The following is a 117,409-nucleotide window of genomic DNA, read 5'->3' on the forward strand; positions in this document are numbered from 1 at the left end:
GAATTTTGTGACAACTTTTTCGCCTCTAAAAGTCAAATTCTTTAATAGTGAATCTTAATTGGCAATGCCTAGGTGGAGAGATTAGTTTCATGTGGCATGCCACGTCACTAAAAAATTGAGATGTTAAATCTTGAAGGTATTTGTGATCTCATAGAATATCGGCGGGGGTATTTTTTATTTCAAAATGTAATGAAGGATATAAATGGTTCATTTCACATAGTTCAAGGGCAATTTTGACCCTTTTTTCTGTTTTAAAATTAAAAAAATATTATTTATGTATGCAAACGCGTGTACAACACTTCTTTTTATAAAAATGAGATTGTCGCCGAAAGGGGGTATTAATATCACTTTGAACAAGATTAAATGCATAATAGGTCACCACAATAATTGAAATGTGTAACTTACTTTTCGGCACAAGTTCGGAATAATTTGTCTTTTCCCTAATTTCTATTAAATCATTCATAAAAGAACATAAAAAGTGCAACGAATTTCTTGCAAGTTGCAACATACACTCCCAGATAATTTGAGTTTGAAATTGCACTGTTTTAACGAGTTTCTTGGAAGTTGCAACTTGCAACATACACTCCCAGATAACTACAACTTTTAGTAATTCGTGACGAATTTTAGAGTAACAAAAAAAAGAAAGCAATACTAAATAAAGATTGTTAACTTTTTCACCTTCTACTGAAATAATCCAAACATATTATACATGCAACATAAATAGGGTCATGATCTCATTGCTATAAAATGTGTAATTAGATTTTCATCGGCTGGGGCAAAATTACTAGCTTTTGTGCCTTTCGGTAGTACCCACCAGTCTTTTCTAGCTCCACTGCTTATTGCCTCCATAACCCCTTCCACGGTCTCGAAACCCTCCGTGACCTAACCATAAAAGAAAATCATTAAACATGAAAGCATAGATGGTACTTTTCCCAGCCCATGAAGCTATCACAGCATACACATCCTACTGGAAAGTCAGTAGATCAGGGAACACATCAAAGGCCAACTAATCTTTTTTATATACAGAATCCATGGAATTTAGTCCATAGAGATTCAAAATATCCAATCAATTAATGTGGTATGATGAACCAAAAGATCAAAGTCATTTCCACAGAGAGTTAATAGACTAACCAGGAGGGGGAGGAGCACCACGTCCCATTTTTGCCAATTCAGGACTGACTTTCTGTCCAGCCTCCTCAAGAATGTTAACAAGGTCCTTCGCAAACCTAGCATTCGCTGCAGTAAAGAATGTGTATGCTGTCCCTGAGGCACCAGCTCTTCCCGTTCTACCAATTCGGTGAACATAGTCCTCCAATGATCCAGGAAAATCATAGTTGATTACAAACTTTACATCCTTCACATCTGCACCATTCAAAAATAAGTTGTGAAGTGCATAAAATGTTTCCTGATAGTTAAATTGTTATGGTGCAAGTTCACTTCTTTCGCCCTAAGACAATGTTGACGGGCCTCCACAGATTGAAATGCACTCAGCCAACTAGTTAAAGTGATAACAATTTTCAGTACTTCAGAGCAATTGGACATGCTTGCCATAACTTCCTTGCACAAAAATTCTTCCTCGTCTCAGTACCCTCTGAAGAGCAGATATTAGTCATTGCTCTTTTCAGCTAAAGTATGCAACTATGCAAGGTATATAGCAAGCAAAATATATGAAGCATTCACAAATGTCGCACCCAAGGATGTGGCTTAGTGATCAATAGAGTCTGTCCAGAACTATGAGGTCTCAAGTTCAAATCCCAACCGAGATAAACATCAATATGTGATTTTAACCATATTTCCTAACCTTGGTGGACAGAATAAACTGGTACCTATTGCTAGTGGAGGTGGTAGGTATCTTGTGGAATTAGTCGAGGTGCGCCCCAAGCTGGCCCGAACAACAAGATTATCAAAAAAAAACAAGAACCAGGTCCCAATACGAGTTATTTCTGTTCATATATTTAAACTGAAAAGTTGTCCTCGTGTCATCTACAAGATGCTACATAGAACCTGAATATCTTCATATCTAATGGCCACAAAACTAGAGATTGGCTATTTATGAAAATATGATTGCAACAATAGATTGTAATAAAACCAATAGTCATAGACGGATGAAAGTATGACCACGTATAAAACCATACAGACGGAGTCCGGAGCAGACGCATAATAGAACACTGATTAAAGATGAGACCGAAATTTAGAGAACCTCTAGTTAGCCTTAGAAGATAAGAAATTTTGTCAGGGGTTTGAGACTTCTAAGTCCATGTTAGATTTAAGAAACCTCTGGGTTTTTTTTAAAAAACACTAGTTTTGCTTAAATTTTTAAGACTCTGGTATTCTAAAACCTCTATTTTTCCTTTCACTATTATTTTTCGAATGGTACAATTCTCCTATAATTATTATCTCTGTTATCAATAAAATACATTCTTTAGTATAATGACCTAATAGAAAACACTAACAAATTAGTTTCAAAAAATAAATAGACCTAATGAGCAAAATAGATAATAGGAACTCTTAGTTTTCCTGAACTTATTTAGTACATCTAAGATTTAGACTCTGGTATTTAAAACCTCTAATTTTCCTATAATTACTATCTTTATTATCAGTAAAGTACATTATTCAGTATAGAAATCAATAGATCTAATAGAGAAAACTAGATAATAGGATTCAATACCACAATCCCGACTAATTTGTTTCTATTTGATAATGACAGTCCCGACTAATTTGTGATTGAGGATAGATGATAAATTGAATATTTTTTTACATCTAACCTTTATCTACATCTCTTCCAGCCACATGCTTCGCAATTTTTTAAATTTGTTCTCCAATTCGCACCTCACCCAACCTTCTATCTGGCATGTATATTATTCAATTATGATGTTTAACACAATAAATAATTAGTTTCATCCTTCACAACATTGGACGTAAAGGTTGAACAAATTATAACCAATATTTATAGTACAACAAGGTCACTTTAGGCTGAACCTCTGACGGGCCTCGACTTTCAAAGCCTGCATATGGGGGAATATTTTTCTTGTAAGTAGCAAATCAGAGCTTCTTGCAATAATTTGGTATTTGTTACAACAATTCAAGCAGATCATCCCTGCCTCTTTCAAACCCGCCCCCCCCCCCCCTTAATGTGAATTATTATCTTTCTGTTCATCTGTTGTGCATGTGTGCGTATTCTTTTTGAAGGTGGAAGGCAGGGTTGGGGGGCACTTATACCAATAGACTCAACAGGTCAATGGGGAAAATAGCCAAGTTCTAAAGAAAATGAGAACTGAATGTCTTTTGAGTTGGGAGCAGGAAGAATGGGAGACGAGATCTTATATTAAAATGAGCACTAAATGATTATATTATTCATAAAGAGGCCACTAGAGTTTCCTACCTAGACCTCGAGCAGCAACGTCTGTAGCTGTCATTATAGGAGACTTTCCAGCTTTGAATTCTGAAAGGACCCAATCTCTTTCTGCTTGACTCTTATCACCATGAATAGAAAGTGCCGGCCAACCATCCATCCGGAGCTGCCGAGTTACTTGGTCACACCCCTTTTTAGTGTCCATGAATATTAAAATCCGACTACCATCCATAATATCTTCCAGCAACTTTACTAATCTGAATTTACAAAACAGGTGTAGTTCAATGGAAGAATCTAACCAACTGTGAAAAGACATTGTTAAAAGGTTTTGAGGCCTCCAATACTCGAAATAATAGAATAAAGGGATAACACCCTACTTATTATACTTCTGGCTCTCCGAGACGATTTCCACATGCTGACGAATAGCGTGATTAGCTTTCAGGTCAGCTGAACCAATAATTACCTGAGCAATTTTTCAGAGAAGATAGTTAACAAGAAGAGACAGATCACATACAAACTTAAGTCGAAGAAAATAGTGTATTCACTTCTTATCTTGGTGACACTATAAAAGGAATAGGTGGGCCACAACATAGTGAATTAGTGATCAATGGCCTCACTTTGAATAGGCTAAGGAACTAGATCAGAACCTCAAAAAAAACTCACTTTGTATGCATTGAAAAGGAATTGTCTTGCAAGCTGCTCAACTTCTTTGGGCCATGTGGCACTCCAATACAGCGTTTGACGATCTGGGCGTATCTGCAAAACCATTGAACCTCAAATCCAACATCCCCAGTATGAAGAATGTCGAAGTGGGAGGAAAGAGGTAAACAGAATTTTATTGACTTGACAAACAGGAGTTACATCTCTCTCCTATTAATGTTTTGTATTGTCCAAATAAATAAAGTAACAAGAAATTTCTTCCAGACTTTTCATGCAAATTTAGTCCTGGATGAGAGAAATTGTCCATTAAACTCCAGATCTAAAAGGTTGCAAGGTGAAGCAAAAACTTCCTCTGAGAGAGGGAGAGAGAGAGAGAGTACCTTGTTCATACTGACAAAAAGCTATCCGTTTCAACAGATTTAAATACAAAAAGAAAGATGAATAAACACTAGAAATGATGGTAGTGTTTAAATGCAGAAGATCCAGAAACAAAACTTTCTAGCAATCATTTGTTCGCAAATCAAACTTTTTGGTAGAATCCACACATTAACCTTACAGAGGATACAGATGCTTAAAACGGCTTAAGAAATAAATTCAAAGATAACTTGCAGTTTGAACTGAGAACAAGAATTTGATCCAATAAGAGAAGAAACAAAAACTAGCAATTCAGGGGATACAAGACAGAACAGCTAATGGTGTTTCATAAGCAGAAAATTAATATGAGAAGGAAACTCAATTTGGATCTAACAGGTAATTACAAAAGCAAACCTGAGAAACAATTGCGGATTTGAGGTTCAAAACCCATGTCTAGAAAAGACGAGAAACTCATTTTGGATCTAACAGGTAATTACAGAAGCAAACCTGAGATACAATTTTGCGGATCTGAGGTTCAAAACCCATGTCTAGCATGCGGTCAGCCTCATCCAGCACGAGATATGTCACTCTTCGAAGATTTGTATGATTAGATTCTAACATATCAATCAACCTTCCAGGTGTGGCAATAACAATTTCAACACCTATCAAGTAAAAATATATTGATTAGTTCATTTATGACATGCAAAAAAATACTACAAAACTGAGAGAAGAAGCTCTAGGATATACCCGATCCATCAACATCACGACACAGTAGTAAAGTCACGTTGAGCATATCACCACCTACCTTTCTGAAGATCACGAACTTGGGGCCCCTTTGGAACCCCACCATAAATGCAGGTATTCTTAATCCGCGATGATGCACCAAACTTAGTAGCTTCTTGTTGAATCTGAACAGCAAGTTCACGAGTTGGGGCTAACACTAAGACAATTGGACCATCTCCATGATCTTGAAATAAGATATGAACAAAAAAAATAGAGGGGATGCATCAAAAATCACAATATGCAGCAAGAAGAAAGTACTGCTCAACAAAATATGAAGATGCATATACTCGTGAGTGAATGAGCTGCTCTGCACTTATACCTAAAATGGGCTGGGCATTAACGTGCACAATTGCAGGCAATAGATAAGCAATTGTCTTCCCAGACCCTGTTTCTGCTATGCCAATGAGATCACGACCCTTCAAGGCCATAGGCCAACCTTGAGCTTGAATAGGTGTAGGTTCAGTGAAGCCAGCTTTTTCGATTTCTTGCAAGACATAATCTGATGTAGTGTATCAAGCAAACATAGAAAGGGGGAAAAATACGAAGTGTCATTCAACCAAAAGCTTATGACACATGTTATCAAAAATATTGATGCGTAAACTACCCGTCAAAGAAAACAGGAGCCATTTGAAAATTTGAAAATCATAATACAAAAACAATAATTAAACAGAAAAAGCAGTATGAATTCACGAGTTCTACGTTAGAAGTCAGAAACTACCCTCAGTCACTAGATTCGGACAGCTCAATAAATCAGACACATGGATGATTCACTATGGTCATTTGGATAAATATTTGCATTTCTGCACACGTATTCAAGCTGATACTTAAGATGAATGACTTCCATTATCCATCAAGACCATCCTTTCATATCCTATAATGTTGATTTAGTTCCACATTAATGGGCATTGGGCAATTCCAACTAGCTACAGTTGAAGCACTGCTCAAATAATAAGAGAAAATGATTGCCAGTACACTGCTACCACAATACTTCAGGCATTCTGCATAACAGACCTTTGAACAAAGCACCACATTAGCCCCAAGTAATACCAAGAGGTCCCAATACTGCAATACTTAGGAAATTGTACCAAACAGCACCACAGTTGAGTTCTTGGATAAATTACTCGCAATAATATTTCTGTTTGGATTGGGATACACTGATATTCTGTTTTGGTATACTCATAATACATACTTATGCATCACAATCAGTCTAACTTGAAGAGCTTCAACAGGTTACACACCCTATATTCCCAATGTGCTACTCTTTCAAGTTCAAGGATTGTAAAAAATTTTCATACCATTACTATACATACTCTTTTTAGATCAAAATAACACCATTTTTTTTATGGATAGTGATTCTATAAAGGCCATTTTGCTTTAATATACCTGGAAATCCTACGTCATGAAAGGACTTTATAGGCTTGGGCACATCACGGCCCTCAATAGTGATCTCCCGTCGTCGTCTATACTCTTCCACCTCACCTTCAGTCATTGCTGCTATGGATGGTGATTCAACATAGAAATTCTTCTCAAATGGAGGCAAATCATCCAAATTAACCTTCCGTGGCGACTCCTTACCCTCGGAATCTCTCCTGCTCGATGATGATGACCTATAATTTGAGCCCCCACCGAAGCCTGAATCACTGAAAATAATCCAAAACTGAAACGCTTATTTAAAGCAACAAACCACTAATAATAATTACAGTCATTAATACTGTCATATAGCAGAAAAAAGTATATGAGTATATCCATCCTCCCGCCACAGGACCTACAACCCAGCCTAAAATAGCTAGGTAGGGAAGGATTCAGAAATAAGGAAACAACTCTCAAAGATCCTCTTTTTCTTTAAATGGTTATTTTCTTTATCCGAAAGTAACTCTAGAACACACATAATTCCAGAAAAAAAATATTTTTACGAATTGTTCATTTTGAATATTCAGTTCAAATAAGTCACATCTTGCTCAGACCAATAAACATAGCTGAGGTTATAGTTAAAACGCTAATAGAAACCGAAACAACTAGTTATAGTAAGCATGAATCCACAAAATTCAAAAGAAATATATTCTTTTTACACTCTCTCATATATCTTTTCCCCTAGGGAGTATACTAGAAGAGATATTTCAAGTAATGTTCAATTAATCTATAATAAAAATAAACTTTACAGGAATCATAAACCCTAACCATAATTACAGGCAATAATATTATCATACATGAAAAGCCGAAAAGAGTATGTTAATAAGTGTAGTTGGAGAAGATCTCAAGCTAAATACAGTTTACTCAGAGCAGATAAAATCCTAATCACAGTTTACTCTATCAATAAGAAATGTCGTAAAAAAGCATATATGAGTATATTTGCATATATAGCCGGAGATAATCTACAATTAGATATACTTTGTTCAACGTAGCTAAAACCTAAGCAGAACTACAGCAATAAGAACCATCCGAATGAATATGTTAAAGAGTAGCCAGAGTTTCAATAATTAGGGTTTTTACCTGCGACGGTCACGGTAAGAGCCAGGGTCCGCCGGACGGCTATCGTAGCGACTCATATTCCGGCAAACTCGTCGGAGGTATTAGACTAGAGTGTATTACAGGAAGCTTCTAGAAAGAAAATGGTGGTTTTCTCTGCCAAAGAAGAAGTGGTAATGGTGGATATGAGTCGCCGTGTGTTTTTGTGGGTTTTATTTTGATCCTTATTAATTGACATACATACAATTTGGCCCCTTCTAGTTTTACATTTATCTTGAGTTTAGCCTTAATGTTTCAAACTGAACCTAAGAGGTCCCTTGGCCACTACCTCTTGAGTCTTTGACCTTATAATTTTGATCCTATTTTGAGTAGGGTGTAACCCCCCCCCCCCCCCCCCAACTTCGAAAGAGCTAAATAGATATCCATACAAGTCATTTATCCATTTTTAATTTTAGATTAATTTTAAACGATTATATCTTTTAGCACATAAAAAATTAGGTGGTCCATGGATTATCAAATCGAAGGTCTTTGAGTCATCTTTCCAACGTCGTTAAATTTGTTTAATTTCTAGCTCCGAGTAAAGATATACACATATTTTAAAATGTGGATAATTAGTTAGAGTATACACATAACTTAAAACATGATTCATATACAATAATACCTCATTAAATTAATACTCGATTAATTAATAATCTCTCTAGGATAATATTTTTCCTCCCATCTCGACTTGGGTCAATGAAAAAAATCACCTATTTCAATAAGATAATATATTTTCAGAACTTCCTAGATAAATATATTGTCCTATTAATATTATTAATTTAGTAATTTTCTAAAATTACAAATATATCTAAGACAATTTAGTGAAATATGAATATACTATGTTCCTTTTTTGTTAAAATTCAAATATAATTGAAACTCATCTCTAAGTTTTCTTATTGCATCGAAACGTTTCAGTATTATCTTTTTGAACTGCACCATAAATTGTGAATAGTTTTAAATGCGATAAATGTTTTCTCTACACATAATTGGTTTGAAAAGTATATAATGTATAGTATCATCTTCAACATTGTCATGAACACCGTTTTTCAATAGTACCACAATTTCTTCTAAGTTTTTTGGACTGAACATGTATCATTTTTACCCATTCAACACGTTATTAACGTCCATTTTATTGTGATTATCAAAATTATTAATCATGACCTCAAATTCATAAATAACATTTTCAGGAGTGAGTTTTGTTTTATATTAAAGAAAAAAATAATTTATAAGTTTTAGGACCTTAGACTTATTTAGAGAGTCGCCACTTAATTTTTGAAAAAAAATCAAGAAAACATTTTTTCAATCGATTAAAATAGGAAACTGATTGAAAAATATTTAAGGGGGTTCGAAAATTCCTATTTATATTTTAGGAAGGTTTGACGACACCTAAAATATTTGCTAACTCGCAATTATCCGAAAACTAATCTATTTGGCTAAAAAAAAGATCTAACTTATAAAAATTTAAGCTATAACTTATTTGAAGTTGTTATGAAAAGAAGTATTAATTTTAATGTCCAAGTAAGATTTGGTTTGCTAGCTTATTCGTCTTTTATTTTAAAAATCTATTTAGATTTGATATAATTTTAGGTCGATAAAACATTACGGCGTTTACCAGAATTTGAATTCTTTAACCTTAAAACTAGCGACAAATAAAAGCAGATAGGTAAACGATAAATTAAAGAGAGGGAGAGAGGATTGGGTCCAAATTTGGTTCAGTCCGTCTGGACCAGACGGACCGCTATTTGGACCCGTTCCATTTTGGACTTTTGGCCCACTTTATTTGTACTTGTCCTAGATTAATCATATAATAGTAAATAAATAAAAAGACGACAAGGGCTTAGGCCTGAAAATAACAAAATACAACATTTGAAATATAAATTTGGGTTTCAAGACCCAAAATCTTCAAGTTCTCAGCCTCTTTTGAATTTTTTATACTTCGTAAACATGTGCGCCGAATATATGAATCGTTGACTCGATAAAGGATTTGAGCCTTTGTCTCTCTCGAGATGCAAAGGAAAGGCGGATAGGAGTTCATGATGAATTCAGATATATTTACATGCAACAAAATAAAGGGGAAAAAATTAATATATAATTCAAATAATATAATTTTAAAAAAAAAGTAAGCTTAATTAAGTAGAAAGTACGGATAAACTCAAAAAAAATGCACATAAACATACAATTCTACGTTAGGAATCACACAAAGACGCACTGGACAGTAATAATAAATGGCAAAAACTCTTCATTATCACACATAGAGGTGTATAACATGACTAAAGGTAACTAAAACAAAAGTCAGACTAGGAAACATTGGGGTACTATGAGAGAATAACATATTGTATTAGCAACAAAGCTAGTCACATTTGACCATTAACTCATTTATTATAAGTAAGCTTATTTTTACATATTTGAAATTACTACCTTGACATGAATATTAACTAAGAATACACAATCAGTACTGCTGGAAAGTAAGATTTCAGAGACGTAAACATGATAAGATTTCAAAGGTGTGAACGATTAGTGCGTGACTAGGACATTAGTTCGAATGTAGGAGGATTATGTGCCATGAAAACAGTAAATTACTCGAAACTCACATAACTAATACTATTGAAATGTATTGAATACCTCCACATATTAGATTGAGAAATAACATAAAACAAATTCATGAATTAATCGCTGAACTAATAGAAAGAAATAACGGAAAATTTATCCGAGAAAACGTCAAATAGGATCATGGCATTTCTCCAGTTCAGGGCGTTCTTCAAACTATTTTTTTTTCCAAATACTTGTATCTTTTTTTTTTCTCCCTCCAAAATTTTTCAACTCCAAGAAAAAAAAAGAAACATCCCCCTAACAGTGAATAATGGGGAGACTTGTACAGATGGAAAAATTTAGGGTTCATTACGGGGGAAAACGGATGTAATTTTGGAATTTCAAATTCAAAATTTTCTTCTAGATAAGGTTGAAGTTGTCAACAGTACAAAATTGTACAATTGTTCAACAAAAAAATATTTTGGGACATTCGATTTTGAGGGGAAGGACGAGAGAGATAGGAGATTTCGACATCTAGATTACGGGTAGCTCCCGTACGGAGAGGATAAGGGAGAGAGAGAGAGAGAGCCACGCACTAGAGTTGGGATCTATATGATTGGCTGACAAGCTTTTTAATTTTAACGAAATAAAATAATAGACTAAGTTGTTTGAGTAATTGTAGCTACTTGCAATTATAGTCGAAACTGAATTAAATTAAGGAGTGTTAAAATGCAACTTTTGGGATAACTTTCAAATATGTATAAAGTGTTCTAATTATATTAAATTATAAAAACGTATATATTATCTAATAATTATAAGAAGGATAAAAACGTTAAAAGAACTTGCAAAAATATTTTAAACTTTATAAAAAATAATTATTTCAAATCGTTTTAGAATTAAGTAGCTCGCTAATTAATTTATATCGTCGAGAATCAAAATTAGGTGTCAACAAATTCATTCGAATTCTCTAAAATTTCATTTTCGAATGAATTTTGTGATGTCAAAATACTTTTTTTAAATTAATAAATAGTATTAATTTATCAATCAAATAATACCTCACAAAATAACTATATTTCATGATCTCACCTAATTAACTTGGTGAGGTTTTAATACTGAAAACATTTAGCTAGACAAAGTGCACTCCCAACTATAATTTTTATATCTTAAACAAAGTCATTTGACCAAAAGTTCACATGATAATTAGAGTTATCCTTACAGATACATTAATTATCAAAAATTAAATTTAGGAAACTACCAAACACTAATATCAACAGCACACACACAACAGAAACTCAATTTGCATTTGTTTCATCCTTTAGCTAACGAAATCATTTAATCGCAAGAAAAATGATAAAATAATAATAAGCTCAATTATATAAACAATTATAAATATAAAATATAAAATTTATATTCAAGACCATTTATTCTAAATTATTTCTTGTCCACAATTCAATTTGTAAAACTAGGTCATAAGATAAAAATTATGAAGACTTCTATCAAACAAACTCGATAAAAAAAATTACGAGCAAACTCGATGAAAATTGTGCATACTGCCCAAACTATTACAATTACGATAAAAATACCTTATTCCGTAAAGAGAACAAATTTTAAATAGAGAAAAGACATAAATATACCATCGAAGTTATTTCATATTGTCATAAAGACACCTAAACTTCAAAAGTGTCCTATCACCCCACTAAACAACTATATATCATTGTAAATGGGTCATTTTTACCTATTCCCTCGTCTACGTCGTGCGCGTGTTGCTCACTCCCTAGGATAGAATTTACAGACCCGACCCTTATCTTTTGAAGAAAAGTTGTCTACCTTCTCTTCTCATCACCCATCACCAGATTAGTTAAAGAATTGGGAACATCCATGGAAAATCTAAAGCCCTTATAAACACACAGGCAATTAACAAGACAAGAAGCCTCTCTGATAAGTGAATGCAACTGAAACGACATCATTTTTACTGGGAATCTCCCTTCGTCTTTGTCAGGTATATCCATTGCATCATTTATTAAGTTTAACAAAACGGTGCTCATTCTCACCGTTGTATCGATAATAATCTTCTGGTTAGTGCTTGTGTTCTCATCTTGAAGTATGGAAAGTAAACCCAAAATCGAGTGCATTGGTCGTTTCATCCCATTGTTCATTAAATTCTGAAACGAATACCTTGTATGGCTTGCCTTCACAACATTCTCCTTAGCCTGTTGCTGCAAACCGTTCCTCGCTTCTAGTTTCTCCCTCATTAACTCTTCAAGAACAGTCGCATGGGATAGGGCCACAATCACCTGATCAACAACTACTTCCACTATCTCCATCTCATTATGGCTCCAATCATCATTTGCACTCGGAATAACCAAAACTAAAATAGCATAACGAATGTCAATCAACTCAGGCGTCACACCTTTGAAATCTAAAGCAACATAGTTCTTGTTATAAAAATCAAAATATTAGGGCTAACACATCTATTTTTGGTTTAAATTGGGGAAGATGATATAAATTGATGAAATAATTAATAATAAAGAAAGAAAATGGCATGTGACACTTTTAAACTGGTCCATGACGCGCCTAACGTGCGTGTAAGCAACCCAGACGAGGGAATGGGTAAAAATGACCCATTTATAACGATATATAGTTGTTTAGTGGTGTGATAGGACACTTTGAAAATTTAGGTGTCTTCATGCAAATATGGAACAACTTTGATGGTGTATTTATGTCTTTTATGACAACTTGATTTCTAAAAATGAAAAACTTATTGACCAATGTTTACTCTTTTTGTTTGAAGATATAGTGTCTAATGTTTGTTACACAACTCCCAACTTTCTTAGAGAATCTAGAATTGCTTGCTTCAAATTAGCTAATTTAACTGGTGGGGCTATTTCTAGGCGTTAAAAGATCACTCGATAATGAAGTCCTAACTTGGGCTAGGATTCATTTGAAGCATGTGTTTAATGTGTTTGACTTGTTTATTTTACAACCTACTATCAATATAATGAAAAGCTTATTCTCCACAAAAATATATTAAATGTTACATCTTATTATTCCAATAGACACAATGTCTCTAAAGATTTTAGAGATTTTGGATGTAATGACATAACTTAATAATCGATAAACGTATTTATAATAATAAATATTACGGCTAAAACTAAAGTATATTGCCGCTAGATGTCTCTTTTAATGTGGCCTTGTTCTTTAAAGTTTGACAATAACAACTTGATTTCTCTTATTTTCAATTACCATTTTAATAATATCTACCGTCTAAAACAATCTTCTGATATACTCTACTCTACTCTACTTTGGAAGTACTAAAATTGACACTATACTCTCCTTCCTAGATCGTGTGTTGTTTTACCCCTTGTGAGTTTGATGTTTCTGGTGACAATCTTCAAAAATTGTTTGCCGAATAGCTATAATTGTGAATCTCTTACTTTAATCTTTAGGTTTTGAGTAAACAGTAAAAACTAGTAAAGCTGCCTAGTGTGAAGTTGGTAGAGTACTAATGATTTCATATAGTTATAGTATCTAATTATATATTAAATTATTAATATTTAATAATTAGAAAGGGTAAAATAATAAATTATTACCATCTTATTGGGTTATTAGGTAAGTTTAACCAATAACCCAATAGTAAAAACTGATAGCGGTCTTATAACCCAATAATTTTTTTTATAAATCCATTAAAAATTCAATAACTTTTTTTCGGTTCGGTTTATTGATCGATTCAATTTTTGCACACCCCTATGTATATGGCAAACTGAATTTATGAAATAACATTTTATGGGTATAATTTACGTAATTACATTCTATGAGTATATTATAGTTTGTTACGTAGCTTTTAATTTGTATAAAACTTTTTTTAAAAAAAAATTATACAGTATTTTACTTTTTCATTGAATAGTAATAGTAACGCTAAATACGGTAACAAACATTTACATAATCCCACATTTAAGGTAAACATTCAAAATCAAATATTTTTCAAACAAAAAATCTATAGTGACAGAAAGACCATACAAACTTGTTTCCGAAAAACTGAAATTCTTTAGTGTATATAAAATTTGTATACGAATATAAATAAAATGAATATATAATATTTGATTTGTACCAAATTATAAAGTAATTATTATATACATATATAAATAACTATAGATGTATAAATAAAAATATGAATATAGTATTCACATACACACAAATCTTCAAGCAACTTTATATATAATAACATAAAATACAAAAAAAATTGTGATTTAAAACATATTATTATACAAATTATTGTACCAGATTTTAAAAGTAATTACTTATATACATATATAACTAGTTAAATAAAAAGAAACTGTATATGTATAAATGAAATTTATATAAGAATGTAAATAAAATGAATATAAATTGTTTGATTTGTACCAAATTGTAAAGTAATTATTATATACATACTAGTAACTGCATATGTATAAATATATGAATATAGTACTTGTATATACACAAATTCCCCAGGCAGTTTTGTATATAATAACGTAAAATACAAAAAAAAATTATGATTTAAAACAAATTATTATACAAACTAGTTGAATATACAAAAAAAACTTAAAATATGAATATAACTACATAAATACCTTGATCACTTTTGTATATAATAATTCAATGTACAAACAACTATATACATAACATTTAAGCAAAAAGATTCATATATAATAACTCTTTGTAATGTGAGTGAATATAGACATATAAAAATGAAAGAAAGTATAGTAAGACATACTACTCGTAAACCTTATAAACAGAGAGGAATCATCCGTTCTAATTTTAAAATACTTGTCATCTGTTAAGTAATAAATAATTTTTTAATAAATATATGAAAGACTAACAAGCATACTTCATATACACTTGTTAAAGTAGGAGATAAGAAACTCCAAAAAAAAATTCACCCATGAAATTGATGGGTTACCTGCGAAAAGTGAAATTTCGATTGGGGAGAAGGTCAAAATTTTCCCAATTTGAAATTTATGGAACGAGGGTAAGAGAGATAAAATTGATTTGTATAAAATTATATACAAATGTTTTGGATGACTTTTTTGGTTCAGTACAAAAATAAGTAGTGGGTTACATTAATTATGACAAAAAAAACAGAAATTATATTTACAGACAGTAAATAAATTAAAATATACCTTTATTAACTAATTACTTAGGGATACTCCTCATACCACGTAATTTTCCCTATTATTTATAACAAAAATCAAAAGTAGGATGTCACGACCCAAAACGAGTCGTGAGTGGCACCCACACTTACCTACTTAAGTGGTCGAACCAACACAACTAAACCCCAACATATACCAATAGTTCAACTATAAATAATATCAATAATGCGGAAGCTCCAAAAGATACTAAGCAATCAATTTAAATAAGTTTCTAAAGTTTAATACTTATCTTCCCAAAATCTGATAGTCATCACATCAAGGACATCTAATCTTCAATACTAAGTCTAAGAATATCGAATACACTAAAATAAAGAATAAAATGGTATGTGTCCGAAAGTATAGGACATCATGTCATTACCGAGAGAATCCAACACGAGCTTGAATGGATAGCTCACCCTGTAACTTGATATGCGGAAGACTGGCTAGAGCTGAGGGAAATCAGAAGTCATAGGTACACTCGCTGCATTTCATAAAAGGAAAACAAAGAAGAAAACAAGAGGACTCAGTACGAGGCAACATGTAATTAGTAAGTATCATTGGTCAACCCAAAATAGTAACTAATATACAATAAATAATAGTATGAACTCAACTATAGCACTTAACATGTGATAAGCAACAAACAACATGAACAAGTGTCAATAACAATAAAGTAAGCACGTATGAAGTCAACGGTATCAAGATCACACATGAGGACTCATGCCTCCAAACCAAACCATTTTGGGAGTTGAGTTCTTTGAGATTGAGTATCTTCCATTAATTCAACATGTTTTTCCTTTAATATTATCGTGTCGGAACGTGACACTCCGATCCAAGAATACCGTGTCGGAACGTGATACTCCGATCCAAAAATACCGTGTCGAAACGTGACACTCCGATCCAAGAATATTGCGTAGGAACGTGACACGCCGATCCAAGATATCATTAGTTTATCATTTAGTATCACCACTTTTCCATTCGTTAATAACATTTTATCTAGCCTTCTTTATTCAAGGCATTACTTCGATAGAGATGGTTTAACATTATACATTCTATGGTCTTGGGATTTCAGACCAATCACAAAACACACGACCAAGCCACACAATCACACAATCAAGTACATAGAAAACTTCACAATATCATTCAATGCATATCAATAACTATTAAGAGTTTACTAATCAAATAGCATAAACCATAACCTACCTCCACCGAAGAACCAAAGTCAAGCAACTAATTCTTCAATGTTTTTCCTTTCCTCAATGCTTTGAACCTTTCAATCTATCAAATATATATACATAATTTGTAAGTTAACAAGCCTATAACCATCCATATTGTTCTACGTCTAGCCTAGACCCAAAAATTCACCTAAATCTATAATCAATTCCTAAAGTTCAAACCTAAGGATTAGTCCAAATTTCTCCAATTAGCATAACTTTAATGGGATTGAAATAATTTGATACATATAATATTGAATTACCTATATCAATATATAACGATGTAATTTATAGAACAAAAGAATATAACCTCAGGTTGATATAAGTTAATTATAGACCACTAGTGTTAACCACAAAATCATCTCTGTCATCTAAGTCGTTATATTGTTTTACTTTCCTCTAATCATCATATTATAATTGTATAATAATCTTCCCCCTAATTCAGTTGTGATGATGTATGGCTGAATTGACATAAAAAAACAGACAAAAGTGGCAGTCACTTTTGTTGCCACGTCAATTTGAGAACGACTTCACTTTGATACAACTTACTAGTATCAAAGTCTATCCATGCACATTATTGATTACAATTCATTTACAACACTGCTATTTCTTCTAATCTTGCCATTAATTTCCATAAATTGACTAACATTCACATCCGAACCATTACTCCACAAATTTCTTCTAAGTCCAAGCCATATAAGTTACTGGCTATTAACTGTCACGACCCAAACCGGGTTGCGACTGGCACCCACACTTTCCCTCCTATGTGAGCGAACCAACCAATCTAACCTTAACATTTCAATATAATATCAACAGAAAGTAATGCGGAAGACTTAAACTCATTAAATAAAGACCAATTCATTAACTTCTAAAATTCAACATCTATTATTCCCCAAAAATCTGGAAGTCATCATCACAAGAACATCTACGATCAAATGACTAAACTAAGAGTATTCTAAAAGCTAAAAATACATAAGAAGCTAGTCCATGCCGGAAGTTCAAGGCATCAAGACTTGAAGAAGAAGACTCAGTCCAAGCTAGAAGCATTAGCTCACCCTGAATATCCGGTATGACGAAGATTGGCTAAAATCACTGCTGAGTTGAAGATGACGGAACGTTTGCTGCACTCCACAAATAACAAGAAGAAAACATAAAAGTAGGGGTCAGTACAAACCACGGGTACTGAGTAGATATCATCGGTCAACTCAAAATAGAGAACAGTATATATCAAGTAATATCATAAATCAACTATAAAACTCAACATGTAGCAACAACAGGTACTATAATCATCAATAAGTACCATCAAGTTCATCCATGAGGGCTCAAGCCTCAATACCATACTCATTTGGGAATTAAGTTTATTAAGTTGAGTATATTATCATCTTTCAAGATTCATTATCCTTTTTCCTCTTGTGTCGGTACGTGACACTCCGATCCCCTACTACTATGTGTCGGTACGTGACACTCCGATCCCCTAATTCTACGTGTCGATTCGTGACACCCGTCCCACTAATACTATGTGTCGGAACGTGACACTCCGATCCCCTATATGTGTCGGTACATGACACTCCGATCCCCTAATTCTACGTGTCGGTTCGTGACACCCGATTCCCTATATGTGTCGGTACGTGACACTCCGATCCCCTATATGTGTCGGTACGTGACACTCCGATCCCCTAATTCTACGTGTCGGTTCGTGACACCCGATCCACTAATACTATGTGTCGGAACGTGACACTCCGATCCCCTATATGTGTCGGTATGTGACACTCCGATCCCCTAATTCTACGTGTCGGTTCGTGACACCCGTCCCACTAATACTATGTGTCGGAACGTGACACTCCGATCCACTAATACTATGTGTCGGAACGTGACACTCCGATCCACTAATATCATTCTGTAAATCATCAAGCCTTCTCTATACCAAGGCATCATCAATCCCATTACTTTAATTCATCAAGCCTTCTTCTATACCAAGGCATCATCATTAATAATGTATATTAAAGTTTCTTTTTAAGATTTGGGATTCAATATTTTCATCATGCTTATCTTATCACAATCACATAATCATATTCATGCAAACATACAATTAAGCATATAGTAGGGTTTACAATACTACCAATGCATATCATTCTCTATTAAGAGTTTACTATGAAAGCATGAAAACCATAACCTACCTCCACCGAAGATTCGTGATCAAGCAAGCAATTTCCCAAGCTTTGTGTTTTTCCTCTCGTTCGATCCTCTCTCTCGTTCAACTTTCCCTCTCTTTCTCTTGTTCTTTCTATTTTCTTTATTCAAACCCTCTTTCTTTTACCCTAATTAGTATATAATTAAGAATAAAAGATGGCAATAATAACCCACTAATTAACTTAAGGTTACCTCTTTTAACCCCCAAGTAATTAGACTTATTAACATTAACCCACTAACTTTATAATTAAGGCAAGAATAGTCAAAAACGTCCCTTAAAACGTATCAAGAAATCCGACCCGGACTGGGATTGCGCAACCTGTGACGGCCCGTCGTGCCTGCGACGGTCCGTCCTGCAGGTCGTCACAGAGTTCAGAGACTCAATTTCTCTAAAGAGTCTGTGACGGTCCGTCACACTTGTGACGGTCCGTCCTGCCATTCCGTCACAAAGTTCAGAGAGTTGATTTTCAGTACCCAATTTCAGATTTTCTAAGTGTTTTGAAACAAGACCTTGCGACGGTCCGTCGTGCCCATGACGGTCCATCGTGGGGTCCGTCGCCTCAGTCTGTTTTTCCAGAAATAAAATCTGCTGCTCAAAACGACTAAACGGGTCGTTACATTAACGAAAGACAATTATCCATCAAGTTATTCATATTCACACCACCTATGAGAAATTTTATACTCTAATCTCTTTTCAACCAACACCAATGTAATAATAGTATCCATAAAACAAACATTAACCATTTTACTAAGCAATAACTGTACATAGACAATATTTAATAGAAATATCGAAACATTACCTGAATGCAGAGCCGACATTCTTCATTATCAAAATGTATGTTTTCTCTCTTTCTAATTAGTTCACCTTATAATAATATTTTAACTCTTCAACTCACCATGATTTCAATAGCCTTTAATAAATATTCTATACATATGCACCCTTTAACTTTATAATATAATATAATAATGTAATTGTTGCCTTAAAACTCGTCCTATACGGCTAATGATCATTGCCATTATTAAATTATTAATCCTACAATCTGTGTTCATACATATAAAATATACGAAGATTAATTCCTTACCTGAAATTGTCGTCCTTCTTCGAAGCTGCTCTGCGGTCTCCCTTTTCTTATTTTCTTCCTTTTTCTAAAGACAAACTTCTACCCTAATTATCATATAATCAACTATACAATTTGATAAAAGTGACCCATTATTTATTTTAATATTATTTTCTTAACCACTAACTAAATAAATTAATAAAACTACCCCATTAATTTCATAGTTATAATTATGAATAGTCTAAAACACCCATTTAAATCTATCGAAAAGTATTTTCTGACATAAAAGTTCTAGTGCTCAAAACGATCAAAAATGGTCGTTACAATAGATACCAATTTACCCATCGTTCGTCTTCGAACGATCAAAAGAAGGGCGAGGCAAGAAAGGGTAGTTGTCTCAAAAGTTCATTCGAAATAGTAGTACCTTGGTCTTATATCAAAAGTGTTAAACCAATCAATTAAAGATCTACACCTCCTCATAACAATGCCTTAAATGGGTCCATCTCACTACTCTAGGAATAATTATTGATGTATGTAAACTCAACTAACAACAAAACTATTTCTAATAATGGACTTTTCAACCGATCTATTCTCCAACTAGACCTTGACACAACCATCTGAACAAATATTATCTAACATTACCACGATAAAATTTTAAAGCAAAAGTGGCTACAACCAGAAGTGGATTTTAACCAACTACCACACACTCATAATGCACAAACAATCACAAATCTTATCAGGATTTTTTTTTCACAACACAATCTCATCACAAGCTTAAGTGATGAAAATATTAGCTTTAGACATCGATTACTCATCAAGGGAGAGTCAACATATCTAACCCAGGGAAGAATAATATCAAGTAAACACCAACAAGGGATACATTTCAAAATGCAGAACCTCTAACATTACTATTAGGCAATTGTAACTCTTCATAGCCGCTCTTATATAGATTCTCATAAGCAAGTTTGTGCGTATAGAACTACTGATATACTTTAGTTATTCCAAACAACACAAATTCTATCATAACTAAAATATCAAGTTTGCCCAAGGATCCTACCCTATCAAGAGGACACAAGAAGATCTTTACATCCGATTCACCACTAGAAATCAACCCATAGATGTGAAAACACGTGTGGACGTAGAAAATAAATCATACTCTAAATCACACTCGAAATGAAGTAGTTGTTCACGTAAGAGTGTATATAACCAAGGTTGAATAACTTCAGATATATTTTTTTTTTCCAATAGTTTCCATATCAAACATCTTCATTCATCTGACTCTATCTCTTTGATTTTTTAGCTATCCACAATCACCAATGTAGTCACTTTTATAATTGCACACATACTTACTTTATCGAACCCTACATCCACTGAAGTCGACACTTTTAGTACTAACAAAACATAATAACCATATCGATCATCTACCTTACTCCCAAATCACCATCATTATCTTCTATTTAAGCATTTCATGACAACTACGAGTTCCAAACAAGGCTACTAACATTATTTAAAATTCGATAGTACCTTTTCATCATGATAAACTATTAAATCAAACTATAAGTCAACCTCACACCACTTCCACATATCATGCTTTAGCTACCCTTCTAAACCATCACATACCTCATGCCAACACTTAGGATGTTTCTTGGTCATTCAAATTATTATGTATCCTATTTGCTCATAACCTCTATTCACCATTAAATATCTATGTAACACATCATAATATTCTATGTAATCCCATCAATAGAGTAGTATTATTCCAACTCTAAATTCTTAATAACCATGTAGAATTATATTACACCTTATGCATCATTCTTAAGTCATTTATCCAAATTTGAGCAATCTAACCCCATGTAAAATACTAAATTCTTCATGCCTCATTGTTTGCAATCCAAATCAAAACTCAATCTTTATAAAAGTCGATGATAAATTCTAGTAAGTCTATATCGAACAACTTCACATCTCACATTCATATCTAAACTCATAGGCAAAAATCAATACAACCATCAACTACAACCCATGGGTTTATACGAGAGGTCTCATTCCTTCACTTTTCTCAAATTCTTCTCATGGTACAAAATTCTATTCGACCCTTCAATATATCAATATTCTTGTTTCTTTAGATCACTCATCGATCTCGTCATTTTACCAACAACCCATGACATTTTACTTCACATTCTGAATCAAAACTCAGAAGAAAACTCTTCTTAGATCCTTTAACAATCAAAAGTAATAAACTTTATGATCCAAAACATGCATAAGTTCTTTCACATGCTTAATACCGATGCAAGCAATCATTTATTACCTTACAAATTCATACCTTGAAAAAAAACACCAAGAATGCAGACTTATAATGAAAAGTTTGAATTTTAAGTCCAATTGGGTAACTCAATACCCTTATGTATCTACATTTGCTTATACTTTGAAGACTTTTATAATTACCTTATCTTAGCTTATCATTGATTGCCTCTCCAACAACCATACCATATGCTTCACTAAAAAGATCCAACCCTACTCATTTCTAAATTCAATAGTACAACAGAACTTATCCTCTCACTCAAGCTGAACGTCTGTACACTCCTCTCTTAAGTTCTATTCAATAGCTTTTAACCAAGCTAATAACCTGTTATGCTATTACCTTACCAAAACAAAATAGATAAAATTATGCATTTCTGAACCCAATTTTCAACCCCTTCGAAGATTCTTTTTTAGTTCTTACAATCAGAGAAAATATTCCTTCACTCACTTATTTTCTTAAGGCTACACATCCCACAAGTTTCATCTTATTTTAATTATGATTCCAGCTCCTTTATATTCTATTCGAGCGTTGACCCAACATCTCATAAAACTTGTCATACACCCACATTACTCACAAAATAGTAGAAAATCACAACCTTAGATACTCACAAGTCTTTATTACATACACAATTTATTTAACCAACAAATTCTAATCATATACTTTCATCCCAATTACAAATTCTCACGAATTTTTATTTTCCATCATGCTCAGTTAACCCTTTTATCACCATGAAGTGAACCTTTTCCTCGATCTAACACTTTAAACTTAGGTATACCAACCAAATTCAAGGGACTAACCCAATTTATATGCACTTTCTTGCTAAATCTTCAATTTAGTTTACTCAAGTATATCCACTAGGACTTTCTTTCCCTATAAGTTTGTTATTTTAGTATCAATCTACCTTTTGAAGCTTAAGATAAAATCGTCAGTACTCATTCAGAACCCTCAAATACATTTCACAACCTAAATGTATTAATATTGTACCAAAGATCCACCACTAAAGATTTTCTTTAAAATAATGCTCAACAACTAAAATTTTCCTTCAAAATAATGCTCAATCTAAGTTCTTGTAGTAATAAACTAGTTGATTTCTCAAATATGAATGCAACACTAAATCTTATTATTTGACCATGTCGTAAAACTTGTAACTCCTTTAGTAATTAGTATTCATACTTGACAATCGATGTACCTGCTTCCACATAACCCTAGTACTGCCACACCGTGAAAGTCCGTTAGATACCTCACTAGAACACATCATACCTGTCCATATTATCGTACCCAAATAGCCCACATATTTCTAACCATTGAATAATTGCAAAACATTATCGAATATGTTCTCTTTCTAGACCAAACAATTTGTTTTACTTCTTAGATCAATTCAATAACAAAACTAACACACTTTCTAACTCCATCGATGACTTTCTCTAATATACCTCACTCAATGAAGTCATAATAGTGTCTTTATTAACCGACACTCGACATGAGACAACCACCACATTTTGCGATCGAGAAAATATATCTATTTCTAAGGACATTTTTTTTTCTGCTGTTGCTATTTCAACTTCAAATACTCTAGTAGTACCCATATTTGAAATAGAGTGAAGAAGTTCAGATACCAATTTGTATCACCTAAATACCAATTGGATTCAAGTAGTAGCACGAAAGTAAGAAAGAAATGAGCTATCCTAAAGTCCTATAGCTTCTCGAAGAAAAGTAAAGGCGTCCCCTTACCATTCCGCAAGACTCTACTAGACTTGTCCTTGTGTGATGAGATCAACGAACCTAACGCTCTGATACCAAGTTTGTCACAACCCAAAACGAGTCGTGAGTGGCACCCACACTTACCTCCTTAAGTGGGTGAACCAACACATCTAAACCCCAACATATACCAATAGTTCAACTATAAATAATATCAATAATGCGGAAGCTCCAAAAGATACTAAGCAACTAATTTAAATAAGTTTCTAAAGTTTAATACTTATCATCCCAAAATCTGATAGTCATCACATCAACGACATCTAATCTCCAATACTAAGTCTAAGAATATCGAATACACTAAAATAAAAAATAAAATGGTATGTGTCCGAAATATAGGACATCATGTCATTACCGAGAGAATCCAACACGAGCTTGAATGGATAGCTCACCATGTAACTTGATATGCGGGAAGCTGGATAGAGCTGATGGAAATCAGAAGTCATAGGTACACTCGCTGCATTTCATAAAAGGAAAACAAAAAAGAAAACAAGAGGACTCAGTACGAGGCAACATGTACTGAGTAAGTATCATCGGTCAACCCAAAATAGTAACTAATATACAATAAATAATAGTATGAACTCAACTATAGCACTTAACATGTGATAAGCAACAAACAACATGAACAAGTGTCAATAACAATAAAGTAAGCACGTAGTAAGTCAACGGTATCAATATCACACATGAGGACTCATGCCTCCAAGCCAAACCATTTTGGGAGTTGAGTTCTCTGAGATTGAGTATCTTCCATTAATTTAACATGTTTTTCCTTTAATATGATCGTGTCGGAACGTGACACTCCGATCCAAGAATATCGTGTCGGAACGTGACACTCCGATTCAAGAATACCGTGTCGGAACGTGATATTCCGATCCAAGAATATTGTGTCGGAACGTGACACTCCGATCCAAGATATCATTAGTTTATCATTTAGTATCACCACTTTTCCATTCGTTAATAACATTTCATCTAGCCTTCTTTATTCAAGGCATTACTTCGATAGAGATGGTTTAAGATTATACATTCTACGGTCTCGGAATTTCAGACCAATCACAAAACATACGACCAAGCCACACAATCACACAATCAAGTACATAGAAAACTTCACAATATCATTCAATGCATATCAATCACTATTAAGAGTTTACTATCAAATAGCATAAACCATAACTTACCTCTACCGAAGAACCAAAGTCAAGCAATTAATTCTTCAATGCTTTTCCTTTCCTCAATGTTTTGAACCTTTCAATCTAGCAAATATATATACATAATTTGTAAGTTAACAAGCCTATAACCATCCATATTATTCTACGTCTAGCCTAGACCCAAAAATTCACCTAAATCTATAATAAATTCCTAAAGTTCAAACCTAAGGATAAGTCCAAATTTCTCCAATTAGCATAACTTTAATGGGATTGAAATAATTCGATACACATAATATTGAATTACCTATCTCAATATATAACGATATAATTTATAGAACAAAAAAAAATATCCTCAGGTTGATATAAGTTAATTATAGACCACTAGTGTTAACCACAAAATCATCTCTGTCATCTAAGTCGCTATATTGTTTTACTTTCCTCTAATCATCATATTATAAGTGTATAATAATCTTCCCCCTTATTCAGTTGTGATGATGTATGACTGAATTGACATAAAAAAAAAAACAAAAGTGGCAGTCACTTTTGTTGCCACGTCAATTTGAGAACAACTTCACTTTGATACAACTTACTAGTATCAAAGTCTATCCATGCACATTATTGATTACAATTAATTTACAACACTGCTATTTCTTCTAATCTTGCCATTAATTTCCATAAATTGACTAACATTCACATCCGAACCATTACTCCAAAAATTTCTTCCAAGTCCAAGCCATTTAAGTTACTAGCTATTAACGAAAGACAATTATCCATCAAGTTATTCATATTCACACCACCTATGAGAAATTTTATACTCTAATCTCTTTTCAACCAACACCAATGTAATAATAGTATTCATAAAACAAACATTAACCATTTTACTAACCAATAATTGTACATAAACAATATTTAATTAGAATTATCAAACATTACCTGAATGCAGAGCCGACATTCTTCATTATCAAAATGTATGTTTTCTCTCTTTCTAATTAGTTCACCTTATAATAATATTTTAACTCTTCAACTCACCATGATTTCAATAGCCTTTAATAAATATTCTATACATATGCACCCTTTAACTTTATAATATAATATAATAATGTAATTGTTGCCTTAAAACTCGTCCTATACGGCTAATGATCATTGCCATTATTAAATTATTAATCCTACAATCTGTGTTCATACATATAAAATATACGAAGATTAATTCCTTACCTGAAATTGTCGTCCTTCTTCGAGGCTGCTCTGCGGTCTCCCTTTTCTTATTTTCTTCCTTTTTCTAAAGACAAACTTCAACCTAGTTATCATATAATCAACTATACAATCTGATAAAAGTGACCCACTATTTATTTTAATATTATTTTCTTAACCACTAACTAAATAAATTAATAAAACTACCCCATTAATTTCATAGTTATAATTATGAATAGTCTAAAACACCCATTTAAATCTATTAGAAAGTATTTTCTGACATAAAAGTTCTAATGCTCAAAACGATCGAAAATGGTCGTTACATAGGATCCTTCTATTATTTTTTATTTTTTGACTTAAAGTAATTAAAGTAGTATTTTCAAAAGTACTTTTTAAAAATATTTTTTTAAATTAATATAAATATGCTCGTAGTAAAAAAATTTTTACTTATCTAAGATTGAGAACTGCTGGATATGGTCCACTATTTTAGACTTTAGAGATGAGAATTGATAATCAAACATGTCTGTATCTTATACATAACACTCAAATGACATGTTTTTATCTTAATAAAAGTACTTTACTGAATTAAATGTGTAATATATGAAATAAAAATAAAATAAAAATCTAATAGAAATCAACAACAACAAAAAATGAACGTAATATGCAAGTGAAAGTATTTTATATTGATTTTTATTATTTGGTATCAGAGCCAAAAAAATTTGTATTATTAATGGTATTATTATACTAGTAAAATGATAATTCTAAAATTTTAGTTCAAGTCGTCATCTCGCGATTGATGGATATTACAATTATAGATATATATTAATCGAGAAGGTCTAAAAAAATTTGTAGTGATATTGCTTTGTCTGAAGTAAGTGAAAAAATAGAATTGAGAGTATAATATTAAACATTTCAAAGCAAAAAATTATCTTTTTCAAATTATTAATTGCTCAATAAAGAAAACTAGGGGTGAAACTATTGTGTAAGAGGAAAGTTCGGATAATTCAATAACTTTTGCATAAATTCTATATTTATAATAAAAAGATCAAACTCATTGGTGGTCCCCTAAAACTGGCACCAAGTTTCACATAGGCACCTCAACTTGACGATATTCGTTTTACACACTTTAAGTAGGATTTTATCATGTCATTTTGACACTTTTTGCTGAGTTGGCATATTATGTGTGTGACACTTTTTTGAGCGCGTAGAAAGCATATTTTTATGATTTTTAAACTTTTTTTTATGTATTTTTCTTTCTTCTCTCTCCTTCCCACACTTTCTCCATCATATACCATCACCTTGCCACCATTGTATATTCAACTTTCTCTTCTCTTTGTCATTTCTTGACATGAAAAATTAAATTAATTATATATATCAACAAAAATAATTTAAGAAAGGATCAAAAAATATGTCTAGAGCATATATGTGTTTCATGATATCAAATTTTGCCACCTAATTTTTTCATAGTTTAATTGTCGGAAAGTTTACCGAATTCTTCAAATGTTGTTGGTCTATTTTCACCTCTCTCTATTTGAGTTATTTTTTTCAGATTCAATTTTTGAAATACTAATTTTCTACTTCTTTAAATTTTGAACTTTTTTTATTTTGATGAACTCATTGCAAGTAAATTCATAAATAGATATGATTTTATCATGGATAATTTTTTGTGGGTACTTCGAAACTTTCAAAACGAGCAGTTTCAATGGTGAAGGTGATTGAAGAAAAAAAAGATGAATTAGAAGGATTGAAGAGATGATAATAGTATGATAGTTGGATTATAGATATTTATTGATGACACAAATTGATTATATAGATTTTAAGAAAAAGATTATAGTTATGATAATCTTCAAACTTGAAGAAGAAGACATCAAAGTAATAGTGGTTAGAAGAGGATGAGATGTGAAAATGGTGAAGGAACGATAATGGTAGTTGAGAAAAGTAAAGGTGTTGTAGATTTTTTTTTTCTTTATTGAAAGGTAATTTTTAAAGTAATTAACTAATTAAACAATTTTAAAATGAATTTTATTCGTAATATAATTTTTAAATTTTTAATATATATGTCACATGTCATTATTTAATTCGCTACTTTGACACGTCATCGGCAAGTGTAATATACACATCATATATATTTAGTTGGTTGTCAAAAACGTGTCAATATGACACAACGTCTCCCTAATTAAGGTGTTTAAAATAAAAAAAAAAGATCTATTTAAGGTGTCCAAGTGAAAGTTGATGCCAACTTTAGGTGGCTACCGATGGGTTAGGCCTATTAAAAATGATAGTGAATATAACAAATTTATAAGTGAAATACCCACTAACGAAAAAAGCATATGATTCAATGTAAAGAATCATGTTTTTGATAACAATCAAATAGAGTTTTTGATTAACAACATCCTTAAATTGTATCCTCAAACTTAAACTACATCCTTAAATTATCCTTCTTAATAAAAAACAACTTTCAAGTATTTAAAACTTAACAATTTTCACACCTCTAGTAAAATTTGACAAAAAATTAGCGAATTTCGCACAAAAAAATATGCAATTCATTATTCTAATAAAAAAAAGTGTATTATATTATTACCGGTTGAAAAAAACATCCAAAAAAATAAAATAAAATTGAGACTCATGTTTGCTGTTAAAAAAAAAATTATGACGGTGTGAGTTTACGAGGAAACATGATTTGCTCTTCTCATTTATCAACTAAATGGAGTTGGAGCTTAGTTTCACACTATCTTCACTTTACAAAGTTAAAATGTTGTTATATCAATAATATTTTTGGGGCAAATTGATAATTGAGGTGATCAAGATTCAGGTAATTTTGATCTCTAGTACTCAAGTTTCATTTTTCATTATTAGAAGTAAAAGACTCCGACCGACACCATTTTTTTTTTACAGATTTAATGAAAAGAAAAAATTTCCAATGATAATTCTTTGATATTAAATCAAATGAAAAGTAAATAAAAATAAAATTGCTAATTAAAAGAAAGACAATGCAAAACGTTGTTACTAAAAAAATGATATTATTTTAAATGTATGTAGAATGAAGAGAATTGATTTATTGTGGTGATTTAGAGAGTTTAAAAATTGTTGAGAGTAGTGCGAACCGTACGTATTGTTGTGAAGAAATTGTTAATTTTTGATAAATTTTAACATAAAAATAAAAGTTGTGAAATTTTAAATAATTGTAGAATATATTTTGTTTAAGAAAAATAATTTAAAAATATAATTTAAGTTAAGAGTATAGTTTAAATATATTTTGGGTCAAAAATCTTTATTTGAAACCATTAGCTTCACCTATTATTTTATTTTTATCTATACGCTTTCCATTTATTTTTTCATTAAAAGAAAAACATAATTTTAGATATTTATTCTTTGGTTGCATAATTTTTTATTAGAAATTTTGTTCAAATTTTTTTTTTTAAAAAAACAAAACATAAAATTTACAATAAGAAATAAAACCTCGACCACTTACTATTATTTCTTTTCTCTGTTTCATAAATGCAATTTAAAATCAGATTTTTAAGAAGAGTTAGTTCAATGACACTTATTCATTAAATTATTGAGACTATTATATACAGTGGCGGAGTTAGGAATTTCTTAAAGGATGTTTAGAATTAGCGACTTATTATATTAAGGATGTCTAAAATATATTATTTTATCATTTCGTATGTCATTTTACTTATATATATATACTAATCTTTTTCCGACGAAGAATGTCCAATCCCTTAACAATATACATCACTGATTATATATTATTGTAAAAGATATGAAATATTCCTTCATACCGAACACACTTTAAAAATAGAAAATAATAAGAAAAATATTTGTAATTTAAGAATATTTTTTTTTATATAATCAAAAGTAATGAATACTATGAATATTCATTTATCCGTTTATTTATCCATTCTTTATACGTATTATACATGTATGGCTTAAATATTTTAATGATTTTTACCTAATTTATTATTAATTCATTGGTATTCGATTTAACCCACCTAATTTTACTTGACTTGGCATTTCTATATGTTATACTTCTACATGAGTCTATATAGGCATCCTAGTCCAAACACCAAATTTTGCATAATTAATTCTAACTTATCGCAACAAATTTTATATCAATTTTTTTATTATTATATTATTATTTTATATTTTATTTATATTTTCTTATTTTATAAAACAAATCATTTCTAAAACAATCATCATATATAATTTATATTATTTTCTTTTATAATCGTTTAATATAAAATTATTTGTACCATATTTTTTAAATAATATAAATTGTTAGTAAATATTATACATTATACATAATAATGAATAGTACAAATAAAAAAGTGAAATCATTAATGAAATACGATTAAATAACCATTACATAATTGAAAAAATTATTTAAATTCTACATAAATATTCAACTTTCAAGATTACTACGGTGCTCCCATAAATGCTCTATTAATGCATTATGTAGTTCAAAATGAACTTCTTTGTTCTTTATACTCCCTCTGTCTCTATTTACTTTTCCATATTTCCTTTTATATTTGTTCCTAATTACTTGCCCATTTTAACAAATCAAGAAAGGACAATAATTTTTTTCCTAATATGCCATTATTTAATTCTAAAAAAGTTTTAGTACTACTAAGTTGTAATGCATGCTTTTTGGAACCAAAAAATACATTTATTATACGTGGAGAGTTGCATAATCTTTTAAGTTAAAGGTAAAATTGTAACTAACCTATGATAATAATTAGTGTCTTAATTTTTTATATCGAATTAGAAATTGTTGAAATCAATAATTTCATCTATTGTCGTTTCTACAATCGGGGTTGGACCTTTAGATGCATCTTGAATCGGTGCATTAAGATCAACACTCATCTATCAAATTATTAAGTTATTGTTTTTTTTTAATTATTATATTTTGTTGTACTTTTTAAAATTAATAGGTATTTATATTTCAATTTTGATTTATGTCAATTACTATTTTGTTGAATGTTTATTATTTTCGGTTATTTTTAATTATATTGTACTATTTATTTCCAAATATATACGTTTGCATTTTGAATTTTTGTGAAGGTTAATTATATTGTAGTTTACATAATTTATAGTAGAATTAATATAAATTTAATTTTTTTTAAAAGGTCATATATAGAAAAATTAATTTATAATAACTAAATTTTATACCTAAAATTAATATTATAAAAATATTATATAAAAAATAATTAAATATATAAGAAATTTGCATAAAACATACAATTTATATAATGCTTAATTAAAAATTGGAATAGTAATATAATAGTATGATATTCAAAAAATTATTTAGTGTGATGAATAGCGTTCACGGGAGGAACTACAGTGTTAAATGAGGGATTTTCAGAAGAACTCACTAGCTTTTACGTAGACCCTATATACGTATTAAAAATTCATGTACAAAAATATCTAAATGACACGTGCAAATCCATATCAAACAAAAGCGAGTGGCGTAGTGGTACCCCTTGCAAATATTTAATTTTTTTAATTGAACTTTTTCGGATTTTTTCAAATTCAATTAAAAGATGTGCTTTGTGCCTGCCTTTTACCTTCCTTTAATTCAATTTTTCCTACATAAATTTTTTCTGGGTTTTTTTTTCAAACTATAAAACAGAAAATTGATGATTAATATATAAATTTTCTAATTTTTTTTCAAATTATAAAACAGAAAATTGATAATTAAAAATAATAAAAAATAGTGTCATACTCCAAAACAACATCTGACTATTAATTTCAAGATAGATAATTATAAATAACAAAAATATAGTGTTATACTCTAAAACAACATCTCAATGTAGATTTCTTTTGAAACGCTCAATAAAATGTTAAATCCAAAATTTAATTATTTTGAAAAGTTAGGGTTCTATTTTTCACTGCCGAATTCATCGCTACAGCTTGTTGTCTAAGTGCAAACCTTTGCCCCGGTAAGTACTATTTACTCCTTAGTTCCTACTCAGCTCTCCCTTTTCTCTCTTTTTTTAATTTGTCTTTCCATTATATAAAAATCCATTCAAATATTTTATTTTTGATCTTTGATTTTAGGGGTGTTCTACGTATTAAATAATTTGTTATATTTATTAAATTATTGTTTGCTTCTCAAAAATTCAACTTTCAAGTAAGAGTGGCTCAATGGTGAAACAAGTAAAACTTTTCCTTTAGGTCCGAAAATATTAATGATGAATTTAATAATTTTAATTTTATTTAAAATAATATTTGAGATTATACAAAAAAGTGTTCAAAATTTTTACTAAAATATAACACTTATCTACCTTTTATCAAATAATATTTTAGAACTTTGAAATAAATAACTCAAATCTTCATATTAATAAATGAAATATTTGAAAGTGTACCAAATGATGCATCGTTTATGTTTTCAAAACATAACAACTTGTCGAGTGCAATTGTAATGATATGTTTGTGTGTGTGTGTATATATATATATATATATATATATATTTATTTATTTATAATTTAAGAATTGTTATATCAGACTAAAATTTAGAATCCACGACATCAAATCCTGGTCCGCCTCTGATAGTGTTACACCAAATTTGGTGCGAAAAATGGTGTGGATTGGAGTGTAAAACACCAAATATAGAATTTTGTGTAAAAAATGTTGTTGGGTTGAGGGATGCTCTAAACCTCAAATTCTAGCTCCACCTTTGCTAGAAATCCTTCTTTGCGAGATTTTTTTGAGTTTTCCATCCGGTGTTCAATATCTACGTTGGAGTCCGACTAAATTCGAATTCGCGACAGGAAGTTTCACATTGAGGATAAAACGCTCCCTAACAAAAGCAACTTCGTACTCAAGAGGCTTGAACATTAGAACTCTTGGTTAAGAATGACGAAAAACTTATCAGTATACCACAACCCTTATTGGTTCTTTTGCGAGAATTATTAAACAAATATGACTTTTAGTATGAAGAAGTATAAAAAACTAGAAAGACAGAAAGAGTACAACTTCAAGCACTTTACGGTAAATTCAAGGTCCTATTATACAAATTAACTTACAAAAACAATATACATAATCTTTAGATTATTGTACGTTCCAAATACGATTATAGTTAACCATAAAAAAAATAAAAATATTATACACGCATTTTTGAGAGAGTCAAAATCAAAATCACGTACCAATCAATTATTTGTTAGTGACTATGAAGAAATTGTTACTCACGTTTGTTCATTTGAGAAAAAAAAAATACATATATTTATTTATTTTTCAATAAATGATTTTTTTATGTAGTAGCTTAAAAGGCCCACAGTAAGTTTACATTTTTAAAATCAAAGCCAAACAAGCCTTACTCCTTAGTACTTGTAATTAATAAATTAAGCTATTTGCGCCGATTTAATTACAAAAATCTTATACTTCATAAAGGCAGTGTGAAAATTAGTTTATTGAAATGGAAATATGGAAAAGTGGGTCCCAATATTATATTAAAAAAATAAATGCAGAAAGGGCCCCAACCTAGGTGCTTTTAACAAAGTCCAAAAGTTCTCACATAATTAATTATTCACTAACTAATTATTCCATTTTTGTTATGCTAGCTTATTTAAATTTGATATAAAATTAAAAAAACTTTTGAATATATGATCTTCAGTTATGAATACATGAAATGTAATTATACATATTTAAAGATTATATTCATAAAACTTGTAATAAAAAATAAATGAAAAAAATTGATTTTTCCCACTTTTGTAAAAGAAAAAAAGATATATATGAATTATACGATAAAAATATATGCGACTCATTTGTACAATAAAAGTATATTAATTCTATGTATCAAAATTGAAAGATGCATCAAACCCTCCCCTAAAAAGAGCATGCTATTAAATTATATGATACTCCATTCGTCCAGTTAATTGTCATGATTTTTTTTCATAGAGATAAATTATAAGAATTTTGATAAATATTTTAAGATTTATATTTTTATCATATTTATATACAAAAAATTGCAATTTATAGTATTTTTCATATAATTTTTAAATATTTATTTATTTTTAAAAATATATCAAATTAATATAATTTAATTTAACTTTAAAAATTACTCAAAATAACTTTTAAAAAGTGTAACATTGCAAACAAAGTGGAGAGAGGGAGCATCAAAATAAAGTAAAATAATTTATAAGTTTTAAAGGCTCCTTTTCTTAATTCACGTGTCCAAACTTAAACTATCAATAATTTGGAATTAAAAAATAACTAAGTGACATGATTATGAAGAAATAACGATAGTTTATACAAATAGTGGGTAAAAATCTTAAAAGTCGCATGAAATTTTCTTTTATATTTAAAAAAAAACTAAAGGGGTTGTTTTGTTTTTGAGAAAATTATAGTATGACAAATTCGTGAATAATGAAATATAATGGAGAAGTATTATTTATTTTTTTATTATTTTATCATGTGAGTAATGGTATCAAACTAGTATTTTAATATGATACAAATAAATAATCCATAAATTATTTATATGAAAATTAAAATTCAATCAAATATAACATAAAATAATCAACATTTTTTAGAATTACTTCCTTAAATGAGTTTTAAATACTTCCAAGTTGTAATAAACACCGGATTCAATGTATTTAACAATAAAATTCAATATGGACATTTGATAATAAATATTTCTTTTAATATATATTTTTTTTTAAAAATTATGTTTGTCAATAAAACTTTGAAATTTAGGTTATAAGTTAATTTCAAAAATTGGAAATACCAAAATTATTGCATTGTTTCAATCCAAATCACTCATAAAAATTTTAAAAAAAATCTAATTTATAGTATTTATTGTCCAACACATTTTTAATTTTCAAAATAAGTACAAATAATTTTTCACTTTATAGAAAGTTAGCAAATAGTATAGTGTTATCTTGCTAACGGTGGTTGATGTTTGTCCTTATACAAGTTGTATTAATGTCTTTCAAAAGAATATCTATCATTATTTGTTATTGTTTTCAATACTCTATTATGATATTCGTTTATCGCACTACTGTGTTGTAGTGTTGCTTCCTTTTGATATACTGCACACTGTTTTCTTGTGACTCACCTACAGTTTCATTTTTGTATCTGAAATTATTACATCTGAGTCGAAGTTTTTTTAGAAACAATCTCTTTATCTTCATGAAGTACTGATAAAATCTACATATGTTTTATCCATCCATGAGACTTGAGAGATTTCACGAAGTGTGTTATTGTTATCATTATTATTCTTTTGATTATTTCAAAATCAATCTCCTAAAAAAGCACTATAAAGTACTTCGTTAAGAATCTTACTAAATACAGTGTAAATAAGAAAAAAAAATCTCAATATTTTTAAAATATTAACAAAATCGCGTATTTTAAACTATGAAAAACATATTAACAATTCACTTAATATGAATTAGAAGGATAAAGATTTTTTCTGATTACTTTTGTCTTAAACAATAGCTTTATAGAAAAAATAATTAAAATTAAAGAATTGGAAGACAAAAAAAAAAGAAAATAAACATTCCTTTAATTTTATAAATAAAAATTGGAATAAAAAGAAGTAAATATTCACAATTTTGTTGCCAAACAGACCCTTAATATATAATTGAATAAATTGATCTACTTGGAACTTGTAGTACTACTCTAGGCAGCAAGTTTCTCTTTTTTCTTTGTTCTTTTGCTCAGCACTAGAGCCTAGAAGAAGGAAAAAAAGAAGTATGGACTAATGGAATAAACATAAAAAAGAGAGAAAAAAAAAAGAAGAAAATTCTTCAGACAACAAAAACAGCTGTTTTCCCTTCACTACTTTTTTTTTCCCAATCTCTATATAATTGCAAGAATAGAATAAAGTTTGCAACTTGATTAAAAAAAAAGAATAATAAGCTGTGGGGGTAGGGAGGAAGTTAGTTCATTAGTTCATTGCCTTGTAAAGGCACAATCTTGATTCTTGATTTGTTGACAAATATGGGTTTTTGGATGGCAATGTTGCTGATGTTGTTATTGTGTTTATGGGTTTCTTGTGGAATTGCTTCTGTTTCATATGACCATAAAGCTATCATTGTAAATGGACAAAGAAAAATTCTCATTTCTGGATCCATTCACTACCCTAGAAGCACCCCTGAGGTATACTCTCATGTCAAAAAAATAAATAAAATTTACTTCATATGTTGGTTTTGATGTTCCATGTTTTTGTTCAAGATTGTTTTTTTGGCAAATGGGTGTCGAAAAGTTTAAATTTTTTCCTTGTTTTGGGGTTACACAGATGTGGCCAGATCTTATTCAGAAGGCAAAAGAAGGGGGAGTTGATGTTATACAGACTTATGTTTTCTGGAATGGGCATGAGCCTGAAGAAGGGAAAGTGAGTAAAGTAGAATAATTTTTTTCCCCAATTTTTTCATGTTTTTCATCATTTGCTGCTAGTATTTAACATTCTTTTTCTTTCCAGTATTATTTTGAAGAGAGGTATGATTTAGTGAAGTTCATTAAAGTGGTGCAAGAAGCAGGACTTTATGTGCATCTTAGGATTGGACCTTATGCATGTGCTGAATGGAATTTTGGGTATGGCTTGAAATTATGACACCCATATAAGCATAAAGTTATGTTCTTGCTCATATTACTTGTTTTTATTTCAGGGGTTTTCCTGTTTGGCTGAAGTATGTTCCAGGTATTAGTTTCAGAACAAACAATGAGCCATTCAAGGTTAGATCAAGTTGTTATATGAAAAATACTTCATTTCAATGTGTCTGGTTTCTAATTTGGGTGTTATGTTCTTTTGTGTAAATGCTGTAATGTAGGCTGCAATGCAAAAGTTCACTACTAAGATTGTTGATATGATGAAAGCAGAAAAGCTCTATGAAACTCAGGGTGGTCCAATTATTCTATCTCAGGTTGTTAAAGAAATTTCAGTATCTTTTGTTATCATTTTCTCCACTAATCTTGCAAATTTGTTTGATGAAGATATTTGTCTTTGAATTTTCTTGACAGATAGAAAATGAATATGGACCTATGGAGTGGGAACTAGGTGAACCTGGTAAAGTTTACTCAGAATGGGCAGCCAAAATGGCTGTGGATCTTGGCACTGGTGTCCCATGGATCATGTGCAAGCAAGATGATGTCCCTGATCCTATTGTAAGTAGATTCTATATAATTTCATTAATTTTCTATGCAAAAATTATTGTCAGTTGTCAATAACCTAGATGTTGATGAATTAATTAAATAAAGTAGTTTTAGTCCCTGCACATGGGGGTGGCTTTTGTTCCTACTCCTATCTGTTTTCTTGTCTCTTAAAAAAATATTCAGTGACCTTTGACTCTTGTAATCACACACTTGTGAATATGTTTGTTTCTTAGGGGTCATTTGCTAGGATGCATTCGAAAAAATAATGCATTCATTAATTTTGTGTATTACCTTGTTTGGTAAAAATTTTCAACCTATTTATAAGTAATGTATACACTCTATTTGGTATTATGCAATGTATAATTAATACATGGCAAACCATGTATTAGCAATGCAAGGGTTTTAATTGTATGTATTAGCATGGTTAAAGATTCAATTGCCCTCAAAACCATTTTCACATCCTTTCCACTGTATTTGTGGAGGGTAATTTTATATCAAATATCTTTTCTTTTGGAAATTATACCATGCATGTTATTTTTAATACAACAAACTAGACAATGTATAAGAAATAATCTTGGCATAGCTATTACTAGTAATGCTGGTGTTGCTAGTACATCCTCTTCAACACTATTCTTATACACCCTGCTAAACGACCCCTTAGTGTTTTGCAAAAGAACATTCTTTACCTGTCTAAATCAAACCACAATCAAAGAGATGCTGTACTTTCCCGTTTGAATAGCTACTTTTACTAATATTTTAAAACATCCTGGAAAAATAACTAGTATTAGCATGTCTTCTGTTCCTATTTCCTAAAACAATTTTTCTCGGGTATTTAGGATATTTTACCTTAATGTATCTCTTTTCCCTGCTCAGATTAATACTTGCAATGGTTTCTACTGTGACTACTTCACACCAAATAAGGCTAATAAACCCAAGATGTGGACTGAAGCCTGGACAGCCTGGTAAACTGCATTTTCATCTCTCATAAGCAATAGCTGATAATATCTTATTTACATCTTTGCTAGAGTTCATGATGGGATGATTTTCTGTTTTGATCATGCTGGCAGGTTTACCGAATTTGGAGGTCCAGTTCCTTACCGTCCTGCAGAGGATATGGCATTTGCTGTCGCAAGATTTATACAAACGGGAGGCTCCTTCATCAATTACTATATGGTAATTCATTGGTCTTTGACATTTAGAAGTATGTTTCTTCTGAATCCAAGAAATATACATTTTCCTACAATTCTTGTTTGTTCCCCTTTTTTTTGGACAGTATCATGGAGGAACAAACTTTGGAAGGACTTCTGGTGGCCCATTTATTGCTACTAGTTATGATTATGATGCACCCCTAGATGAATTTGGTACGTTCTTTCTTTAAATCTATGTTTGAATTGTAACATTTTAATGTAATGTGATGGTTATGGATCAAAATTCTATTTCCTGTTTTTTTCCTTACCATTTGTTTAAGGAAAAGAGATTTTTTTTTCCTGTGAACTCTTTTTTCTTTTCTTGTTATTCCTATTTATATTAGTACACTGCTTTCCATAAGTTTTTTCACTCATGCGTGAGGGTCAGCGCTTCCATTTCTGATTCCTTGACCAAATTATGTGTGCTTCTGTTTGGATGTAATATTAGTTTTCCATGTTGTACACCTTTACTTGCTCGAAAACAATCATTGCTGTATATTGGACTGAATGCTTTGATCACTTATTCAAGTCATTCTAGTTCAGAAGGCCATGTACCTGTTGTACTAGGCTTGCAATCTGCATTTAGAGCAATGTCTTCTGCTTCTCCTAAAACTTGATGAATTCCAAGTTTGATAGAATAAGTTCAACCACTTTTGGTAGCTTTACTGATGCTAGCAGTTCCATTAAATTAATTACTTGGAAGTCCTGTTCTTCATCATAAATGAAATTATGTTTCTCAGTCAATCTATTGTTGATAAAAAGTTACGTCATACTATGTTGTTGTTCAGTTAGTCTACTGCTATTGAGAAATTTTTTTGAGGTTTCTTTACAATCAAGTCGATGATTAGAACTAGGAAGAAGATGTAAAAGATGAAAAAGAAGAGTAACTGAAGTGGAAATAATCGTTTTGCCTAAGTGATCTTTTTTCCCTTTGATCTTCAGGGTCATTACGGCAGCCTAAATGGGGTCATCTGAAAGATCTACATAGAGCAATAAAGCTCTGTGAGCCAGCTTTAGTATCTGTAGATCCAACTGTGACATCCTTAGGAAACTATCAAGAGGTGACATTTATTTGGGTTCCTCTGAAACGTTTATATCATCATTACCAGAATTGAGGGGAAAACAAACTTTCATTTCTCTTACAGGCACGTGTTTTCAAGTCAGAGTCTGGGGCCTGCGCTGCCTTCCTAGCAAATTACAACCAGCACTCTTTTGCTAAAGTGGCATTTGGGAACATGCATTATAACTTGCCACCCTGGTCTATCAGCATTCTTCCCGACTGCAAGAACACTGTCTATAATACTGCAAGGGTGAGAAAAAAACTCTTCTCCTGAAGTACATGTGTTGATATCTCACATTTTTCTTATATTTTACTTTCTTGAGAGAATGCCTTATACGTAACTGCACAGCCAGAAAACTGACAGCACAGTCTTAATTCAATGTAAAGGTTGGTGCTCAAAGTGCTCAGATGAAGATGACTCCAGTCAGTAGAGGATTCTCATGGGAGTCATTCAATGAAGACGCAGCATCGCATGAAGACGACACTTTCACAGTTGTTGGGTTATTGGAGCAGATTAATATCACAAGAGATGTATCTGATTACTTGTGGTATATGACTGAGTAAGTGCTTCAGTAGCTTCTGGTATCACTTTCACAAACAAAATAAGGAAGTTAATTACACTTGAACTACTTTAGATTGCTCACATGTTTATAATTATAATGTTTACCCGCAGCATTGAGATTGATCCAACAGAAGGATTTTTGAATAGTGGAAATTGGCCTTGGCTTACTGTCTTCTCTGCTGGCCATGCATTGCATGTATTCGTGAATGGTCAATTAGCAGGTCTGATGTCTTTTGTTACATACAACTGTGGTTTGAGTCTCTTTTTGTTTTGCTGTTTTATATCGGAGGTTCAGGCTTTTGATTGGTTGCAATTATGTCCCGAATGGTGCAAGACGAAAAATTGATGTCCCAGTCAAGCAGCACGTTGTTATTTAACGTTTCCGTTCATCCAAACTTTTTGCAGGAACTGTGTACGGAAGTTTAGAAAACCCAAAACTAACTTTCAGCAACGGTATAAATCTGAGAGCTGGTGTGAACAAGATTTCTCTGCTAAGCATTGCTGTTGGTCTTCCGGTATGCCCCTCTCTCCCCACCCTCTCTTTCTCTATTGCACGTGCATACGATCATACATATGCCTGGTTATCGCCTCATGGCAGTTGCTTCGTTCTATGCGTTGCACTAAAGTGAAACTGATTTTGAGAGTTATACTTCAGCATTTCCAAAATATGCTCATCACATGTCTTGCTTTTACATGTGTTTGAATGTAGAACGTTGGCCCTCATTTTGAGACATGGAATGCTGGTGTTCTTGGACCAGTTTCACTTAATGGACTTAATGAAGGAACAAGAGATTTAACATGGCAGAAATGGTTCTACAAGGTTTGTCTTTTTAGAATTGTTTGCTTATAATGCCTCTCTACCTGACTTTTTATTTGTTTCACCAGGTTGGTCTAAAAGGAGAAGCCCTGAGTCTTCATTCACTCAGTGGTAGCCCATCCGTGGAGTGGGTGGAAGGCTCTTTAGTGGCTCAGAAGCAGCCACTCAGTTGGTATAAGGTGCATAACTCATGTCTTCTCACCTTTTTAGTTATTAAAAGTAAAAGTTATCCTTCAATAAGAAAGTAATATTACTTAAAAGGATTACGCTTTACGGAGCCATTTACAGCAACATGGATCATATCAAGAATTCAAATTTCTTTTCCTTCAGAAGCCTACTAAATCCCTTTTCTGTGTTTACAGACTACATTCAATGCTCCAGATGGAAATGAACCTTTGGCTTTAGATATGAATACCATGGGCAAAGGTCAAGTATGGATAAATGGTCAGAGCCTCGGACGCCACTGGCCTGCATATAAATCATCTGGAAGTTGTAGTGTCTGTAACTATACTGGCTGGTTTGATGAGAAAAAGTGCCTAACTAACTGTGGTGAGGGCTCACAAAGATGGTAAGTAATGACAAAACTTACTGAATTTTACTCTGATGTAACAGTAACACGAAGCTCCAACTTAACTGAGACTCATAAATTCAGGTACCACGTACCCCGGTCTTGGCTGTATCCTACTGGAAATTTGTTAGTTGTATTCGAGGAATGGGGAGGAGATCCTTATGGAATCACTTTAGTCAAAAGAGAAATAGGGAGTGTTTGTGCTGATATATATGAGTGGCAACCACAGTTATTGAATTGGCAGAGGCTAGTATCTGGTAAGTTTGACAGACCTCTCAGACCTAAAGCCCATCTTAAGTGTGCACCTGGTCAGAAGATTTCTTCAATCAAATTTGCAAGCTTTGGAACACCAGAGGGAGTTTGTGGGAACTTCCAGCAGGGAAGCTGCCATGCTCCGCGCTCATATGATGCTTTCAAAAAGGTATTTATGAATCATAATTTGATGAGTTGACATGAGAAACTGATTGGTATTGATCCGTGTCTTTTCCTAACGATCTCTGAACTAGACTAGACTGATTTATTTGCATCTTAAATTGGTTATTATTACTATACTTGCAGAATTGTGTTGGGAAAGAGTCTTGCTCAGTACAGGTAACACCAGAGAATTTTGGAGGTGATCCATGTCGAAACGTTCTAAAGAAACTCTCAGTGGAAGCCATTTGTAGTTGATGATTCTGAGTATACAAGTGAAAAAATACTTGAACCACTCATATAAACATTTTTCAAACGAGCTACTAGACATCCATTAACCCACACTACCATTTTTTGGCTTTGCTGGGGTTGAAGTTGTACAGTTAAGCAACACACCTCTTTGATCAAAGCTCACCTGATTATGAAGATGATTGACGAAAGATTCTGTACATGTAAGGTTTCGTCTAATTACACATACAGATATGATTCTTGATGAATCGATGTGCAAATTTTGTTTGTGTTAGGGTGAGAGAGACTTGAAAAGCATTTTGCTTTCATGATGTTCTACATTATACAATCATAATGTAAGTAAGCAAGCAATAATTCATTGCTTTGCACATTGAAAAATGCATTTTACTATGTTGCAGTACACCATCAAGCTCTTTCAATTACTATGTTTTCACTTTTTGTTCCTTAGAATGTGTTGTCTGTCAAGATATTTTGATGTTTCAACATGTCTGTCAAAAGTTTTGTTTCTTGACAGCTATGCAAGTGAACAAACTAAATATGAAAATGCTGTGTAAAGCACATTCAGAAAGAAATATAGCATAAATATTAAGGACGTTCAAAATTAAATATACATTCAATATCTGTATGTCTCATAATTTTCTAACGAAGGTGCACACCCTTCGAGTGTGCACTAGCTCACACCCTTAGACTAAGGTGGCTCCGCCCAGCCCATTCAAGTTGTCCAAAGTATGCCTATAAGAAAGACACCTTGGTGACATGTCTGGTACTGTGTCCCCCACAATGAGAGTGTTTTGTCTGAAAATGGTATGTCATGTCATTTTTCAACACCTCCTATGGGTTCATCAAACTTTGATAACTCATTTAAACATAATTATACGATGAACATAGCTTTTTTCAATTTAAATAGAAGAAAAATATTCATGTCAAATAAAAAGGTATAAAACTTGATATAAATTCGTAAAGATTGTCAAGATTAATTCACCTTTTTGATCTTTTAACCATGTGATGCAGTGGTAGGATTGCTTCACCAGAGGTCTCAAATTCCAAACATATGGGTTCAGAACCAATTATAGCCTTGTGCTCCAAGCTTGCTGTAGGCAAAATTTCTGGTAAAATTCTACCAGATGTATTGCTAAAAGCTACAAATAATGTGTCAACAATGTAACCAACAAAATAAACTGGAGTGACAAAGAAACAAATCAAGCCTACAAGGCTGGAAATTTCAGCCTTTGTTTGTCTGTCCTATGAAGTAAACGAAAACAAAAAACTTTGCAACTCTTTCTACATATCGAAGTCATCAAAAGTAAGACCATTTTCACTATACCACTACATACTATGAGATATGGTCAGTACTCAATCTTCACCAAGGAGTATATTTTTTTGGACAAAGCACAAGCAAGTATAACACCGATGCAATCAACATGACCCCTTCGTAAATTTCAAAATCTCTTGATCAGTCGATCTTCACAGAGGAGTAGATCCTCCGAACAAACCAGAAGCAAGCATAGAAACCAATTGTTCCCGTTAGCACAAAGAAGGCATAGGAGGCAATCAACATGTAACCGAAATACAAGATTCCTGAAACCAGCTTTGTGATTTCCAACTTGCTGAAGAAATAGAAAACAGAATAGAGAAAGAAGTACAATGCAGAGGATCCAGCAGTCAGATAAGATCTCCACCACCAATAATAATCTTCACTGCACAACTGGAAGTAGCAGAGAACTATTGTTATCTCCGCACACGTGATTATCAAGATCAGAAAGACTATAAAAAGGAAGCCAAATATGTAGTAGAACTGGTTCAGCCATATGGAAGTCAAAATGAAGAACAACTCAATGAAAACAGCTCCAAATGGAAGAATACCACCGATAAGAATTGAAAACGCAGGTGTTATGTACCATGGTTGCTCCGGTATTTGTCTAGGTATTTTGTTTGTCTTAACCGGCTCTTCAGTGACCACTTTTTTATTGCCCATGTATCCGCCAACAAACACTAAAGGCACTGAGATACCAAACCATAAGCACACAAGAGCAAACATAGTCCCAAAAGGCACTGCTCCGGAAGATTTCTCTCCCCAGATGAGAGCATTCAGTACAAAGAAGACAGCAAAAAGTATACCAGGGAACATAAAAGCAGTTTTCAAGGCAATCCTCTTCCACTGTGTTCCCCTGAATGTTCGATGAAGACGTGCAGAAGAATAGCCAGCAAACAACCCCATGAAGACCCAGAGCAGAACCATGGCAGTCATAAGTCCACCACGGTTAGAAGGCGACAAGAAACCCAGCACAGCAAACATCATTGTCACTAGTGTCATCGCAAATATCTGGACACCAGTCCCAACATAAACACACAATAATCCACAATTAATAGGAGGGCGGAAAACATCTCCATGAACAAGTTTCCATCCTGTTTCTTCCTGAGCTTCATCTTGTGTTTCTAGTTGATTATAGTTAGCAATATCTCGGTACAGAGTTCTCATCATGATCATCGCAACCATACCAGAAAGGAAGAGGACAATCATAAGAGAGTTTACGATGGAAAACCAGTGAATCTGATCATCATTCATGAGAAGGTATGTATCCCAACGAGAAGCCCACCTTATCTCACTCTCCTGCAGAAAATAGATAAAAGATCAGCAAATGATAAATAATGGTTTTGTGCCTGAAGTAGGAGACATATAACAGTTCAATATGAAGATACCTTGAAGGAAACATCATAGGAAAATACAATTTCCTTATCTGTATCTACTTCTTGGGGTATAACACCACCTAGAATTAAATTTCTTGTATTCTGGTTGCACGTCGTCACTTGAGGGTTCTTGTCATTCCATTCCTTGTACTCATGCTTAATGCTGTCAAGAAAAATCAAGTGAGAGAAGAAAATCCAGGAATAATTATACCTTCCCCAAGAATACAAAATTTGAATACAAACAGAAAGGAACAGGTTTGCATCTAAACCTATTTGGAGTGACTTCAAACCCAACAATACGAGCTGTATCAGTATCAAGATCCTTCTGATACATGACTCGAAAGCTTAAGTGGTTGTTGATAAAATACTTTCCCTCTTTACTCTGGCAGAAGCAAGTGAATGCATCAACAGTTAGATTAGTTAGCAAGTATTATGTCATCATTCTATATTAGTCCAGTGATTGCACTAACCCCAGCATAATTTCCCTTGAACCCAACACGGAAACCATGCTCGTAAGTAGTTGACTGACTCCCATCTCGCCTTTGTCTAAGAACAGCAACAGGAAGGTTATCCAGAATCCTGCATAATTTATTTGAATGATCAAAGTTAATTTTTTTATGGTGGTGCAAAAACATGAGCATGGTGGGACTGAACTGCAAAAGAAAAATTAAACTACATTTATCGTACATATTGACTCTGTATTCATCATCAATCTTTTCCTTGAAGTTCTTTGCATATTCAGCAACAAGTTTTTGTCGACAGACCACTTGACATGGCTGTTCTTGTCTCATTTGAAACTGTGAATCAATTTACAACATATACAACTCAGCCAATTCACTAGTAAGTACATGAACAAACATTTTTAGTGTCATTTTCAAACTAGAAGGAAACAGCATATCCTTACAGTATAAACTGAATTCTCTATTCGGTCCCCTCGAAGAACCTCCCCCAAATTCTCCGCACTATTCAAAATTTCAGTAGGTTTGCAGTACTTCAAGAAGTAATAGTCATATGGTAGTTGTGTCTTTGTAGATGACAGCTTGTTTACTTTGATATTAAGTGGATCACCCTGTAAGAACATAGATAAGAACAGCTTCTTTACACAATTATACATAGCAGAGAAAGCAGCAAAGAGTTGTTCCTTTACATAGCGTTTGTTCTTTTCCGCTAGAAGTGGGAAGAATCAAACAGAAATCATAAACACATATCACATAACATATAACAACACCCAAAGTCCAAACAAAGCAAAAAATAGCATCTTTTGAGTGATCTTCGCTCAGATGTTTCTACCCCACAACTAGTATAAATTCACTGCAATGACAAATATTTCTTGAATGGGATTTTCTATAGACAAACTTATAAAGACTTCAAAAGAAACTGATTCAATAAAAAGAAACGGTCAAAAGGGTCTCTTTCTCTTTGGGAAGGATATCTCAGAGCTTTAGATTATACCACATTTCTCCGTTGAGTTCACACTGAACTAGTCACCTTTTTTTTTTTTATCTTATCACACATTTGCCATGACACAGTCATTCAAGCAGGCCATTTAGTAGGGGCACACACATTAACCATCTCTACGCGGTCTATATATAGAGGATACAAATATATATATATATATATATATATATATATATGTATAGCAGGTAAAAACTGCCTTCACTGTAACAAAGAGTTGTGATAATATCATATAAGCAAATCCAGAGGAACTTGAGCTCAACTTCAGCAAAATTAATCAAAAGTGACTTATTTTCCTAGGATTAGTGTATCAACATAGGATATAAAATATCACATCCTTTACTACAACCAACCACTCAATTAAGCCACCATATGAATTCACGCCCATTACTAAAATCACATCCACTTGCAATCACATATTCAACAGTTGGTGAAAATCAAATTATTCAAGAAAATGATTATGGAAGGACATTAGTGGGCACCCCAAATCGAAAAATCTCTGATTTTTTTTCTTTCAAGAAATGATTATCATTACTTGACACCCAAAACTGAAAAATGCCCTCAAAAAATCATTCAAAAAATTGATCATGGGTATGAATTACTTGACACCGAAACTTCGAAAAATGTCTCAATCACTCAAAAAAATGATTATGGATACAAATCAATGGACACCCAAAACTATAAAAAAAAAATGTCTCAATCATCCAAAAATGGATACCCAATAACAAATCAAGAAGGGAAAAGGGTGGTGTACAGTTTGAAAATCTCGAGGAGCAACACCAGGAAGATAAAAGGACTGCGTAAAGGAGATGATGAAGAAGAAGAAGAAGCATAATTTTCGTCGATCTATATGTAATTCCATGCTTCTCTGCACACACAGCTGAAAATGACAAAAGAGTTCAATTAAGAGAAAACTTTATACAAAATTCCATGCTTCACCGTTTTTGATATTAATCTCATTTTTTTCCTGTTTTTACTATATAGTTTTATATAAGAATTGAGACATCAAATATATTATTACAAAAATTATATGCTTTGTAAATGATACGCAGATATCATCCGACGTACTTTAGAAATGTTGGTGTCCCATGCAAATTAAAAAACTAGAGTGTATACATGTCTTTCACTCTATATGTTCTAGTTTGACCGTCAATATTCTAGGAATATTGACGGAAGATATTTACATATCATTTACAATAGCTAGTTTATTTTTTTTAAACTTTTAATATATATCTCTTTTTTGACTAACATCATATACTTTGAATTTGCATATTATATAATCAATTTTTTCGAAATTTTATGAAAAGTAAGTATTATAAAAATTTAAAAATTATACTAATTTTAAGCTTATTGTATGAGGTGTGACATTCGATACGACGACGTGGGTGCGGGATCCATGCATGAGTACGACCTTTTCAAAAGTTTGCACAGAAAAAAGCGCTATTTTTCTGTGTAGCTTAACGTTGAATCAATTGATTTTTTTTTTGTTCACAGTTACACTTGTTTTGATCAAATCATTACATTATTGTAAATAAATTTGTAATCGACAAGCATTGAATCTGATTGTTTTTTCACACATGGGTATGCCCCTTCGATTCATGCTCTGTTACATATATGAAATCTGAAGTTTAAAGATTGGATTTTTATGTCTTGATTTTTGTATTTTGGATCATATATTTATGTTTTAATGGATCTTTACTTGGTGGGTTTTCTTCAGCTATTGAATATATTGGCTGTATGAAATTGTGAAATTACCCTTTGATTTGAAGATTTACTTTTTATGTAAATGTGTTGCATCTCGTTCTCATGGGAATGTAGTGATTAATGCTTTAGATAAGTTAACGCGTGAGTAATTCTTGGAAATGTTTTTCTTTTTTTCGTGATTTTGGCTATGCTTTACTTGAGCTAACGGTTACAAGGTAATAGGTAAGGCTATGTGTATACACCACACCCTCCCATACTTCACTTGTGAAGTTATACTGGATATGTTATTGTTTTTCATTTTTGATAGATATGGGAAGGTATGCTTTGGTTTGCGAATTAGTTACCTTGGGGTGATAATATATGGATTGTTATGTGAGGAGTGAGGACTTTGATACCAAAAGATTTAGTTTTAGTAATTGGTATAAATATGTACATGTTATATAATTTTGGACTAAGAGAGAAAAGTACAAATTTTGTAATCCTATTTATAGGTTGATATGATGTACCTTCAGTTTTAGGATGAAATTGTGAACTCTCTCTCTTTTCTATGTGAACTCTCTCTCTTTTCTATGTTACTAGTATATAGAGTAATGATGCATTGTGGATTTTATTTGTTTCCATGCAATACTGGATGCTGATTCAATTTAAGGCCTCTTTAAAAGTTGGGTTCTTGCTGACTTTATAACATATGGTTTCAGATAAAACCGATGAATGTTGTTCCACCCACCTCATTGATGGGGATGGAGTCTTCAATGTTACTGGAGTTGAGAGTTTCATAAAGGAAGTTAAATTTGCTGAATGTGGTCTTTCATATGCTATAGTATCCATAATGGGTCCACAAAGTAGCGGTATGTGGTCTTTCTAGATGAACTCAATTGCTAACTTCCATTTTCCAGTTTGTAATCTACTAATGTAAATTTATCTTGTGTATATTCTTAATTGACTCGATTATCATTCCCCTCTCTAACTTCGAATGAGACCATTCCAGGGAAAAGTACACTGTTAAATCATCTATTTGGTACTAACTTTAGAGAGATGGATGCTTATAAAGGAAGGTATGGGCTTGTCATTTAGCTTATCATAGTAATTCTGTGTATCCTATAAAAGTGAGCATTATCAATATTCTTTTCAGGTCACAAACCACAAAAGGTATCTGGATGGGTCGATGTGTTGGGATTGAGCCGTGCACCCTTGTTATGGATTTAGAGGGCACTGATGGGAGAGAGCGTGGAGAGGTTCGTCTAACTGACTTTCTCGATGATGATTTACTTTCCCACATTCTTTTTTGCCCATGCTTGGCTTTCAATGTAGTTCCTATGACTGTTTATATATTACATCATATGTATCAACAGTTAATGTGATTTATTCCTTTTGCCCACATTATCATTAGTTATTGCACCTCATATGGACAAAGGTTTGTCCTTTTGCTGCCTTGTCCTACTAATTTTCCAGTATGAAGTGATTTATTCCAATTTGGTATCCACAATCTTCACGTCTTCCTTTTTACTGCATTCAACAATGCTTCACTGAGATAATTGAGAACTTCTTCAACACGATGTTTTTGATGGAACAATTACCATGGATTTGCTGGTTTATGAGATCTTTTAAATTCGACTTCCCTCATCTCTTTGTCGACGTACTCATTTCTGTGTTAAAACAGTCTATGCATCCACTGTTAGCTACTCCATATTAAAATTTGAAATTTTCAAATTTCTGTGGTTGACTTGTAGCCACCAAGTTTCCTGCTAACAATGCTCATCGAATGCTCTCTCTATATCTCATCCAGACTTTATGTTCTGTATAGGATGACACTACATTTGAGAAGCAAAGTGCCCTCTTTGCGCTAGCTGTTTCTGATATTGTGCTAATCAATATGTAAGTTTTCTTTTAGTGTGTGAATTACATGCACTAGCGATAAATTAAAACATGAAAAAAGAATATCCAAATAGACAAGTTGTTTATAAGTTTCAAATTCAGGTGGTGTCATGATATTGGCCGTGAACAAGCTGCAAATAAGCCTCTTTTGAAGACTGTTTTTCAGGTATATACAAGGTGGTACCTTGTCTGAATATTTGGATTAACTGTTTTACCAATTAACCTTAACAGGTTATGATGCGGTTATTTAGTCCTCGGAAAACGACTCTGCTGTTTGTTATACGTGATAAAACAAGGGTAGGTTCCTTCTTCTCCCATGTATGATTTTTCAGTTGAAGATATTCCTACATTGATTGTATCTGTTGATTGTTGAAAAGATTGTATATCTAGTTGATTTTCCCATTGTATTTGTAGACTCCCCTTGAAAATTTGGAGCCCGTTTTAAGGGAAGATATTCAGAAGGTATCATATCCATGTTTCATAATATACAAATTATTGTTGACTCAGGTGTTGATTCTTATTTCTTTATATTTGATGTAGATATGGGATTCTGTCCCAAAACCGCAAGCTCACGAGGAAACACCTTTAAGTGAATTTTTTAACGTGAGTCTCTTCAGTTAGATCTCTCATAAATTTCTTGTTGCGTGATTTTCTCTTATGCATATGCATGTAATGAAATTGATTGAATGTCCAGGTTGAGGTTGTTGCTCTTTCTAGTTATGAAGAGAAGGAAGAGCAATTTACAGAGCAGGTAGACACAAATCAATTACTGGAAATTAGTTAATTCCTCTATTTTGAATCTGTTTGGTTGGGCATATAGTGTTTGCCGACATATTCAGATTACCAATTCTTTTTGTTTGAGCTTTTGGGTTATTTAGATTATGTTTATCCTTGTTATCCTTGTAAAGGTGGCTAGTCTAAGACAGCGATTCTTTCATTCTATTGCACCTGGAGGTCTTGCTGGAGATAGACGGGGAGTTGTTCCTGCTTCAGGCTTTTCATTTAGTGCACAGCATATGTGGGAGGTTATAAAAGAGAATAGGGACCTTGACCTCCCTGCCCATAAGGTTATGTACCCTGAATCTGCTTAATTGAAGTTTCAGCTGATCATTATATCCTTGTTGATGTGCTTGATTTAAACTAAATACAGGTTATGGTAGCTACAGTGCGATGTGATGAGATTTCCAATGAAAAATATGACTCCTTCATGAAAAATGAGGTAGTTGAATTGTATTAAATATTTAGTGAATTGCACATTGTACTTTTTCATATAATCAATTGGAACATTGGTACTCACATGTAATGATTTATCTTTTGTTTTAGGAGTGGTGTCAATTAAAAGAGGCCGTGCAATCTCATCCTGTGGGGGGCTTTGGGAAGAAGCTTAGCTCAATTTTGAACACTTGTTTATCTGAGTAAGAACAGTATCTCATTTTGCGTTCTTTATAACTCTATGCATGTATATTTTCATACGTCGAAATGAGTTTCTTGCCTTTCTCATTCTTTCTCATACACACCAAAGTAGTTGTACAACGTTTCAGATACCAAATGACGATCGGAAGGAGTATATTTATGTCTGAGGGAAGCATGTCTATATGGTGATGTTTCTTAATGTTCTCTTTCTTTCCCTTGAGAAGGATGCATTCGAGCAGTCTTGCAGTGGGAGCAAACCACAAAATTATGTTTGATCACTGAACTGTTCTAAGGCTATGGTATTGTGTTATTGATACATCTTAGTTTTGGGTTTGCCTGGTATAGTTCTATGTAAAGAGCCTGGATGCATACCTACTAATACTTTTAAAACACATGAAGTTGTAAGGTGAAAGAGAGTTTAGTACAAAGGATAGACTGACAATTTAAAGCTACAAGCAAAGTTGAACCGGTGCATCATTCTGGAATTGTGCAGAATCATGTTTCGTATATGCATAATTCTATACTTAAATCTTCCTTGATATACATGTTACGAACTTGTATGCATATTGACAATAATAAGCATGTAGCAGAGTATAAGATCTTTTTCCTTCTCAGATATGATGCAGAGGCAACATTCTTTGACGAAGGAGTGAGATCTTCAAAGAGAAAGCAGTTGGAAGAGAAATTGCTTCAGGTAGTGACACTAGACTGTTCTCTCCCCTAAACTTGTTTCACTGTTTAAAACTTGGTGGATTTCTTTTGTTTGATGACAGTTACTAGGACTAAATATACCTAATAACTTTCAATTCTAATGTAACAGTTACTTCATGAACTGCTGATGGCATTGCATTTTCCATCCCTACTAGAAAAAAATATACTCCCTTCATTTCGTCTATATGATGGAGTTTGACTAGGCAAGTTTAAGATAGTCAGTTTGACTTGTGTGTTCTATAAGTGGAAGCGGAAAACTTATTTAAACAATGGATGAAAGTTAGTTTGACAGAGAAAATTTCACATTGAAGTTCACAAACTCTTCCATGAGTTTCATCTACATTCCAAACAATTTTCCATCATTCCTACATTCAAATGTCACTATGTGTGGATATGAAAGTTTGAAACGGAAATATCCTTTTGCTTATTAAAATAATTCAAATCGTCACTTGGTATGATGCAAGCAATCCTTTTGCTAACAAGGTAGCTCCAGTTTGTTCCTTGGAGTGATGTATCAACTAATCTATACCTATACGATAAAAATTCTCATGCAACTATGCTGATGATTGCAGAAATATGCAACTTGATGCAGGGAATGCAGCATACATAATGCTCTCTCTCAGATGTGCATCTTCTCTAATCAAGAAAAAAAAAATTCTTTAACAAACCTCATGATTCATCCTTTTTCTGTTTGTAGCTCATCCAACCAGCTTACCAATCTATGCTGGGACGCATACGATCTGATACTTTGCAAAGATTCAAAGAAGCATTTGATAAGGAATTGAAGGGAGGTATAGGGTTCGCAATGGCTGCTCGTGAGTGCACTGGGACTTGTATGTCCCAGTTTGATGAAGAATGTGCAGGTACAGGAATAACATGTTATTGCTGTAACCCTACTCTAGTTAATCTGTTCCGAAGACACAGTCATCTTATCTGTCAGTATTGATCACTCATTAGCGAACACCTAGCTGAGCTTGTAGTTATCAAAGTGACTAAAGACAAGCATTGGTGGCTGATATATTTGCCTAGAGTAATATGTTGAGCTTAGTCCTAGCAGATTGCTTTATGAAATAAGTCTACTGATACAATATTTTGCAGATGCTGTTATTGACCAAGCGAAATGGGACTCGTCCAGAGTTAGGGATAAGCTCAAACGTGATATAGATGCTCATATCGCTGAAGCTCGTACTGCCAAACTGGCTGAAGTTACTACTCTCTTTGAGGTATGAAGTTTAATAACCTTTATATTTTAGTCCTTGTGCTAAATCAAAACTCACTCTGGGATTTTTAGATCCAATTAATTTGATAATTTCCTTGAAAAAGAAATTTAATATGACAATACATTTCTATCTGATATCTGAATGGCTCTTACAACATTACTACTTTGTTGCAACTGGATCTTACATGATACTCCATCTGTTCACTTTTACTTGTCGGCTTGTCCACTTTGGACTTTACACGTCCCTTAAGAAACAATGATTAATATTTTACCACATTACTCATATTAAATGATGAGTAGTCTTAGATGTTGGGAAATAAGTAATTGATGTTGAGGTTAAAATTGGAAAAAAATAATTGTCTTTTCTTAATATGCTAAAAGTGACAAGTAAAAATGAATCTGTTTTTGAAATAGTGGACAAGTAAAAGTGAACAGAGGGAGTACAATAGTAACTGAGGGAAGCCTTTTGAGATCGACTGTGTCTTTAGATGTAGTTATGCTGGCACTGAATGAGAGTTTTTGTCTAGACAAAACTAAATGACGCATTAGCTGGACCTGTTGAGGGTCTTTTAGATGGAGCTGGTGATGATACATGGCCAGCAATGAGAAAACTGCTTCAACGTGAGACTGACACAGCACTCACTGGTTTTTCGACTGCACTTTCTGGTTTTGAAATGGATGAACAAACAAAGGATAGTATGGTTTTGGGATTGAAGGATTATGCACGCGGAGTAGTTGAAGCAAAGACAAAGGAAGAAGCTGGAAGGGTTTTAATTCGTATGAAGGATAGGTACTGATATTTGATCGTCTTGTTCTGGACTTCTGACATTGAATACTTTCATACAAAATATGTGCTACTGACTTGAAAATTATGACAGGTTTTCAATGTTATTTAGCTATGATTCTGATTCAATGCCACGTATTTGGACTGGAAAGGAAAATATTCGAGCTATTACCAAAACTGCCAGATCAGCTGTATGACTGACTAAATTTATCTTTCTTTTCTCTGGTGTCGTTTAAGGTTTGAATATCACATAAATCTCTATTCTTTTAATTCTATCCTCAGTCTTTGAAGCTCATGTCAGTTATGGCTGCAATTCGTCTGGAAGATGAACGTGATAGCATAGAGAATACTTTGACTGTTGCACTTGGGGATGGAAAGCCAACCAAAAAAGGCACTGAATCGCTTGATCCTCTGGCCTCTAGCACTTGGAATGAGGTAAATTGCTTAGTGGATAATTTGGGTTTTCCTTACAAGTTATTTACAAGAAGAGAGCAAGATTATTCAAGTTATGGTCAAAGTGACTTCATAGAGTTAATACAATTTGAATATTTTCTTTGGAAGATCAACTAAATTGTCAATTTCTATCAGTGCAGTAATTTTTTTTGGGACATAACAGTACAGTACTTTATATACCCTTCTATGCAAACCTTGTCGCTTGGTCCAACATTTGCATTTGTTTACCTTTCTCATTTTGGTACTTAGACCTGCAAGATCAGAAAGATGCATGCAAATGTTTCTCTCTTGAAATTACACTTCTATTGAGTAATCTTTCTTTTCTATCATATTCGACTTATAATACATCATCTTTTGGTTTAACTTTTCATTTCAGGTCTCTGCATCAAAAACTTTGATCACACCTATCCAATGCAAATCATTGTGGAAGCAATTTAACACTGAGACTGAATATACTGTTACACAAGCCATTGCTGCTCAGGCACGTTATCCTACATCTTGTACATATCCATGTGCTTTTAGGACTTCGCTCTTTGTATACTTAATCTGTGTGTCATTATGACAGATTCTAAAACTCCAAATAACTAGAATGTATTTGATGGTGGCTGGAAACATGCTACAAAGTGTTATTAGGAATAAGTTTGATGCAATTTTGTACATTAAACTTCAGAAATTTGATAATTATGTACCACAGAATTTGAAGGGGTGAGTGCCTTTTTGTACTTGGTGGTTGATTACCTGTTGTGCTAGGAGTAAAACTGTGAGTTTTGAGTGGTGATAAGCTGGAATAAACCTACCTGAAAATCCTACATTGGTCCTTTATGGGATGAGTGGTCTCTCTAATATGACTTGGGCAATCCTCCCTCATAAGCTACCTTTCGGTTGAGTTACGCCTAAATGTCATATCTTACAATTGTATCAGCGGAGGATGCATCCCAATTCTTATTTCCGATGTTGGATCCAACAATAAATTGTCCACGCTCTAGATATCCAACCCTGGGCATGAGGGTTTGTGTGTGTGAAGAGTACCACATTCTCTTTAAGGGCTGAGTGGTCTCTTTAATAGACTTGACAATTGTTCCCCTCATGAGTTAGCTTTTGGGGCTGAGTTATGCCCAAGTTGCATAGCTTAACACTACCTTGAGTTGATTTTCAGTTCAGGAGAAGTGACCTTGAGGCATGCCTAAGCCCTGAAATGAGGCATAGCACAGTCATAGCACTTTACAAAGATAGGTGCCTGCCGCGGGAGGCACCAAGGCATGCACCTTAACAATGACAAACCAACTAATGGTTCTTTATTAATTTAGGTTAATAAGTGTTCTGTATTGACTATTGTAACACTGAATCACATACAATGTCCATCAAAATGATATATTTTTAGGAAATTAAGCAAATAAAAAGGGTTTGGAGAACTACACCAGTGATTAAGAACAATAATTTAGAAAATATAAAGTAACTAGGTACTTAATCTATATTAGAAATTTTTAATTTGCATCAGAAATATAGGATGGTTTTCCAAATTTGATGTTTTTATATCACATGGAGTATTTCAGTATTTCACTCAAGTGAAAATCTTGAAGTTGCTCTACTCAAATAGTTGTTTGATTCTACTTTTTTTTTGCATCAGTTAAACATATGAATGTGCATATATATACACACATACATCTAATATCTTATATTAATAGACTCCTTTGTCGTTAGCTTCTGATTGTCTATTTTTAAACTTTCAGGAGGCCAGCAAGAGGAACAACAATTGGTTACCACCTCCATGGGCAGTTGCCGCGTTGCTTATTCTGGGGTTCAATGAATTCATGACACTGTTGAGGTACCATTTTCTACTTTTGGATCATGAGTATGAAGTACGGTTGAATTTGCTCGAGTACACATTAGTTTGTTTACATATTTATTCGATAGCAGGTCATCACCCAACCTGCCCAACTTTAGACCACCTTTAAATCTAATGTTAGAATAAGGTAGAAGTTCCTCTATTTATTCTTCCTTATCTATCTAGAGAATTGAGTAATTTATTCAGTACTTTTAGTTTAGGCTTTGAAATGGAGGGTGAGATAACTTGTTAGGATCTACTCTTTTAGTCCACATCAAATTCAAAAACAGATCTATCTTAACCTGTGAATTTGGGTGGGTTAAGAAATTTGGACTAATATTGACACTCTTAGTCATGATACCACTTAGTTTGACAAGTAGAGACTTTTATATCCTCTCGATGATGGGGTGTACCCACTGTGATCCCATAGCTCATGTTGGTTTTTACTCTTTCCAGGAATCCTTTGTATTTAGGAGTCATATTTGTTGCCTTTCTACTAGTGAAAGCCCTCTGGGTGCAACTGGACATCTCTGGTGAATTTCGCAATGGTGCTGTAAGTATTAAATCTGATTCGTTAAGAAGTTCAGTTTTCTTGTATTAGAAGCAATTTGACCAAATAGCTGCTACGAGCTCTCTGTCTTTGCTGATCACATAGAGTATTATCATTGTAAACTTCCTCCATCGTCATAAAGTATGATCCTTATATCATTTACAGTTACATCTGACTTTCTAGACTTCTGTTTTCATGCAAAACTACAATCGCCAATACAAATTAGTTGCAATCTTACATAGCGAGACACATTTGTAACTTCCTTCCTATTCTGCAACATTTTTAGAGTTGAATCGTTTAGATTTGGACAAAGGGACTTGATACAAAACCGTGATTGGTTCTTATATCATAATGTGGAAAGCCTTTAAAGTTAAAATCTTTTCGTTACCTGATCTTGTATAATATATGTTGACAGCTTCCTGGATTTCTCTCTTTAGCAACAAAGTTCATTCCTACAGTCACCAACCTTCTTAGACGACTGGCAGAGGCAGGACAAAGGAAAACGAACGCTGCACCTCAACATAATCTTACTCCTGCATCAAAGGGGAATGACATCGACGATGACAAGATGATGTAAAGAGTGATGGATCAACAATGGGTTCTAATGTTTGACAGAATCTACATATGCACGGAAAACAAATACAGATAGAAATACATATACATTTCAAAATCTAAATTTTGGATCTACATTGGGAAGCAAGTCAAGTTTGTAGAGGTCTCTAATATTCTGTGGCAGCAAGTTTTTATGTTTATAGGATGTTTTGTGATGCCCAAGTAACTTAGTTGTGGGATAAACTAAGAGGGTTCTCCAATGTTTTTCTTGTTTGCCACCAATTTTGTCTTTAAAAAACTTAGGTACTGATGAATGTATTAATGAGATGTGATAATTTTTGTGGTTTTGTAATTTATATGGAAGAACTTAAAATTTCATTTTTGAGTTCCTTTTAATAAAATTCCAGAGGTATATATTAGCTAAATTAAGATTTTATTAGCCCTTCGAGTCCATTTTTTTTAATGATTTTGTACACCTTTTTGGCTACGTGACATCCATACACCTCTTATGTGTAGGGGTGCGCGATTGATCAGTTTTGGTCCTTAACGGTTCGGTTCTCGATTTAACCAATAAGAAAATGTTTATCAAATAAATAGATGACTTTTCTAATAAATTTTTCGTGACAAGACAATAATATAACTTACAAATGATCATAAAATGGAATCAATTATAACAAACATGAAAAGAACTATACATGTGTAACACAAAGAAAAATTAAGAGCAATGAGGTTTTTTTTACTTTAAATTTTGAGTTCTGATGGTTTGTATAATGTGGATTCTGAACACAGACATAACTAGTAATATGTTGAGATTAATATTTGATATTTATGTAGAGAAAATGGTCTAAAGTCCCCCCAAACTATACCTGAAATTCCAACTACACACTTCAATTTCACAGGTGTTCTATTACCTTCTGAACTGTTTAAAACTGATATAATTTACTGTGTAAACGCTTATGTGGCGCGGTGAGTATAAATTTTATTTTAAAATTTTTCTTTCGTAAATATGTGTATTTTTAATTATTTTTTTTTCTTATTTATTTCTTTTCTTCTTCACAACATAAATCAAATCTCTCCATCACTCACCTTCTCTAAGTTTGGATTCGCCATGGAATTTCATTATTCTTCTTGATTCTAGAATTTTGTTTATTCAATTTGTGCACGAAATTAGAAAATTTTGAAAATCAGCTCCTTATTAATATTATTAAAATTGATAATCATCATGTCTAACCACATGGCCCAATGGATTAGCTAATTCTTATATTGATTTTTTTGGTGCCCTAGTTTAATAATTTAAATTCAAGTGCAGAATGGATTTTGGGTTGTCAACGAAACTCATATGTGATTTTGAAAGTAGAAATGAAAAGATCTATTGCTATATATCCATTACCTCAATTTGAAGAATTCAATAAATTCATCCATGAAAATAACTTGAGTATCAATCAAATAGTAGATAAAATGGTTAGAACTAAAATTCTTACTAAATTTTACCTTTCCAATTGATAAACTTTTAATGTTTGCAAGAAGATGAAAATGGTGAAAAAAAGATTATTCAATTGTAAAAAATGAAAGATTATCAAAGATTTATAACTTTACCTTTTAACAATAAAACTTGAAATTTCATAACTGTACATTCCATAAATGTAAGTTTAAAACTAGCATGAATAAAAAATTTAGAAATTTTCTCTTCAATGACAAAAAAAAAAAGGAAAAAGAAAAGAAGAAAATGGTTGGAAAGAGAAAGAAAGATAAAACAAAGAAAAATATCATAATTTTTTTATTAAAAATTAATATATATGACGTGGCAGGTGAGTGTGTTCACTCTCTAACAAAAATCTGGGTGTGGCCTTTTAGGGGATTATATATTTCATTTTTAAAATGTATAGAGGGGTATTAGGACCCCCGCAAAGTATGAGTGTGTAGTTGAAAAATCGGTAATAGATTAAGGGGGCATTTGACTATTTTCACATTTATGTAATTGATAAAAGTAGGAATTACTATAATCTTAATGAGTTATCGATTTACTCAATAACCCAATATTAAAAATCAATATTGAACTATGTGGAGACATAGAGTGCCACATAGCCAAAAGATGTATTAATACGTGGTTTTTTGCTCTGAATTCTAACAATTTTCAAGTATAGGGTTCAAGAGTTGGAATGAAATAAAATTATTAAATCTGCATAGATGTAAGTTAAACAGTGCTCATAATCATGAAAAGAAGTATGAAGATTTAATGCGACAATAGCAATCAAGAGCAATCAATTCAAGCTGCCTTTGTTAAGCTATCCAATCAAATCGAGCTTAAGCACACAATTTGTTAATAGACTTCAATTAAAGTGGTGAGACTTCTCCTGCATCAAAGATTGACATTTTGTGGACATCGTAAAGATGAATCATCACTAAACAAATGTAACTTTTTTGAAATTCTTTCGTGGTATGTGAAGCGATGTGATAAAATTAATGAACTTGTGTTGATAAAGCTCAAAAACTGACTAGTCGACTTCTCGTAAAATTAAAAAATATATTGTCACTACATACGAGCTTGAAATAATTAAAATTATTATGAAGGATCTAAATAGTGATTATTTCTTGTTACTAGTTAATAAATCTTGTGATGTGTCACGTAAGAAGTAAATGATGATAATTATTTTGCGTTATGTTAAGAAAGAGAGGTTTGTGGTGGAACAATTCATAGGAATTATTCATCTTTGTGATACTAGTGCTTTATGTTTGAAAGAAGCAATTGTTAACTATCTTGATCAATATTCTTTGAGTTTATCTTATATATGCGAGGGTGTTTAAATTGTCTTAAAATTTTAATTGAACAATAAAATAGATCGGCTTATTCAATTCATTATTTTGCTCATTTACTTCTATTGACTCTCGTTGGAATATCCACAAAATGTCTTTCTGATGGAGAACTTGTATTGACTTTTAATGTCTTAAATGTAGCAGGAGGTTTTTTTCAAGTACTTGAATGAACTTCGAGAATCTCAAGTAGAAAAAGTTCATGAGGCACTTGATATGGGTGAGATTGAAAGTGGTAAGGAATTGAACTAATAAATTGGTGTTGCTAGAGCTATCAATATTCAATGGGGTTCACATTATAAATATTGTAAGAACTTCATTAGTAAATTTGACTCTATTACTGATTTTCTTGATAATTCTGAATTTGTTTAAGAGAAAGCTAAGACAATAAAGTATCTCAAAGTCTGTCAAACATTTGAGATTGTTTTTCTATTGCATTTAATGGTAGATACTTTTTATGGTCACAAACAAGCTTAATGAATCATTACAAATAAAAGAAAAAGATATTGCAAATGTTATTCAACTTATAGAAGTGATGAATAAAAGACTGCAAGACTTAAGAGATGAAGGTTGTGATCCACTTATCGAGAATATGTTTGCATTTTGTGTAAATTGAAATATTTTGATACCTAATTTTGATGAGTTCTATTTTAATTTTGAAAGATCTCGATGTAAAGTTGCTGACTATACTATCTCACATCACTATCGTGTGAAAGTAATTTTTTTAAGGTTATCAATTGACAGTTTCAAGAACTCAATGATCGTTTTAATAAGAATAAAAAGGATCTGCTTACTGGAGTTGCTTGTTTGAGTCCAGTTAACTCATCTTCTAATTTTGACATCAAGAAAGTATTGAGAATGATTGAATTACATTATGATGGTTTTGGTGAAATATAATGGTTACTCTGAGGAAGTACAATTAGAGACATGTTGTTGATGTCCGTGATATTGATAAAGGTTCTCTAATATGAAATTGATGATCTTTCTAAAAAGCTAGATAAGACAAAGAAGTATTACATTTGTCCTTTTATATTCCTCCTTATAAAATTTGTGTTGCTCATGTTGACTTTTACTGCTATAGTTGAAAGAACTCTCTCGGTAATAAAGTCGATCAAGAGTGAATTGTAAATGGATAATAATTTCATGAGTTGTTGTATGATGCCTTATCTGGAGAAAAAAAATATACTATTTCTTATGAGTGGTGTTATGAATAGATTTCACGAAATGAAAACTTGTAGAATAAAATTGTAATAGTATATGTTAACTAATCAAACTTTGTTTTGCTTACTTCTTCGATATTTATTTTTTATATCTTAAATCCACATGGTGAAAATTATGGGATGGAATTGAATCACAAATCCACGATAATGTTATTGAAAGTCACGAAAAATTTTATGATGCATTAAGTACGCCAACTCATACTTGTATGAAACATCATTTGATTGACAAGTGGACATGGTTGGAAATCTGCCTAGCATCTTTTAAGTCCCCTTCACATTTTTTTTGGCTTTATGCCTCATCCCATGTATTTTTTTATTCTACTTTTTTTTGTAATAAATTTTTTTTCGTTCTTAGTGTATATTGTTTCTGAATAATTTTTTCTGATCATTCTATCACTTTTAGTTTATTCTGTTTATTATTTATTTTCTATTAGTTGTTTCTTTTTACATAGTAAATAATTTTGTATGATTATTATATATATTTTTAGTTTATTTTGTCAAATTTTTTTCTATTCATTGTTATTTATTTATATTATAGTAAATAGTTGTTTGTATTTTATTTTCAATTATAAGATTAAGATAGATGTAAGTAATTTTTTTAATCCTAACAATTAATTTTTTAAAAAGGTTTAAATAAAATTTGTAAAGTCAAAAATATACTTTCTGTTTATAATTTCTTAAGAAACGTAAAGGAAAGTAGATAAAAAGAATATTTATAAAATTTCACCTAACTTGAATTTTAAGAATAAAAAATATAGTAGAACATGTATTTATGTAGGTATTTATGGATCTTTTTATTTTTGAATTTCAAAAAATAGTATCAAAACTTATGTAGTTATTTCAAGAGAATTCGATAGTAATCATTGAGAGAAGAACAAAAGAATAAATTATTTTTATACCTTCTTTGTTTTTCATATTAATAGTTTACTTTTTTATTTTACAAAATTTTCAAAAGATCATAAATAAAATATTAGTTTTACTAATTTGCACCTTTTTTTAACATTATAAATTTTATTTAAACATTCAAAAGGAATTAATTATTATGATAAAATAGAAAAATTATATAATTATGTCTTAATTCGTAAATTAACAAAGAACATTATACAACTATTTTTAGCAATTTAAATAATTGATATCAAAATGTAGAAGCCGAATGAATCAAGCAAGAATTTTGAATTTCTTTTCCACAAATAAAATTATAAAAGAAAGGGAAGTGCAAAAGAACAATGATCGAAATGAAATCAAAGAAAAAAAAGTAAAAAGTGAGAGGGAAAAAACTTTATAAGAGAAGAGAGAAGGGATAGTTTGACCATTTAATGGGACTCAATTATTCACTTGGCAAAATATAAGTAGAGCCTCATACAAGTTTTGTTTGTCACGTCATATATATGTCTAGCACATAATAAAGTTTTTCTAAAAGTCACACACTCTACTACTAAGCAGTAAGCTCAAACAATTTTATTAATGTTCGAGACATACAAAATCTAAAAAGTGAATACTTCATTTTTCTTTCGTACCGAATACACCAAGACTAAGACGAGATCGAACAAAAGCAAAAAAAAAATAAAATTGAAATCGCTAGAAGGAGGGCTTGAACCTCCGACCTTGTGGTTAACAGCCACACGCTCTAACCAACTGAGCTATTCCAGCTTCATGCCTTAATAATTCTCGTTTATAATTTTATATTTCTAAGTCGTTCCTAGTTGATGTTAACTTTTTCACGCCCGATGCTTACATCAAATTATACTAATTTAAGTCATAAATTAAAATGAGAATGTTTATTTTCCAATTTATATGGTGTAATTCAAGTCTTGAAAGTCAAATTTGAATTCAAATATGAAATCTTTACTTTTTTAAAACAAAAATAGAATTAGTCATAATATACGATTGAAGAAAATTTGCGTAATTTCTTTTGTTAGTTGACTCTCTAATGCTATTAAAGTTTGTTAGAAAAGAAGGAACATAACATAGAAAACAGAGTATACGCTACTTACTAGTCACCAGAGTCGGAGTTAGAAATTTTTAATTTTTGGATCTGAATTAAAAAAAAATGCAATTTACTGTATACTTGATAAGTTATTCATACAATATTAAGTGAATCTTAACCAAAACTATAAAGTTTTGACTGAATAGTCTTTTGAAATTCGAGGAACTTTGACACTATCCACATCTTTTTTCTTCAATATGATATAAATTATCTAAAAAATGATAAAGCAAATGATCAGTCATGGTTGATCATTGGTCCGATGGTTCAGATGGACCGATATTTCAGGCCTCAGGATGTGACGGGCGGTGTGCACAAGGCCCTGAGTACATATATACTGAGCCAAATATCACTCAGTGGCTCATGAGCCTGTTTCTGCTACAAGAAGAGTGTGATGAGTTCACAGAATACAGATTACATCAACAAATACTAGGAACTTTCTTGTCATCTAACTTCTGGATTCATCGTAACCTGCTCGTGTTACACAAGACGATTCATCTGCTTGCGTTAGATAGCATGTTCTATCACAAGAACAAAGACGCGGAAAAGAAATCCCCAGTAGTACAGTAACAAGCACAGAAATGTATTGAATTGTCAAAACCTCTATAACAATGTCAATGTGTAATATACTGGTAATATCCAATGTTTGGAGCATAAAGAATTAAAATTAACAGAAAGAGGACATTCTATGAATTTATAACGCGAATAAACTTGATCAACGGTGGACAACATTTCCATCCTGAAGGAAAAAACATCTAAAATGATTTGGGGACGATACTTCTAAAGAATGAAGCTCGATTCATCTCTTTTCACAAGCATTGAGATGCTTCATCTGAGAAGTGATCGTGTCAAATGTTCACGAGCTGTTGCCAAAGCTTGACTGATTGTCTGAAAATGTATTTAACACACCAAAATGCAGGTCAATAGATACAAAGTTACCATTTCAAAATAAAGAAAGATTTGCATTGGAATTCGTTTAATCAAGTTAGATAACTCTCCCTATAAAGATTTGATGACAAAATACAATCTAAGTTCCGAACTGAGGCATAGTTGATTGATTGAATGAACATATAACCTTAAGAACTATCTCACTTTTCTTTATTCTTGTAGTGTTTAGAGTTATGAATACGACTCATAAAGTTGGCATGATTTCGGGAAGTTCTAAAATAACACTTTCGAAAATGTTGGCCCCCAAGACGTTCTAGCTAAGCACAGTGAATCAGATATTTTGAAACATTGCCCAACTAGCAAGAAACCTTCATCTTTCCTAAAGGTTGAATACTGTCTGAAATATGATTCAGAAAATATTAAGGAAGTGCTGTTTACCTGCTCGGAAATGGGTGACCCATCATCCATATTATGACTGGCAACTTTGCCGGCAATGACACTACCATCTGTTTCAAGAATCATCCTGCCAATTATTCAAAAACACCAAAAATTTCAAGGTAAAAGTTTACCGCAAGCAAAGAGTCTTTCGGTGAAAAAGAGGTAGTAGCTTTACAGAATTCATAGAATATGCACTTTTTAGAAAAACAAAATGTTAATTGTTCACATATACAAGCTTTATCTAACAAGAGAACTGCACCTCTATCAAAAATACTACAGGAAAACTTCTCATCAGGCAGAGGATCATTGACGGCCCTAAATGCTTTAACTATAATTCTGACATGTATTTTTAGTTTCACCGAAGCACAGGATATTGCAAGAACACTGTCTTCCACTGACTTATATACATATTTTGAACCCTTAACCATCATTTGGTATCCAACAGAAGTCCGTCTCGGGGATCAGCATTCCAACAGAGCCATGGAAGCAGGGGTGTTGAACAAGAGTATGGTAGGTAGCCTCAATAGTTAAAAAGTAACCTCACGGAACAAATTACTGCTGACGTAGGGAATCATTTCCGCACAAATTCTAAACTATGGAAGCTAGTTATCACTAGTCTATTGTTCTGGTTGCTCAACCCAATCCTGGATACAGCAACACAACTTTTGAAGCAATGACTTATTCCCAGAGGATGCAATGCTGAAGCAACACGAGATGACAAGAAAATTGCTCAAGTGAAGTGCTAAAGGATGATATGTAAGAGTTTCTACAGCAGGATGACAGTACTTGCGAAAAATAGCAAAAATTGGAAAAACGAAACACTGTTGAAAGAAAAAAACTGTACGTGCTGTTACTATACCATTAGAGAAATACGTAGCTTACCCTCCATCCACAATCTCATCCAAGCACAGAAGAATCAAATCCAAGTTCTCAAGAGCCTCCCTCTGTTCAACATTACTCCTGCAATAATGCATAATCGGTTAGACAGCATGTACACAATATATGAAGAGATCAAAATACATGAACAAAGATTTTGCTTATAGGTACCTGAGTAAAAGGGTAACTGCATCATAGAAGCCCTGGAGAACAGTGGCTAGAATTAGTTCATTTTCATCATCACCTCCCGTCACAAAAAAGTGAAGGTCTTGCACAAACTTATAGACAACAATGTTACTGTCAAACATTGCTATCTCAGCTGCAGATCAATTAAAAGTAAGGAAAAAGGATAAGAAGTAGGGAATCCTATAAAAATGAGATCCACTGTACACAAATAAATATGAAGAACAGTTTTATTCCTTATTTACAATGCAACTCAAAACACCGCGAAAAAAATATCCAGTTAACTTAAAACCTCATCCATGATTAAAGAAAGTTTAGGTAAATACAATTCGAGCACCAGATCACTTGATAATAGAACAAAAGCAATGACTTTCCAGAAGCATATAAAACACACAGCCACAAAAATAAAAAAAGATACTAAAACGGTGAGCAATACCTTCAGTTCGAGCATTTGTCTTCTGAGTCTTGGTAAAAATTGACTTCTCAAATGCAAGCTTGGCACTGTATGTTGGCCAGTCATCACAGTAGTATTTTACCGCTACACGTTTTCCTTCAGAATCCAAAAGAAGTATATTCTTTACCACAGGGCAAGAACCCTACACACAATCATATGATCATTCTACCATGAGTAATAAATCACACACATTCCAGTTTCGTCCATTTACAATCTTTTTATCACACATTTCTAGTAAACTAAATTACAGTGACAGATCCAAGTGTACACAGGGCAGCAGCACCCCCTACTTCTCTACTTGATCATACTCCGTCTATATCAATGTGTTCGTCTGGTTTTGTCTTAACACGGAGCTCAAGAAATCAAAGAACTACCAAAATATCATTTAATCTCATACTCTTAACATGTCACGTGTAAAGTTGAAATTAAAAAGCTATCAGAAAATGAAAGATGCATTCTTTTTCAAATATCCACGAAAAAATGAAAGTAAGACAAACAAATTGAAACGGAGGAACTATATATTTATTACCAAGTTCACACTTGTTTTCACAAATTCATAGTGAGATCAACTAACATAAGATTTGATCAACTAAAAAGATTTGATCAGCTAAATGCCCCATCATACAATATCTACATTGAGATCTGAAATATGCAATGATGAGCTAGATCAGCTAAACTTCCCCAAGATTCAATTTTTTCCACTCCTTTTTTTGAAGATTAATCAACCCCATAATAGTAACATCCTAATTAATGCACATAAAACGACTGAACAGAAAAAATTTCAAGAATTGGGCATTGTGATCGATTATTTAATAGATATTAGATCTTGTGAGATTTGAACACCATTGAATTTGTTTTAAAAAAAAAATAGGGAAAAGAAGGAAGAAGACATACGTAATGGAGAGGAAACGCCATTGATGGAACAAGGGATTTACAGAAATTGTTGATCCTTCTTGATTTGGAAGCTCAAACTGTTGGGTTGTTAAGAGTATTTTTCCTTGTAAGGCATAAAATAAAATGGCTTTAGTTACATGGATCAAGCCCACTTTATTTTCACACATCTGGGTTTGGTAGAAATGAAAATGTTTTTTTACGAATTTTTTTTATTACGTTGTAAATTATTAATTCAAAATAAATGTTATAGCTATAGTTTCATTTAATTTTTAATTTGTAGAAAGCAATTTGTTATTCTTGTCTCTCTACCCTGAATTTCGTTCGTCACTCTCAATTCTCTTTTGTCTATCTCACTTTTATACAAACATAAATATATAAATTGTGTTTGTATTTGTATAAAAACGAGAGAGTGTATATACAAATACAAATACATATCTCTTTATCATGTACATTTATAATTATATTAATACAAATTTTCTCATGCCTAGTTTTGATTTGTCTTTTCTTTTCTTGCTTTATACAAATACAATGTACAATTTGTGTTTGTATAAACCGAGAGAAATTGGATATACAAACACAAAAATTCAAATTTTATGCAGATATACAGACACAATTATTGATACATCTACATAGTAATTACATATATCCAATTATTTAACTGATATACATATATAATTCGCTTCTTTCCACTCTTTGTCCTCCCTCGCTCGTCTCTCTCCTCTCTTTTAATCTCGCTCACCACTCTAACCTTAACACAAAGAACATATACATTACAAAGTCAATTTTCATAGACATAAACACCTAATTTACATAAATTATCGCAATTTATACAAATTAAATGCTCCATAGCAAAACCATAACTATAGAACTCTAATATAACTTATATATTTACTAATCCTAAAATTTACTCAATATTTTTTAAAAGATAAATAAGTGTCTTACAATAAATATAATATACAAATATCACTCAATAAAAAAACACACAACATCAATTTGTAATGGCTATATGAATGATCATAGGATAACAGATGGACATTTGTCATATTTGTGGATAGGGACTTAACATAGATAGTTTTCATAGTGTCCAAGGTAATGGGAATTTTATGTACTTATAGAGTTCGGCTATTAGTATTATTACAACAAACAGTCATATTGTTACAAATCTTGAATAATATAACATTTTACAAATCTTTTTAAATTTTTTTTCCCAAAAAGAAATTAGTTGAAAAAATGGTTATTAGAATGAAAAAATTATCAAACAAGTCACGATCCTTAATCTAATTCGTAAAAATATCTACACAATCAAAAGATTGAAAAAAATTATTTTTTATCCATAACAAATTACACCCCATACACACACACATATATATATATATAGTTTTACTTATATTTATCATTTTTTTTCATTTTTTGGAATATTATTTTTAAATGAATCATACTATAGTAGAAAGTATTACTCCCTCTGTCTTATTTTATATGTCATATTTTTACTTTGCATTTATATTAAGTAATGACGTAGTTTTACTCTTCTATCATTATTTTTTTTTTGAAACTCAAGTTTTCAATTAATAAATATAAATTAATTTATTTTGATTAATTAATTTAACCAATGAACATGAATCATTTACATAACTTTTCTAAGTTGGTCAAATATATATTTTCAAAGCTAATAACTCACAAGGATAAAAAAAAATACGATAATTTATATATTAATTTTATGAAATGATAAATATTATAAATCAACTATTATATGAGGAAATGAAATATAAAATAAGACGCAGAAAATAATAAATTATAATCCTAAATGAATTACATATTCCTTTTTTTTTAAAAAAAAAAAGAGAGAGAAAAGAAATGGAGGATAGAAATGTCTACAAAAATGGATTGTCAATTATGTAGAAGTTGAGACATGTGAAAGAGTAAAAAGTAGAATGAAACATAAATAAAAAGTTAACTACTCCTATCTTTTATGATTATACAAAAGTGACAATTAAGCATACACTTTTCTCAATTAGCCAATGTCCAATAGACAACACTTAACTCATGAGTCATGACATTCCAAATAACTTTTGAACTACACTCTCACTTTTAAAAGGAGATATAGCTAGCGTTTCGCCGTAGATTTTTAAATATTTTTGGCAAATATTATTTGAGTGAAAATTTATGTGAAATTTTACCATGTGTTTGGCCATAAAATTTGGGAAATATATTTCAGCTTTTTAGAAAAATATGATTTATACACACAAGTTTTAAAAACTATCAAAATTAACTAAAAGTCTGTATTACAAGTCAATGAATGTTCGTTACAACAACAACAAATAATGTCCATGACACTAAAGCAATGTGGTAATTTGGAGCGAGTGCAACAAGAATTATTTCATACATCGTGAAGTAGACAAAGTACATAACTTTGTTACCTAAAGCCAATTTTTAATAATTTTCATCAACAATCATATCATTATTTAATATTCACTACATATTTCATCACTATTTTGGTGTTCACGTAAAAAATGATGTAATACAACGCAAGCAACTACTAGAGAGCGTGTTTTTGTAAAAGATAAAAGATTGGGGTAAAATTTTAATTTTTAAAATATCCCAAATAATGAGATTTGGCCCAAATACTAGAAAAAACTAATATTTGAAAATTTGGGATATTTGCCAAAAATATTTGCCAAATAATAGCAAATTGTATGGACAAACATTATTTGCCAAATTTTTCCCAAATATTATTTGAAAAATTTATGGCCAAACGGGCCCATAGTGTTTCGGATTAAACTGTTTCTCTCTTGTGTCGAAGTATTTTTAATAAAAAGCATTATTTCTTGATTGATGTTTTACTGACATAAATTTAAATTAATTAAACTTGAATGTAAATATAAAATGAAAAAAATATATGAAGTATGAGGCAATCTTAAAAATTTAGGATTAAAAATTAATATTTATTTTCTCTTTTAGATGTTTCTATTTATTTGTCCATTTTGGCAAATTAAGAAAGTATAATTTTTTTTGCCTATTATATCCTCATTAATACTTCTTGAAAATTTCATAGTTTTTATTTATCCTTTTTGAAATCATATTTAATTAAGGTAAGATTGTAATCTCATTATATTAATTATTATTATCTTAATATGTATATTTTATAAAGTGAACAATTAAATAAGAATAGAAAAGGAATATAAAGTATGAGTCTTAAAAATTTAGGATAAAAATTAATATATTTTTGGACTATATTTTTATACTTTCATATTTCTTAATAGACAATAGTAAACAAATTTTTTAAAAAGTAAATTATTACATAAATATAATCTAATAATTTATCTACTATATTTATTTACATTTTAATAATGTATTTTCTTTATTAAAATAACATTTATTTTGAAAGAAAGAAAAGCAAAAGTTCCCTTTAAGAAATCAATGGAATAGATTTTCGCATGTTTCAGCTTTTTATGAAAAGACTCTCATAGGTTTCCCCATCTTTAGGATCTCCATTCATTTTATTTTAAACAGAGAATTTGGTCAGAAAATTAAAAAAAATTATAATATTTTTTATTTAAAAATAAATTGATTTTTTAATTTTTAATTAAATATATATAAAGTTAGAATATTTCAAAAGATAAAATAATATAGATATATAAATATTATTTTGATAAAAAGAATTTTATATAATGTTACAGTGAAATCCCATATTAGTTGACCACTTTTTATTATGTATTATACTTAAAAAATTATAATATAAAGATAGATTTTATTAATTCACTCCCGTAAAAAATATAAAATTTTACAAACACAAATTAATACTTCTTAAAAAATTCATTGCAAGAGTAATACATGAAAAAATCCATTAATATTCTTTTGATTAGTAAAGTAATCAACTAAGAGTAACATATCTTATTCTCACTTATTTATTTTGATAAATGTAAGAGTTTTATTATATTATTTTTAATATTATATCAAACTAATATGGGCTAAATAATATGAAATGAAAAAAGTACTTCAAAATGATTGACTAACAAGTAACCTTTATGATATATGGTTGCATACAATATTTAAAAAATCAAAGAAGATCTTTATATATATATATATATATATATATATATATATATATATATTGCTTTATTTGTTCTAATTTATATGATATTTTTTAATTTTTGACGGTAAAAAAATTTAAATTTAACCTGAAATTTATGTATGAAATTTTCATGATTTTGAAAGAAAATTTATATATTTGTAAACTAGTAAAAAGTATAGTAATTGATAATTCAAAATATTTTAAGATTTACAAAAAAATTTATGATCAATAATAAATTTGTTTGAATCTTGAAATCCAAAAATTACCACGTAAAATGAGATGAATGGAGTATATTCATTTTATTGGACAAGAAAAAAAGAACAAATAGACCACCAAGTAATTACTTTCAAGAATACAACAATATTAACAAAAATTCAATGCAATTTCATAAAATTAAGTCTGAAAAAGATAAGAGTGTATTCAAGTTTTATCATAATTTTTTAAATACATAAATTGTTTTTGACAAATCCTCTACCGAAGAAAAATATTTAAAAATAAAACAAAAAAACTAACAAAAATTATAATAAACTCGTCAATTATTACCAAATCTCCAACTACACATTTTAACTTCACAGGTGTCCTATCACTCCACCAAACTGTTTAAAATTGAAATTTTAATCTTTAAAATTTTTAAATGTATAGTTAAAAATCCGATAGTAAATTAAGAAGACATTTAATCATTTTCTCCTACAAAATAACATAAAAAATTTACTTTAAAAATGCTAGTTAAAATATAAGTAACATTTACGTTAATAATTGAATAAAATCACAACTTTAAAAAGTGAATGTTATTTTGTTTGCACGCTACTTGATGATGTAATAGTTCTTTGCATTCTCGAATCTATAAACCTTAAGTCTTAAGTCACTTATAATAATTCATCATGTTTTAAAAAAAGTTAACTCATTAATTAAAGGGGCCCAATATAAAGTATGATTTTTTTCAAGTTAAAATTATCCCCATATATTGGAGTAAAGTTTACTTTTAATCTTTTAAAATAAATTTATTTCTAACATCGATATCATAAAATATTATTAATCAATTTGATTAAGTGTGTCGATTCTTTAATTGATTAATCAATTTTGGCCGTGATTTTAATAGTGATAAATCACTATCGACTTTTAAGTGCATTCTTTTAATTAAACCAAATGTACAATACTTTAGTAAATTTAAAGTAACTAAAAATGCTTTAAGAGTTATATTTATAGGATCAAAATAGATCACTCTTTAGCTAAAAAACTCTACACAACAATAAAGTATTTAACATAATTTTATAAAATGAGTTTTTAAAGAAAGTATAACGTAAATAGATATTATTCTATGTTAAAGGTACGATACTATATTTAACGGTGTCTTTAAAAAGCAATCTAAAGTAGTCTAATAAGAAAAGAGGTAAGGAAAGTGAACATATAACAAAACAAAAAATTACAATAATCAAAATATAAAAATAATAGATACTCCTTTCGCCTTATTTTATGTAATAATATCTTCTTTTTTTGAAATAAAGAATTCAAAAAAAATATCATTTTATTATAATTATAATTATCTTTTTTTCTACTTTGAATAGAACTATAAACACTCAAATAATTAAAAATTGTTATACACTGCAAATTTCATTTTTTAAAATACAATGTTCAATTGAATAATACCACATACAATATTTATTTTCTATAAATACAATGCTAAATTAATATCACATAAAATAAAATTAAGAAAATAACAACAATATTATTTTTTTTTGGAGCACTGGCAAATAGCACAACTTCCCATAACCCATTTGGCCATCGATATTTTCAAATAAATTTGAAAAAGCTTTAGCCAAATATCACTTGGTAAATATTTTTAACAAATAATTCAAATCTTTAAATACCAAGAAAATAAGTATTTGAGCTAAATTTTATGATCTATTTTTTTTAAAAAAAATTCAAAATTATCTCAAACATTTATATTTCATAAAATCACTCATTATTTTGTTCAAAATTATATAGTACATAATTTCTATAATTTTTATTCGAGTCGGATCGTTATACTCATTTTCAAGTTCCAATTATAAGTTATAAAATTAATTTTTCATATACAAATTAATGATTTATATCTGTTATCGTGATCTTTCACGATTATATTCATATTTCATTTAAAATTTATGATAGATAAAATTAGAATTAAAATAAATTTTTCGAAAATATTTGAGAATCTAGGGCCAAAAGATAGCTTTTAAGATTTTAGCATTGGTTTATATATCCAATATAGTCGGCATAATTTTATGTGTTGAGTCCAAAGAGAGACAAGAGAGCATATAATAATAATAATAAAAACAAATGCAACTAAAAGTTCCGAAAAAAAAGCAGTGATTTTGATGTCCATACCAACAAGAGGAAGAAGAAGTTGAAGAAGGAGAAACAAGAAGCTGTGGCCTCTCTCTTTGTTAAAGCTATTCTCTTCTCCTAAAATACTGGCATTGCTTTGGACTTTGAGATAGAGAGAGAGAGAAACAGACTCTTTCCCTTCCTTCCTCATTGTCCTTTTTCTCTCTCTCTCTCTTTGTTTCTCTCTCTCTTTCTGTATATCATTTTGATCTCAACAAAAGAAACATTACATTTTCCTTTTTCAGGTACCCTTTTTCTTGATATGGGTTTGTACCCTGTTTCTTGTTTTTTATGTGCAAAATAGCTTTTTCTTGAAATGGGTTGTGATATTGAGGAAATAGGTTGTTGTTAATGGAAGATATTGAAGAAAATGCCTTTATACCCTGTTTCTTGTTTTTTTTTTCTGGTTCTTTATGTGCAAAATAGCTGAAATATTTCAAATAAAGTTTAATATGTAGTAAAAATTTAATCTTTTCTTGAAATGGGTTGTGAGAGAAATGGAATAGTTATTGAAGATATTGAAGAAATGTATTTGTACCCTGTTTCTTGTTTTTTCTGGTTCTTATGATCAAAATGTTGTAGCTGAGCTGAAATATTTTCTTGATGTAGTTATTTTTAAACCTTGAAAGTTTGCCTGTTGTAATTTTGGTTTTTCTGTTTTTTTATGTTTGTTATGTGCAAGCTGAAATCTTGATTGTGAGTAAAAATTAAATCTTTATGGAATTTATAGCTTAATATGACTCAAATTTGTTCAAGAAAAAAAATGTTGAAGTTCAATCTTGATGTTAGTAATTAGATGAGCTGTGGTTAATTTGTATCACCTTTTCTGTTACAGGCATGGCCTAATTCCTCTGGGCTATCCCAAAATTCAAAAAAAAAAAAAAAAGGAAAATAAAAAAAGAAGAAAAAACAGGATGCTTGCATGAGGATGACCTAATTGCTACTACTCTGGGTATCCGAAAAAATCAAGATAAAGAAAAAACTGATTTTTTAAAGATTGTTTTTTGGTTTTTGGATAGTTTTATCATGTGGTGATGCAACTGATTAAGGCATTGCTTGAGAGGGAAAACAAGAATGGCGCGAGGCAGGATAAGGGCAAAGATCAGAAGGAGCAGTTTGCATACATTTGCTTGTTATCGATCACGTGCCACGGAAGATGGCAACCCTCATCAGTTAGGTCCAGGATTCTCAAGAGAAGTACATTGTAATGAGCCTTATTTCCATGAGAAGAAACCTCTCAAGTATTGCACCAATTACGTAACCACCACAAAGTATAACATCATTACATTTCTACCAAAGGCGTTATTTGAGCAATTCAGGCGTGTTGCTAACTTGTATTTTCTCATGGCTGCAATTGTATCAGCCACAACAAACCTTTCACCATTTTCAGCTTTTAGTATGGTAGCTCCTTTGGTTTTTGTGGTTGGGTTGAGTATGGCAAAGGAGGCGTTGGAAGACTCACGGAGGTTTGTACAGGATATGAAGGTCAATCATAGGAAAGTTGGTGTACATAAGGAAGGTGGTGTGTTTTGTCCTAAGTCTTGGATGAAGATTCAGGTTGGAGACATAGTGAAAGTGGAGAAGGATCAGTTTTTCCCGGCTGATTTACTTCTTTTATCGTCTAGTTATGAAGATGGAATCTGTTATGTGGAAACTATGAACTTAGATGGAGAGACAAACTTGAAAGTAAAAAGAGCATTGGAAGTTACTCTACCTTTAGAGGATGATGAGGCTTTCAAGCATTTCAGTGCAATCATAAAATGTGAAGATCCTAATCCTAGCCTTTACACTTTTGTGGGAAATCTTGAATATGAACGTCAGGTTTATCCTCTCGATCCTAGTCAGATTCTCCTCAGGGATTCAAAGCTTAGGAATACAGCTTATGTCTATGGAGTTGCTGTATTTACCGGTCATGATAGCAAAGTTATGCAGAATTCGACAGATTCTCCTTCTAAAAGGAGTAGGATTGAACTACAGATGGACAAGGTTATCTATCTACTTTTCTTCGTCCTTCTCGCGATCTCATTTGCCAGTTCAATTGGCTTTGCCGTTGATGCAAAGTTCGAATTGCCAAACTGGTGGTATTTGCAACCTATGAACGAAGTGAATAATGTGGTTGATCCAAAGAAGCCTGAGGTGTCAGGCATTTTGCATCTGATCACTGCACTTATATTATACGGGTATCTGATTCCGATATCCCTCTATGTTTCCATTGAAGTTGTCAAGGTTCTACAGGCATTGTTCATAAACCAGGATATACTTATGTACGATGATGAGTCTGGAACTCCTGCTCAAGCACGGACATCAAACTTAAATGAGGAGTTGGGGCAGATTGATACCATCCTCTCAGACAAAACTGGTACTTTGACATGCAACCAAATGGATTTCTTAAAATGCTCAATTGCTGGTACTGCATATGGAATGCGTGCCAGTGATGTAGAACTTGCAGCTGCAAAGCAGATGGCTGCGGACATCGGTGGCCATGATATTGAATCGCCGAGACCTGAAAATGAAAATGATTTTGGTGAATCAGAAATTGAATTAGAGTCTGTCGTCACTTCTAAAGATGATTTTAAACCTGCAATTAAGGGTTTCAGCTTTGAGGATGATCGCCTTACGGATGGACATTGGATGAATGAGCCAAATGTAAATGACATCTTGTTATTTTTTAGGATACTTTCAGTTTGTCATTCTGCTATTCCCGAGCTAAACGAGGAGACTGGAAACTTTAACTATGAAGCAGAGTCACCTGATGAAGCAGCATTTCTTGTTGCGGCAAGGGAATTTGGCTTTGAATTTTGTAGAAGAACTCAATCAAGCATTTTTGTACAGGAAAGATATCCTTCTTTTCAAGAGCCAATTGAACGGTGAGAGTCTCAAGTACTCATAACTTGCTCTCAACAATTGAATACTGCTTGTAGTATGGTGCTATTTTGTAACTTTACATAGTGTCACTGTTTATTTAGGGAATTCAAACTTCTCAATCTGTTGGAGTTCACCAGCAAGCGGAAGAGAATGTCTGTTATAGTTCGGGATGAGAGTGGCCAGATTCTTCTCTTCTGTAAAGGAGCAGACAGGTTTTTCCTCCCATGTCCTTTTTGTTACTATGAACTTTGCATCTGCTCCTTCATCCCTTTAAAGTAGGTGCTCTAAGTGACTATTTTGCTATGAAATAACCGTTACATTGTCTGTAAATTACAATATGTTTATTCCTTCTATTTTGATTTGTTTGTCTGATTTTTGGCTCGGCACGGAGTTTGACAAAGTAAATAAGACTTGTAAATTTTGTGATCTTAAAACTAAAAACATGTAAAATGTACCAAAATGTCTTTTAATCTTGTGCATGCCACATGGAAAGTTGAAATCAAAGAGCTGCCCAAAAGGAAAGAGACATTCTTGTTGAAACGGACTAAATAGGATATTATGTCAAACAAATTGAAATGGAGTAAAAGTTATGAGAATCTCTCTTCTTGGCTATTTCTTAAACCTTATGCAAATGGTCTACGAATTTTTTTTAATATATAACTTCAAACTATTTTTGGATCATGCAGCATCATCTATGAGAGATTATCAAAGAATGGGAGGAAGTTTGAGGAAGCTATGACAAAACATTTAAATGAATATGGTGAAGCAGGATTGCGTACACTTGTACTTGCCTACAAAAAGCTCGACGAGGCAGAGTATTCAGCCTGGAATGAGGAGTTTTCTAAAGCAAAATCTACCATTGGCGGTGACAGAGATGCCATGCTTGAAAAGGTATCTGATGCCATGGAACGGGACTTGATCCTTGTTGGTGCAACTGCTGTCGAGGATAAACTACAGAAGGGAGTATGTAACTTATGCTGTTACAAAATTCAAAATATAATTTCTTGCACATAATATATGCTGTTTCTGACTAATTCAGTCTTTTTGCTTTGATCAGGTTCCTCAGTGCATAGATAAACTAGCGCAAGCTGGTCTCAAAATCTGGGTACTGACAGGTGATAAGATGGAAACAGCCATCAACATTGGGTCTGTCTCCTAAAAAGAGAAATGCCTTCTACCATTCATACTTATTTAGTTATTTGGTTTTTAAATGCCTAAAGTATAATTCTTGTTTCCTTGCAGCTATGCATGTAGTTTGCTTCGACAAGGAATGAAACAGATATGCATAACTACGATGAATGCAGACTCAGTGGCCCAAGATTCTAAGCTGGTAGGCAACTCTAAAACAAGCATGCTAAAATATTCCTGAGGAAATTTATAGTAGTTGATGGAGTTCCCATTGCTTTATTTTTTTTACTGGTTAGGCTATGAGAGAGAACATTCTGAAGCAAATCATGAATGCTTCTCAAATGATCAAACATGAAAAGGATCCTCATGCTGCATTTGCCTTGATTATCGATGGGAAAACTCTAGCTTACGCGTTGGAGAATGATATGAAGCATCAATTTTTGAGTTTAGCGGTTAATTGTGCTTCTGTCATCTGCTGTCGTGTATCTCCTAAGCAGAAGGCCTTGGTAAGACATGCCAGATTGATTTTTGCAATTCTTCTTGGTTATTCAGCCATGAAATTGGTCATAGTAACATTTATTTGCAATCGGTTTGGATCAGGTTACTAGGTTAGTAAAAGAGGGAACTGGAAAGATCACCTTAGGAATTGGTGATGGTGCAAATGATGTTGGGATGATTCAAGAAGCGGACATCGGAGTTGGTATCAGTGGTGCAGAAGGAATGCAGGTTAGTGGTGCATTTAAGTGTTATTTGGGCCTCAATAATATAACCAGAATGACAAAAATAAAAATACATATCATAAAACATCAGCTAGGAAATGAAGCACACAAATTCCTGCTTGGCAAACATGTCTTGTTTCAGTTCCTCTTTGATACTGTAATTGGGCTTTATATAATTGTCAGCTTCGTTGCAGGCTGTGATGGCGAGTGACTTTTCTATTGCTCAGTTCCGGTACCTGGAGAGACTTCTTGTTGTACATGGGCATTGGTGCTACAAACGAATAGCTCAGATGGTAATGATCATATATCTGTCTCATTTTATAGGTAGATGATGAAATATATGTGGCTGGTAACATCAAATGCTACCCTAAAGTAGATTCAAGTGTACTTTTGTGATTCTAGCTAGATTCTGTTCATATATTTTTCTGATTTGCACCGTAATCTTGTGCGTTTTCAGATATGCTATTTCTTCTACAAAAACATCTGCTTTGGCCTCACACTCTTTTACTTTGAGGCTTTTGCTGGCTTTTCGGGGCAGTCTGTCTATGATGATTCATATATGATGCTGTTCAACGTCATTCTTACGTCATTGCCTGTAATTGCACTTGGAGTATTCGAGCAGGATGTGCCTTCTGATGTTTGTTTAAAGGTGGATATCTTCTCCTCTTAATTTCTAAAAAAATTGACTTTTTACACAGACCATCTACCATCCTCGTTCGCTCTGGAAAGAGTTCATGTCTGCTAAATTTTTCTGCAGTTTCCAGCTCTGTACCAACAAGGGACGAAAAACTTGTTCTTCGACTGGCATAGAATACTCGGATGGCTTGGCAATGGTATCTACACGTCCCTCATCATTTTCTTCCTCAATATTATCCTCTTCTACGATCAAGCCTTCCGTTCTGATGGTCAGACAGCTGACTTGACTGCTCTGGGCACTACAATGTTCACGTGTGTCATATGGGCTGTTAACTGCCAGATTGCACTTACAATGAGCCATTTCACATGGATACAACATATTCTTATTTGGGGAAGCGTTGCTACTTGGTACATAGTCCTGTTGATCTACGGAAGGATAGCACCAATCTATTCTAAGTACGCGTTCAGAATACTGGAGGAAGCTCTAGCTCCTTCTCCAATCTACTGGTGCACTACTCTTTTAGTAACTATGATGTGCACTCTGCCATACTTAGCTCACATTGCATTTCAAAGATCGTTTAATCCGTTGGATCATCACATCATTCAAGAAATCAAATATTATAGGAAAGACGTTGAAGATCGTCATATGTGGAAGAGAGAAGGATCTAAAGCAAGACAGAAGACTAAGATTGGGTTCACAGCCAGAGTAGACGCGAAAATTCGACAGTTGAAAGGGAGACTGCAGAAAAAGAAAGTGTAAAGGTTGATTTTCTTTTTTTACTAACTACCTTTTTCCCCCCCTTTCAATTGCTCTCTAACAGAAATTAGGGGCTTAGGACACTTACAGTTTTTCTTCTTTAACTCATTTGTAAAATTCTTTTTTTTTTTGTACAATCAAATGATGTATAGTACTGTGGCATGATGGTGTATTGTACTAATATTTAGGGAAGGAAACTAATACATATATAATTTCACTTGTGAGTTTGCTTTTTGTGTAAATAACATTCAATAATTGATTTCTTTCATATCTTGCACTTTTTTTTTCCTTTGGTGATCATGACCTCAGATACAAGATTACGGAGTACATGGATTAGGACAGGAGGTAGGTTAGTTAGATGGTTGACAATTTGTTCATAATTAAATGCTTGGTAAAATACGTATCTGATATTTACCATATTAAAAGTTTTCTCCCATTTTGCTACTAATCTCATTTATATTTTGAGATAGGTTAGAGATTCGTGCTCATAACATGTTATAAAATAAAGATAATAAATTGAAGTTAAGAAGAGTAATAAATTGAAATTAAGAAGAGTAGAGATAGAGAGAGAAAAAGTAACAGTAATAATTTTCTTATATTATTGAAATATTTTACTTGTTGTTGCTCATCTTTCATGTTACAAAGAGGAGATATATATAGGCTAAAAAACTTGGTCACAAAGTTACTTGGACGCAAAGTTAGTTGACCACAAAATTTACCTGTGAATAACCAAAGATAAATGATATAAATGTCAGTTAAGACCAAGTTAAAAAATATGTTTATATTAAGTCAAAAAATATATTGAGGTAACTATACAATCACACCAAATCAATCGTTATACAAAATGAGTCTTTCGTCATTAGCTAAGAATAAAATTAGACGATTCAATATAATAAAATTTTTAATTAATATTACATTTAAATTAACAATACAATACAACAAGAATCATCCAAATATGGTGTAAAAATTACTACTTTCTAACATCGTATTTGTTTGTCATGATTTCTATTTTTAGAGTCAAATTATAAAAACTTTGACTAATATTTTAAGATGTTTTTTTTAATCTAATATGCAAAAATTATAATTTATCGTATTTTTCATATATTTTTAGAATATTTAATTTCTTTTTGTTTAAAATATCAAATTAATATGATCTACATTGCCTTTGAAAATTAATCAAATTAACTTTCGATAAGTGTAACATGACAAATAATTCCGAAGAGAGGAGTAATACTTGACTGTGTAAGTATAAAACTCTCAGTTTGGTTTATATGTATAATAGAGAGAAGATAAAGAGTTTTCCGATGGATTTTTTCCGATTATTGCCGGAGGGTTGTGTTTCTGATATTCTCTTCTTCACTTCTCCGAAGGACGCTGCGATTTCATCTGCAGTTTCTCGAGGATTCAACTCCGCTACTGAATCGGACCTTCTCTGGGGAAAGTTTTTGCCGGATGATTACGAAGATATTAGCTCCAGATATGTCTCTCCGAGGATTTGTTCGTCGAAAAAGGAGCTTTACTTTAGTCTCTGTGATTCCCCTGTTTTAATGGATGGAGGCAAATTGGTATGTATTCAATTGATTTTAGGTCTAAATTTGACAATTATTCAATGTTTTGCTTTTTTACTGGATCAAAAGCTATTAGAATGGGAAATAACTTTTATGTATTCAAGAAACAATTTTTAGAATATCGTACAACTATCCTTTCAATTTCAGAGCACACTTATAATATAGTCCTATTATTTTTCTAAATTTATTTTGTGAGCATAGATTGACTTTTTTTCAAGCCAGTGCCACGTAGGTCAAAAAGAAGTAAAAGATTACTTATAAAATAAGTTGAAAAAAGTAATAGTATAAATGTGTCTCTAAAATTTTGGATGGTAGCTGTGCATTTTCCCACAATTTTTAGCTAATTTTATTTGTTGAAAACAGAGCTTTTCACTTGATAAGAAAACAGGGAAGAAGTGTTTTATGATATCAGCAAGAGAACTTGCTATTTCATGGGGAGTTGATACACCATGGCACTGGGAATGGATTGCTCACCCTCAGTCCAGGTTCTTCCATTTTTATGATTTTTGTTTGGTAAAACGAGTTTCCTAATTTTTATCGGGCGCGATTACTTTTTGAATCTTCTTAGTGAAAATATAGACTCGATCATTGACTATTGATGGTATATATAGCTTATACTCATTATTTTGAGACGATACATTTTATTTTGTAGATTTTCAGAAGTGGCTCATCTCCACACTGTATGTTGGCTTGATATACGAGGCACGATTGGATCACAAATGTTGTCAAAAAGAAGTAAATATGTTGTTTATTTAGTGTTCAAATTGGCAGAGGAACATTATGGACTAGATATTGCTTATGCATCTGTTAGGTTTGTGAATAGTGTGAGCGATAAAGAAGCTGAGGAACGAGCTAGCATTTTGAGTTTAGTCGGAGAAAATATTAATTACATGACATGTCCACAAAAAAGAGTCGATGGATGGATGGAAATGGAACTGGGAAATTTTATTAATGACATAGGAGATGATGGAGATGTTGAAGCGCGATTTATGGAGATTAAGCATCTTGATGGAAAAGGCAGACTTATTGTTCAAGGAATTGAATTTAGACCAGAATGAAAGAGAAATTGTACAATCCCATAATGTGTAACTTATGCTATGTTCTTTTGATATAAATGGTGATATTTTTATGGCTACTTGCTAATTTAAGTATTTAATTTCACGGATGTATGAGTTTCATTAGTATAAATTTAAACTATTTGTACAAAAATTAAATAGAAATCAAACTTGATTAGTTCTTGAATATGTAAAGAACTAAAATTGTTAACTTTTTCTGTCCACTATTGTTTGTCAGGAAAAGACTATACAATTCTTAAGAAAAATGATTTATACTTTTTGAAAATTGTAAAAACAATTTTTTTTCACATTAAAATAGTTACTACTTTTTGAAATCAATAGTTATGTAATTATTATGAATTGAAAAGATAACTAATAATTTTTTAATTGTTTAAATAGATAATTAATTTTGAATAATTATTTTTAGTATATCATTAAATACTTAATAAAATAGACAAGTGTATAGTAAAGTAGCATCTTTAGACCTATTCCTACAAATAATAGACTATTTATGACATCTTCTCTCTAAATTTACATGGTTACTATTTGGATGGGTTTTATAATGTATCATATCATATTATATTATATTCTTTTATATCATATCATATTGTAGTATATTATTTTAATGAATGATGTTTTATTAAATTGTATCATTTTTCGATGTTACGTAATGTGATACACTTATAATTTGAATGATAAATTTATAACAAAAATAGGATACGTGATAGAGCTATTAGCCTATTATGAAAAGGTATGACAAATAATAAAATAATATCATTAAATAATAAGATAAAATGAGAATAAATATTAAGGTAACAATGAAATCACATCAAATCTATCCTTACACAAAATTAAACAATATGACACTAAAATTTTTAGTAACAATCAAAATAAATATTATATTTAAATTAATAATACAATACCATAGGTAACAACCATCCAAAGAAGGTGTTAAAGAATTTGTAATAGTTAAACCGTTAAGATAAATAAAGTATAAACTTTCAATTTGCTTTTATAGATAAACAGGCCCAACAAAAATTCTTGCTAAGTTAAATTGCGCGAACACGTATCTATGGACTATGAAAGACTTTTATGGATTAAATGTGTGTGGGCACAAACATATATGAAAGATTTTTACTAGCAAAAAGAGGAAAATGAATGTAGATAGATTTAAAGTAGAATATTTATATTTATGCAACTAAGCAAATGACATTTATTCTCTACTCTTTATTAACTGTAGTAGTGGCTAAGCAATTCAGTAGACCTTTCAGAGATGGGAGCAGCACTAAGAAAAGTCTATCTTATTCTCTTTTTTTTCACCGAGAATCTAAGGCTAAAAAGTCGAGACCAATAGGATTTTTACTAGTAAGTTAGATTAAGACATTATTTAGAAGTCACTGATAATAACTTTAGCATTGCGAATTCACATACTTTTAAATAGCTTGTTCGAGTTGTAGCAATGCTGGTAACCATGTCTAAATAATTCAAATTCTCCGTTCTTTTATTGTTACAATTAAAAAATAAACGTGATGACACTCATCTTATCTTACTAAGACAAGTCAGCCTAAAATTCAACCATTACAATAAATACGAAAATTTTATAATCAACTCAAAAATATCTCCAAACTCTGATTGTCACGTGTACAAACCTTGAATGTGTTAAAACAAAAATTGAAAGAGATACAAGTTTCAAATGACATGGTTTCTAGAATAGAATAAGATCATAATAAAGGAGAAAAAAGGCCCGCTGAAATGACAAGTAGCTACCTCATAAACCTCCATAAGAAGCCTCAGACAAGGAGAAACGAAAACATCACAAAGGTCTGGGCTAGTAACCTACAAAAAAAATGTAATAGCAAGGGGTGAGTGTCAAACCACAGGGTACTCAGCAAGTAAACCTTTAAACACAAGCTAAGGGGATGAAATACGAGTACTCTTTACACATCAACCGAACCTTCACAACCACAACTTGCATAAAACCAGTCCAACCTAACAGTTCACAATGTACAAGAACATATATCAACAACAACATTCTAACAATCACATATTCTCAACAACAAACTCAATATTTATCAATCACAACCTACACAACTACAACCTACGTAAAATCAGCCCAACCTAATCGTTCATAATTAACACAACACACAGCTCAACAACAACACTCTAACAATTACATATAATCAACAACAAGCTCAATATTCATCAATTAAAGTTTCACAGAAAGACACTCACACGATCACAAAACATAATATTAAGTTTACTAATGATAAATATGCGCAATGCAATTGAATACAATGTCAAGTACAGTGATGCACATCTGACCTAGTGATTGCACACCCGCTGTCTTTCAGTCTAGGACCATGGGGAGCATATCTGTCTATGCATCCATCACAGCGTGTTCTACAACCTTCAATTTTTCATATCGGATTGGTTTGGTCTCGAATTAATTTTTTTTTAGTAAAAATTAACCCATCCCAAATATAGTTAGGTTTTACTTTCTAATACCAAATCAAATCAAACCAAACTATAAGTCACGTTTTCTTTTATTTGCAGTTTGATTCAATTTTTGTACACCCTTATTGATGGAAATGGTTTGAGTAGCGTTGGTTTGCTAATCTGTTTAAGGGATGTAAAGTGCATAAACATAAATAACACACGTATTATCAAATGATATGGTGCAGTGAATGAGGTTGCTCCTTTTTTAATCACGAATTTCAAATTTAAGCCTTATGTATGAAAAAATCCTTACCAAAAGCATCTAATAAAATCCTACACGATGTGAATCCAAAATAATCAGGTGACCAGTACAAATATAAAATATCGAATAAAAAAGATAAAGTACACATATGTTGGAATTTCAACAAAAGGAGGCCATATTCTTGGTCCACATCCCCTGGAATTTCAACAAAGGCGGCCATAATGTTGACTATATATTACATGAAAAGTAAATCGAATTTAAAAAAGAGTTTAATCTTAATTATGTATATAAAAAAATTAATTAATTAAGTATAAACAGTATAACTTTCATCATCAAAATTCCACCCCAGTCCATACGCTCTTTAGATGCCAATTTTATCATTTCTTATATATAAACTAAAATTTTACCCAACTTGGTACTCTCTGCATTTATAAATCTTTAATTTGCATTATACATTTCTAACTCCATTTTACATAACTAGACTTAATAGTAATATGGACCCATGGAAAGACCTAACCGGAAAAGTAGTGATGGTGACCGGAGCATCATCGGGGATCGGGCTAGAGTTCTGTATCGATTTAGCCAAAGCCGGTTGCAGAATCATCGCTGCTGCTCGTCGTGTTGACAAACTGAAATCTCTCTGCGATCAAATTAACAGTAATTCAGAGGAAACCCCTCGTGCAATCGCCATCGAACTTGATGTTGCTGCTGATAGTGCTACAATTGAATCCGCTGTAAAAATAGCTTGGGAGGCCTTTGGACGTATCGATGCCTTGGTTAACAATGCAGGCGTAAGAGGTAATTGAGTATAACGTAAATTTTTAAGTCCTCTGATTTGGCTTTAGATCATTCATTCTATTGAGTGGCCACTAAGTGTATGTATAATCAGGGAGCGTGAGCTCTTCAGTGGAATTGACAGAGGAGGAATGGAACAATACATATAACACGAATCTACGAGGGGCATGGATGGTTTCGAAATATGTATGTAAGCGTATGATCGATGCTAAACAGGGCGGAGGATCTGTTATTAACATCACTTCGATGGCGGGTTTAAATCGTATAGCAGTGCCAGGAACTACTGCTTACGCTACTTCAAAGATGGCTCTAGACATGGTTACTAAGGTACGATTCGTTCAATTGAACAAATTATCTGTATGTATGTGATTGAATTAATTGATTATGATTGAAATGACAGATAATGGCGATTGAATTGGGCGGAGAGAATATCAGATTGAACTCGATATCGCCAGGAGTTTTCAAATCAGAGATAACAGAGAGCCTAGTTGAACAGAAATGGTTTCACAAATTTCTTTATAAAACTCTTCCTACTAGATATCTTGGAACGACAGATCCAGGTTTAACGTCTCTCATTCGATACTTAATTCATGATTCTTCTGAGTATGTAACGGGTAATGTTTTCATCGTCGATGGTGGAGCTAGCTTACCAGGTGTCCCCATTTTCTCATCACTCTAGCTCAAATGGACATGTAAAAGAAAATAATACAATACTTTCAATTATCGAAGCAAGTGAAAAATGTATTGTAATACTTGGTGTGATTTAGTATGTTGTTACCTTCCACTAGTGTGTTTGCGATTTGATCTTTGATGATTTTTTATTATTAAATTGAAAATTAAATCAATTTAATATGTTTAATAGATATTTATCGATTTGGTTGTCTAAAGGAGAGCAAATATGTATCAATCGAGAATCGATTTGGATTGGTGTTTAATGAAACCACGAACACTTTATATTAAGATGAGGTAGAAAATGAGAAAATGTGTCCGTATCTTCCTCGGGCTTTCACTAGTTTTATAACTATCTCTCCTATTCAGTACAAAAATTAGAATTTAACTAAAAAAATATCAATTGATACCGTCAAATTGAATGATGAAATTAAAATTTAATTAAAGAATATCGATCGCTGCTCAAATATGTGGCTATCCACACAAAAGGCCCCAACCAAACCCACACAAGGAAAAAAGACAAGTTTCTTTTAGCTAAAGTTGCTCTATTAATGTCCATATGTTTACTCCAAAGTAGAAAAGTCTTTCCCCATATTTTACTTCTACGATACGGGTAACTTGGACGTATTACTTACTTTCTTTGTTTCAATTTATATTTTATTTTAATGTGATTTAATATTTATAAAAATAGAAAATTAAAACATGTGTTGATATATTAAAAATATTGTTTAATGGTTTGATTTGAATATGTTATATATCGAAAGTTAAAATTTAAAATTTTTTAAATTAAAATAATTTTATTTATCTTAATTTTCCAATTTCACCCACCCCACCCAACCCCCAAATCCTGACTTTTCAGTTTCACCTCGTGATATTTTCCGTCTTCGAGCAGATATGAGTCACGGGACTCCTGCTATAGTTGTATCTCAATTAAATTTTGTATAATTTACGTGACACTATTTGATTATATTAGAAAAGGCAATAAAGAATTTTGAAGTTTAAAAAATGTAATTAAGAGTAAAAAGAAAAATTTAAAAGTGATTTATTCCGTTTTAAATTACTTGATCTATATTGACCTGACACATCCTTTAAAAAAAGTTTTAAGAATATTTTTAGAAAGATGTTTTGAAATTAACAATTCAAAGTTGAAATCCTAAAATTTCTTAATTGCATTGCATGACCATTTTTCTAAATAGTAACTACGAAGATGTTGAATAATTAGAAGTTAATGTACTGTGTTTCGAATGTTTAGTATATTAAAATATCGCTCAAATTATAAAGAATTATGTGGTAAATTCATTCAATTTTATTTTTTATAATTAAAATTATTGAATTTGAAATTTTTATCGTCTAAAAATTAAAATCACTCAGACAAATTCTTAATAACATAAATATGATATTGAAAAACAAATTGATTCTTTTGTCATATAGACACGGACTTTGCAAATAAAATTTAATTAAAAAGACTCTCTCATATATTAACCTCAATCCATCGACCTACAAATCAAAATGAATTTCATTTAACCCATATTTCCCTCTACGTTTTTTTCTTTTTTAAAAAAGTTGAAATTTAAGAATTTTCATCTCACATCCTCCATTTTTAAAACCCCAATGACTTATATTTCGAAAAAATTATGTTGGATAAGTCAAATAAAACACACTGAATAAAAATAAGTATATTTTAAAAACATATATGAGACAAAGAAACTCCATTATTATATTAGAGAATCGAATACTTTTGGGCAGAAGTCAAGCAAGTTCTTTCTCTTGAGTATAACTTTTATAACACAATTTGATTATTTTTTAATAACACTACGAGATCATTTATAACGTGACTATAATTATTTATATTGTTGACACTCAATTTTTGACCCGCGTCGGTATAAATTAATTATCGAGCTTCCTGAAAAATTTCAAATAATTTAAATTAATTAGTTTTATAAATTTTACGAATATAATAATATAGTACTTGGATTTTATGTTATTTCGGTTACTTGCCATAATTTTTAGGTAATATACATATTTACATAATTATGTATATAATTCGTATATCTCATGATTATTCGAAAACCATCTCAAACTATTTTTATTTTAATAAGTTTCTTCTTAGTTCAAAATTATGATTATATTTTGAATCGCTATTTTTATTACTAAATAAATAAGCTCGTTAATAAATTTATACCAATTTCGTTTTGTCTTAAATCAATTGGCTAGTTATTAATTTGAACTCATTTTCCCTTTTAATTTGGAAGAATCAGATTTAGGCCCTTTTCCCCAATTTCCCTCCCAATTTTCAGCCCAAAGCAATGTCTATTTTATTCTAGGCCTACTTTATTCCTATTTTAATTCCAGCCCATCCGTTTTATCAGCAGCCCACAACACCCATTTAATTCTCAGTAGCCCAATATCATTTTTCTCTTCCCCTGATCCAACCCATTCCCGAATTCTTTTTTATTTTTTCGTCACCTTTCAATCTTTCATTCCCAATTTCAGCAGCCCAATACCTTTACCCAATTCTCCCTTTCCAACCAAACTAATTCCCAGGCCCAACCCCCCTTTAATTTAATCCAACCCACTTAAAATCAACAGCCCAAATTCCCGTCGAACCCTTCCTTTTTCGTTTAATAAATCCAGCCCATTTTTCTACCCGACCCAAAAACCCGTCTCCCCCCCAACACTCACGCGACCCCCCCTTTCCTTCTTCCCCCAACTATTCCTAGAACAAAAAAAAACAAACAAAACTCAGAAAAGCAAACAGACCCAAAAACGGAAATCTCCCCCCAAACGCCCCCGCGTCTCCCTCACGTTCTCTCCCTCGTCTCCTTCACCCGTCCCTCTCTCTCCAAACTCCCTCCCTCGCGCGAACCCAACGCGAGTCAATCGCGTCATTTTTCTCTCCCTTGCTAGTACGCTTCGCAGCAGAAGGGCAGACTGGATTTCAGCTCTGCCAAACGTGATTCGTCCTTGCAGCGTGGGATTGCGCAACGTAGCTTGCAAGGACGTCGATTTCATCTCGACCCTCCAACTCTTTCCCATTTGAATCGTTCTTTTGGATAAGATTTGAGGGTTTTCGGATTTGAATTGGAAATGGGCCTAAAAGTAGCGTCCAGCCCTCTTCATCCAAAAAAACCCTAAATTTTCCCTTCTATATAAACCCACACCTTCTTCAGGGCAAGGGGTTAGATTTTTCGGGGTTAGAAATTGGGTTGGGAGATTTTTAGGTTGGAAAATTCCGGGTTGAAATTTCTTTCGCCTTTTCTGTTTGCTCCGAGAAAACTTAAAAGGAAAATCGGGTTGGGAAGTTCATCTTAGGCGCCTTAAAGATTTTCTGCTGTTCTTCTCCTGTCCTGTTTTGAGAGAAACGTTCTGTTTCATTAACAGTATTCGATTGCGGTGTCCGTCGAAACGTCGTAGCAGTCTCAGCGCGTTCTCTTTCGTCTGAGGGTGAAGTCGCTGCTCGGTGTCGTCCCTATTTCGCTGCCATCGAAGAGGTAAATTCTTTCATATTCATATGTTTTCCTCATTCGTGTGTGTTTATTGACTGACATGGAGAATTTGGTTGTGGCTGCTTGTGGGAATTCTGATTTGTTTCCCGTCAAATCATTAAGTGTTGAAAGTGTGATCTTCTTTGTTGATTTGAATCCATTGTTTGGTTGTTAAGCCCTCAAATTGGTATTCCCTTTGCTGCTTGCATCCTGTCTCAAACATTAGACGTGATGTAAAGAATGCTTACGGGTTTCTATATTTTCAACTCTGTTTCGGCCTATTGGTTTTGATTTTCCCTCGTTTGGGTAGCACTGTTCCAGCACTATTAAACTGCTTATAGGCTGCGTAGTGTATTTAGTCGCAGAGAGGCATATTAGGTTTATTTGTCGTCTCGCTCGTCGGATAGCTTTGTTCTTTGCTTGGTTCGTCGCTGCTGTATTAAAATTTGTTGGTTTGAATGGAGCTAGCCAGTAGGTTAACGCGCCAAGTGATTTACTTATGCGAGATATTCGTCTCCGAGTACCCATGAATGCATAGGATGGCGCGTGAGCTCGCTTTGTGTTTTCTTTTGGTTTTTATTCTACCTTACTGTCGGGTCTTCTTTGTGTGGTATCGAAAGTTGTAACTTGATTAAAGTTCATTCCTTCTGATGAGCATCTCTGGGGTCTGCTGCTAGACATTCAAAGGTCTCAAAGCTGCATTCGCGTTTTATCTATTTAGCAACTTAAGCAACTCCATGATTTATTCTTTTTCTTGCTAAAGTATTGAAGTCGTGTATTTCTTTAGTTTTGTTAAAATCCTGTTCGCAGAAAGGTGATTTACATACCTTATAAGCATGCTTACTATATTTTAAAGCTTGGGTGGGAATGATTTGATCAGCTTGTCTTGTTTGTTTCTGTTTTAGATAAACTCATTATAGTTGAAGTAGTTGTTTCAACATGATTATCATTAGTTCCCTGCCTAGCAGTTCTTTAGGATTTTTGTAAGCATAAATTTATTTTAATTGATTCCTCCTTTCGTCATTATTCATATATGTGGTTTGTTCCCATAGCTTCGTAGTTGTTCAAGTACTGCAATAAGTTTATTTGCCTTTGTTGCTCCATCTTGACTATCTTGTGTGGATATCCTTAATTTGCGTGATTCCTTAAACGTCCGTTACGCCACCTTTTTTTTTTACTTTAAAGTTTTACTCATCTACGTGTTATTCTATGGTCCCTTTAAATGAAATTACTTGTCTAGTTGCACTTTTGGTTTAAAATGTATTTGTAGGTTGGTTCATTCATCTTGCATTTGTATTATTGGATCAGAGAGTTGACTCACTTCTCTGTTTTATATATGCATGAAATCTGCTCGAGTCCATGCGAACTTCTTCCTTATCTTTGCATTTTGGTTTGGTCGTGGAGGCCCAGTACTCTTGTCCGTCGAGTCAACCCATCAAGACCGAAGTGCAATTTCAGAATTGCGTAGATTGAAGAAAATCCAAAAGCGGATTAGGAGACTTTTTCTCTATTTTTTATTCCTTCGTATTTATTTGTAATGGGCATAAGCCCTTGTTGCTCTCCCCTTTTATTTTTTTTATTTCATTTTGTATGTTTAGACTAGGACAGGTGAATGGGTCAAAACCCAAAAACAGGTGGGTCCAAAATTCGGTCAAGGCGAACAGAACTTGAATCTGGACCCAAAATCTCTCTCTCTCTCTCCCTCTCTCTTTATTATTTGCTTACGTTTTTTTTGTTTACTCGAATGCCGTTAGTTGAGGGTTAGAATAACTCCAACCCCATCAAAACGCCTTTCTATTTTTCAAACTTAAAACTAAAACTAAGTCTTAAAGCGATAAATATTTCCAATTTGTAAATTCGCCTAAGTTAAATTCTAATAAGTTCAAATAACAAAAGATTCGCAAACGTTAAAATATAATAGTCAAATTGTTAAACGCCGAAAAACTGTAGTTAGTGGAGCGTCTTAGGTGCTTTTTCGAAACCTTCTTAAGACGCTAATAGGAATCCCGAACCCTTAAAAGTTTTCAAACGATTTTCTGTTTATTATTTGAAAACAAGTTTTTCTTAATTTTTCTCAAAATTAAGTGGCGACTCCTAAAAGTCGAAAATATCTTTAAAACAAAACAAACTCATTTCGAAATTATATTTCCGATACAACATATATTATATTTCTTGCTCAAGTATCTATAGTAAATTAAATATATTAATAACCTAAAAATAAGATAAGTAACTTTAAATAGCAAGTTAATTACAACAATTATAACATGTAGGGTGTGTTTGGCATGAAGGAAAATGTTTTCCTAGAAAATGTTTTTTTAGAAAACAAGTAGATTTTGGACTTATTTTCTCATGTTTGGTTGGTGAGTAGAAAATATTTTTTGGAAATGATTTTTAGTGTTTGATTTATGAATGAATAATATTTTTGAGGAACATCTTTTATTTTTACTAGAGTGAAAAATAATTTATGAAATTGAAAATATTTTTTAAAAAAACAATTTTTTTTGGATGGTGATGGTGGGGGTGGGTGGGTGGGGGGGTAGTGGGGATGGAAGCAGGGGGAGGGGGTAGGAGTGAAAAATAAAAATTTGAAGTTGATAGTATTTTTAAAAAGCAAAATTATTTTTTTTGGGGATTGGGGGTGGGGGTGGCGAGGCTGGTAGGGGAGGTGGGGGGGGGGTGTAGGAGTTTAAAAATAAAAATTTGAAGTTGAAAATATTTTTAAAAAGCAAAATTAATTTTTTATGGAGGGGTTGGGGTTGGGGGAGGGGGGTTGGGGGGGAAGGTGGTCGGAGATCGGGTGAAAAATTAAAATTTTGAAATTGAAAATAATTTTTTAAAAATTGATGTTTTTCCCAAAAAAAAAATGTAATTTGAAATTGAAGGAGAACTTTGGAAAATGTTTTCCTTAATTTTTGAAGGGAAGTCATTTTCCTTTATTTTGAGGAAAATGAGTTGATTTGGAAAATATTTTTCAAAACTTTTGCCCCAACCAAACATGAGAAAATTGGAAAATGTTTTCCAGAAAATGTTTTCCTTCATACCAAACACACTCGTTATATACAAATATGTCGTTTAACAATTATTTTCAAATGAAACAAGTAAACACATGTATCTCAGTTGAGTGACTTTTCTTGGTTACAACATAAAAAAAGGATAATTATTGTTAATTGTGTGATCTTCTGAAAAATCAATTCAAAATAATTCATTTAGTTATTTCGATTCAGAAAATTGTAATTCATTTTGATAGACTAAAAAAAGAAAATAAATACACTTTATATTAAAACTTATAATCATCAAGGATGATACATTGAGTGAGACATATTATTCATCATGTTGACAAACACTTGACTAGTACAATGCAAGAAAAACATAGAATATGTAATTCATTTTGATAGACTAAAAAAAGAAAATAAATACACTTTATATTAAAACTTATAATCATCAAGGATGATACATTGAGTGAGACATATTATTCATCATGTTGACAAACACTTGACTAGTACAATGCAAGAAAAACATAGAATTCAAAATACAAATACTAACATTTGACCAATTCCAAATGACTATTTCTTGATGAACTTTTCAAAGCTTGTTTTTGTACCAATAAACTCCTTTATCTTTATCTTTCTCCACAAAGATACACTCCTTTGTATCCCTCCACATTGCCTTTAAAATTGGTGTATCATCATATTTGTAGTATTCTCCCAACAATGGTTTGATAGCTTTTGTTGCCTCCATTGCATGGTAATGTGATATATATGAGAATATATGATGCAAAACATGTGTATCCGTAACATTGTGGAACACTTTATTTAACACACCATAATCTCTATCTACCGTAGCTAAAGCTCCTCTTAGATGATCCCACTCACTTGAATCATAATGTGGCAATGAAGAGTGAGTGTGGTGCATAAGAGTGATCAACACTATAAATCCAAGCTAGCCCTTGTGTCAAAGTAACGCGATATAATAAATAAGTTGTTGCAATCACACCTACATCTGAAATGTAGATTTGTAGCCTTTCGCGATTTGAATATATTGGGCTATATGGATCATAATGACATGCAAAACGGTCATATTTTTTGCCTGAGATATTGAAAATCAAGTATAAAGGCCATGCAAAAGTTAGAGTGAAGGCAAGTACGAGTACTAGTCCTAGTGGATTGTTCAAGTATTTGTAGTACCATCTTAGTTTTGACTTAAGTCTTGGTATGTAAATTTCATCATTCTCAAGGGAACCTGTGTTTGCATGGTGACGACGATGACTATGTTTCCATGCAAAGTATGGCGTTAGAAGAGCTGAGTGGAGGATAAGACCAACAATGTCATCTACCCATTGGTAATCACTAAAGCCATGGTGACCACATTCATGGCCAATGACCCATATTCCGGTGCAAACACAACCTTGAGCAATCCAATAAGTGGTCCATGCTACATACCTATATGGGGTTGGAATGAGGTGAATGTAAGTGTTGGCGATGTAATAAAAGATGTAGACGAGTATCAGATCCTGGATAAGAAACGAAAATGATTTTACAAGAGATCGTTCGAAGCAATGGGGAGGGATGGCCTTCTTTACATCACCAAGTGTAAAAGGAGGCTTTGAAGATGGCACTCTTTCGAGAGGATTTTTCTTCTGTTCGTTTTTACTTGTCATAGCAGACATATTACCACCACCTCCCATTTTCGTCTTCCTCCCTCTTTGATTCTGAATATGCAATCATTATAAAAAAGTATATCACTATTTATAAATAATTAAAAGGTATATGATTTTTTTCTTATAGATGCTAAATTAAAAAGAGAATAATTATTTTATAATTACTGTACATATTCTAAATATAAAAGAAAAGTAATTGTTTTTTAAAATATCTTAAACTAAAAAAAGTAAATATTCTACTGTATTAGGAAGTGGAGATCATATAATATAGAAGAAAAGTATATTTTAACAAATTACAAAGAAATTATACCTCAAAATTGAGAAGAGACCTTTTAGTCTCCCACTGAAATTAGAAAAGGGAAGTGTTAATCTGTGAGTGAAGAATATAGTTTGTGTGTATATATAATGCCCTATATGTGGGAGCTAGTAGCCAGCCTAGTATGACTATTGGAAAAACAAAATATCTACTTTCTTCACAACTACAATTTGCTTTAGTCAATTTTTACAATTTTCTTTGGAATGGTCTCCCAATATCATAGCTGAGATGAATAATTAATAATTTTGATGATCATTTAACTATTTATTAATTTTATAGAGAGTTTTTAAATTTTTATTTTTAATTCAAAAGTTACTTAACTATAATTTTTTTGTACAGAAAGTCCCTTAATTTTTATTTTCAATTCAAAAATCACTCAACTATGACATCTTTACACAGAAAGTCACTCAACCTATTTAATTATTTTTCATTAAAATTTGGTGACATGAAATTTTAATTATTAAAATAAATTTTAAGAATCAAATATATATATCCATTAATGAACCGCCCATTTAATCTAACCCGCTAAAATAATAATATTAAACATTTTATTTTACCATTAATATCCTATATTATTCCCCAAAGAATATTGAACATTTTATTTTACCATTAATTCATTAAAAGAACGTGGGAGACAAGGGAGAATGATTTAGGAAATTAATAGTAAAATAAAATGTTCAATATTATATTTTTAGTGGGTCGGGCTAAATGGAGCGGGTCATTAAATGGGTATATATTAGATTCTTAAAATTTTGGTTAATAATTAAAATTCTATGTCACTAAATTTTAATGAAAATAACAATTAAATAGGTTGAGTGACATTTTGTGCAAAGAAGTCATAGTTGAGTGACTTTTGAGTTGAAAATGAAAATTGAGTGATTTTCTGTGCAAAGAAGTTCTAATTGAGTGACTTTCTGTGAAAACAATTGATAGTTGAGTGACCATCAAATTTATTAACTCCTGAGGTGAATTTAAAACTTAAATTTAACGAATTCAATTCTTAAAATTTTTATGTGTGAATTCATTGGAATATGAATAGGCTCACAATATCGTAGCTGAGGTGAATTCAAAATTTAATTTTAACAAATTTAATCCGTAAATTTCTTAGGTTTGAATTAAATGAAATATATATATATATATATATTTTGTGCTCACAAATTATAAATTCAGATGAAACCGTTAAAATTAGATTTTGTTGATTGTTTTTCATTTCACATTTGGGAATATGTTTGGAGAAGCTGAATGGTCACTTAATCACAAGAGGGAGTTATTCTGATAATTAGTCGACTAATCGTATTTCACAAAGTTAAACTTTTTGTTGTATAGTTACTCATTCAATTTCCTCTTCACCTTTACCTTAAAAAATCATAAATAAAAAGAATATTTTTACTTATTTGTTCTTTAATTCCTTTTAATTTACTCTACTTATGTGCCTTTTTAAGGATAAAATATAGTCATATGCAGTAAGCATGTCAATAATTTTTTTTTAAAAAAAATATATAATATAAAATAAGAATTATAAAGTTTAGCACAATAATATGATAAGTTGACATAATAAAATTAAAATAATGTTTGAGTTGTTTCAATATCTTAACGAAGACACCATATTTCTTTTTTTTTTAATATATTTTTTTACAAGTTAGGTATAATAGATGTTACTTGTGTAAAAAAAAATATATATCATTGTGTCCTATTCATGAATAGTAGAGGACAAAAAGTCACATTCATGAATAGTAGGAGTCAAGTTAGTGAGTAAATAGTAAAGACTAAGTAAATACCTAAAGTTGAGATACCTAATTTTTATGCAAATAAAAGAACAATTGGGTTATCAACTATAATCCAAGAACTAACTACAAATTATCTACAAGGAATTGCTATTTGGAGTTATTATTCCAGAGATCATTTAATGATATATGCAAATTCCAAAGAAGTTAGGACAGCAGATATGGCAGAAGTACAGAAATGGATATTATCTTTGTTAAAGCCAGAATTACCACCAACAACTAGAGCTTTGAAGCAAGGATTTATTTCGAAAGAATTATTAACCAGATATTGCAAACTGATTGGACATAAGTATCAGGACCATATATGTTCAAAATGCAATGGAGAAGATAACTATGTCCTTACGTACATCTGGAATGAACTAAGAAGAAGAAGATAAAGGAAAAAATAGACATAAAGAGATATGTACAAATTACTCAATTTGTATAGTTTTACTTTTTGAGTCATGTAAATTGTTGGCCAAAAAGGCCATTAAAAAAAATATATCATTGTGTCCTATTCATGAATAGTAGAGGACAAAAAGTCACATTCATGAATAGTAGGAGTCAAGTTAGTGAGTAAATAGTAAAGACTAAGTAAATACCTAAAGTTGAGATACCTAATTTTTATGCAAATAAAAGATCAATTGGGTTATCAACTATAATCCAAGAACTAACTACAAATTATCTACAAGGAATTGCTATTTGGAGTTATTATTCCAGAGATCATTTAATGATATATGCAAATTCCAAAGAAGTTAGGACAACAGATATGGCAGAAGTACAGAGATGGATATTATCTTTGTTAAAGCCAGAATTACCACCAACAACTAGAGCTTTGAAGCAAGGATTTATTTCGAAAGAATTATTAACCAGATATTGCAAACTGATTGGACATAAGTATCTGGAACATATATGTTCAAAATGCAATGGAGAAGATAACTATGTCCCATATGTGCAGCTGGAATGAACTAAGAAGAAGAAGATAAAGGAAAAAATAGACATAAAGAGATATGTACAAATTAGTCAATTTGTATAGTTTTACTTTTTGAGTCGTGTAAATTGTCGGCCAAGAAGGCCATTAAAAAAAATAAAAAAAAATATCATTGTGTCCTATTCATGAATAGTAGAGGACAAAAAGTCACATTCATGAATAGTAAGAGTCAAGTTACTGTGTAAATAGTAAAGGTTAAGTAACTGTGTAAATAGTAGGAGTCAAGTTACTGTGTAAATAGTAAATGTTAGTAACTGTGTAAATAGTAAAGGTCAATCGTCTTTTAGTAAGGATGAAAGGTCATTAGGAACTTGTATATAAGTGGCATTTGCCTTTGTAAATAAATCATCAATCACTAACCATCCACACATCTCTCTTTTCCTACAATTCCGCAACCCCCCCAAATTGGTAACTATATAAATTTAGAAGAAGAAGAAAGTAGGGAGAAGAGAAAAGAATTTTTATTTATATATTCAGGATTCATAGATCTTTCATAAATCTTCTTTACAATGAAGGAAAATCTTTTATTTATAGGGAAAACCTTACTTGCCCCCAAGTAGGATTTCTAACCATATCCTACAAGGACTCCACATAATTAGACATTCACTATAACACAAATATGTTTATAACAGAAACATATTTATTTTCCAATTATTTCAATGCATGGTTCTAAAAATTATTTTACTCCCTTCATTCTATATTAATGGAACTTTTTAGATATTTTTATTTTTAAATTAATTTAATTATTGTATTTTAAAAATATTCTTTCAATTTTACCTTTTATTTGTTTTTTCAGTGTGATGACTTCAATTGATTTGACAATAATTAATAAGGGTAAAAAATAAAAAGTTATGTTAAATTTATGCCTTAATCTAGTTAAAGGGTGTGAAACACTTCAAAAATTCAATTAATATGGAATGAATGGAGTACTTTCTAGTTTCTACTAGATATTTCTCTTTAAATTAAGCAAAGTATCAAAAAGACATTTAAATTAGGTCAAATACATAAACAGATCCCTAAAACTTGTTGGGTTTTTCTCTCAGGTACTCAATTATGTTATTTTCCTATTGAATCATTGAACCACTCATAGTTTGTTTATATTAAACACCGTTGGTTGATGTGGAATCAGATTTTGTGAGGGGTATTGATAGATGATACATATGTTGTTCCAAAACTCATTAATCCAATTGATATTGAAAATGTTCGAAAATAATTATGTTTTACTTCAAGTCATTTGAACACATTAGAAAACAAATGAGACTAACACACAGTCTGTCTTCATTCTTTCAATCAAAATCATTACTATATGAACACAATTGAAGGCATTTATAATAGAAAAGTTGATCAAAATTAGCTTAACAATGTATACAAGGAACAAATTATGGGTGGTTCAATGATTCAATAGGAAAATGACCTAGTTGAGGTACCTAAAGGGAAAAACCCAACAAGTTTAGGAATCTATTTATGAGTTTTACCTTTAAATTACAAGTATAGGTATATTTTATTATCCTCCTCAAACATATATTATTATTGTTAATTTTTTTTGTTTCAATGACTAATTTAAATTTATTATTTTAATGGTCAAATTTATTTAAGTTTTGTTAAGAAACCCGTAAAATTTAGTATAGATGACTCAATTGTTTTCTTCATATACAAAAATTAAATTACTATACATTCGAAAAGATAGTTTTAAATTATAATATAGTCAAAAAAAATAGTTTGAATTTTTTTCCTTTACTCTAAGGAATGAAAGAAAAAATAAAATAAAAATAAGAAACTCAAACAATGATAATCAAAAGGTCAAAAATGACTTATGTCCGAAAAAAATAAAATATTTCTTGAAATTTGTTAGAAAAATCATATATACCCCTAAATAATTATTTTTTAAAAAATCAAAAGTCAAGGATATAAACTTAAAACTATTTTTTTACTTCGGTTAAATAAAGGATATAATGAGCCGTTTGTATAACAATGCGATATATGTGAATCACTTTGATAATGAGAGGCATATCAACTCCAAATGGTATAATTGAGAGGTTATCATACTCTTTTTCCTTTTTAAAATAAATAAATTGGGAGGGGGGAGGGGAGAAGGTGGTGGAATGGGGTAAGAAAAATATTTTACATTTTATTTTTTTAAAAAAAAATTAATTTTTTTTGCCAGATAGTGATACTTTAATCTTTAACTTTTAAGTAATGCTAATATTTTATTTAATTAATGTCGCTAAAATATCTTATGTATGTACAAAGTCATGTGAATGTTGTGTTTTTTTTTTAAGAAAAAAACGTCTTACACATGCCATTTATTATGCGTGTTTCTCAGATTAATGAATGATAATTTAAATATAAAATTCATAGTCTCAATAGTACAAGTATGAAACTCAAAAAAGGAAAAACAATTCGCTCTTTCAAATCTAATATTCTCTCAAATCCGTACTAAGTGAATTGTTAGACTATGATGTACTCTTTAACCAAAATATCTATTATCTTTCTATATTCAAACTAATCTCCTTAAATAGTTACAGCATTTGAGTTTTTAAAAAAATATAAAATTAACGGTAGGTAATTAAAAGGTGGGGAATGTTACTAACTTACTGTATATATCATTTCCCATTTAAGACATTAACTTACTTGAGTAAACATCAAATTGAAAATTTAAAAGAGAAAAGACACATACATTTATGTGCATGTTCATGTATCCTTTCATTTGAAATTTCTACAACTAAACTCGTGGAGGGACTTTTGACTAAACAACTAACCACAATTTTTCCATTAATAAATGTCTTTCTTTACTATTGTGAGTTGCAGTATTCTTTTGAAATTTTCATGATACTTCTTTTTAAGAGTAGGTATATATATCATTATACATATAAAATTGTCTTTATAAACATTAATTAAGTGTTATCAGATTTGAATTCAAGCTCAACAACATTAAAAGAGCCTTAAGCACCCATTCAAGAACCAATGGACCAATCAAATCATTATTTCATTGGGTGCTCTATGTTAATATTATACAAAAGCCTCTTATTTTCTTTATAGATATATGTATTCCGCAACGAGGTTAATGGGTGCTTGAACATTCGACGGACTCCATGTGGATCCCCTCTGCGTTTAAGTCTTTAAGGACATATACAAAAAGTGCTAATTACCGCTATGAATACATATTTAGGGACAATTGCTAATTAATTATCGCTAAAACTTATTTTTAATATAACATCGTACAATTTGAAGCGTTGAAAGCTAGATTCTTAGGGTCTTGCATTTGAGAATTAGTAAATCACCACATAGTTCTTTACATTACAGGAGTTATAATCGTTTGAACATTTATATTACTCTTTTAATATATATTGTGGAAATCAATTAAGTATAAAATAAATATAGTAAAAGTTTTTATTCATGAGTAATATATTTATTACATATTTAAATATATTTATAATATATTGTGTCAATTTCTTATCAAACAATAAATATATATTAATGTAATATAAATTTTAAAATATTAATAATATATCTATATTATATGTATAATTTACTTTTATATACATAGTGCAGATTTACCATTTTATTCTTATGTTTTGTTATAAATAGTACTATAATAAACAAAAATATATCACTAAGATCAACAATTTTTCTTAAATAGTAATCGCCCAAGTAATTTTTTTCTCCTGTTTTTAACTATCGTTATGCACCTTTACACAAAAGACTCGAGAGTAATATGTGAATAAGTTTGTATTCCCTCTTTCTCAATTGTTTGACAGGTATATTAAAAATAAATGTCTAAGATTACTAGTTGTAACGACTCGCTGTTCGTTTTGAGAATTAGAATTATTTTGACCCTTCAGTAAAATTTTAAATGAAATTTTAAACTATTTATTTAATTACTATTTATCTATTTGGGGGTAAATGAGTCAACTCCTTTATTATTTGATATTTTATACCCTTAAGTCACATAGAGGATAATGTGTTAGTGAGGTTGTCACGTTTTTTTTTAAAAAAAAACTCTGGTTTAGAAAAGAAAAGAGGTGGAAGTAGAAAATTTATCGTAGGTGACGAACAAAAGGAATAATCATAACTACCGCTCGTAAAAGCAAATAAATTTTCATCCTTTTCTATTTCACATAAGGTATGCTGTTAGAGTAGTTGGAATTGTTGTTATTATTATATTATTATGTGAATAGTTACTATCAAAGTGGGAACAACAATTAGTGTTTGTTCAAATTGTTTTTAAGGAACCAAAGTTTTCATATTATTGTTATTAATTGCATCAATCTAAGGTGTATTTATAGCCATTAATGATCCATCATTCTGATGGTGGACATTAATGGAAGGGTTACTTTTTTATTTTATTATATATATAATTTTATCTAAAATAAAGTTAATTATGGTTGCATAGAAAAATTTGGTTCTATAAATTTGTGGGTTAGGTAGAAAAATTTAAAGGAGCAATGTAAACATGATAATTTGTCATTAGAAAAAGAGTTAATCTTGGTAGACAAAGATAATTGCAGAAAAATTAATAAACAAATAATTGAATTTCGAATACTTCCAATTGTTAAGGTTGGGTGTGAATGATTTGCTTAATTTTTGGAATTTTTCTAACAATAATTACTTTATAGTGGGAGTTTAATATATGAATATAGAATTTTAAGTTTGGTGAGTTTTGAATTAGGATAGACATATAGCATATGGGTGTCTATGGAATGATTTGCTTATAAATATTGCATAATTGTTAGATTGGTAACCTTTCAAAACTTTGCGGAAAGGAAAGGAATAATCGTGAAGATTTTTGGCACGAGGTTCGGTATTTAAGGTATGTGAAGACTTTTAGACTTGTTGAAGGATATTTTTTCTAATAAATTATTAAAAGAAATGGAATAGATAAGAGGTAAGAGTGAAAGATGGGGGTCTCGTATCAATGGTGTGACAGGCATTGGTACGAGTACCAATGTTATAAAAGGGAAAGTTACTACAATAAAATGTGGATTGTAATGTGAGAATGCCAAAGCATATGAGCATTAGCTAATATATTATTGACTTGAATCGTTGTGTGATGGTGTTTCCTTTATTTCACCCGTTTAGTTGTGATAATTGAGGTGGTTATGTATTATATTGATATTGATTGATTGAGATGCATCATCATCCTCTTATATTAAAATAATATTCTGTACATGCATTGACATGAGATTGAGTATAAGTTGGCACGTGGAGATCGTCCGTGCTGGGGATGGTGAGATGTTAATATTATAATTTGAGCACGTGGAGATCGTTCGTGCAAAAATTGTTTGATATTATGATAGTGCTTTGAGATCGTCTGCACAGACACGTGGAGATCGTCCGTGTCGGTATATGGACCTCGCGAGTCCCCAATGGGTCATGAACTCTCGATGTATTTTTGAAGAGTATCATGTATATACGGTTGATAAAGTACTGGTTATTCTGAGACATATCATTCATGACATCATATTGCATTGCATCTCATCACATCCTTCATTCTTGATGATTATGTGTTGTTAGGTTATTAGCATTTTAATATTAATATTTAACATATTAATTTGCTTTATTTTGGAGTTATAAGAATGAACATTGGAATGGATGACTTCTACATCATCCATTAGCATTGGTTATCCATCAATGTATTTCATTCTTAATTCCTCCATTACTCTTTGTAACCTATGTAACTCCCATTGTAACCTATGTAACTCCCATTGTAACCTATGAAACTCCTAAGGCCATTATCTTCACTATTTACTACCTCCATTATCTTCCTATTAGTTGCTAGGAAGTCTTCTTGTAGTATAAATAGTGGTAGTCTTCATTTGGTTTTAGGGACACACAATTCATAAGAGAAAACAAAGAGTGAAAAAGTTAGTCTAAAAGAGAGTTCTTATTAGTTGAAGGGAGGTGTTCTTTTTTGTGGAGCTTTGGACTCAACTCTTGTCCAGAGTTGTTGAGTTATACTTTGTGAAGGCTGTTGTATCCTGGAGGGGACAAGTCAAAGAGGACTATTGCTGGACCGGTGAAAACATTTGCTGCAGTGGGCTTGAATCTCCTTAAAGAGAGCGAGATATCCGCGCCTCAGCCTGAAGAGATTACTTTCTTCATTTTATTTTCAATTGTAATCTTGCAATTTTATTGTCTTGTAAGTTTTTTCACTAACATGTGTTTTACTTGATGGTTGGAAATTATTTATGTTTGATTACCTCTATTTGATGAAACTTGATTGGTGAATGAATTGTAGACTTGTATAAGTAAAAAATTATTTTTTCTTATATAAACTCCCGTCACTACTTCTTCGTTGTCGGTCAATGAGATATACTGGTGCACATGGTTTCGTAATCATACTACACTTGTTGCACTCTTTGTGGTGTAGATTTTATTCCAAGTACGAGAACATCTCGTGGAGCATTTTGAGTCCGAGCTTCGAGTGTCTTGGAGTTGTGGTGAGCTGCTTGGCTGTTCCGTGGCCCACACCTCCCTCTTTCTTTTACTTATTCTGTTATTTTAGTATTCAAACAGGATATCCCCTATGTTAGATTTGTCATTTTAGTTTTAGATTTTCATCGTATTTTAGAAACTCTTGTACTGATGACACTAATTCTTGGGTAGTATTTTTTTCAGTTTCCGCATTCGTACTTATAACGAACTCAGTGTTGGAGATTTTTGCTAAGTGTTTGTTTTTTTACTCATTAGTTAGATATGTTTGGTTAAATATGCTAGGTTGGCTTACCTATTGGTTGGGAACATAGGTCCCATCGCGACTCGTGATTTTTGGATCATGACAATTTGGTATCAGAGCCATAGGTTCATCGGTCTCATGAGTACAAGAGCAATGTCAAGTAGAGTCTTGTAGATCGGTGTGAAGACGTCTATACCTATCTTCGAGAGGCTATAGGACATTTAGGAAATATTCTGTTCTTTCATTGACTATCGTGCACACTTGACCTTGTTGAAATTCTAATCTTGATATCTCATTCTCTCAGATGGCGAGGACTCGTACACCGGCAAGTGGTGATCGGAATCCTATTCTTGCGCCTGCTTTTGGGAACATTATATGAGGTAGAGACATGGGACAAGCTTGAGGTCGGGGTATGGGCCATATTGCAGCACCTATGGAAGGTCAAGTACCAATAGCTACCCAGGGCCGTGATATGACCGTATATCCTTATGCAGATGTTATTCATGGGGATGTGCAAGATCGTGTCGAGGGGGATGGGCCAGCTCAGGCTCCACCCAACACTATTGCCACCCAAGTGCTTCAAGATACCTTGGCTCATATGTTAGGAATCCTAGAGGGGATGACTTAGGCAAGAGCTTTGCTTGTCACTTCTGATGGCTCACAGACCCGTGTTGGAGGTCAGACTCCAAATCCAATAGTTGCTCTATATTCTCAGACTCCAGGACTCAGCCAGTTGTTGTTGTAGCTCCTCGTTTGGATAGAATGGAGTGTCCAGATATTGAATCACATCTAGCGAACATACCTTCTACGACCATTGATGAGCAAAAGATGTTTGAGAGGTTCAGAATAATGAATCCTCCTACTTATACTGGTGATTTAATTGAGGATGCATATGAATTTATAGTTAGTTGTCGTGAGAGGTTGCATAATCTTGGATTAGGCATCTCATGGAGTTGACTACACAATGTTTAAGATGTTTGGCTATGCCAAGCAGTGGTGGAGGGATTAGATTAGTAGTAGGCCATCTGGATACCCTCCACTATCCTGGACTCAACTTACTCAGGTATTTCTATCCAAATTTGTTGCACGCAGTGAGAGGGAGCGCAAGAGGGCCGAGTTTGAGGGTTTGCAGCAAGGTGGTATGTCAGTTATAGACTATGAGGGTAAATTTCATGCTTTGTCTAGTCATGCTTCGATGATACTTCCCACAGAGGCTGAGAGAGTTAGAAGGTTTGTTAAGGGGCTGATTATTCCGATTCGTCTAGGAGTTTCTCAGATTGTTGTTTCTGGTGTTCCATTCCAGAAAGTGGTAGATGCTGCTAAGGAGTTAGAGATGATTTGACGTGAGGAATTTGAGCAGCGTGATGACAAGAGGACTCATTATTCAGGTAATTATGGTGGTGCTCCGCCTAGGAGTCGAGGTTACTTGGGCAGAGCTTTTCACCCTCAATCCCGCAGACCCATTCATGCTGTTATACAAACGTCTGAGGTTGGTTATGCTTGGCATAACATTTCGAGCTCAGTGCATACTTCACAGGGTTCATCTTCTAGACATGTAGTTTGTAGAGGGCCATTCTGGTCATTCAGGTTCCTCTCATCAACCTGCATCTCGTAGGTTTTTTTTTGAGTGTGGTGATATGGAACACTATGTAAGAGACTGTCATAGGACCAGGTGTGGTGGCTTACATCAGGGTTCTCAGGCTTCGACTTTTAGGGCTGCACAACCTCCATCTAGGGGTGGTTCACAGAGTGGTAAATGTGGTTCTTCCTCTGGTCCAGGTGGTGGTCGTGAAGATTCACAATCTAAGAAAGGTCATTCTCACTTTATGCTTTTCCGGGTAGGCCAAAGGCTGAGGCTTCAGATGTTGTTATCACAGGTATTATTCCGGTTTATCATCGACCATCTACTGTATTATTTGATCGGGGATCTACTTATTCTTATGTGTCCACATATTTTGCTCCTAGCTTGGATATATTATGTGAGTCTCTTGATTTGCCGATATGTGTTTCTAGTCCTGTCGGGATTGTGTAGTTGTAGATCGAGTGTGTCAATTATGTATTGTTTCCTTGATGGGATATGACACTTATGCAGATTTAAAGGTCTTAGATATGATAGATTTTGATGTGATTCTTGGTATGGATTGGTTATCTTCTTACCACACAATTTTAAATTGTCATGCCAAGACAATCACTTTAGCTATGCCTGGAATTCCTATAGTAGAATGGAGAGGTTCTCTTAGTCACCCTCTTAAAGGTGTGATATCATTTCTTAAGGCTCGTCAGTTGGTACAGAGAGGATGTTTGGCTTACTTGGCACACATTCGAGATACTAGTATTGAGACTCCTATGCTTGAGTCTATTCCAGTGGTGAGTGAATTTTTAGCGGTATTCCCGATAGATTTGTCAGGTTTTCCACCAGATTGTGATACTGATTTTTGTATTGATGTAGAGAGAGACACTCAACCTATTTCCATTCCTCCTTATCGTATGGCACCGACTGTATTGAAGGAGTTAAAGGAGCAGTTACAAGATTTGCTGAGCAAGGGTTTTATTAGACCAAGTGTATCTCCTTGGGGTGCTCCAGTGTTTTTTGTGAAGAAAAAAGATGGATCCATGCATATGTGCATTGACTAACGATAGTTGAACAAGGTAACCATCAAAATTAAGTACCCAATGCCTCATATTGATGATTTATTTGATCATTGCAGCGTGCTTCAGTTTTCTTCAAAATTGACTTGAGATCTGGCTATCATCTGCTGAAGGTTAGGGTAGAGGATATCCCTAAGACAACTTTTCGAACACGTTATGGACATTACGAGTTTCTGGTGATGTCTTTTGGATTGATTAATGCCCCTGCAACTTTTATGGACTTAATGAATGGATTGTTCAGACCGTATTTGGATTCCTTTATTATTGTATTCATTGATGATATATTGATATACTCACGCCATAAAGAGGAACATGAGCTTCATTTGAGGATTGTGATTGGGATTCTAAAGGAGAAAAAGCTTTATGCAAAGTTTTCAAAGTGTGAGTTTTGGCTTAGTTCAATAATATTCTTAGGACATGTAGTGTCCAAAGAGGGTATTATGGTGGATCCTAAAAAGATTGAGACGGTTAGAGATTGGGTCAGACCTGCTTTAGTTACTGAGATTTGGAGTTTCTTAGGTCTTGCAGGTTATTATTGATGGTTTGTTGAGGGTTTCTTATCCATTGCGTCTCCATTAACTAGATTGACACAGAATGAGGTGACTTTTCAGTGGTCTGACGAGTGTGAGGTTAGTTTCCAAAAGCTCAAGACTTTATTAACTACGACTCTGATTTTGACCCTACCAGTGAAGGGAGAGGGTTTTGTTGTATATTATGATGCTTTTCGAATTGTTCTTGGTTGTGTGTTGATGCAGAAGGGAAGGGTGATAGCTTATGCTTCGAGGCAGTTGAAGGTTAATGAGAAGAACTACCCTATTCATCATTTAGAGTCGGCGACTGTTGTGTTCGCATTGAAGATTTGGAGGCATTTTCTTTATGATGTGCATTGTGAGATGTTCACGAATCATCGTAGTCTCTAGTATATATTCAATCAGAGAGATCTCTATTTAAGGAAGCGGAGATGGTTGGAGTTGCTTAAAGACTATGACATGACATTTCTTTATCATCTAGGCAAGGCAAATATGGTAGCATATGCCTTAAGTCGCAAGACGGTAAGTATGGGTAGTCTAGCCATGTTACGGGTTGACGAGTGTCTTTTAGCTAGGGATGTACAATCCTTGGCCAATAGCTTTGTGAGACTTGATATTTCATAATCTGTGAAGGTGTTGGCTTATATGGAGGCTAGGTTATCCTTATTGGAGCAGATTCAGGCTCAACAGTTTGATGATGGTGATTTATGTAAGATTAGGGATAAGGTGTTAAAAGGAAAAGTCAAGGCTACAATTCTTGATAGTGAGGGAGTTTTGAGGATCAAATGTTGTATATGTGTTCCTTGTACATGTGATTTGACTAGATTGATCATGGAGGAGGCTCATAGTTCGAGGTACTCTATTCACCCAGGGGATACTAAGATGTATCATGATTTGAAGCAGCATTATTGGTGGTGTCGTATGATGAGGTACCTAGTAGATTTTGTATCTCAGTATTTAAAATGCCAGCAAGTGAAGTATGAACACCAAAAGCCTGGAGGTGTGACTCAGAGGATGCCTATATCTGAGTGAAAGTGAGAGCGTATTGCTATGGACTTTGTAGTAGGGTTGCCACGTACCTTGGTAAGTTTGATGCTATATGGGTCATTGTGGACCGATTGACTAAGTCTGCACACTTTGTACCAGTTCAGACTACCTATAACTCAGAGAAGTTAGCCAAGATCTATATTCGGGAGATAGTTCATTTGCATGGGGTTCCTATATCTATTATTTCAGATTGTGGCACCCAATTTACATCTCATTTCTGGCGGTCTATGCAGAAGGAGTTGGGCACTCAGGTGGATCTCAGTACAACCTGTCACCCTCAGACTGATGCTCAATATAAACGTACTATTCAGGTTCTTGAGCACAAGTTGCGAGCATGTGTGATTGACTTTGGTGGTCACTGGGATCAGTTCTTTCCATTAGCGGAGTTTGCTTACAATAATAGTTACCATCCAAGCATTGAGACGACAATATTTGAGGCTTTGTATGGTAAGAGATGTCGATCTCTAATTGGTTGATTTGATGCATTTGAGGTTAGATCGTGGGGTACAGATTTGCTGAGGGAGTCCTTGGACAAGGTCAAATTGATCCAAGATAGACTTCCCATGGCTCAGAGTAGGAAAAATAGTTATGCAGATAGGAAGGTTCGTAATTTGGAGTTTATGGAGGAGAGAAGAATCTACTTAAGGTTTAACCCATGAAGGGTGTGATGAGATTTGGAAAGAAGGGCAAGTTAAGCCCAAGGTATATTGAACCTTTTGAGATTGTGGAGTGTATTGGTGAGGTGGCGTATCAGTTGGCTTTGCCACCTGGTTTGTCAAGTATCCATCCTGTATTTCATATTTCGATGCTAAAGAAGTATCATCAGGGTGGTGCTCATGTGATTCAGTATTACTTGATCAGAATTTGACTTTTGAAGAGGAGCCGGTTACACCATTTTGGATAGGCAAGTTTGAAAGTTGAGGTCGAAACAGATTGCTTCAGTAAAGGTTCAATGGAAGCATCGTCTCGTGGAGAAAGCTACATGGGAGACAGAGTCATACATGAGGAGTAAATATCCTTGGCTTTTTGAGCATTCAGGTGAGTTATTTTCTTTATCTGTTCAAGGACGAGCATTTGTTTAAGTGGTAGGTGATTTAACGACCCGCGGGTTGTTTTTAGAATTAGAACTATTTTTAATCTTCCGTAAAACTTTAAATGGTATTTTAAACTATTTATTTAATTACTATTATCTGATTTGGGGGTAAATGGGTCACAACTCTTTTATTATCTGATATTTTATACCCTTAAGTCAAATAGAGGATAATATGTTAGTGGTGTTGTCACGTTTAAAAAAAAAACTCTGGTTTAGAAAAGAAAAAAGGTGGAGGCAGAAAATTTGTTGTAGGTGCGAACGAGAGGAATAATCATAACTACCGCTCGTAAAAGCAAAAAAAATCCCATCCTTATCTATTCTACATAAGGTATGCTGTCAGAGTAGTTGAGATTGTTGTTATTATTATATTATTATGTGAATAGTTAGTATCAAAGTGAGAACAACAATTGGTGTTTGTTCAAATTGTTTTTAAGAAACGAAAGTCTTTATATTGTTTTTACTAATTGCATTAACCTAAGGTGTATTTATAGCCATTAATGATCCATCATTCTGATGGTGGACATTAATGAATAGTTTAAAATATATATATATATATATATATATATATATATATATATATTATATTATTATTTTTATTATTATTATTATTAAAAAAAAGTTAATTATAGTTGCATAGAAAAATTTGGTTTTGTAAATTTGTGGGTTAGGTGGAAAAATTTAAAGGGGCAATGTAAACATGATAATTTGTCATTAGAAAAAGAGTTAATCTTAGCAGACAAAGGTAACTGCAGAAAAAAATTAATAAACAAATAATTTGAATTTCGGATACTTTCAATTGTTAAGATTGGGTGTGAATGATTTGCTTAATATTTGAAAATTTCTAACATTTATTATTTTATAGTGGGAGCTTAATATATGGATATAGAATTTTAAGTTTGGTGAGTTTTGAGTTAGGATAGACATATAGCATATGGGTGTCTACGGAATGATTTGCTTATAAATATTGCATAATTGTTAGATTGGAAACGTTTCGAAACTTTACAAAAAGGAAAGAAAAAATCATGAACATTTTTGGCATGTGGTTCGGCATTTAAGGTATGTTAAGACTTTTAGACTTGTTGAAGGATATTTTTCCTAATTAAATTTTAAAAAAATGGTATAGACAAGGGGTAAGGAGAAAGATGGAGGTCTCGTATCAATGGTGTGACAGGCATTGGTACGAGTACCAGTGTTATAAAAGGGAAAGTTACTACAATAGAATATGGATTGTAATGTGAGAATGCCAAAGCATATGGACATTAGCTGATATATTATTGACTTGAATCGTTGTGTGATGATGTTTTATTTATTTCACCCGTTTAGTTGTGATAATTGAGGTGGTTATGTATTATATATCGATATTGATTGATTGAGATGCATTATCATCCCCTTATATTGAAATAATATTCTGTACATGCATTGACACGAGATTGAATATAAATTGGGCACGTGGAGATCGTCCATGTTGGGGATGGTGCGATATTAAGATTATAATTTGGACACATGGAGACCGTCTGTGCGGAAATTATTTGATATTATGATAGTGCGTTGAGAACATCCGCACAGACACGTGGAGATCGTCCGTGTCGGTATATGGACCTCGCGAGTCCCCCATGGGTCATGAACTCTCGATGTATTTCTGAGGAGTATCATGTATATATGGTTGATAAAGTACTGGATATTCTGAGACATATCATTCATGGCATCATATTGCATTGCATCTCATCACATCCTTCCTCCCTCATTCTTGATTATTATGTGTTTTACTTGATGGTTGGAAATTACTTATGTTTGATTACCTCTATTTGATGAAACTTGACTGGTGAATGAATTGTAGACTTGTATAAGTAAAGAATTAATTTTTCTTATATAAACTCCCGTCACTACTTCTTCGTTGTCGGTCAATGAGATATACAGGGTACACATGATTTTGTAATCATACTACACTTGCTTGTTGCACTCTTTGTGGTGCAAATTCGATTCCGAGTACGAGCATATCTCCTGGAGCATTTTGAGTCTGAGCTTCGAGTGTCTTGGAGTTGTGGTGAGCTGCTTGGATGTTCCGTGGCCCACAACTCCCTCTTTCTTTTACTTATTTTGTTATTTTAGTATTCAAACAGGATATCCCTTATGTTAGATTTGTCATTTTAGTTTCTGACTTGCATCGTATTTTAGAAGCTCTTGTACTAATGACACCAATTCTTGAGTAGTATTTTTTTCCAGTTTTCGCATTCGTACTTATAAGCAACTCAGTGTTGGAGATTTTTGCTAAGTATTTATTTTTTTACTCAATAGTTGGTTATGTTTGGTTAGTCATTTTTTTCAATTCTACCCTTAAGAATTACTTTATTTTTTTAATTGAAAAATTATGTAGATTTTTGATATTCTTGGTATAGTAGTGTTATATTACTCAAATAATACATTGTATTAAATTTTCTTTGAGAGAAGTGCATGACAAACAATTGTGGACGGAGGAAGAATCAAATACCTACTCCCCCGTCCCTAATTACTAGTTCACTTTTGAATTGACACACCTATTAAGAAAATAATAATTGATAGTGATTTTTTCATTTTACCTCTATTAATTACGAAGTGAATGAATTAAAAACTTAATATTTTCAGAAAAGTTCTTCCTTTTTTCACAATAATTAATTGAGGATATCATAGATATATATTTTTTTATCATTTCTTAATTTATCAAAATAAATAAATAATTAAAAATATATATATGAATAAATAATTAAAAACGGAGAAAGTAATTAACACTATTTTCGGTAAAAACTTTGTTATTCATTATATAGTTAAAAAGAAGAAGATAAAAGACGGCTTTGAGTGGATAATTAACTTGATCACTTTATGAGTAAACATTAGAACGAAAATTCAAAGGAAAAGGACAAATTTGTGTGCTTTGTAGCTTTCATAATTAATATGAATTTTCTATGTCAAAGAATAGTGTAGAGACATAAAAATTTTTCACTAATTCATAGTTGTCTTTCTTGACTATAATATCTTTCTTGACTATAATGTACCATAATATATATGGATTTCTGTTTAGCCAACTGACAGGAAATTGAAGTTTTATTTGTATTCAAATTTTCAAGTTATACTTTCCAATTCATAGTTATCTTTCTTGACTATAATGTACCATAATATATATGGATTTCTGTTTAGCCAACTGAGAGGAAATTGAAGTTTTATTTGTATTCAAATTTTTAAGTTATACTTTTTACTTTATAAACATAAATTTTTTTATAAGTTAGTGAAAATTTATTAAAATTATTTTAATTCTTTATACAATTTTATACAAAATAAGCAAAAGTTATGACAAAAGTATAATATATTATTATAATATAAAAGTTATATTAAAAAAAAAAGAAAAAATGCACAAGTATCCTCTCAATCTCTGTCCGAAATTTTTAGAGACACTTATACTATATTAAGGTCCTATTACCTCCCTGAACTTACTTTGTAAGTAATTTTCTACCTCTTTTCGGCCTACGTGACACTAGCTTGAAAAAATCAACATTAGACCCACAAGATTGTGCCAAAAAAGGGGTAGAAAATTATTAATAAAATAAGTTCAAGGGATATAAAATCTTAGTATAGTATAAGTGTGTCTCTGAGATTTCGGATATAGATTGAAGGGATACTTGTGCATTATCCCTAAAAAAAATACTTAACATATTTTTATTGAACTTTAGTTAAATAAAAAGGTAAAATTAAAAATGAGTTGTAGTGTAATATATTTATTGAGTCGTTTATTGGTCAATAGGGGTGGAGGTTGTAACAACCTGTTTAGTCGGTTCGAGCAGTAGAACTATTTTTGATAAAAACTTGACTGGGTCGACGGATCACACGACGGACCATCATGGTCACGACGGACCGTGATGGACTCTGTCGTCCCATACTTGTGTAATTTCTTCAGCTGCTCTCCTCATTACCCTCGACAACAGGTAGGACGAACCGTCATAGGCACGACGGTCCGTCGAGGGTCTTCGTTTCAAAACACTTCAACTCTGAAATCTGGGTACTGGGATCGACTCTCTGAACTTCACGACGGAACTACAGCACGGACCGTCGTAGATACGACGAACCGTTACAAGTTGCGTAACCTCACTACTGAATTTAATTCTCTGAACTTTGTGACAGACCTGCAGGACGGACCGTCATAGATACGACGGACCGTCACAAGCTGCGTAACTCCACCCTGGGTCGGATTTCCGTTAAAATTTAAATGGGTGTTTTGGACTATTCATGATTATAAGTATGAAATTAGTGGGGTAAGTTCAATAATTTATTTACTTGGGGGTTAAAGAAGATAATAGGGAAATAAAGTGGGTTACTTTTATCATAATGGATTATATGATAATTAGGGTAAAAGAAAAAGAATCTGCAAAAGAAAAATAAAAAGAACAGAAAGGAAGAACGAGCGAGAGAGAGAGAACGAAGAAGAAAGAAAGTGACCTAGACTTCAGATTGAAAAGGTTCAAAGGCATTGAGGAGGTAGCTTGCTTGATAACGATTCTTCGGTGGAGGTACGTTATTATGGTTTATTTCTATGTGATAGATAAACTCTAAATAGCGATCGATATGTGTTGGATGGTATTGTAAAGTCTTCTATGTACTTGATTGTGTGATTGTATGTTTTGATTGTACAGTTGTGGTTGGTTAGAATGATGAGATTGTTGAACCTTCAATATTAAATCCTCTCTATTAAGATGACGCCTTGACATAAAGAAGACTTGATGAAATAAAATAATGAGATAAATGGATCGGAGTGTCACGTTCCGACACGGTAATAATGGATCGGAGTGTCACGTTTTGACACGGTAATATTAAATCGGAGTGTCACGTTTCGACACGTATTAGGGGATCGGAGTGTTACATTCCGACACGGTATATGGGATCGGAGTGTCACGTTCCGACACGATAAAATAATAAAGAGAAGGAATCTTGAATTAGGTTAATATGCTCAAGTTTGAAGAACCTATTTCCCAAATGAGTATGGTGTGGAGGCTTGAGTCCTCATAGGTGTGCTTGGTGTGGTTGCCAATGGTTATTGTACTTGTTGCTTGTCACCTGTTAAGTATTGTGGTTGATTTTATATTATTATTCAGTATAATTGCTTTCTATTTTGTGTTGGCCGATGATACCTACTCAGTACGTGTTCCTTGTACTGACCCCTACTTGTATTTTCTTGTTCTTGTTTTGTGGAGTGTAGCAAGTGCACCATCGACTTCGACTCGCCCTCAACTCTAGCCAGTCTCCAGCACATCAGATTTCAGGGTGAGCTATTATTTCTAGCTCGGACTGGATTCTCTCCCTTCCGTCTTGATGTCTTTGAAGTTCGGACATGAACCATTTTTTTTTACTTATTTTAGCTTCTTAAATACTCTTAGATTTAGAAATTTGAGGATAGATGTTCTTGATGTGATGACTTCCAGATTTTGGGATTAATAAATATTAAACTTTAGAAGTTTATTTAATTGATTACGTTAATAAGTTTTGGATCTTCCGCAGTATTTTTACTACTCATAATTGATTTACTGGTAAATGTTGGGATTTAGATTTGTTGGTTCGCTCACCTAGGAGAATAAGTGTGGGTGCCACTCGCGGCTCGTTTTGGGTCGTGACAAACTTGGTATCAGAGCATTAGGTTCGTTGGTCTCATCACACAAGGACAAGCCTAGTAGAGTCTTGAGGAACGGTATGAGAACGCCTTTACTTTTCTTCGAGAGGCTATAGGACTATAGGAAAACTCTGTTCTTTCTTCCTTTCGTGCTATTACTTTGATACAATTGGTATCTAGGTGATACAAATTGGTATCTGACATCCTCACTCTATTTCGCAGATGGTTAGAACTAGAGCAACAACTATGTTAACACTAACACCGGCAAGACAGGGTGCGCCTGAGCCAACCATTGGGGCTGTAGCTCGAGGAGGAGCAGTGGCAAGAGGCCGTGGTAGAGGTCGCAGGAGGACGCCCTCTAGGGGTAGAGGACAAACACCTGGTCCAGCTAGTAATAGGGCGGTGACCCTTCCACCGACTGATGAGGTAGTGAGAGAGGGTGAAGAAGGGGAAAACGAGCAGGTTCAAGATGAGGAATTACCACCCCAGCCTACCCCAGAGATGATTAACCAGGTTTTTACTTATCTTAGCGGGTTATCTGATAAGGGCCAGACACCTCCAGTGCTTTCTGTACCAGCACCTCAGGTTCCGGGAGTACAACATGCAGCTGTTGTGGCTCCCCATATGGACGCCTCATTGGAAGTAGGCACGTTTCCTCGATTGACTACAGGGTCTATAATGACGAGGGATCAGCATAAACTTTTCACTAAATTCTTAAAGTTGAAACCTCCATTCTTCAAGGGTGCTGAATCTGAGGATGCCTATGATTTTCTGGTTGATTGTCATTAGCTGCTACATAAGATGGACATAGTAGAACGATACAATGTTGAGTTTGTGACCTACCAGTTTCAGGGGAATGCCAAAATATGGTGGCGGTCATATGTTGAGTGTCAACCAGCACAAGCACCACCCATGACTTGGGCATCATTCTCTAGCTTATTTATGGAGAAGTATATACCCCAGACTTTGAGGGACAAAAGGAGAGATGAGTTCCTGAGCCTAGAGCAAGGCAGGATGTCTGTTACTGCATATGAGGCTAAATTACGGGCACTATCCAGGTATGCCACCCAGCTTTGCTTCTGTCCACAAGTGCGGATTCGCCGTTTTGTGAAAGGATTGAGGTCAGACTTGCAGATCCCAGCCTTACAGGTAGCTGCTGCAGCAAAATCCTTTCAGGAAGTGGTTGATTTTGTGATAGAGGTGGAGGGAGTGAAGCCAGACGACTTCACCATGGTGTCGACATCTAAGAAGTTCCGTAAGGGAGGTGAGTTTAGTGGTTCTTAATCCAGAGGTCAGAGTTCAGGAGGTTACCCAGCCCGCCTATTCAGTCTTCACTACAGGCTGTAGCTGGGGGTCCATCGCAGACCAGTCAACATTTTTCTGAGTTTGGAGATTATCCCCAGACTTTGTCATTCTCACAGAGACCTATGGTTGACTCCAGAAATTGTTATGGATGTGGAGAGACAAGACATATTAGGAAATATTGTCCAAAACAGAGTTACAGACCCCCAATAGCTAGAGGTAGAGGTGGTCATGGTAGGGGCCGCCATTCTGGAGGATGTGGTGGCCAAGGTAATGGTGGTCATCAAATCAGTTGGGGTGGCGAGCAAGTTGGAACTACTGCAGCGCAACATGGTAGGGGCAGCGGGCAGACAGGTGATAGAGCCCATTGTTATGCTTTCCCCAGAGGTCTGAAGCAGAGACATCTGATGCTTTTATCACAGGTAATATTTTGGTCTGTGATTGCATGGCTTCTGTATTATTTGATCCTGGATCCACATTTTCATATGTATCTTCCTCATTTGCTACTGGTCTTGATTTATATTATGATTTGCTTGACATGCCTATTCGTGTCTCTACTCCTGTGAGTGAGTCTGTGATAGTTGAGAAGGTGTATAGGTCTTGTCTTGTGACTTTTGTGGGGAGCAATACTCATGTAGATTTGATTATTCTAGAGATGTTTGATTTCGATGTGATTCTGGGTATGACTTGGCTTTCTCCAAATTTTGCAATCTTAGATTGTAATGCTAAAACTGTGACATTGGCCAAGCCTGGGACAGATCCGCTAGTGTGGGATGGTGACTATATTTCCACTCCAGTTAATATCATCTCTTTTCTTCGTGCT

At 32.4% G+C, this 117,409-nt stretch overlaps 10 protein-coding genes, 1 long non-coding RNA gene and 1 other non-coding gene across 16 annotated transcripts; 5 read left to right on the plus strand and 7 right to left on the minus strand.

Moving 5' to 3' along the window:
- Positions 1-513: 513 nt before the first annotated feature.
- Positions 514-7,790, minus strand: ER68 (ethylene-responsive RNA helicase). The gene is given in 10 exon segments (NM_001247721.2): positions 514-882; positions 1,132-1,362; positions 3,383-3,609; positions 3,730-3,815; positions 4,016-4,108; positions 4,874-5,028; positions 5,172-5,333; positions 5,469-5,648; positions 6,533-6,789; positions 7,640-7,790. Coding segments are annotated over 10 exon segments (1,506 nt in total). The 5' UTR covers positions 7,696-7,790; the 3' UTR covers positions 514-823.
- Positions 7,791-12,006: 4,216 nt separating this feature from the next.
- LOC138340497 (protein EIN4-like) lies at positions 12,007-12,507 on the minus strand. The gene has a single exon (XM_069292223.1). It carries the CDS (start codon positions 12,505-12,507, stop codon positions 12,007-12,009), a length of 501 nt encoding a protein of 166 aa, XP_069148324.1.
- Positions 12,508-15,327: 2,820 nt separating this feature from the next.
- On the minus strand, positions 15,328-26,349 carry LOC104645027 (uncharacterized). 3 transcript variants are annotated; one of them, XR_011213426.1, is made up of 6 exons: positions 26,225-26,349; positions 25,040-25,114; positions 24,220-24,321; positions 17,618-17,683; positions 16,552-16,626; positions 15,328-15,832 (listed from the first exon to the last, which is right to left on the minus strand). It is a non-coding gene; the product is annotated as an uncharacterized lncRNA (long non-coding RNA). The 3 variants fall into 3 exon arrangements; XR_011213425.1 differs by lacking the exon at positions 16,552-16,626 and having other exon boundaries at positions 15,541-15,832; XR_011213424.1 differs by lacking the exons at positions 15,328-15,832; positions 16,552-16,626 and having other exon boundaries at positions 17,385-17,683; positions 26,225-26,348.
- A 9,487-nt stretch (positions 26,350-35,836) lies between these two features.
- Positions 35,837-42,546, plus strand: TBG1 (beta-galactosidase). Its single transcript, NM_001247536.2, is given in 19 exon segments — positions 35,837-36,298; positions 36,438-36,533; positions 36,621-36,733; positions 36,808-36,874; positions 36,970-37,062; positions 37,160-37,303; positions 38,165-38,253; positions 38,359-38,464; positions 38,565-38,652; positions 39,421-39,539; positions 39,624-39,788; positions 39,926-40,098; positions 40,212-40,321; positions 40,506-40,615; positions 40,810-40,920; positions 40,986-41,096; positions 41,280-41,485; positions 41,570-41,906; positions 42,044-42,546. Coding segments are annotated over 19 exon segments (2,508 nt in total). The 5' UTR covers positions 35,837-36,139; the 3' UTR covers positions 42,155-42,546.
- A 691-nt stretch (positions 42,547-43,237) lies between these two features.
- On the minus strand, positions 43,238-47,250 carry LOC101253461 (transmembrane 9 superfamily member 7). The gene is made up of 7 exons (XM_019211535.3): positions 47,043-47,250; positions 45,738-45,902; positions 45,521-45,630; positions 45,304-45,412; positions 45,103-45,215; positions 44,846-44,996; positions 43,238-44,756 (listed from the first exon to the last, which is right to left on the minus strand). Exons 1-7 carry the CDS (start codon positions 47,148-47,150, stop codon positions 43,599-43,601), a joined length of 1,914 nt encoding a protein of 637 aa, XP_019067080.1. The 5' UTR covers positions 47,151-47,250; the 3' UTR covers positions 43,238-43,598.
- Positions 47,251-47,666: 416 nt separating this feature from the next.
- On the plus strand, positions 47,667-57,813 carry LOC101253164 (protein ROOT HAIR DEFECTIVE 3-like). Of its 2 annotated transcripts, XM_010316009.4 has the most exons (23): positions 47,667-47,869; positions 48,691-48,840; positions 48,981-49,047; positions 49,125-49,227; positions 49,797-49,867; positions 49,970-50,033; positions 50,099-50,164; positions 50,282-50,329; positions 50,408-50,470; positions 50,562-50,618; positions 50,776-50,934; positions 51,018-51,086; positions 51,191-51,282; positions 51,896-51,974; positions 52,689-52,854; positions 53,090-53,214; positions 53,738-54,000; positions 54,089-54,185; positions 54,277-54,429; positions 54,824-54,928; positions 56,178-56,272; positions 56,729-56,825; positions 57,238-57,813. In XM_010316009.4, exons 1-23 carry the CDS (start codon positions 47,866-47,868, stop codon positions 57,397-57,399), a joined length of 2,355 nt encoding a protein of 784 aa, XP_010314311.1. In that variant the 5' UTR covers positions 47,667-47,865; the 3' UTR covers positions 57,400-57,813. The 2 variants fall into 2 exon arrangements, with proteins under 2 accessions (XP_010314311.1, XP_004252376.1); XM_004252328.4 differs by lacking the exon at positions 47,667-47,869 and having other exon boundaries at positions 48,681-48,840.
- A 5,168-nt stretch (positions 57,814-62,981) lies between these two features.
- On the minus strand, positions 62,982-63,055 carry TRNAN-GUU (transfer RNA asparagine (anticodon GUU)). Its single transcript has one exon. It is a non-coding gene; the product is annotated as a tRNA-Asn (tRNA).
- A 918-nt stretch (positions 63,056-63,973) lies between these two features.
- Positions 63,974-67,200, minus strand: copz2 (nonclathrin coat protein zeta2-COP). Its single transcript, NM_001246975.1, has 6 exons — positions 67,123-67,200; positions 66,211-66,370; positions 65,763-65,910; positions 65,598-65,675; positions 64,716-64,800; positions 63,974-64,277 (listed from the first exon to the last, which is right to left on the minus strand). The coding sequence occupies exons 1-6, from the start codon at positions 67,141-67,143 to the stop codon at positions 64,218-64,220; spliced, it is 552 nt and encodes a 183-aa protein (NP_001233904.1). The 5' UTR covers positions 67,144-67,200; the 3' UTR covers positions 63,974-64,217.
- Positions 67,201-73,455: 6,255 nt separating this feature from the next.
- On the plus strand, positions 73,456-79,931 carry LOC101253757 (probable phospholipid-transporting ATPase 4). 2 transcript variants are annotated; one of them, XM_004252330.5, is made up of 11 exons: positions 73,456-73,803; positions 74,394-76,425; positions 76,525-76,635; positions 77,110-77,386; positions 77,481-77,569; positions 77,666-77,753; positions 77,848-78,057; positions 78,152-78,277; positions 78,465-78,563; positions 78,728-78,919; positions 79,028-79,931. In XM_004252330.5, exons 2-11 carry the CDS (start codon positions 74,633-74,635, stop codon positions 79,664-79,666), a joined length of 3,624 nt encoding a protein of 1,207 aa, XP_004252378.1. In that variant the 5' UTR covers positions 73,456-73,803; positions 74,394-74,632; the 3' UTR covers positions 79,667-79,931. The 2 variants fall into 2 exon arrangements, with proteins under 2 accessions (XP_004252378.1, XP_019067244.1); XM_019211699.3 differs by having other exon boundaries at positions 73,458-73,803; positions 74,578-76,425.
- A 995-nt stretch (positions 79,932-80,926) lies between these two features.
- Positions 80,927-82,366, plus strand: LOC101254365 (F-box protein PP2-B10). The gene is made up of 3 exons (XM_004252332.5): positions 80,927-81,228; positions 81,595-81,716; positions 81,884-82,366. The coding sequence occupies exons 1-3, from the start codon at positions 80,935-80,937 to the stop codon at positions 82,287-82,289; spliced, it is 822 nt and encodes a 273-aa protein (XP_004252380.2). The 5' UTR covers positions 80,927-80,934; the 3' UTR covers positions 82,290-82,366.
- A 2,877-nt stretch (positions 82,367-85,243) lies between these two features.
- LOC101254066 (uncharacterized) lies at positions 85,244-86,563 on the plus strand. Its single transcript, XM_004252331.5, has 3 exons — positions 85,244-85,782; positions 85,874-86,106; positions 86,180-86,563. The coding sequence occupies exons 1-3, from the start codon at positions 85,479-85,481 to the stop codon at positions 86,456-86,458; spliced, it is 816 nt and encodes a 271-aa protein (XP_004252379.1). The 5' UTR covers positions 85,244-85,478; the 3' UTR covers positions 86,459-86,563.
- A 6,761-nt stretch (positions 86,564-93,324) lies between these two features.
- Positions 93,325-95,092, minus strand: cevi19 (delta(12)-fatty-acid desaturase). Its single transcript, NM_001305821.1, is given in 4 exon segments — positions 93,325-93,867; positions 93,869-94,641; positions 94,901-95,010; positions 95,042-95,092. Coding segments are annotated over 2 exon segments (1,101 nt in total). The 5' UTR covers positions 94,618-94,641; positions 94,901-95,010; positions 95,042-95,092; the 3' UTR covers positions 93,325-93,515.
- Between the last annotated feature and the right edge of the window lie 22,317 nt (positions 95,093-117,409).

The sequence above is a fragment of the Solanum lycopersicum genome, chromosome 12 (genome assembly GCF_036512215.1).
Source record: "Solanum lycopersicum chromosome 12, SLM_r2.1".
Taxonomy (NCBI): Eukaryota; Viridiplantae; Streptophyta; class Magnoliopsida; order Solanales; family Solanaceae; genus Solanum; species Solanum lycopersicum.

Excerpts from the sequence above, each read along its gene's own strand:
- LOC101253461 (XM_019211535.3), bottom strand. The coding sequence starts at position 47,150 with ATGGAATTACATATAGATCGACGAAAATTATGCTTCTTCTTCTTCTTC. Across the intron at positions 45,413-45,520 it reads GATGAATACAGAGTCAATAT|GATTCTGGATAACCTTCCTG; the intron begins GTACGATAAATG and ends TAAATTATGCAG. Across the intron at positions 44,997-45,102 it reads TTTGAAGTCACTCCAAATAG|CATTAAGCATGAGTACAAGG; the intron begins GTTTAGATGCAA and ends TTTTCTTGACAG.
- LOC101254066 (XM_004252331.5), top strand. The coding sequence starts at position 85,479 with ATGGACCCATGGAAAGACCTAACCGGAAAAGTAGTGATGGTGACCGGA. Across the intron at positions 85,783-85,873 it reads TAACAATGCAGGCGTAAGAG|GGAGCGTGAGCTCTTCAGTG; the intron begins GTAATTGAGTAT and ends ATGTATAATCAG. Across the intron at positions 86,107-86,179 it reads CTCTAGACATGGTTACTAAG|ATAATGGCGATTGAATTGGG; the intron begins GTACGATTCGTT and ends TTGAAATGACAG.
- LOC138340497 (XM_069292223.1), bottom strand. The coding sequence starts at position 12,507 with ATGGAGATAGTGGAAGTAGTTGTTGATCAGGTGATTGTGGCCCTATCC.
- copz2 (NM_001246975.1), bottom strand. The coding sequence starts at position 67,143 with ATGGCGTTTCCTCTCCATTAC. Across the intron at positions 65,911-66,210 it reads GACAAATGCTCGAACTGAAG|CTGAGATAGCAATGTTTGAC; the intron begins GTATTGCTCACC and ends ATTGATCTGCAG. Across the intron at positions 64,278-64,715 it reads GGTCACCCATTTCCGAGCAG|ACAATCAGTCAAGCTTTGGC; the intron begins GTAAACAGCACT and ends ATACATTTTCAG.
- LOC101253757 (XM_004252330.5), top strand. The coding sequence starts at position 74,633 with ATGGCGCGAGGCAGGATAAGGGCAAAGATCAGAAGGAGCAGTTTGCAT. Across the intron at positions 77,570-77,665 it reads GAAACAGCCATCAACATTGG|CTATGCATGTAGTTTGCTTC; the intron begins GTCTGTCTCCTA and ends GTTTCCTTGCAG. Across the intron at positions 78,058-78,151 it reads CTCCTAAGCAGAAGGCCTTG|GTTACTAGGTTAGTAAAAGA; the intron begins GTAAGACATGCC and ends GGTTTGGATCAG.
- LOC101254365 (XM_004252332.5), top strand. The coding sequence starts at position 80,935 with ATGTATAATAGAGAGAAGATAAAGAGTTTTCCGATGGATTTTTTCCGA. Across the intron at positions 81,229-81,594 it reads TAATGGATGGAGGCAAATTG|AGCTTTTCACTTGATAAGAA; the intron begins GTATGTATTCAA and ends TGTTGAAAACAG. Across the intron at positions 81,717-81,883 it reads ATTGCTCACCCTCAGTCCAG|ATTTTCAGAAGTGGCTCATC; the intron begins GTTCTTCCATTT and ends TTTATTTTGTAG.
- LOC101253164 (XM_004252328.4), top strand. The coding sequence starts at position 48,681 with ATGGTTTCAGATAAAACCGATGAATGTTGTTCCACCCACCTCATTGAT. Across the intron at positions 50,165-50,281 it reads TTATACGTGATAAAACAAGG|ACTCCCCTTGAAAATTTGGA; the intron begins GTAGGTTCCTTC and ends TTGTATTTGTAG. Across the intron at positions 56,826-57,237 it reads GTGAATTTCGCAATGGTGCT|CTTCCTGGATTTCTCTCTTT; the intron begins GTAAGTATTAAA and ends ATATGTTGACAG.